General features: G+C 37.4%; 3 protein-coding genes, 5 long non-coding RNA genes and 2 pseudogenes across 18 annotated transcripts; 5 read left to right on the forward strand and 5 right to left on the reverse strand.

The window, feature by feature from the left end:
• Nucleotides 1-12,100: 12,100 nt before the first annotated feature.
• Nucleotides 12,101-14,156, forward strand: LOC126876612 (cylicin-1-like). Its single transcript, XM_050639524.1, has 2 exons — nt 12,101-13,202; nt 13,290-14,156. The coding sequence occupies exons 1-2, from the start codon at nt 12,134-12,136 to the stop codon at nt 13,613-13,615; spliced, it is 1,395 nt and encodes a 464-aa protein (XP_050495481.1). The 5' UTR covers nt 12,101-12,133; the 3' UTR covers nt 13,616-14,156.
• Nucleotides 14,157-23,948: 9,792 nt separating this feature from the next.
• LOC126876618 (uncharacterized) lies at nt 23,949-27,273 on the reverse strand. Its single transcript, XR_007694374.1, has 6 exons — nt 26,322-27,273; nt 25,167-25,911; nt 24,859-24,954; nt 24,730-24,782; nt 24,160-24,428; nt 23,949-24,076 (listed from the first exon to the last, which is right to left on the reverse strand). It is a non-coding gene; the product is annotated as an uncharacterized LOC126876618 (long non-coding RNA).
• LOC126876614 (omega-amidase NIT2-A-like) lies at nt 25,827-39,025 on the forward strand. Of its 4 annotated transcripts, none has more exons than XR_007694370.1 (4): nt 25,827-25,913; nt 30,550-30,734; nt 31,129-31,297; nt 37,616-39,025. XR_007694370.1 is itself a non-coding variant. In XM_050639532.1 (4 exons), exons 2-4 carry the CDS (start codon nt 30,651-30,653, stop codon nt 34,749-34,751), a joined length of 285 nt encoding a protein of 94 aa, XP_050495489.1. In that variant the 5' UTR covers nt 25,827-25,913; nt 30,550-30,650; the 3' UTR covers nt 34,752-34,943. The 4 variants fall into 4 exon arrangements, 2 of the variants coding, with proteins under 2 accessions (XP_050495489.1, XP_050495488.1); XM_050639532.1 differs by lacking the exon at nt 37,616-39,025 and adding an exon at nt 34,720-34,943; XM_050639531.1 differs by lacking the exon at nt 37,616-39,025 and adding an exon at nt 31,572-31,993.
• LOC126876623 (uncharacterized) lies at nt 28,118-29,101 on the reverse strand. Its single transcript, XR_007694380.1, has 3 exons — nt 29,075-29,101; nt 28,405-28,455; nt 28,118-28,346 (listed from the first exon to the last, which is right to left on the reverse strand). It is a non-coding gene; the product is annotated as an uncharacterized LOC126876623 (long non-coding RNA).
• A 9,105-nt stretch (nt 39,026-48,130) lies between the features above and the next one.
• Nucleotides 48,131-50,544, forward strand: LOC126876616 (katanin p60 ATPase-containing subunit A-like 2; annotated as a pseudogene).
• A 1,323-nt stretch (nt 50,545-51,867) lies between these two features.
• LOC126876613 (survival motor neuron protein-like) lies at nt 51,868-60,094 on the reverse strand. Of its 6 annotated transcripts, none has more exons than XM_050639526.1 (7): nt 58,647-59,128; nt 58,490-58,578; nt 58,127-58,309; nt 57,911-58,001; nt 52,313-52,568; nt 52,113-52,192; nt 51,868-52,044 (listed from the first exon to the last, which is right to left on the reverse strand). In XM_050639526.1, the coding sequence occupies exons 2-7, from the start codon at nt 58,541-58,543 to the stop codon at nt 51,986-51,988; spliced, it is 723 nt and encodes a 240-aa protein (XP_050495483.1). In that variant the 5' UTR covers nt 58,544-58,578; nt 58,647-59,128; the 3' UTR covers nt 51,868-51,985. The 6 variants fall into 6 exon arrangements, with proteins under 6 accessions (XP_050495483.1, XP_050495485.1, XP_050495482.1 ...); XM_050639528.1 differs by having other exon boundaries at nt 58,499-58,578; nt 58,647-59,125; XM_050639525.1 differs by lacking the exons at nt 58,490-58,578; nt 58,647-59,128 and adding an exon at nt 59,888-60,094.
• On the forward strand, nt 59,488-61,360 carry LOC126876617 (uncharacterized). 2 transcript variants are annotated; one of them, XR_007694373.1, is made up of 4 exons: nt 59,488-59,827; nt 60,243-60,355; nt 60,520-60,763; nt 61,028-61,360. It is a non-coding gene; the product is annotated as an uncharacterized LOC126876617 (long non-coding RNA). The 2 variants fall into 2 exon arrangements; XR_007694372.1 differs by having other exon boundaries at nt 59,494-59,827; nt 60,520-60,652.
• A 2,232-nt stretch (nt 61,361-63,592) lies between these two features.
• LOC126876615 (uncharacterized) lies at nt 63,593-88,561 on the reverse strand (annotated as a pseudogene).
• Nucleotides 88,562-88,619: 58 nt separating this feature from the next.
• LOC126876622 (uncharacterized) lies at nt 88,620-90,727 on the forward strand. The gene is made up of 2 exons (XR_007694379.1): nt 88,620-89,716; nt 89,818-90,727. It is a non-coding gene; the product is annotated as an uncharacterized LOC126876622 (long non-coding RNA).
• A 23,755-nt stretch (nt 90,728-114,482) lies between these two features.
• On the reverse strand, nt 114,483-116,162 carry LOC126876619 (uncharacterized). 2 transcript variants are annotated; one of them, XR_007694375.1, is made up of 4 exons: nt 116,033-116,162; nt 115,177-115,259; nt 114,853-114,942; nt 114,483-114,752 (listed from the first exon to the last, which is right to left on the reverse strand). It is a non-coding gene; the product is annotated as an uncharacterized LOC126876619 (long non-coding RNA). The 2 variants fall into 2 exon arrangements; XR_007694376.1 differs by lacking the exon at nt 116,033-116,162 and adding an exon at nt 115,481-115,649.
• Between the last annotated feature and the right edge of the window lie 13,369 nt (nt 116,163-129,531).

Here is a 129,531-nt window from a genome sequence, read left to right on the forward strand (position 1 = left end):
GATCTTTCGTTTCGCTTGTTCGCTACATTAAAACCGCTAGCTGTTGTCGAATATAACGAAGGAAAGTGTGGTATAGATTATTCCGATCAAATGGTTTCTTATGCCACCACAATTAGAAAAGGAATCAAATGGTACTGAAAACTTGGCATTCAATTCCTTCTGGGAATTTCTGTTGTAAACGCTTTGACGGTTTACAAAATTGCAACAAGGAAAAATATAAATATTGGAATATTGTTATTCTATAAATTTATTATTATTATGTTATTTTTATTTATTACTATATTATTTTTTATTATTATTATTATTTATTATTATATACTGTTATTTTATAAATTCAGAAAGATAGTTATATCCACTGTATATACTACGTACATATATGTATAAAATATATGATTTTTTAGGAATATCTCTCTACTTTAAACTGTTACTAGCAAAGATACTTTGCAAGTAGCATTCTTATATGTTGGATTACAAGCTATTTCAATTAGCCTTGTAGTGAATATACTGTAGAATATTTGTAATTTTAGCGAATGTCGTGATATTGTTCTGTAGGAGTACCAAAATATAGTTATCTTCTATTAGCAAATAAAATTCTATTTTTGATGAAATTTAGTAAAAAAATATTAAAGTATCCGAGGAACAATTTCTTTTGCCTGCAAAAGTCACTTTGAGCAGGTGAAATCGAATCCTCAAGATTTTGATTAACTTGTGATGATCCGAGATACAGTAAAACTTTGCATCGCTCTATTGAAAAATATTTGTGCGCTAGAAATAAATCTCGAGTAAATAATGAGTTTACTATTTTAAAGATAAAACGTGTAACAGGCATTACATGTAAGAAATACAATGCGGGCAAAATAACAGCTCACTTAACATTTCTGTTAATTTCTAAATACATAGGATTTTTCACCAGATATTAGCGCTTTTATTGGAACAAACAAATGAAAATGAACAATTCCGTGTAACATATTTCGGAGCCATATTGATCTGATATGTCAAACATATACATTGATATCTCGAAAATTAAAAATTATTTTCTAGAGTTGACATGTTGTTTTTCAGGTAAGTAAAATGTTTTTTAATGTATACTATATCTAATTTATTAAGTGTAATTACCAGTTATTTGCCCCACTTTTATAATTTCCTTTGTATATTATATACATTATAATCTAAAACGTATTTGTTCAACGTATTTGTCGTCCAATACCGATGATTTAGTCATAGACCGAATTTCTTTTACCTGTAAGTTCAATATTTTGGCAACTGAGACTAACTTAGAAGGTGTCCGTTTAATTTTTCTTCTACCTTTTCCATAGAAAAATGTCTGAAAGTCCAAAACAGAAAAGAGAGAAATGGTCAGAGGAGAACATGAATGGGGCTTCGAAGCTACTCTTCAAAAATAAAATGGCCCAAAGACAGGTCACTGAAGCTTTCAATGTTTCAAAAACGACGAATGTGAAGTCTGGGCACACGTCGAATGCGCAGATCAAGAAAATATTAAGTATTTTCCATACGATATACATAAAAATCAAATTTGAATAAGAATATGTATACTGACATCTAGAGGACTTTTTAAAACATTATTAACCATTTAGAGCAAAAGATCAAATAATTAAATAATTGATCGGTACTGGACGACAATTTTTCGTTTTCTACAAATTCCGACATTACTATTCTTGCACATTGTCAATTCGTCAATTCGTATTATTGAATTTCATAAAATTAATTTTCCTACTTTTATCAAGTTCCATTTGTGCTATAAAGTCACTTTGTAAATTTTCATTTTTACCAACTCTAGCACAAGGTACTGTGCGACTCTCCCCTGCATCTTATTTTGTATGTGATTCGAAATCCAAATTATTCGATATTTTTCATACCAAACTACGATAAAGATTCTTAACAACTTCTGCAAGATTACCTATACTAGCATTTATGACGTTCCTGTCTCACAAGATCAATAACCAAGCCTTTTCCTCGATTCTTTTTCTCTGATGAAACGTTAAATAGTTTTCTTCCTTCTTTCTGTCCGGATGAATTTTATCTTTTTCGTAGGTCATTGATATCTGGTCGCTTTTTTAAATTACTTTTTCCGTAGTTTTCATGTCGCAATAAAGAGATTAAAAAATGCTGGATCAAAATTCTTAATGCTTTTCTCACCCACTCCGTACTGTTATCTTTCTGTTCATGTTCAAAATAGCGAATAGAGGTACATATAGAGGCGAATACTTCTGTGTTTAGTCTATTGACACCCCCTCCCTCTCGCCCCTTGATAAGGTTGACTCGTGTTAGATTACAATATCAGTTTGCCTAACAATCAGAACTACATGGAATTTTGGGGATATACAGGCTGAGTCTTCAACAGCAAACCACCTGAATAATTCTTTCAATTTTTTGAGACGCAGGGAAATGTTTGAAACAAAAGTTGTTTGGTTTCGAGGAGGCTATTACGCGATGGAAAAAGTTTTTCTCAGATGGACGCGTTTACGAGTTTTAAAGAACACTTTAATAGGCTTCGTTTTTTTTTAAGTGTAGCCGTGTAGTTTTGAATACCTATTTGTCCCATTGTTGCTCTTTTGAAGACGGATTTAAATATCGCGGTCATTTAAGGTCACTCAAGGTCATAAAACGTAGTAAAATAGTCCAATCGAACGTAATGTTTCAATATTCCGAAACAAAGGAAAATGGATTTACCATTTTCAAGATAAGCGGCCCGTTTATAAAACACCATTAAACTAGGAGACGCAATCAATTGGAGAAAAGATAAATTTTCTGTGACTACTTATCGTACTCGAATTCGACTCTACATCTTCGTTACTTTGTCGAAATTGCTATGTATAATAATTATTAATTATGAATAACGAAAGAAATCCTTAACCGAAAAATACTTCGTTATTCAGTATTCGTTGTTTAATATAATTATAAAACACCAATCAATAATAACACAGGTACTTCACAGTGAGATATTTGAATTATTCATCTAATATAAAGAATAAGAATTTTGGAACAAGAAATTAAACGATTAGTACAAACATTCGATAATTGCACGAAAAAGTCCTTTACGTAGTTACACAGCCGTCGTGTCCACTTTGAGAAGGACAGATTTCCCTGAGGTATCGCGGAAATTTGGCGGTCCATTGCGATCAAGCAGTGTAACATGATCCAATATTATCAGTTATCGTTGAGACAATGTATCCGAGTAATCATTCAAAACTGAAAATTGCCTTATTTTAGGCTTTTTAAAATTAAATTTCCACTAACGCATTTGTAGGATTTCCCCGACTAAAATAAGATCAAACATGATATAATATGAATAATATTTAATTATCAATTATTAAGTAAGCAAATATGTTCCAAATTTTATCGTGTTTGGTGTCATTTTAACCAGTAAAACGCAAGAAACATATTAGCAAAAATTTCATTGATCAAAAATCGCAAATAAGAATCTTTCAACTTATCGCCAGCCTTTAACGAGGCTCTCTTTCTCTTTCATTCGCGTTGTCAATTTTGAGGAATAGAGTCTCCATAATTTTAACGTTTCAGTCCCGATTTTTGTGCAATTATCGAATGTAATTATTAAAATTGTATACACGACATATTACAAACATTGAATCGAATTTTCTTCTGCAAAACGTTATCGAACACGAAAAAACGAACACGAATAATCGAATCGAAAATTACTAAACGATCGGCTGTTGGATAAGTGTTTACTAAGAATCTGACTAAGTACACTCTCTTAAATGCAAATGACTCATTGAACTTTTTTGATATTAACTTTTTAATGAACGGCAATCCTCGAATAAAATCTTACTCAAACTGATAACATTAACAAAATATTTAAAAAATGTCAAAATCGGCGGTATCTCCTTTTTTTGTAAATATTTACCGGCTATTGAATCCATTGATTCTCGATTGCCTTATCTGTTTGCTTGTGTATATCTTTTATATATACATAGATGGATACACAAATAAGTTTCGTCTATGGCGAGATCAATTTAGCCACCTGAGTAACCAGCTATCTTTCGAATCAACAGATACAATACCGATACAATGATACGACATGCGATGTACATACTCGAAACGTTACACATTGAATCAATGAATTAATGAATTAATGAATTAATGAAGAGTAGCTGCTAATCATTGGTAGGATACACGCTTGTTAAAGATCGAAGATGTCCCTGAATTAATTAGCTTTGAAATTAAAAGGTTAGGTATGTGGGAGATTTTGCGTTTGAGGAAAATTATTCGAAGATAGCAATATGGTTGATGATACGGAAGTGTAGGGGTAATAGGGTGAATGCAACGAGCAATGTATAATAAACAATTGATAATTGGTAATAATGTATAAATAATTCGTAACGATTAAGAATAGAAGCAGATAGTAATATTTAATTAGAACCCATGTTTTTTTTTCAACTTCCAATTTATGTTCCTTTGATAGCAAAAACTAAAATAGAATTGATTATAATAAATTTTGAATATAGAGATTGAAAATTGAAATGGTTTATCAATTGGGCTGATTTCAAACTAATCTCGTAAAAAAGTTGTAAAGAGGGAAAATATAGCTTTAAGAAATACGCAATTAGTCGAGTGTTTACGGTACGTGCCAATAACAAGACAAACTTTTGACTTTTGGAGAAGTCGACTGTAACAAAAATATATTATATTATATTATATTATATATTATATTATATTATATATTATATTATATTATATATTATATTATATATTATAGCTATAATTTTAGCAGATACTGTTTATCTATTTCGTTTTGCGTGTTTTAACGTCCTCATGGTGTATCGTATAGTAATTAATGCATCAGATTATATACATATTGGTGTTTGTAGGTAACACGTTATACAGAGTGGAGAAGCAGCATCAAATTGTCACGATTGCAAAATAAAATGAGTGAACGGCTGGTGAACGAGCAAAATACTCGTACAATAACAAGTGAATGTAAAGGGAGCTCTAAATTCCAAGAAATTCCATTTTATCAGCCAAACAAAATGTATAATCTGATAATGTTTTGAGGATAGTAAGTTAGGCAGGCGAAAAAAATAGGTGTTAACGATCAAGTATAACAGATACAGTAGTAAATATTCAACAATTTTTCAACCGTAATGTATTTATACACAAATCTGCGTACTTTGTATCAAAGTTTCTGTTGAAAATGACAACGTGAGTTCGTGCTCGCCATCCATATGCAGATGCGTTAGTGATAAGAAATAGTAACTAGAGGATGATGCTAGTTACAATCGATAGATTTAATCGATAGGCTTAAGATGCTTTTTTGTTTTTATCCCTAGTTTTTGTAAGCGTGTGCAATAAAGGCTTTTTTTGGCTCAGAACGGTGTAATAGATTTATCCATTCAATAAAATAATAACTACTCTGATCTTACCTCTGAGTATAGAAATAACAACAGTTTCGATACATATATTTTTATGTACAGCATGTATAAAAAGTGTCAGGGCGTATAAGTGTCCACTAGCGTGATTTCGGAGGATCGGAGCCTCTGGATCGATTGATTCATGCAAAATTTTGTAAAAATTGACGTTTGCTGGCACCGTATGCTACTTAGCACGAGGATCAAATGGAACTTTACTGGGAAAGTATATTTGGATACCATGATGTGCAAGATATTATTCTTGTATATGTAGGATTTGTATACATTTTAATCAATTTACTTTTTTTAATCAATTTAATCCTCATTTTATCAATAAATCCAATTATTTTGCCATCTATCTCTATTACCGACTATCGAATTGTTCGTTGTTCCAAAAATGTGTTGCGCGCAATACTGGGCACTATTAAATAAATTTTCATTTAAATAATTGTTTAAATGTTAAAAGACAGAAATAAATTATTTGCAATTTCAACAAGTTTAAATATATTATTTAAAATAATGAGATTAATTGTTATTTACAAATTTTATTTTCTATTATTCTAAAAGAAAGCTAATAAAATCAGAATCTTTGTTTGAAAGTCTTTCTTCACACAGTAGATAATTCTGTAATAATGTGAAATCACACTGATTGCTCCATTCTGCTTATCACGGGCTATCCCACCTGCTAACGAAAACTTGTTGTTTTCTCGTTAATGTCACATTGCTTACTTTCTACCTGACTGCGAAATATAAACTTGTTGCGAATAATCTCGATGTAAGACCCAATGGAATTTCAACGTCATTTCTCCAGAAAACGGTTCAATTGCGACTCATAGCTTATTTTCTAAAGTTGGCAAGTTGGTCCTCGCGATTAGTAGACGTTTGTAAAACTGTATCATCTAGAGTTGTAGAATTAAGGTGGTCCGGTCAAATAAGTGTATTTTTTATATACTCTGTACATATACAGGCTTTTCCAGAATAATTCCATACCGCCAGACAGGATAAGACGTCAAACAAGAAAAAAAACATTTTTCTTTTCTTCAGCTTATTTTTGCGCGTAAACTTTTTGTATTTAAAGCTAAAGTTTGAAATAGTTGTCGATACTCTGTCACACTGAACGTATTTCATTGTAAGCTAGCTCAAGCAGAAACAAAGCCTTATACAAGAAAACTTCATCCTCTTCCTTTGACTTACTTTTGCATACAGAAAAATCTGCAGTCTAAGTGTGCTATCCTGAGATTCATTGATTATACATATCTTTTCTAAATTTTTCGTTTCTGTTAACAAAACTTCCATAAATGATAAAGTGCAGGTATTTCTAAAGGGAAAAAATGTAAAGAAACTAAAATTAACGCCCAAACACCCAAAATTTCAACATTAACCCGCCATATATATATTGTTAAATATGTAAATTCGCATGTTCGTGGGGAGACGCGATCTCGAGGAAGTGCGCCAACGGGAGTCGTAAATTCCCGTTACGATTGACTAATCGACGCCACGAATCGTTCAATCCCTTATTTCTTTTGGGATAATAAGGATAGTTAACTTGAAGAGAACGCTGCTATTAACAGGTTATTATATATATCGGAGATGAAAGGAAAACCGGAGCCTTCCCTTTGCAATTTTGAGGAAGCCTTCTAATGCTTTAGCCTAGATTTTATCATAACTGTAATTAAGCAATTGTCATTTGTAATTGTTTGACATTTGTGAAAGCCAAAGTGGGTTCGAGGTGACAACTGGTCGCCGAACGTAGCCACGGTCACGGGATAAACGTTTTGCCTGACGAAGGTGTGGATCGGTTGTATTGTTCTCCCTAGAAATCACATAGAATTGTACTTTAGAGATGCTGATATAATGGGACACACGTTGTATTAGGAATCAATCTCCAGACAGAAACAGGTCGTCCCATATAACGTAATACGTTATAACGTCATCCCATATAACGTAATAAGTTATAACGTCATACCATATAACATAATACGTTATACCGTCATACCATATAACGTATTACGTTATAACGTTATAACGTTATAACATATAACGTAATACGTTATAAAGTTATATCATGTAAAGTAATACGTTATAACGTTATACCATATATCGTTACATATGTCACGACCGGCATACTTCAAATCCGACGGACTGACGATAGAGATAAAGCACTCGGCGACAATGTATATCGCTGAAGTGCCTAATGAACCATCAACATCCCAACGGTCCTTCCACCGAAGGTTCTAGAAGAAAGAGCACGTGGCAACGATCGCGGACGCCTAGCAAATGCATGGACGGTGGGGATGTTGAGGGATGACAAAAGAAAGTAATCGGATCCGATCGAAAGTAAAATCATAAGAGTCAGTCTTAGAAAGTCACGCCTAGAGTTCGGAAGTAGATTGTAAAGTGTATTGATGTTAGAAAAAAAATAAAGTTTTCTTTTTTTATTTTTTTACCTCAAATTCCTTTTTTATTTTGTTATTTTACGTGACACATACATCGACACTCTGTGTTACCACAGATTTTATACGAAATAGTGAAATTGGAAATCGAATACTGTATTCAGAGTTAAAATATAATGCTATATGGAAATGAAATAGCACTTCAAAGACTTGATAGATTTCGTTAATAAAATAAAGCAAAATAAATCTTTAATTCACTCACTACGAATTTATGGCATTGATTAAAATCAATGAATGTAGAGTTACTTCCGATTAAGGGTACAACTGTTATAAATTAAGAGCATAATTACATTGAATTAATGGGAAAATGTTGTTATAAATTATTGTTATAACTGTTAAGATTTAATGATGTAATTGTTTTAGATTAATGGCTCAAATGTTATAAATTAATGGCTTAAATGTATAAAATAATAGTTCAAATATTGTAAATTAATGGCTAAGATGTTGTAAATTAATAGCCTAAATGTTATAAATTAATAACTTAAATGTATAAAATAACAGTTCAAATGTTGTAAATTAATGACTTAGATGTTGTAAATTAATAACTTAAATGTTATAAATTAATAGCACAAATGTTGTTGAGAATTGTGGATCTTTGAAGTCGAAATAATGTTATAAGAACACTAAATTTATACTGAGGATTAATTTTAAAATAGTAATATATTTATTTCATGGACGATTTCTTATATATTCATCGATACACACTTGCACGCGTCTCAGCACTTTCTTCTATACCCCACATACATCCACACGCTGATGTTCACATACAAGTATCTCTACTACACATTTAACCCAGTCCAACACAGAAAATTACACATATCTCAACAAATGTTATAAATTAATAGTTTAGACGTTATAAATTAATTGCTTATATGTTATATATTAATGGCTTAAATGTTATAAATTAATAGCTTAAATATTATAAATTAATTTCTCAAGTATTGTAAATTAATGGCTTAGACGTTATAAACTACTAGTTACAATGTTGTTATTTGATATTTTTTTTATTTACCTTATATTTAAATTCTTCTTGGATGTTCACTGTCCGGAATTTCAGGCACGAAAGAGCTCGCGCGCGACTTCCGCGTTCCTTATATATCTTGACAAGGTGTCGAGATGTCAATCAAACGTTAACGATCTCTTGACATAGCAAAGGAGGGGTTTTCCATTGTAAAATCAAATTGAACAATTTCTTAATTTTTATCGTAAATTGGCGCCTTCGACGATTTAATACGGTATCCATTTTTATCATTTTAATAGTTTCTACAAACTAAGACTAAATTCACACCTCCTTGATACTAGTTTTCGACTATCAATTAGTTTGAACAAAAAGGGAAAAGAGCCTAACGGCAGTCGATGACGTTACTGTGAAATATGTTATGGTATTTAAATAATCAGCCAGATAAAATTCATATTAATCATTATATTATATTATCGATATTCGTTCATTTACTCGTGCTAATTACAAAATAAAATGTTCTCTTTTCTTGAATAACACCTACATCACCGTCTGCGATATTTAAATTTCTTATTTAATGCTTATTTAAAAGTCAGGTACCTTTTTAATTCCTCTCAAGTTAAACGAGTAAATTCACTCGTTATAGTTGTAACATAAAATGGCTATTTTCTTCAATACCACTTGCATCGCTGTACGTGATACAAATATTAATTATGTATCGAATAATATGTACCAATTGGCTGTAATCGCGGTTAGGTATTTCTTCGTTTGATCTATCCAGAGATCTATTAGGCTATTAGCGAGACACTTATTGATTCCTCAAAGATGTATCTTAACTTAAATCTTAAAGATTAACTAAATGATTATATTTGATTAGTATTCGACAGTGTCTATCATATTCAGCCATCTTCTTTTATAATTGATACTGCTCGAATCAATTATTTTATAATAAATTGCAGATTATGCCACGGTATATTATAAGATATTTGTCTATAGCTCTTTTTTTCTAATTCATTGATTTTATTATTAGTCTCGCTGGTTTTTCCTGTGCGTATCTGCTGTACGTACATTGGAAATACATAATGGATACGTACATTATATATATATTTTAAAATATAAAAATAAAAAATTAACAATACTATTATAAATATTGCTATTATAATTAATTAATAATAATTTAATTAGATAATTAAATTAAAATAATTTATAAATATTTAACGTAATAAAATAAAATTTTTTAATAAAATTGATAAAAATTGAATTATCTTGTATATAAGTATATATTAATATATAATTATTAATTTTAAATATATTAATTTTAAAATCTTTATACATACATTTAATTTTATAAAAAAATTAAAATATAAATATAAATATTTTAACTTTAAATTGAAAAAAATGTATTATATATAATTAAATATTTATATATAAAAATTAATATAAATTATAAATATTTTATTATCTTGAGATATATAATTAAATTATTATTAATAATAGGTAATATTAATTTATAATTACTTATTTATTTATATATATATATACGTCGGGTTTACATTAGAATTAGGGTTAGGGGCGTGAAACGAATCTTCGTTTGGGTTACACGTTGTCGTTATGCAATAGAGAAGACATTGACTAGTGCAAATACGATTACCATAGAACCAGACAAGTAACCGTGGTTATTAGATATTCGAGAGACTAATGACAATGATCCTAGGTTCAATAACGAATCCGCGGACAACGGGACGGTAGTCGTACGCACTCGCAAAAAATCTAAGTCGGATTCTGTGTTAATATTCGCTGACCGTAAGGAGTTAATCCTTTTTTGTCGATGAGACCGCAAGAGAGAGAGATTTTCCGACCCGGTGATACCCCAGAGGAAAAATATGACGGGATGTGTCTAAGGACACGAGATCATCGGATTCGTCGGGGACATCCTACGTTCGGAAAGTAAGGGAAATTGACGTTGCTGCTAATTGGCCAATCTCCATATCGGTAGTTAGAAAAGGATGCTAGCCGCCCTTGAGGGAGGGTTGCTAGTGGGAGACGTCGTTCGTGGAAAAATAGGTCTCTCCTGTCTTCCCGTAACTGGGACAAAGACTGTGTATCTGTTGAAGGATTTTAGGTAACTAGATATTAGTGTTTATGACGGTACTCGGGCTAGCCGATCGCGTACTGTGGAGACGCGTCGACATCTGGTAAACATCCTGCCCGGAGAATAGGATCTGCGTGTGGCGAGCTACGGGACAGAAACCGTTGGAATGTTTACTGCCATGTGCCGCTACAAATCTTTCTTTTAAGGAGAGCTATAGGATTACTTAATGCCTTTGTTAGATGGAGAGTTCGTCCCGTTGACCGTGTGACACCAATTACCTCTCAGAGAAGAGACATCGACTCCCGACTGTCGGACGCCAACGCCGCGACGCATCTTAGTCCCCATCAGAGATAAGGCCCCAACCCCGACTTTCGGACTCCTTGGAATCCACACCAAACCCCCCAACATCCCCAAGCCAGGGTGTATATAAGCCGAGACTTCACCCAGCCCGGGGAGTTCTCGTTCTAGTTGCTGTTCTTGTTTCTCTGTTCTTTCTCTGTTCAACGTTATTCTACTGTAAGTGCCAAAGTCATAATAAAGTTCGATAAAAGAGAATTAATAGTTGGGCTACGACTCAGCTTTCTTTTCTCTCGCAACCCAAGTACCAACTTTACGTGACATTTTGGCGATCCGTGCCAGGATCCATCAACTTCAAGAAAACGAAATTACGCATTTCGGCATACGTGCATCATTGACGATTGAGGGATCAGCGGACTTCTGCAGATCAGCTCACTTTACGTGAAAACGACTTCTACGGAAAGCGGACTACGGTCATCACCAAAACTGAAATTGGTCACAAAAAGAAGAATATTCAGGTAAAGAACTGGATTCTTTTAAATATTATCGTACTCGTCGCAGTAGCTTCGCTAGTACAGACTCCAACAACAGTACAATAACCACTATGAGCAAAAAATCAGAAGACACATCTTCTGTTAGCCCTATGGCTACTGGTGTGGATCCAAGTATTCGGGCCATACTAGACGCTATGCAGAAGCAGAACGAAATCAAGTTAAGAAAACTGTTAAAGGAGACTATTAAAGCAGCGACTAGTCGGAGTTATCAGGGTAGTTTAGTTTCTAATAATTTGAACAAAAGCTTGGAGAAAACAGACGTTACTGTAGGAAATGAAGAAATGGTTTTGAAAGAATTTTCAAAAGAATTGCAGTCTAATGTAGAAAATTCTTATGAAAAGAAAGTATCAATTAACACCGCTTCACAGGATTATATTTTCATTAAAACAGACTTAATGTTTGATGTCAATAGCTCAACAGAATACCAGAAAGAGTCTGTGAAACGAAGGAAAGAAGATATTGCAGTATTGTATAATGATTTGTCACCATCTTCGTCACAAGATACTCAAAATTTACAAGAATGGTTTGACAAAAAAAGTAAAAGTTTAGGAGAAGCAGAAAAAGATCATAACAAGAAGGATAATATTTCAATGAGAAATATTTTGGACGGCGATACAAATAAAAAAAACCAAATTGAAACGAAGGAATTAGAAGCAGTTAGTAAATCAACTGCTGAAAATGATACAAAATCAATAGACAACGTTGAACAAAATATATCATTAGAATCCATACAAAAAGCAAGAGATAATGCTTACAATAATGAACATTTGCTTATAGAAGAAGACCAAATGATGACAGCGAAAAATGCGTGTGACACTACAGAATCAAAAACTTCAGCAGATCTTATGTCGAGAAATTTAGATGCTAATAGACAAGAGAAGTCTTTAGAGAATAAAGATGACAAGAATCCATCTCCATCTATGTTAGATAGTAGTAAACGGAGCAGTCGTTATAATGTTGCTGCAAAGCCTGCTACTTCGCCAAAATTTGAAGAAATTGTTTATAATCAAACCAGACAATCAAACACAAATAAAATTTTGCGAAGCGCTTTAAAGACGAAATTAATCGAAGACAAGTGTGAAATAATTAATAAACAAAAGGCATCGGAAAATGTAGAAAATAAATATGCCAAAGAAGAAAAAAGAGGTGTTAAACAAAAATCAATTTCAGATAGTGAAAACGAAACAACTGATACTCGTCAACGAAGGGAAGTTCTTTTAACGAACACAGCTAGTGATAGCGATAGGTATAAATCTGTAGAAAATGATAATGCAGTAACGGGTGTAATAGCAACTGATGAAGCGAAACATAGAGGCAGACCTAGGAGATCGGATAAAGTCGAAGTTAAAAAAGATGAAGATACAAGGAAGATCCTACAAAATGAGAAGGGTGGATTAGAAGAACAAAGAAAACTCGAAGAAGATACAAAAGAAGAAACTACAGAGACAGAAGTCAATTCAAAAGGTATATTGAATAATAAGTGCGATTTACTTGATACCGAAAGAGCTATTGAAATTAATGATACGGTTCAAGATATTAAATTTACTGAAGGTAGAAGCCGCACTCAAAATGATATGGAAGATGTAGTAGAAGATTCACAAGAATTATCTAACAAAAGTAAGTTATCAGAAATAAGGATTGCACTTAACAAAATTGAATATACAAAAACTATTTTACGGAATAAAAAGAATTCATTAGAAAGAGAAAGAGGAGTAAGGGAAAAGAAGAAAATGTACAGACAGAAATTATTTCAAAAAATATATCAGATGATAAATGTGATTTGCTTTAGAAAAAAAAAAATATTATCCACAAACTACATTAGGAATTTATCTATTTTAGTGAGGAGAAAGAAAAAGGATAGAGGAGTTGATCAATAGACTGTGGCTTTTGAAGCGTTTATGAAAAACTTACAATTTTAATAAAATATTCAATGTAAAGTCTTTGTTATAATATTCAAATAAATAGATGAAAAAAAACTGAATTTGCATAATTACTCATGGCTTATTGATCAATCATGCGACTCGTTCAGAGGTAACTCGAGTTGTAAAGGCGACAATTTATTAAAAATGGTATATCTGACGTACGATGCATTTGCTCATGTTAAACTATTTAAATAAGTATAAAAATCACGCGAAAAAAAATCTACTGAAAATAATGTTGAACTAGTTAATAATAATAAATAATATAGTGAAACACAAACCTTAAATCAAGATTTTAAGTTAAACAAAAAAAAAAGAAAAAAAAGAAGAAAGAAGTTGATAAAATGACAGCAACATGTAGCAGCAGGCGAGAGAAAATAAGCCAAATTTCTAAAAGAAGAAACGATGCTCAAGAACTCGAAATTTCTCGAGTGGATATGCTAAACAACGAATTTAATGAACAGTTGAAAGAACGTGAAACAGCAATAGAAGACTTACATCAAATATTAAAGCATCAATCGGAAATTCATAAAGTTAACTTAAATGAAGCAAGTTTGAAAATAGGAGAACTCTCTGATAAAATTAAATGTTTTAAAGGAAAAGATAGCCAGATACCGAAACGTAATGAATTAGTCGAAGAAGAACAGAATAAATGGAGAAGTTTAGAAAAAATGATTACAGAAAAACTTGAAGAAGAAAAATCCCGTTAGGAAACAGCTGAAGACGAAGTGAGAAAGCTTTCCAAATATAACGAGCAACTTCTAAAAGATTATCAAGAAATCCATAAAAAAAGAAAAAAAAGAGAGAGAAAGGAAATACGCTGAGGTTGTTCATCATAATCACAGGTAAAGAATTAAACATGTACCTCAACTGAAAGATAAAATCAATCGACAGGATTTATATGCGAAGAACATAAGAACACAATATATAGAACAGCACAAGATGATCGAAAAATTGAGAGCAAAAGGAAAACGTGTGCATAATAAAGGTAAAGAGAACACATAATGTATCTCCACCAGGGGCGCATGATCCAAAATTAAATAATAAAATAAAAGGTTTTGTTACTGAAAAGTTAGAGAGATTTCATGACAACAAAAGCATTGCCTGTGCAGAGTGCAGTGTATCAATGTGCACTAAAAATGCAAGCAACGTGACGATTACTTTTAGAACACCACAAGCACCACGAAAACACAATCAAGACCAAACAAGATCAAGTTCAAAAGTGAAGTTACGTGAGCTTATTACTGCTAACGACCAAAAATTGAATTACGATCCCGAGCATCAACTCGCTGATCTTCAAGTAGAATGTTCCGACAAAGACAGGACGACACAAGAGTTCGAGAAGCACATAGAGGACATGAAGGAGGAAGTGCAAAAATTAGAATTGCAACTCGACGAGTTACAAAAAAAAAAAAAACACACGCACGTAAAAAGAGTTCAATCTTTTGGAATACAAATTGAAGAACTAACAATAAAATTAGAAGAAATAACATAAGTCACAAATATGAAGTTGACTTGCTGGAACAAAAAAAAAAGGCCAAACTTAATTCATGTGTTAGTAATTCAATGGAGGAACGTGAAGCTGGAGCTAAAGATGCAAAAGAGATAAAATGTAGTTCTTGAACCACAAGGACAAATAATATGCCCTTCAATGTGAACTAGACGAACTAAAGGGTGAATATGAAAAAGTGGGTGATTTTGGATATAAATATGAAGAAGAAACTAATAAATTGAAACTGGATTTTGAAAAATAAGAAAAATGATCCTTGTCAATGAAAATAAATTTGAAATATTGCGTAGGGTAGAAATTGAAGGTAAAGTAAAAGATATGAACGAACAAAATAATTTTCTTAGAAAAGAACTGGAAAACGTCCAAAAACTTTCCAAAGATGTTAATAATCGCTTACTCGAGGCGAACCAAGAATTAAAAGATTCACATAGAAAACACACTCTTATTTGAGAATTGAAAAAAAAGAAAAAAAAACATCAGGAAGAATTAGGTGATATAATAAAACTTCATGATGAAGAAAAATATAAACTGATACAGCATTGGTGTTCTGTAGAATGTCAAACTGCCATAAAGGGTTACATTGATGGAAAAGTGCAGTAAATATTTAAATAACAATCCAGGACTTCTTAAGTAGTTGTAACAATCTTGATGTTTTACTATGGAACAACTAGATGAAGTGCACAGTGACATTAATAAAGTAGAATCATCGATAAAAGTAGATGTATCTTCTTCATTAATATCAGAATCAACGACTGATATTATAAAGAATGTGCATGATATTCCAGAAAATCAAAAAAAAAAAAATAAGTCACAGGAATGTACAGATAATACAATTCAAGATGGTTTAGTAGTAAATAAATGTGATGTAACAGATTTAAATAAAAACAAAAAAAAATTTTTAAAGTAAGGAAAGTAATGAGACAGAGAGCATAAAGAACGCTGCGATTAATGAAGTAGAACAAGAAATAATAAATAAGGACCCACAAATTGATGATCAATATAAAAAAAAAAAAAGATGAGAAATTTCAAGAAGAGCAAGCAGAGAATACAACTGAGATTGGAGATCATTCAAGATATGCAGGTGACACATCTTTAGATAAAGAAAGTACGAACGATGTTGAAATATTTAATACAAATGAGGGTGAACAAAACATTGAGAAACACAACGTTTGTACAGTGTTAAATATAGATACAGTTAGTGTTACTAATGCTCAGTGTCAAGCATTAATTAAAACACTTGGTGAAACTTTTGATGATAAAGCCCAAACATTGCATCTCACGGATACAGACACAGATTTGTCTAAACTAGTTGATAGTAGTTCAGAAGTAATGGTACTGACTGTAGAAACTACTATATATTAATGATATGAATGAAAGTACGGAAAAAATATTGTTTTAACTGTACATGAAAAGGATGCTGTTGTAAATTCCAATGAAGAAAAAAAAATGTTTCTGCAGAACAAAAAGGAATGAAGAACGCTGAAATTGTAAATGAAGAATTTAATTCGATAGGTTAAGCACGAGAAAGTGATAGAACAATTATAGAAGTAATTTCAACAGAAATTGTGGCTCAAGAAGTTTCTGAAAATTGTAGCCAGAAATACAATTATGACATATTAAATCATACAAAGACAAGAAACGATTCTATAACTCCTATTACCTCAGGAGTAATTAGTGATCTAGAAACTGCAGATGACATTGATATTAAAGAAAAGAATAACAAGAAACAACAAATGGAAATGGCAAGATTGATCTTTTGATAGTTCACATAAAATTAATGTAGAAAAGAAAATTATTCATAATAAAATTGTCGTACTTATACATGTTGCTAATACAGAAGGAAGGAATAAATCTATAAGTGAAGCAGATAAAGTGCGCATAACTAACAAAAGAAGTGTCATTCAGGATATCTTTGATGATTGGGGCATTGAAAATGCAGAAGATGACAGTCAGTCGGTATCTAAAGCTCCAAATACTGTGGAAATTGAATTGAAAAGTTTACTAAATGACACAAAAACACGAACTATAGAGGAAAGCACAGTTGTACTGGTTGAAGAAGAAATTACATGCATGGAAAAAGAACCAGTTGTAGATGCTGAAAAGGCTTTAGAAGTTGCTAAACAAAACAAAGAAATGCAAGTATCAAAGGAACAACTGGATAACAATCAAACTATAAAGAAACAACAAGATAGTATAAAACCATTACTCAAAGACCACTAACTCATTCTATATCACAGGCTGTTAGAAAGTCTACAAAAGATTCAACACGTGATACTGCGCTATTTCGTCAAACTTAGCAAATTATCCCTATTAATCGTAGTCGAAATTTAACCAGCCAACAACCTTCACAGGTTGAAATAGCAAAAGCATATACCACGACGAAGAAGAACAAGTACAAGTCGAACCAGTCAGAGTCCAATTCCATCGCTCCATACTGAGGAAACACTAAGATTTTGGAGGACCAAAATCAATCTAAAGAGGGGGGTATGTGACATCAATCACATCTCAACCTACATCAGTGATAATACATCGACACCCGACCTTCGGACACTTTTGGACACATCACCACCTTATCATCATAGCATACACCAAGGCTGTGACGCACCTCCGTCCACATCAGAGATAGGATATGGACCCCCGACCTTCGGACACTTTTCTACATCATAACCTACACCTAGCCCCTCAACATCCTAAAACCAAAACGTATATAAACCGAGACTTCACCCAGCTCGGGCAGTTCTTGTTCCTCTTCTAGTTGCTGTACTCATACAACCCCTATTCTCCGGTTCGGTGTTATTTTGTAAGTGTTTATAATAAAGTTTTATAAAGGAAAATAAGTAGTTGGGTTACGACTCAGCCTTCTTACTACCACCCAAGTACCAACTTTACGTGACAGGAGCCGCCTCGGACCTAAGACTGATAATATAGGACTTGGGTTAAGTAGTAGAAAGGTAGTCGCGATACACTATGTGGTTTTTAATAGTTCTTACACACGGTGTGTACGCGAACCTTTCCCACCAAACTAGATTAAGAGTGGGGCCGCTCCACTGGGATACGTCGCAAGAGAGGGTAGGAGATCCGACCGGCCTTGGATACAGTGTCCGGCCGTGGGAGGGAGGAATCCGTCTTCAATGTCTCTGCCATGTACATAGCTTTGTTTCCCCCTCCTTCCATTGTGTCTAAGGCATGAGCCTGCTAGGTAAGCCTTACTGATGAGTCCACTAGCAGGCTCTGGACGAAACACACTATTTTTCTTCTTTTCCTCCGTCTTCCTTCATATATCCGTGATAATTGTAGGCTGCTGGCTGTAGATGTCGCTTGCCGGGGTGTAGTACTGCTGTATTTCCTTCTTATTTAGATGTCGTGGAAGAAACATCGGACTTTGGAAAAGTATGAGGCGCCGGGATTTGAACCCGGGATCCGAACGTTTGTACTCTATGGCGCTAACCACTGCGCTGCCGTCGTCCGACACTAGTTGGTTTCGAGTGGTGAGATTTGCGTTCTCGTGTGCCGCCACGAGAGGAAATCTCAGTGTGGGTGTGCTTTCTGAACGAAGAACGCGGATTCGTTGTTCACACTTTTCGTTAGGAAAGTGAGGGTGCCCATTGATTATAGCCAACGTTAATGAACGAAGATAGGAGGAGGAAGCCTCCTACCAACGTGGCTCGTAGGTGACATTGTTTATTGGAAAAATAACTATCCGCTTTCTCCGTTATTTGTAAGAGTGCGCAATAAACCTAAGTATTGTTCTAAGGACCATCCATAAACCGAAAACACTTACAGGGTTAGAGATTCCTTCAAGCTATTAAGATTACGTCAAAGGATTCAGTTTATAGCATATAGTATGTAGTAGATCAGTATATAGTATAAAGCTTCAGACGGCGCACGGACCATCGTACGCGCCGTAACATAGAGAGTTATAAGGATATACATAAAATATAATTAAACATCGCAAAAGTAACTTAATTAGAAATGACTAGAATGTATGATGTATAATATAATGAATTCAAATTGTCTAAAAAATATTACAAATTTATAGAGATTTTACTATAAAATGCTTTTAACAGAAGCTGATACAGTTATATAGCATTTTCAAGCATTTACGAACATTAATGTACGAATTTGAAATTAGCAATATTGAAGCGCGGTACTCGGAAAGACGAATGTACATGGATAATTGTATGCACCAATCAACGATACGGTTATAATTGCATGCTTGATAGAAAAATATCATCGTAAAATTGATATGATTTCATGGAAACGCGTCTAACTTGGTATCTCGAAAGTATCTTAAGCAAACTAATTAGCGTGCCTGTTATGTCTTTTAAAATGTAAATTAACATGTAACAAAGAAACCTTCATCAATTTGATTCGCTTCAAACTGCGCAAATAAGTAGTATAAATAATATTTGTGATAGATTTGGCATCAATTCCATGTTTCCTTTAATATTTGCCTTTAGAAAGTCCAATTCGTTTCACGATTATACAAATTACTAAAAAAATGTCTATATTAGTAATTTATTTATTTTGCATTAATCGTGACATGTTAGTTGCATTATGTTATATGTAAACTACCACAGAGGAAAAATGATAATCTTTCAGTTATTAGTTTTCTGATTTTAATGTCATTTTATGAGTACTTTAACACGAGGTACTTGTAAATGAAAACAACCAATTAGGTCTAAAAACATAAGCCTGTTACCAAGACTCTTATTAAATTGAACAAGCTTTTCAAAAATCGAACGTGTATATTAACGCGAACTTATTATTTGACTGATTTGACTGATTTGACTGACATCCGAAATTGGTGAGATCATATGAAATTTTGCTTTTCGCGGTTCGGTGTATAAGAACGCGTCACCGATTGCTCAACTTTCGATATAAAAAGCGGATCAAGTCTACCGGATTATCCTACAGACACGCATTAATTCGTAAGAGTTAGTCATCATCTGGATAATAATTATCTGAAGAAACTTTCAACGTGAAAATATAAAATTTTCATTGATTACATATTGCGTTCGCCATAATTGAAAAAATGGTAAACCTTCGATCTCATCTTTCTAATACACATTTTCTTTACCTCGTGATAAATAAATTCTTGGAAATTTAGGAAAATTTTCAGTGATCATTTTAAGGAATCTGACAAATTTCCAACGAGACTATGTGACACCGTTAGGTAAAAGTGATTCAAATGTAGTAGCGATATTAAACGAGAAATCTATAAAGGTGTCATTAGAAATTCTAAGAATGTCTCTGCATCTTTATCTTAGGTATTACGCCAATAGTTTTCATTACCGTGATGTAATATTTATCATGCTTATTTTGTACGTAAAACGAATCGTTGGAATATTCCCGAAGCTAACGAAGCATTTCCCAAAAGTTAAACCGAAGAAATTAACGCGAATAGTTAAGTGAAATTTTTCCATTAACTTGCTGACCAACCGGCAAATAAAAAATCATAAAAATTGTTTCAATGTGTTGAGGTCACGCATAACTTCTTTTTTCATTGACGATTACCAAACAGGTAAAATTTCGAAATTGTACGAAGGCCACGTGACCAGATCGTATTGGAATTTGAAGTGCATGGAAAAAGACAACTCGAAGTACAAACCTTGAGCTGTACTACTCGAAGTACAAACGTGAACTAATGGATGCAGAAAAGCAATTAACGCCAAACATCCGAACAGCATCTTGGAGCCCGTCATTGTTCTGAAATAAAAGAAGTGACGAATTAAAAAGACGCAGGACTAATAATAATAAAGGAAACTTAGTTCGTATTATAAATTGAATTTACATCAGAAAAGAAGCACGATCAAGCGAAACAGATCGTAGAAATGACAAATATCATCGATATACGTTTCAGTGTAATTTCACTTTTGAAAATTATTTAGTTTAATACGATCGTATTCATCGCTCTGAAACTTTCATTGTGCTGCAATTTGTGCTGCGTCTTTTTAATTTCTCTATCTTTCTGTGTTTTCGGAAAAATTACTTGAAAGATTAAGAATTGCTTGCCTTATTTTATTTTCGATTAGTTAGGATTTGATTATTCCAGGTAAGGTTTATTATTTATAACAGGTTTTATCACTTGTTTATTATTTAGGAGTTTGTTATTTTAGGATTAGTACCTTTTAGGATTTCTTATCCTTCGAGTTTCTGTTTCAGATATCTAGGTCTATTTCAAGATGTTTTATTACATTAGGATTATTTATTCGATTAAGATAATTTAAGAGTTTCACAATGTACAAAGAAATAATCGCGTGAAATTTAGATTTATGCTTTAAACGTATTAAACACGCGGTAATTTCAATGTCTATAGCCTCGAACGTGTTCTGATTAGTTGTGTCATTGTCTGTGACATTGAAATCACAAAAATCCATTGCAAGTGTGCTGTCATGCAATGTGGATGTAATTGGGTTTTTTGGGTATTTCCTGTATCATCTGATTTGTACAGTACTATTTTAACGCAAGGACAGGAAAGTTATTATATATTTCCCGTCCATTATTTGAATCGTTGTGAAGTGTAACGAATTATATTCGATTCGAGGAGATGTTAATGAATTACCCATTTCATATGTAATTACATGGAAATAAAAATCATTGCAAAAATAATTGATCTAATGACAACGGAATTTCCAATATTTTTTTGTTTCGTCACGTCTTTTTCATAATATATCTTTTATAGGTACGTGATTTATTAATCGTTCGAATGTAAATAATTATTCGTATAATATTCAAATGATTCTAGCCATAAAATAAATTAAAACGATGCCTGTAATGCAATCTGCGTATGACGTCAACCTCGATCTATGCTTATACAAGAAATTTTATCAATCAATGACTAGATATACAATAATCAAATATTATAAAATTTCCTGAAAACCTTTAGGTGTTAATATTAAGGTGTTAATATCTTTAATATTTGCAAGTTATTGTTTAGCGCTAATTAGTTAGAATGTAACAAGTGGTGTACCAGAATTGAGATAATTAAGCCACACGAACAATCTTATTTAGATCTTTTTAATTTTTTAATTCTCTTTTGCTCTAATACTTCGTAAAATTAATCTTCATTAGCTACTACACTTCATAGAATAACAAGAGATAATTTTTCTTATATAACGTTTCATTCATAAAATCTATCATTAAAGTATATCTTCATAAAAATATCATTCCATACTAACGGTATATTTGGTGTCATACGAGATAACAGTTACCAGTGATGACATATGTAACTTTATAAAGATATCTCGTTTTATTATATATTAAAAGAATGTACTCATTGCTGCTATATTTCAGATGAAAAAAAGGTGGCAATGATTTTACAGTAAAATCGTTCGTTTACAACTGATTCATTTACATTTCATGATAATACTGTGCATTCTGAATATGCTATGATTTGGTTTAAAATAATAAATAGTCCATTCTTGCATACTATTGCTCCAGCTTTACTTGTATTATCGATATTGGTATAAATAGAAAGACAATTAATGTCGTTCGAGTCTATTTTCGGATCATTTATATTACGTTTAATCCATATAGTTATTATATGAGACATAGTATCGTAAAATTTGGAAGAATAAAACGTTCGTACAGGAAGTACATTTTATAAGAACTCCAACAAATCTGCGTGTGCACCTAAAATACAAACTGATAGTGATTGTTCATAAGTTTATATACATTATCTAATGTCAATCGAAGGTATCAATTCTTTTTCTCCATAAGAGTACTTCTTCATTTATATGTGTTCAAAAATACATGTGTTCAACCGTGAAGCATATGTCACCTACAACGAAAAAGAGTTTTCCTATACTTAATATTTCCTTTATATACCTATGAAAGTCTATTCTTCGCGTAGTATGAAATTATGAATAAATCTGGAATATTGTTCAATCTGAAAAGAAAAATAACTTATTGACATCATTCATTGATACGAGATTCAGAATGTTTGTTTTGTCTTGCAGAAAAAGAAGGCAGCCCTCCCTTTCTTTTAATGTGAAATAGAAAGCGAAAATTTGAAAACAGATTTTTTGGAAATTTACTTGCAAATATCGTTTTCAATATCGTGATTTTCTTCCCAATGGTACTGTACTTTCAAATTTTCCAGTATCCCTCTAAAAACAAAAAGTCGAACCTCGTTATTGTTAACGTAGGCATTACAAGGAAGCGAAGTATTAGAAAGCAGCTCCTTTTTATTATGGATTTCTCTATAATCATGTAAATAAGAAATTCCGGAAATTTTTTCCTCAAGAATTTAATTCTTGTGTTTTGATTGATAATTATTACACTGCATACTAACTTTTCGCATACTGTTCGCGTCTAACAGTTTCCTAATAATAACTACTTCAAAATTACATATGTTCTTGCACGAATTCAAAAGTACGTATGATACAATTACAATTGATTCTAAAATAATAATTATTTAAAGATATTAAGATACTAATTAAACGTTTCGCTGTATTTCAAAATCTGGAACAACAAATTTTTATTTATAAAAAATGAAACTGTCTTTATATATTCTTTGTCATGATGCTATTTCTTATTACCGTGTCGACATTTTTTAAAATTCATTTTGTTATCTCTACGCAATAGGAAAATTCATATACTGCTTAATATTTTTTGCATATTATCCATCCACCGCATGATATCTTCTGAAAAATCAAAATATTAATGTTATATTATTACAATGCTTCTTAAATATCAATTTTTGACAAATTTGAAATCCAATATATTTTGCACAATTATTATTTATCAAAAAATTCCAAGTTAGTAACTTTCTTTTCAAATGGCAAATAACATATACTTTGACTTACCTGTAAGTTTTTGTTCCTAATCATCATTTCCTCTTATAGAACACATCATTATTGTTCTCATAATTACTACCAGTGTCATAGATATTGTAGTGGCTACAACTGAATTAATAGAAAATGATAAATAACTGTGTATAACACTAACACATAATTGTGTATAACAATGACAGATAACTTTTACTTACATATCAGTCGATAAGGGATTACTGTGATATCCTGTTGATGTTTCTTAAGGCACTTGATTAGGTGCGATACGGTATCATTCCTTATGGTATACTGTAGATAAGTATTTTAGAAAATAACAAGAATAAATCTAAATTATTCAGAGGTTCCAGTTTCGGCTTAGACATAAATACAGGACCATTTGCAAAGAAGAAAGGGTGCGTTTCTACAGCCTCGTTATAGTAACCATGAATACCAATCTCTGAATTACTGGTTACTAAACATAAATATCCTATAAAATTTAATATATTTCTTTAATTTTTAATACATACATGAGTTAGTAGTTCTAAATTATGAATCATCCTACCTGTGATATTACACTTTTCCTTATAATATCATCACTCGAGTGAACAACATTAAGATCATGTAAACCATGTCATCCTATCTTACTGTGAAGATACTTAGTTATGTTATCTAACATTATAAAAATATCATCAAATTCAAGTCCTTTTATTCACATCACATGGCCACGACGATCTGGTTCTTCGTTATATAATGTTCTAAAATTTGTCGTATATATAGGATGTACAAACCGTGATATCAAGGTATCAGTTCTTCCTTCCCAAGGGACAGTTTCATTAAAATTCTGATAGAATTAAAAATTAATTATTAATATTCTAACAATCATATATGTTAAATACATTATAGTCAACGATATATACCTGAGCGAATGTAGGGGTGATTCCTTGATAATTATAAATGTCATCAGCCCACATCATTGTGCCACTTCTTTGTACTCCAGCCTCTAGATTAACAGCCTAAACAAACATACGAAATTTTATAGAAGCTGTACAAAATATAGTATATATGCGCAATATTGAAGCGTTCAAGGGGATATAAAGGTAATGTACATCACATACACGTGTACTCTCATGCAACAAAATACAATTAGATTTAATAGTATAAGCTCTTTTATTCATCATAAGAGATTGGAAATTTAAGTGTCTTACGAGGGTGAGTAAAAAGTTACCCGCTCTGTCGGTGTAGAATTTATTTTAAGCAATTGTCAAAAAAGACATACATCATTTTTTGACATAATCACTCGATTTCTGTATACACTTTGTCCATTTGCCGAAGGACCTTTATATTTTCTCATTAAAAAATGTTTTGGGCTGAGCTGCGAACCACGAATGCATCGTCGTCTTCACCTTTTCATCAGCTTTTTCGGCATCCATCTCGCACAAACTTTTTAAAATCCAAATCTGTCGTGCACTATTGCATAAGCAGAGCCGTGGCTGATTTGCAAATGATTTGCCACATTATCCAGTGTCACTCGTCTATTCCATAGAGCATAAGTTCATGAGCACGTTCAATGTTGTCATCGTGGATGTGGACGGGCGTCCAGCTGTTTTTTCATAACACTTGTGCGATCTTCTTTGAACTTTTGTGCCCATTCAAACACACTTCGTGACAAAACACTTTCTCCATAATGTGCATTAAATCTTTGATAAATATAGGCATCAAACATAACCTCCGACCACAAGAAACGAATCACAGCATCCTGCACTGTTTTCCTGCAAATCACCATTGCAAAGCGCCATTACTCGCGCAACGGTCACAAACGAATTGACGTAACACAAAGAAACCTGCGCAGCAGCACTGAACAGATATTGACGTCATACGAAGAGTGCAGATGGATCAATACGGTCGACAGAAGTTTTATATATCTGGAGTGCGGATAAATTTTTACTGAGAGTCGTATAGGAATCTATAATCTGTAAGTACACCTTTGGCTGAATGGAAATTTCTCTTACATATAGTCAAAAATGCAGAAACTGTGTATTGAATTGGAAAGTGATAAAAAATAAGTGAAGTTTCGAGGTTGCATGTGATTGCATGAGTACACAGGACGTTTTTAGCGAATAAAAAATAATTTTGAAAGACACGAGACTTATCTTGTATTTTATGCACTCTCTGTGTCCGAATTTCCAGAAGCTCTCTATCTTATGAAGTGTTTTAGATTAGCCGGAAAATTTTGTACGTACATACAAGAAGTATACGATCTAAGTGGAATATTCCATTATTCTCTTGATACAACAGAAACGAAATTTACAGAACTTCTCAGAAAGTTGGTTTATTATTACCAAATTAATAGAATTAATATACGTTTATCATCTTTACATACCTAAGTCGTGGAGGTTTATCGTGCGTAAAAAATTAGTGTCGTTTCAAAGTTACATTTCGTACATTTTAAGCCTATAATTTGTAACGTACAAAACAATGTAAATTTGAGCTGTTTCTTATCTCCACAATAAGAAAATCCAACTTTACGTTTTTTACACAATGATATTTATGGAACAGTAATATCATATTATTGCATCGCTTGGAGAATGAAGTCAAGGTACGATGTGACCCTAGTGTAAACGCTGGGATACCCAGCTGTGCCACACTTATAAGCATAAGACACAATACCTATTAAATACGAGGTTAATTCATGTTGTATCAGCAGTGGTCCGCCACGGTCAGCCTGAAAGGATCGTTAAATTTTTAATCAAAGATACTGAAATATATCGATCGAATTGCATTGAAATTATACTTATATACAGTAATAATCTTCTATTGATTTGTGTATTGAAATACTCCAATTTATAACGTACATGTTATATGTATTTTGAGCAAAACTAAGATTAGAAGGAAATTAGATTAAATACCATAACGAGGTGTGAGAAGTGGGCAAAACTATTAAATTGTGTTTATCTATTATTTTTAATGTTTAAGACGTCGATTTGATGTTAATTCGAATTGACGTGTCTTCAGATACCGTATAGTTTGTAGTAACTCTGTAACTTAATTACCGTACAAGAATCCTCTCCACCCTGAGCATGTTCGGCGCATATTATACCATCAGTGATATCAGGTGCATTAGGAAATTTGGAATAAGCTATTTTGCATTCGGCGTTCTTAATCACTGGCATTTGTACTTCCATTAATGCATTAGGTCGTGGTCGTCCTACGAAGAAAATGAGAAAGATATTTAAGACTGGAACTGTTTAATTTTATTATAAAATTGATATCACTTGCTATATCTTAACGCTCCCCATCCAGCAACAAGGGGGTTATAGCCGACGAAGTTGCTCTTTCGTACAAATGGGATATACGTACCCTGAAAAATAAAAAAATAAATGAAAATGCAGGAAACGAATGACCAAAAGTATGAGAAAGAATTGTACACGCTTTATGACACAATATATGTGTACAGTAAGAAATTTCAGGATATGATACTTCAGTAATACTCAATAGCATATATATATATATTTGAGGACTTACTCGAAAATGGCACCTCCTCCACCTATCTAAGAATGGCAATATTATGATTGTGTATGTTTTCTATTCCATCCATATGTGCACAATGTGCTGCGGTCAAAACATGCCTAGCCGATATCAGGGAACCTCCGCACTTCCATAGTGGTTTGTCTGGGTTTCGGGGATTACGAAAACCTAATGCAGCGATCCATGGCCAAGCGCCTAAAATGCAATAGTCATAGTTGTGAATATACATAATTTTTTTCTCACATAACGAGTAACAACGATTATTACCTATTCGATATTCGATCATACAGCAGACGATAAGTACATACGTACAAATACTCTGAAATAGAGATTTGATAAAGACAGAAATTAAATTTTTATTCCAGTGGAATACAAATTATTAAATAATTCTATATAATTTCTATTTGAACTATACTGAACTATAAAGTTCAAACGTGTAATTTCTGCCCTAACAGTTTTTGATCTCTATCCATATTATTACTCCTATATCAATTTTTTATTTCAAGCAAAAAGATACTCTTCCTAACATGAAGTAAAAGAAAGAAATAATTCAAGTTAATAAGTAAAGTTACTACCGATAAAATCATAGCATTATTATTTAGTCTAATTGAAATGTACATTGATGTGCTGTTTAATGCCTTTAAAGTTCATTCTTTGCAGTAAATGGCTTATTATTAATCGGAAAGAAAGACATAAAACGTACCAAGCTGGTTTACCATCGACCACCCTGCTATGAGAGACGTTGCTAAAACCACAGTATGGTGGTCGCAAAGCCTTATACTTATACACAGTTTTTATTAAAATTTCTCTCTTCTCTTTGTTTGGATCGTTCGGACAGCAAACGATCGTAACATTGACCTGGTATCTGCACACTGATCGTCTATAAAAATCGGTGGCTGTACGGTACTGTATCTGCCATATTTCTTGCAGAGGTTTACATTTTCTGTAGTCAAGGCACCTGCCTTCTTGATTGTCCGGTGTGGTACATTCTGGATCAAACAATTTTAGAACATTTATACAGTTCAAAGATGCGTAAGAAAGCGACACCGATTACTCAACTTTCGAAGTAAAAAGCCGATCAAGTCCACCGGATTGCCCTACAGACACGTATTAATCCGTAAGAGTTAGTCATCATGTTGATAATAATTATCTAAAGAAACTTTTCACGTGAAAATATAAAATTTTAATTGATTAGATATTGTGTTAGCCATACTTAAGAAAGAAAATGAAAATGAATGAAATGAAAGAAAAGGACTACCTTCAACCTCATGTTTTAAATAAACACTTTGTCAGTTTTGCGGTAAATAAATTCTTAGGAATTCAGGACAGTTTTTAGTGAATCATTTTGTTTCGACCGTTCGCGGAGAGACGCGATCGCGAGATAGCACGTCAACGAGAGTTGTAAGTTCCCGTTACGATTAAATAATCGACGCCACGAACTGATCGATCCCCTTATTTCGATTATGATAATAAGGGTAGTTCAATGAAATTCCACAGAATTAACACAAATAAATTAATGTTTATTTCAACAACTTATTAACTAGAAAGATATAAATGGAACAAAAAAAATGTAACTGCGTTTTGGTTGATAAGTAATGCGCGACATACCACATGTGTTGACGGTTCGACTTCTCGAAAAGTTTTGAACGCCTTTCGATTTTTTTCGTTTTTTCTGGAAGGCGACCCCCACTACGTTCGGATCACGCCACATTCTTTTACTGCGAGGTAAAATACGGGCCACGAGTCGACGTTTCTGGAAGTCGCCCTGCTTAATGAACCATGCGCTTGCCACTACAATGTTTGTTTGCCGGGCAGACGCGACGATCCGTCTGCGACATTATAGTGTCGCGATCGATAGTTAAGAATATGACCTATGGTAAGCCGCATGGCGTAACATTCTCCCCCCGTTGAGAGGGTACCGATCAAACTAGCGAGGTGTGGTTGAAGTTCCCATCTTATTTCGGCTCGGTGGCTAGTTGTTCGGGTTTCTCGAGATCGGGTTGAATTGGCAGTGGGACAAGCCTTTTGACGCCCCGATCCAAAATGCTCTTTGCCGTCTGAACTGTAGCTGTGCGGATGACACCATCGGCGCCTGGATGAACCTTGATAACTCGGCCCAGAGGCCAATGCATGGAGGGAACGTTGTCCTCTCTGAGGATGACGATTGTGCCCTTTTGGATGCTGTGTCCACCCTTGCTCCATTTATTGCGGTTGGTTAGCTCGTTCAAATACTCCTTATGCCAGCGGTTCCAAAAATGTTGTTTAAGCTGTTGGATATGCTGCCATTTGGAGAGTCGGTTCGATGGAATGTCTCTGAAATCTCGATCACGTAAGCACATTAATGAATCGCCAATGAGGAAATGTCCGGGAGTGAGGGCTAGGAGATCATTTGGATCGGTGGAGATAGGAGTTAGCGGGCGGGAATTGAGGACTGCTTCTATTTCTATGATAAGAGTATTACGGTGTTAAGCTCATATGTTTCTGTTTCTCCACTCGCGCTGCGCCATAATATCCTTTGATATTTCCGATCCTCTGGTCGTACGAGGAATTGCCGATACATTTTCTCGATGTCGCCAGTGAGTACGTACTGATGAGCGCGGAATCTAATTAATATACAAAATAAATTTTGAATTGATTCGAGAATATAGGATTTCCCCATTTTCATGATTATCGTGATTTTTGTATAAATATATTTTTTAAGATACTAATAATTAGGTACTTATAAATTAATATTATCAATTATTTTGCATTTATAATTCCGTCTCTAGTATAAGTGTTAATTGAAAACTAACTTTATGTTTCAAAAAGTACTAGCAAAGTCGTTGAGTAACAAGCCACTGATGCTAACACAAATAGCATTGTCGTAATTAAATATTTCTAAATATTCATTTTTCATTTTGAACCTGTAGAAACAATTTATTATATATACTATTAGCTAAGTAATTGCATATTTAATTAAGTCGAAATATAAAACTTAGTTATTTTAATAATTTAAAAAATAAAAAACTGACAAACATTTCAATTTAATTTATGGTTGGAACAAAAGACAGTTATTTTTCATTAATTGAAATATTGCAATGCAGAGTACTTTCCAAAATACGCCGAGAGTATTCCTGATGGTGAAACGAGCGTTGCTTCGTCGAACGCAGCTAAAGAAAACAACATCTATGTAGTTGGTGGTACGATGCCTGAAATAGAGGGCGCTAAATTGTACAATACCTGTACTATTTGGGGTCCCGATGGAACTTTGATAGCAAGACACCGAAAGGTAAGTAATATATTCCTTTGTGGCTTTGAATTTGAAAATATTGGGGTGAAGAAAGTGACTCTATCTAGGAATAATTTAGGAATATACATATGTACATACGTATACTATAACCAATTCTATAATTTACGGTTTATAAAATACGTTATGATACGGGAAACGCCCATTTTTGTTGTAATGTGTAATATAAATTTTTCACATACTTAAAATATTATTATACTTATCTTTTCTTCTTTTTAAACATTATTAAATGATAAGATTTTTTAATAAAAGAAAGTGATAAAAACGCTGTCAGTTATTAAATAAAAAATAATTAAAGTTTAGGAGTTGGTAACTTTGATATTAAATTACAAAAGTTGCAGCAATAGAATTAGCGACTACATTTTTATGTTATTAGGCACATCTATTCGACATCGACATTCCTAATAAGATTACTTTTCGAGAGAGTGATTCACTCAGTCCTGGTAACTCCCTAACGACGTTCGATGTGAAGGGCTGCAAAATAGGTATTGGCATTTGCTATGATATTAGATTCGAGGAAATGGCACGCATTTATCGGAACAAAGGTACAGTAACTTAATCGATCAATACTTAACTAGCAAAAAATTAAATATCCTTCTTAAATATATTCTATATAAAATTAATATAATCTGTAACTCCGTATAAAAAGAAGCTTAATTTAAAAAACCAGTATATTTGCTGAAAATGAAACAAATAAAAGAATTAAAAGCACAATAAGAGGACTGTCCTCGCATATTCAGAAATGATGGAATGTGAACCGTGCAACTACGAAGTTAATTGGTATTCGGTGGCTTCATATTTCCTGCTTCTCTGGGTTAGGTTGCCAAATGCTGATATATCCAGCGGCATTCAATATGACCACTGGACCACTGCACTGGTCATTACTTCAGCGTTTCAGAGCGAATGATAATCAATTATACGTTGCCTGCATATCACCGGCTCGTGTTCCTTAAGCAAGTTACGTCGCATGGGGACATACACAGTTGACCAATCCCTGGGGAAAGATTCTTTACGATTTGGAAACTCAAGAGAATATGGCAGTCACCGATATCAAAAAAAAAAAAAAAAAAAAAAAAAAAAAACTGGCGAACCGTGTGTTACCACAACGAGACACGCGATGCTATTTGTCGCTTTAAATTGTGCCGCAACTCGTTTTTGAGATCTTTGCCAGGGGCGCGTTAAAACATGCAGAAAATATATTTCTGGCTTTTCTGGGGTTTAACTGAAATATGGCAAATAACGTTGTAAAACATATGTACTTATGACTTACAGAGTAATTGAGTGTACAAAATATATAGTATACAAAATAGCCAGCGATTTAGGGCTTTAAAAGATCAAAAGGAAAGAAAAGAAAAGAAAAGAAAAGAAAAGAAAAGAAAAGAAGAAAGATAATATTTTGTAGCAGTCTAAGTCGATTTAAGAAAATAGATAAAGGGAGGGAGGGGCAAAGCTAGTTAATCTGGAAAGAATCCAAGCGTCAATTTCAAGCATTTACAGAGAATCAAGCGGGCTGGTTAAAGTCGTGAGTTGAGCAATTATCCCGCGTTAGGTTCAATCAGGTTAGTCCCACGCGAAATTGATCCAACCATGCGAAAACGAGTGTATTCTGATTTCTGTCGCAGATACTTCTGGCTAGTGCAGTACCTACACGGTGGTTGTTGAAAAAGCCTCTGCTCATCTATTTTCCCTAGCGAGGACATCATCCTTTGATCCCTTACGACTAACGAAGTTTTCGAAGATGTATGGCAGTTTGAGATTCTACTTGAAAATGATCATGATTGCGGTCTGTGTGTCGTCTGCTCTTCTTTTTGTCCTTCCGTTAAAGACTGGTAAGTTGATACTGATTAATTATGCGATCGAAACCATATATAATGGCTACAAAAATGCCGCTAATATAATATTCCTTCTTTCTTGTATCTGTCTGCCTCTCAGGTCGTTTTACTAATTACAATAAGTAATTTCGACTTCTTTGCGCTCTCTTTTAACGCATTCGAGACCGAAAGAAATTCATATCAGTCAGTAGGCAAGGGTATAATATACATATTTTATATATAACTTATGTAGTAATGTAATATATATATATATAATAATTCTATATTGAAAAAAATATGAAATTAACATGATATATACATTACTACATAAGTTATATATAAAATATGTATATTATACCCTTGCCTACTGACTGATATGAATTTCTTTCGGTCTCGAATGCGTTAAAAGGGAGCGCAAAGAAGTCGAAATTACTTATTGTAATTAGTAAAACGACCTGAGAGGCAGACAGATACAAGAAAGAAGGAATATTATATTAGCGGCATTTTTGTAGCCATTATATAGGGTTTCGATCGCATAATTAATCAGTATCAACTTACCAGTCTTTAACGGAAGGACAAAAAGAAGAGCAGACGGCACACAGACCGCAATCATGATCATTTTCAAGTAGAATCTCAAACTGCCGTACATCTTCGAAAACTTCGTTAGTCGTAAGGGATCAAAGGATGATGTCCGCGCTGCGGAAAATAGATGAGAAGCGGCTATTTCAACAACCACCGTGTAGGTACTGCACTAGCCAGAAGTATCTGCGACAGAAATCAGAATACACTCGTTTTCGCATGGTTGGATCAATTTCGCGTGGGACTAACCTGATTGAACCTAACGCGGGATAATTGCTCAACTCACGACTTTAACCAGCCCGCTTGATTCTCTGTAAATGCTTGAAATTGACGCTTGGATTCTTTCCAGATTAACTAGCTTTGCCCCTCCCTCCCTTTATCTATTTTCTTAGATCGACTTAGACTGCCACAACATATTATCTTTCTTCTTTTCTTTTCTTTTCTTTCCTTTTGATCTTTTAAAGCCCTAAATCGCTGGCTATTTTGTATACTATATATTTTGTACACTCAATTACTCTGTAAGTCATAAGTACATATGTTTTACAACGTTATTTGTCATATTTCAGTTAAACCCCAGAAAAGCCAGAAATATATTTTCAGCATGTTTTAACGCGCCCCTGGCAAAGATCTCAAAAACGAGTTGCGGCACAATTTAAAGCGACAAATAGCATCGCGTGTCTCGTTGTAGTAACACACGGTTCGCCAGCTTTTTAAAAGCGCTCTCCGTCTGCTTTTTCCTCTCTTCCCTGTCTCTTCGTTTTTCCTTAACAAGCGAAACCATTTTCGCGAGGACGAGAGTACGGAAATGACGTACTGGCAATTTTGTTTTGTGATAATACAAGCAGCTCGGTTTCAGTGAATTAAACTTGACCCCAAGCTTCTACTTATCTATCTTCCTTTCCTTTATTTTCCCTTCTATATCGGTTTTGCGGTTTTCCACATTTCCATCACAATAAACCATGTTTTTTCTCGATTTTACATGTTAGCCAATGATTCACGGCAAAAGCGTCGACTGTAAAAATATTTGTAGTTGCAATAGCAACAAGTATGTTTTCTCAAATAGAAAATATTGGGAGCGTACACGCTGGCAAAACAATTCATGAATAGCTCGTCCTCTGCTTGTTATTTGTTTCGATACTGTTAGCAAACAAATTCATGAAACATACTGGTATAGCGTAAAATGAACATAAAAGTTTTGCGTACACTTGAGAGCTGAACTTTGGTTGTTATACGTATATTATACATATACGCATACAGTTATGTATATGTATATATATATATATAGAAAATTCCTTAGAACTTTGAGCTTAATAACATATTAAAATCATTAACATTAAGGAGGTGAACTTTACTTACCAATTACCAAAGTTTCTTCCGCCAAATAATACATAAAAATTGAATAAGATAATGTAACTAGTTTTAACTTTTTTTTGTGTTATAATTTGAATCACTCGATTTATCCGACTGAGGATGGTCGATCGCAATCTCAATTTATACGTATTCTCATCGCATGAAATAGATCACATGAGGGATTTTCAAAAGTCGATGGAATATTAATCGCGATTAATTATTTGTAGGTGTATTCTGTGCGGCTAAAGCAGTCACCTAATGAATTATTGAGTACCAGGAATGTTAGCGGTAAACAGGATTGCGGCTATGAATGATTCTCTAATGTCTATATTAGAGATGAATTTGATAATTTATCCTCATAATATGCAATCCGCTTTTAAGTGGAAATCATAATTAACAATTTCTGTTTGATTAAATATGAAGAGCAGATAAATCGATACGCTTAAATCAATATTAGAATTTCTTAACATTTTTATCAAATATTTTAGCACTGTAAAAGCGTCGTAGTAGAGAAATATTAGGTTGTTCCAAAAGTTTCTTTCGTTTTATAAGAAAGTAATAGATGTACAACATTTTTCGTTTTATATTATTTTATTGAATTACGTGTGATCCACCTTTTTCCAATTTAATGTAAAATAATATAGAATAACATAAAACAAAATATGTTGTGCATCTGTCATTTCTTTATAAAACGAAAGAAACTTGGGACAACCTAATAGGAATTTACTTTTATTATCCATTATAAAAATGGATTGTTAATCCTCTAGGAGATACGAACAATATAATTGCAATTAATAAGGAATAAGCTAGCATAACTTAAACCAGCTTTTGCAGAAAGCTATTAGCTGAAGATGTTTATTAAACAATGACAACATGAATTTTCTTAAGTACCCCATTTGGTACTTAATCTACTTCGTAAGTACTGTGTGTCCTAGCCTTCAAAGGATGCAATTTTAACCAGAATGTTTCACATTACTTACCCGTATTATTTCCTTGTAATATAATTTATATTTACATTATCTACGTTACGTTACATTCTACGCGTTAATGTAATGTGATTTTTATTTCTAATCGAAGTTATTCAAACTTTGTAGTATCTCAATAAAAAATTAACAGCCTGCAAAAACTTCACAGAAGCATTAGTATCTTCGAAACTATTTAATTCAAATGGCTAATATTCTTTAACAATATGCACTCGACGACGTTTATCGAGAGAAGTATGTGGCGTAATAGTTAAACTTCCAATTCATATACATATATCGTTTATGAAAAAGTAGTCATTCTGCTTTTGTGATCTGTGACACACTATAAATTCTCATAAGCTAACTAACGCGTAATCTTCTGTAACGTATTAATATAATATAGGTATGTATATCTCGACTTTGAGCAACCAATTGGTGCTAAATAAGCTTTAATACATACTTCTTACACGTAACAAAAGACCAGTTAACATCTCTGCTCTTAAAAGAAAAACGAAAGATGCTCTGAAAAGCTGCAGAGTTCAGGTCGAATAACACCAGCTCAGATAAATGACCCTCTAACTTACCTTTGTCCTCATCGACGTCAGTGATTTTAAAGCTAGTTATAAAGTGCACTTCTCAGCCAGCGTCCACGGCAGTCAATATTATTTAACGGGTCTTAACGCGATGTAAAAAGGGAAAAAGGAGGAAAGAGGGAACAGGGAAGCAAAGAGAAGAAACGAATTTTTCATTTTCTCGAAACTGGATCAAATTTCAGGCTGCTCGCCAAAGAGTCTGTAGCTAACGAGACAAGATTAGACAAACCACGCTTTAAAATTGCCACAGAACTATAATAATTCTCGAAATCAATACGATTCGTCGATCCATCGCCTGATTAAAAAATGAGATAGGATGAAGCTCACTAGTCGGCCTTTGAACTTTCAATAGCGCTTACGGCTCGTATACTCTAGTTTGAATGCTACAATGTAAGCCAAGTCAGCTGTAACTAGCGTTCGCGTGATTGTCGCTATCTATTATTCACGCGTTACACGTTCACCAGACAAACGCGTCTACCGGTTGACATTGTTTTCTGTCCTGAGTTTCAAAGCAATTATGTTGCTTCGTGTAATCAAATCTTGCCAAACTAACGATAAGTTCTTGTTTGACCTTACACAGTTATTAAAACTATACAAGTTAAACCAATCTAGCCTAAACAAGTAATGTCGTTATATATTCTTTTTTAAATCTATATATTGTTTAATAAATCGTGGTTAGGATATAGTAGTTGACAAAAATATTCGGATAAATATATTTGTAGAAACATTTTAGGAGTGTATTATGCATAGTGGCACTATTTAATACTGTACTGTGACTATCATGGTCGTGTTGGTATTATTCGAAACTAATCTGAAAATCTGTATGGAATTTGTAAGATATTTAGTACGAGTACTGTGCATTACTGATATGTACACAACCGAGACGAGATAACGAAGGTACTGCTCTCCATCGTTCATCGCTACGCGTTGCTAATAGCAACGTATAATGCATATATATCTCGCAAAGACCATAAAAGTACCCAATGGAACCACGTTTAATATTTGATAATAATGTCCCATTACAGTTTCGTCATTTTCAATTAATTAAACACGACCCTCTCTTTAAAAATTAGAAGATAAAATACGTAATACAAATCTACTCGAAATCTTTTAAACCTTACGGACGACTACTTATGGTCTTTAAAAGCAGCAGGGATTAGCAGAATATTAACTGCGGATTTTTCTTGGACCGCAGCATGCAATATGAAATATGGTTATTAAAATGTACACTGAAAATTTCATATCCATAAGATACTCGTGCTTGTAGAACCTTGAAAATGAATTCTTAACCCAAATAGTCGACCGCGATACTCGAGAAATTTTGTGAAGCTGACGTCAATACCAATATGTACCGTCGTTGTGCTATTATTTCGTGATAAACCGTATTGATTGCACTTCCATTCACGGAATTAATTTTTCCACACAAAAAGTGATAACGATAATCGAAAAAAGAAAAATATACTACCACATTTCGTATCAGCATACACAAGCGCACTCGATTTTACACGAGTATACAATTTGCAAATTCGACGGAACGATCGGATTTAATTATTTTTTCGATATTTCAGGCATCAAGTTCTATTTACACATCGAACGTTGAAATACGGCGAAATACAAAATGTACAAACCACTCTGGACATTAATTAACTTTAAACGTTATTGATTAATTAAAGAAACCAACCATTGTGTTGATTTTTACATTTTGAAAAATTGTTATCCACTTTTGCTTTGTTTAAAAATTGAAAAAAAATACTTTTATTGTAAGTCACGAGTATCTCTTTTATTTATTTAAACTTTAGATCAAATATTACAATTTATAAATATATCATTTATTTAGATATACTTGTAATATCTGTTTTATAAGTTTGTACAACCATTTATCTATTTATCTATTTTATTTGCACATAATCTTTATAGACTGATTTTGTAAAGAATAAAAAATTGTGATTCTATTTAAAAACGATCGTGTCAGACTCAAGTGATAAGCGATATATATTTCAGCGATATATATATATTCAGATTTCACCATCACATAAACGGTGCTATTGGAAACGTTTCACAATAGACGTCTTATAAGCGCCTGCGATGTCCGTCATATGTAAAGCTATACCACTGAATCACGGCCGCCATTTAGTGATTAAGGTCGATCACTTAGAGTTGTTAATCCGACATAATGGCGAGCAATACATCGAAGACATTATTGGAAACACAGTTACAGTTCAATTTCATTGAGCTTATTTGCAAATAAATGTGTACAATATATTTTAGAGGTTTTAAATATTATTGCTGACTAAACTTCGCATCTACGCATCATCTTTCTTTAACTTTTTTTGCATTTTCTTATCGACGCATGAAGACGAAATGCGTAAATTTTATTATTTATTTAAACATTACTATATTGTGCTCAAAGTAGCGGAATATCGTTCTATTATCAATATATGAAGAACTAAAAGAATTAAAAAAGAATTAAAAAAATATGTAGTTCAATCAATACTTCGTGTATTTTTCTATCTCCACAAGACAATATCCGGACCAGTTACGCTTACAGTATCAACAAAAATTTGTCCAGCCATACGGAATAAGTCGTACTCAGTAGTTTAAAAGTATTAACCGCACAAACTCCAGAAACACTTTTGAAGTAACTTTCGAACCAATAAATCCCCGAACTAAGAACTGTCATATTTCGTCTCTATTTATCGAATATTGTGAGAAAATGCAAAAAAAAGAAGTTAAATAGAAAAAGTACTTGGAAACTTAAAAGAAAAAATCTCGAAAAATCTCTTAATACTTTTTACTGTCGTCTTGAGACGCACCATGTGTTAAGCTTCTTCGTAGTTACAACTTTTACCGCAGATGTAACGAACTGACAAATGCTTCGAATGGCGCGCGCGCGTCAACGCCTACACTTAAATTTTAAATAAATGTTTTTAAATAAATGTTTAAAATAATACATTAAATGTATTAACTTTCTTGCGCAATTTCATTTAATTTCTTACGATATGGAGGGTTTAATTACGTTTAAGATATCTATTTGAATTTTTTAAATTCGAAGTTTTTTAAAAAATTACCTTAAACTTTATAAAATTAAATCGTTTTTCCACTTTGTTGTATCATAAAATAGTTACTTAAATTCAAACCTTACCGTCGTCTTGAAATATTCTATATTTTCCTCGTCTTAAAAAATCTCCCTACAGAAAGAATAAAGAAGAATAAAATCCCATACGTTAAATTTCGCGTGATTGATGGAATACATAACGATAACGAGAACTAACTAGCGACAACAAGCAACCATTAGCAAGGACAACTGGCGACTATAACCGTCGTCTCTATGATGTATGGCGACTAAGGAGAACAGCCAGCAACTACGGATGACATGTAACAACCAACTGCCCCACTTCTAAAAGGCAACTAACTTGCAAACCCTTTGATGGTTTCTGTAGCGTGATATACCCCTTGAACGTGGTTAAAGAATGTGGTCGCCGCTGGACGGCGGTTTGACAGCAGAGCGATCTCGCCAATTCAAAGCTTGACATTACAAACTACCGAGAATCATTAGGCTCGTTATCGAGCATCTAGCTTTCAAAAGGTGCTTTATCATATGATATGACTTCACGATATTTTTATAGCAAGAAGAATGGCCAACCTCTAACAAAACAAATTTTTACTAAGTACTGCATGTGAGCTGCAGGCCGGCCTACTAGGGAAATTTGACGAATGAATAAACTAAAATATATACGAATATATTCGTTATATCATAAAATGCTCGCATTATGTTCTCTAACACCATAGAGGAAACTAAATTTATATATTAAAAAATTGGAATACCTGTTATAAGAGAGTTAATTAAATTCTAACTTATCGATGACTCCATAAAAACCTTTATTTCCTAAAAATATATATCTTCCAAATTCTCCTTAGAAAGTATCATAGAGAAAATATGAAACCTGAAAAGTACATCACGCTGATGCCTCGATCAACCCTCGTGCTTCGCAGTCCATGTGTCCGAGCGATGAATTCCCTCCAAACAAGGAAAAACCAAAGGGAGGTCTCCTTCGAAGGGCGTGAGAGGGTAAGGGAAGCAACGGGAACGATGATCACGCGATATACTGGCGGCGTACGTATAGAACGGCTGTTGCGAGAGAGTTCGCAAGAAACAAGAAGAAAAAAGGAATCGTAGGCCGACGCGACTATACGCTGTCGACGGACAAACAGCGATTGAGCCTAACTGAAACGAACTCTGTCGCAGTATGAGCACAGGCTACGTTCGCGGGAAAAAGTGGTAGGGATACATGGGAGGCAGACGTAGAGAGGACGGAGCTGCGAGCGTAATCGAAATCTCCGGAAAACTGGAGAGCCTGGGCAAGGGAGGTAACCAGAGTGGAGGACTAGTGCCTGTGAGCGCAAAACGGGTGTGGATACGGGAAGTCCTGCCTGGACAAGGAGGAGTTAAACCAAACCAACAAGTGTGAGGTTAGGACGGTGGAGCAGCCATATTAGGACGCGTGACAACAGCGCCGCTACACGGGCTACTCGAGGAACTACCCAGACGCAGCCATATTGGCGCGTGCGTCGAAGCGCGTTGCGCGGGCCACTTGAAAGTGACAGCGACTGGCAGAGTGGCAAGTGCTGACCGAGCGACATTTCCCGCCCAACGGGGAAACGGACGCATCCATGGCGAAAGAGAAGGAGGTAGAGGAAAACGCCAAGGGACGGAGGGAAACGGAACTGGCTGCGGAGCCGCCGCACGTTAGCACCAGGAGCATGACGAAGGCGATGCCGCCAAAGGAGGGACCCTCCCGCTTCACGCTGGACAAGGAGGGAATATGGACTGAGGAAGCAACAGAGGAGGAGGAAACCCCCGCCAGAGAAGCACCCCGAGCGAAGAGGAAGAAGGCCAACGAATCCCCCGAACTCCCCGCGGTCCCGGCTGAAGAAATGAGATCAGCCACAACGGCGGACATAGGAGCCGAACTGATTCGCCGGGCCGCCGAGGTGGCCAGGGCTGCCGAGGCGCCCCGCGGCCACAAGGTCACGCAGGGGAAAACCCTGAAGGAGGCGGCGAGAACCATCACCGCGGGCGTGACAGAGTTAGTGAGGAGAACGGACCCTGTCACCGACGCACTCGCTATAGCGCAAGGACGCATAGCAACACTGGAGGCGGAGGTAGAGGCACTCCGAAAAGAGCCGGCCTCGCGCCCCACCGCGGATGAGAACAGCTACAGGGCGCGTCTCGCTGCAGTCGAGCACCAAGTAGAGGAGATGAGATCCTTGCTGCACCGACTGGAGGAACAACTGCAGGGAACAGAAAAAGGAGAAGGAAAGGAGGTCGTCCCTGCCGCGAACACGAGAGGGATGGAGCCTGGAGCCCCAAGCGCCCCAGCGCCCAAGGGAGGCCGAACGGCGGACACCGAATGGCAGACCGTCGGAAGGAAAAGAAGAGGAAAGAAGAAGGAGGCAGGGAGGAAGCAGCCGGCGAAGCTGATCCCCGAGACAGGGGCGGAGAGCCAGAGGAAAACTCCGTAGAGTGGATCGGCGAACACACGAAGAGGGGGAGGCAGGGGGCCCCTCCCGCGCGCACCGCGGACGTCAGCGGTAACAATCACCCTGACGGACAAATCGAGCCAACCCTACGCGGAGGTGCTGGCTGCGGCCAAGGACAGTGTCTCCCTGGCCGAGCTCGGCATCAACACGATGAGTATGCGGAAGACCATCACCGGAGGTGTCATCTTAGAGGTCCCTGAGGACCAGGGAAGGGAGAAGGCCGCAGCGCTCGCAGCACAGCTGGCGCGGGCTCTGGACCCGAACGAGGTCCGCGTGGCGACCCCCTTCCGAGCCGCGGAGGCAAGGGTGTCCCTGATAGACATAGCGGCCACCAAGGCGGAAATCCAGAACACCCTGGCAAGGGAGAGCGGCTGCAAGCCGGAGGACATCCGGCTGGGAGAAATCCGCCCCGCCCGGAACGGACTTGGCGCCGTATGGATACGAGGTCCTGCCAGTGCAGTGAGGAAACTGGCCCAGGCTGGAAAGGTTGCCATAGGCTGGTCGATGGCGAAGGTCGAAGCCATCGAACGGAGACCGTTACAGTGCTACAGGTGCCTTGGGATAGGACACACGGGGAAGACCTGCACCGCCAAGGAGGACAAGGGGCACCTGTGCTTCAGATGCGGCGAACCAGGGCACCAGGCGAGAGCATGCACTACTGCGAGCCCGAAATGCCTGCTCTGCGAGGCGCTTGGAACACCGTCGGTGCACAGGATGGGGGGACCGGCCTGCGCCCCCTCGAAGAAGGGAACGAAAGGAGCCGCCCGCGGATCCACGGCTGCAAGAGGCAGCGAGAAAGGCTCCCCGCCGCAAAGCGACCCTAAGTGGGCAGGGATGATGGTGGTGGGGGTGTACGTGTCACCCAACAGCGGACGGGCAGCGTTCGAAGAATTCCTGGACGGAGTTGGCGACTGCGTCAGGCGACGACTCCCCCGACAAGTGCTCGTCCTGGGAGACTTCAACGCGCACTCCACGGAATGGGGGAACGCCAGGACCAACGCGCGCGGCCGCACGCTATCAAACTGGGCCGCGGGACTTGGTCTTCTGCTAGTGAACAGGGGCTCGACCAGTACCTGCGTGACGTGCAGAGGGAGCTCCATTGTTGACATAACATGGGTCTCCCCCGAGGCATTCAGGCGGATCTCAGGCTGGAGAGTGGCCGAAGGGGTCGAGACGCTGTCGGACCACCTCTACATATTCATGGAGGTGGACGCACCTGGACCTGGAATGCCGACGACAAACGACGGGCGCGGCCCGCCGAGGTGGAGGCACGCGTGCCCACCACCCAGATGGAAAATAAAGGAGAGGAACGAAGACCTACTCCGGGCGGCTGCTATAGCAACAGCTTGGAGCTGGGAGGCCTCGACAGCGACGACCGAAGCAGACGTGGAAGAGGAGGCCGAGAACCTCCGCCAAGCCATGACAACAATCTGCGACGCATCCATGCCACGAGCCACACCAGGCACGGTGCGAAGCAGAGCAGTTTACTGGTGGAACCCCGGCATCGCGGAACTGAGGACGAGATGTGTCCGGGCCCGAAGACAGTACCTAAGGGCCCGCCGCTGGCGACGACGCGACGAAGAAGAAGTCTCCTTGCGCTACCGGACGTGCCGCGCGCTACGGCGCTCGCTACAGAGGGAAATTAAAAAAGCGAAGGACCGTGCCTGGTCCGAACTGGTCGAGACAGTCGAGTCGGACCCATGGGGGAGGCCATACAGGACGGTGACACGGAAACTGCGCGCGAAGGGCCCCCTGATAACGGCGGAAATGGAACCTGCACTGCTGACGCGGATCACCGGAACGCTCTTTCCCCCACAAGAAAACAGAGCGGCGGAACGGCCACGGGAAACGACACGACCGCTGGAATGGAGGGACGACTGGGAAGTCACAGAGGAGGAGATATGGGAGGCAACCAGAAGAATGACCGCCCGCAATGTGGCACCGGGCCCGGGCGGAATCCCTGGCCGGATCTGGGGGGAAGTGATGGGGGTCATGGCCCCCAGACTCCGGCACCTCTTCACAAGATGCCTGAGGGAGGGAGTCTACCCCCGGGCGTGGCGGACAGCGAGGCTGGCCCTGCTCCATAAGGAGGGCCGACCGACGACCTCGCCGTCAGCGTACCGGCCGATATGCCTACTGGACGAGGTCGGCAAACTACTCGAGAGGGTAGTCGCCGCCCGCTTGGAACGACACATAGCGGGCCAAGTGCCAGGTTTGCACGAAAGCCAGTACGGCTTCCGGAAGGGGCGCTCGACGATTGACGCGGTCAGACGCGTACGAGCGATTGCGGAGGACATGGTCTCCCGGAAAGGCGTGGCGCTGGCGATTTCCCTGGACATCGTCAACGCGTTCAACACCATGCCATGGGACAGGATAGTGACGGCCCTGGAGCACTTCGAGGTTCCCAGCTACCTCGTCCGATTGATCCGGGCCTACCTCGACGACAGGTGGGTGTGTTACGCCAGTAAGGAAGGAGAGGAAAAGCGATCCGTCGAGCGTGGCGTCCCGCAGGGCTCGGTGCTGGGCCCCATGCTATGGAACGTTGCGTACGACGAGGTACTACGATGCCCGCTACCCCCAGGCGCGGCCATAGTATGCTATGCGGACGACACCCTAATCCTGGTCGAGGGTCGTGGCTGGCACGAGACGCTGCGCATTGGCGGAATCGCAACGGCCTGTGCGATCCGTGCCGTGAACGAACTGGGCCTGAGAGTCTCCCCTGCGAAGTCGGAGACCACCTGGTTCTTTGACAGGAAGAGGCGAGGGACACCACCGCCCGGCCTATGCATAAACATGGCAGGTAAAACCGTCCGGGTGGGGTCACAGATGAAGTATCTGGGACCATCGACAGCCAGTGGACGTTCGAGCCGCACTTCGACTCACTGATCCCGAAGGTGTCAGCGGCTGCCAATGCCCTGTGCGGCCTACTACCGAACATCGGCGGGGCCGGAGACGCGGTGCGCCGACTCTACGAGGGCGTCGTTCGGTCACGAGTGATGTATGGGGCCCCAGTATGGGCGGACGACCTGATGGCAAGCCGTCGCAGCATCCTGCTCCTGAGAAGGCTGCACAGAGTGACCGTCATCAGAATCATTAGGGGATACCGGACGGTGTCTCACGCGTCGGCGTCCACCCTAGCCGCGTCCCCCCCGTGGGAGCTGCGGGCGCTGGCGCTCAAAAAGAGATACACCCGCCGGAGAGAATGGCACCCGGGAGAAGACCCCACCGAGCAGGCGGCTCCAAACGACACAGGAACCGCCGAGGAGGACACATGGAACCTGTGGCGATCCCAACTGATCAACGGGAGAAGCGAACACCGAGGCGCGGATGCGGTCCTACCAAACTGGGAGGCATGGAGGAGCCGCCACGGCCTCCCACTCACATTCAGGATGACACAAGTACTCCCCGGACACGGCGTGTTCGGCGAGTTCCTGAAGAGAATAAGGCGAGATACGACAGACATCTGCCACCACTGCGGAGAGGGCAGGGACACAGCGCAGCACACCCTGGAGCTCTGTCCGGCGTGGGAGCTGCCCCGCTACACCGTGCGGCACGCCATAGGAGAAACGTGGACCCCCTCAGCGATTGTGGAAGCGATGTTGAGAGGGTCACAGGAATACGAGGCCGTCCGCCTCTTCTGCGAGCGAGTTATGCTCGCGAAGGAGCGAGCGGAAAGGAAGAGAAAGAAAAACTCTCAGCCCTGCAGGATAAGACGATGGAGAAGGATGGCAGACAGACGACCCAGAGCCGCCCCGCCACCACCCCAACGGACTACGACCAGAAGAAGTGACAGCACTAGGGGCAACAACCTCCCCCTAACGCCCACTCAATAGCCGGCTCGAACAAGAGAACGCGAGAAGGGGATGCAACTGAAGTTAATTCATAAGAGGTTCCTGGAGCACCCCTGTCACGCGCATAAGATGGTCATCGTGGAGTTTTAGTCGGTAGGAGTCCGACACTACTCTGCTGTTACGCGATTATTGCAGCAGCGGAGTGTCCATGAGGATTTCTCCACGTACAAAAAAAAAAAAAAAAAAAAGGCTACGTTCGCGGGTCGATCGAACACGTTCTGCGCCTTTCCTCGGCACCAGCGTCAAAACCACCCTCGACGAGCGCAACGCACTGGTGCACCTGCAATATTAACCACTGGTCTTTCCTTTTTCGCGCGATATTATATCAGCACCTATGATACCATTTCAAAGACCGCAATCAAAACATTAAATACCGCATTAAAGCCATACAATAATTCGCAATATTCATTCGTAAACGTTATTGTATATGTGCTTAATTAATCGTTATTATGTTTCGAATGATTTACTACCTCATATTCCATAAGCAGATATATGGTTCATTTTCACCTCAAGTACGATATAATTTGTAACAAATATTTATAATTCACAATGTAAAATATTTATAATTCATTGGAAATATTATTCTATCACGGTATAGTGGTCAAATTTCACATAAATCACAAACATATGGTAGTCAGAAGCTATACTCACGACATGACAAATCATGATGATGTCATGAAAAATGGCGTCCGTCCATATATATTCAAACGCAACGAACAAGTTCGAACTTTTCGAGAATAAACGATTTGTTCGATAACATCTGTCGCGAGCTTCTCTTCCTTTAACGATAGCAATTGACAACTAAAGCTCGAGAGGCTCGTAAGGATGAACAGCGACGAGTATCTAGAAGCTATGTACTCACCTGGGCAAGGAGACTCCAACACCAAGGACGTTGGAAGTTTCGAGAAGCGAAGATGGAAACTGAAGTAGCACGTCAGGTCAACTCTGGCAAAAACTGCTAAAGAAAGAAAAATCCAACTAATTTGTTTCCAACAATAAAATGAAATTAATTTGTTTCACAAATTATTAACTGGATATTATTCAAAAATTATTCAAAATTCGCTTGATTGATTCACGGCCCGGGACACTTGGGTCATACCATTTTGGTAATGGACGAAAATGGCAGAAGGAAGAACGACCGTTTTTTTCATATTTCTCTTTCCCCGGGAAACGAAAGAATACCCGAGCACCTTGTTTCATTTCTTCTCGACATCAATTTCAATCTTTTTAAACGAAATATAATCTGAACGATGAAAAGTTCATTCAAATAATGCTCCGCGCCAGACACTCACGAAAATTAAGAAGAAACACGGAAAATTCGCGAATAAAACGGATTTCTTTGTCCCAGTGAGATAATAAATCTCGTACACGTATTGGTTTTTAAAATCAATATATCCACCAATGTGCACTCGTTTAACAAGGGTGATGGAACGTGCCAAAAATCTCTCAAGAGGGTCTTGGCAACGGAAGAGTCGAAAATGTCACAATTATGAATGAAAAATTCGAATAGTTGCTGATTTTACAGTCGAAACCGATAAAGAACTCCAGATATTCCCCCAATTAATTTACAATAAATTCGCGAAAATGATCGATTGCTGACGTCATTGTATTCTAGAAAAATTGTAAAACGATAAGAATTTATTGAAAAAACTTATATTCGATGATAACACTTCTAATAAGAGTACTAAGAGGAGCGATTCTGTACTCACCTTCCTGCCTCGAAGTACCGAACGCAATTAACCGTCCGCCCAGGATGGAACCGTTCGGAACTTTTGTAAGTCACTGCACGGCCGCTGCTTATGGTGGAAATGTAATAGATATAAGTACAGAGCGCGTGAGCGAACTAAAAGCGCGATAGAGAAGTAGAGAGAGGATGTTCCGTCCTTGTCTAATGACGCGCACTTGTACAGGAAATATGTAACAGCGGTATACGAGCAGCGTCAGTGTCCACTAGTGTGCATGCCTGATTAAACAAGGACAGGAAGTATCTATACATGGTGTTCTCTTTCTATTTCCATGTTGCATCCATCTTACTATACAGTACACACACTCAGCTATTCTATCATTATATTTGTGCGTTGCTTATGTGTGAACCAAACATTTCCATGACAACAAATCGTTTGTCTCTTGTTTGATGCTCGGTTTTCAACGGAGTTGAAAGAATTTTTTAAGAGAAACGTAATGGACGGGTTGTTTTTAAAGTAATAAACGGAAATTCTCGTATCCATTGAGAAACGATAGGCGATTTGAAAGTGTCACTATGAACGGTGATTTATCGATGCAAGGTAGTATGAATAAGATATTTTATAATCTGCGAAAAAAGGTAAGGAATATTCTAGATTTTAGATTTTAGAATTTCCACGTCACAGACGAGTGTGTTTTGTTATTTGATTTGTAATATTGCTGCAGTTCTCTTAATAGCTGTTCGTTTCATGCGATACTCGCACATAGTATCTATGACTTTTGCTTCTAACAATTTTTATAATTAGGCTGTATCAAATATTTTTAACGTTCGTGTTTCATGAAAAATCATGTGTAACTCGTTGAATTCGCAAATGTAACAAAAAATTACATGAGAAACCTTATATTATTGTAATGAAAAAATAATTATATTAGGAGGATAGTCGTATTTCGGAACGTCATCGGAACATATTATATTATACCTTATTAACATATTATACCTTGCTATTTGGAACACAATGGGTGAGTATATTATAATTAAAATATATTCCTAGTTCCAATTCTTTTGAATAGTGTCAGTGACCAATCGAAATAGAAATCAGTGGACATCATGGAGAGAGAAGGCGAAACCAAATTTGAAAATTCGACATCGGTAATTCAGTAGTTAAGAATAACTCAATCGATTATGTAGATTAACTAGTTATAAACAAATATATGAAGTATAAATTCAAATTATTCTTATCCATCTAAAAATTGGAAATTAAAAAGCAGAAGACAAGAAATTATCTTCGAGGATTTATATAGTAAATACATTCTTTTGCCTGTCTTACCTAGAGATAAAACAGTTGTTTGATGGTTATCTTATAGTGTTCAGTCATTGCGAAAAATATTTTTAATTAGTTAAAAACTATAATTAATTAAAAACTACATTTTTTTATGTATATAGACGTTAGCGATGTATTATTCCGGGAAGCTCGTCTATCTCCCGAACATCGGGTTTGCGACAACATCGATTTGGAAATTATCGTTGCAGAGTATGAAAATTATTACAAGATGAAATTTCAAAAATATCCCATATTGTGTAAGAAAATAACTGGAAGGGAAATGACGAGGGAAGTGACAAATGCAAGCAAAACGTAAGAATTTAAATTATTTAACGATATTAAACGGTATTCAACGTATTCAACGTATCGTATTCAACGTATCGTATTACAATATGATCCAGTGTTTGTAGAAGTATTGAGACAAAAGCCAAATCTATTAGTAAACAAGCGAGAAGTGAGCCTGTGAAAGAGACGAATCTACAGCAGAAGATAACTGATGACAATACGAATCATATTAATCTCGCAATGACAGTGACGTCAATATTCCCCAATGAGAGTGATGCACGTTCATCAGAAGAGCTATTTAACGTCCCAATGGAACAATCCATGCAATCGAAGATATTGAAATGCATTGAAAAGCTTTATTCAGATAATCCGGAATTACGAAAGATTGCTGAGGACATCTCATGCGTAAGTTATTTTCGATTAATATACGTATCGTAAAGCTTTTAAACGATAAAATTCCCGTCGATAAACCGTCCAACGTATATCGACGATGACGTGATTTCAGTAACGCTTCAAATATCAAATTACGTAACACTTACTTAATATAGAGAAGACGCCATTTTATCTTTGTATCGTCACAGGAGATCATAGTAAACAAATTAAATGTACATTGGGATGACGTTATAGGCCTAGAGGAATGTAAAACCGCTGTTAAGGAGGCCGTTGTGTATCCCCTTAAGTATCCTATCTTTTTTGATGGCCCGTTTTCCCCCTGGAAAGGTATTTTGCTGTACGGCCCACCTGGTACAGGTAAGATACTCGTATTCTTTTCATTTCTGTACGTGTTTACAAGAAATATACAAAACAGGGAAAACGAAGTTAGCGAAGGCAGTCGCGACAGAATGCCATTGCACCTTTTTTAACATAACTGCCAGCTCATTGGTCAGCAAATGGAGAGGCGATTCCGAGAAGTATATACGTGTAAGTTGCTTTGTCTATGTAAGTTTCTTTGTTCCTTTGTCTATGAAGGAGAGATTCTAGGTATAAAAAAATTTGATTTTATTTTTCGTCATTTATATATAAATAGAATAGTTGTTTGGAAAACGAAATGATATCATATTCGTGATGAGGCAATGAATTTAAGGAATTTCGAATATAATATTTAATGAATAATACATTTGTTAAACTGAACTGGTTTTATTTGAACTTGCCTATAGTCATTCGCCTACAATTATTTTTATCGACGAGATTGACTGGATCGCCACAAATAAAGGAGACTGTATATTGTCTGAACCTGCAAAGAGATTCAGATCAGAACTTCTTTCTAGATTGGATGGATTAGTGTCTAATGAGAATTCTAATGTAGTTCTTCTGGCTACAACTAATTCCCCTTGGTACGTATATCACGTTATTTCAATGTTTTCTAAGTAGAAAATATCGTAATATTTCTCCAAATTCCAAATATGTTATTGTGTTGTTTGAAGTATTCCTTCATCATTATTAGTATAATAGAACGATAATATTTATTGTAAATATGTTATTAGGGGCATTGATGCAGCTTTACTCAGGCGTCTCGAAAAGCAAATATACGTATCATTACCCAATGAAGTTGCTCGACTTGGTATATTCAAATTATACCTTAGCAACCACTTATTAGAAAATACAGATATTGTAAACCACATAGTAAAATGTACTGAAAGATATTCTTGTGCAGATATAAAATTGCTTTGTAAGCAAGCGTGGCTACTAGAAATAAGCCCGATATGGAGGAGACTTGAAAAGAAAGAAACACCTGTTACCACTTTGAAATATGAATTAAAAAGTTATGAAATATTAGCAAAATTGTTAAAAAAAATGTCACCTACAGTTACGTAAATAGATAAATATGATACGTGGAACAAATAAATACGCAATCGTAAGGACAGATATTGAAAAATATAAATAAATGGATTATCGTTCGAGAAATCATTCGTATGTGTGTGCATGTGTGTGCGCGTACGCGCTATAGGCTAAGTTTAAAATGTTCGGTTGTATTATATCCTTGTATTATATATGTCGGAGATGAAAGGAAAACCGGAGCCTTTCCTTTGCAATTTTGAGGAAGCCTTCTAATGCTTTAGCCTAGATTTTATCATAACTGTAATTAAGCAATTGTCATTTGTAATTGTTTGATATTTGTGAAAGCGAAAGTGAGTTCGAGGTGACAACTGGTCGCCGAACGTAGCCACGGTCACGGGATAAACGTTTTGCCTGACGAAGGTGTGGATCGGTTGTATTGTTCTCCCTAGAAATCACATAGAATTGTACTTTAGAGATGTCGATATAATGGGACACACGTTGTATTAGGAATCAATCTCCAGACAGAAACTGCCTAGTAACGGCGTTTGAATCTTTCTCGATGTTTCCAAAGAGTATACAACAAACTTTTGACAGAAATTGCCTAGCAACAACGATTGGAACCTTCTCGATGTTTCCAGCGAGCATATAACAAACAAATGCAGTCGTATAGCGAAAAAGATTTTCATCAGATATTCATTCGTGTGATCGCCTTGGAAAGTGATACATCGAGCAATTTACCGAGTGTCTTAGCAATCGTATTTTTTTGTGTTTAAAATTATTCTACGCATAGTAAAAAGTTATCCCGTTGACCGTGGATTCGTTTGAACCCAGGAACATTGTTAATAGCGTTAATTAAATTCATTATTCGTTAAATTTATTATTCGTAAAACATATTATTCGTTACTCTTATTATTCGTTAAACTTATTATTCTTTAATCTAATCATTAGTTAAACTTATCATTTGTTAATCTTATCATTCATTAAACTCAATATTCATAATATTTTGCAAAATCTTGTATATTCGCGTAAATATAATCTCTGTTTCGTAAAACAATGGCTAATTATTCGTTCCTCTTATTGTTCGTTAAACTTATTAATCTTTAATCTAATTATTAGTTAAACTTATCGTTTGTTAATCTTATTATTTATTAAACTCATTATTCATAATATTTTGTAAAATCTTGTTTATTCGCGTAAATATATTCTCTGTTTCGTAAAACAATGGCTAATTCAAACGAAGGATCATTACGCGCCTTAAATCCTAATGATAACCCGACATATATATGTGAGTGTATTTTATCAAAAATATGTTTTTTATGTTTTCTTATCTTAGTAATTATTTTTAAAAAAGTCAAAGTCTTATATGAAAATAAAGCTGTTCTTTATTTCAAATAATTGAAGTAAATAAATACAATGAGTTTTATATTTTATTATATCTTATATTATCGTTATATTGTTATTGAAAAAATTGATATAATCAACAGTTCTTCCTGTTCTCTTGATTGTTTCTTGCTTGTTTCAAACCATGATAATAACCTACAAAAGAAATAACATAGTCCATTGAAAATTTAATATACAATAAAATACTTATATGAAATAATTACCTGTGTAATATACCATGTAACCACTAATATACCATGACATCAACATACTTGAAAGTGCGTCTGTATCATTATCTGGTAATCTAGTACATTTTATTAAAATTTCGTATTTTTTTTCCAAATAAAATGTTAAACTTATTCCAAATTACTTATTAATATTAGAAGTATTCAGCATTCCATTAGAATTTTTAAATTGTACTTACTTGGCCATTAATTGTGGTGGTAAAGGAGGTGCAGGTGGCATTATATCAGTCATCGAATTGAAAGATGGTCCCGGTATGAAGTGATGTTTATACGCATTTGCTTCTTCAGAGTCACAATCCATTTTTTCTACATTATATTTTTTCGAATTTACATTTGTAGAAAAATTAGTCTCACAAGTCTCATCGTTCTCTTCATTGAATTTCTCTTCCAAAGCTTTCTTTTGTTGTGCTATTTGACTTTGCAAACCTTCTGATTCTAAAAGAGAACTCAACTCGACTTTCTGTGTATTACCATAGTCTAAACACAGAGTAAAAGAAATTTAATAGAATGACTGAGTGCCATTCGGTTACTGTCCTTACAGGCAATGTATTAGAATTTCCCGTGCATAAATGTATATGTATAAATGTTTGCCTTGATATATGTAGTAATAATCACTCGTCTAATGAGGAGAATTATATTCCAAGCAGCTAATAATGAACAATAAGTAACATGCATGTTTATGGTTCATGACCCTATATCCCACGGGTCTCCCCATAGACATTGACAGGTACTCCTGCCCAGTTAAGGACCTGCTGAATGACACTGTGATAGACTATGCGAAAGCCTTTACTTCATATATATATGTATTTTTAGTACATTTCTTAATTGACATAACCATCATGCTAAAGGTATTACCTACAAATTTTACAACACACGTGCTGTTGAGGTTATTCGGTGTGTAAACAGAGAAAACACGTGGATAAATTGTAAGGTAGAAAATATATTTAAATAGAAGTGTAATAAGTAAAAATACAATTTGAGCTGGTCCAGATCCGCACGCTAGCTGTGTTACCTAATAACTGAAAAACCCCGAAGCCAACGTCGCCTGTCTACTGTTTATGGCCTGACTTCGTCGCAGTCTTTTGTCTACACGCTGTCGATGGCTTCAGTGCTTGAGAAAACTAAAAAAGACCAGATGTAGAGTTTTCTTAGAAGTGAACTTCAACACCCTCCCTAAAACTCTACATCCCTACAAACAATTATCTCAAATTTACAAATTATCTCTTAATATTTTCTAACTCTTGTCGTAAATATCTGAAAATTAATTTGTCAATGCCTTCTCAAGTACATTTGCCAGCCGCCTTTCTCTTTTCCATACAAATTAATTTATTACACAAAAAAAAAAAAAAAAACTAGAAGACTAAACAGATCATGTAGAGTTTTTCCTCTTTTTTTTTTGAGAAGTAATAATCACTTCGACACCCTCCCTAAAAACTCTACATGTTTACAAACAATTACATCTTAATATCTTTTTTACTTTTCAAACCTAACTTTTTCCTTAAATATTCAAATCTCGGTTTTGGCAACGCCTTTGTACATATATCCGCCAATTGCTCTTCGCTTGTTACATACGTTATATCAATTTCGCCTCTATTGTATAAATCTCGCAAGAAATGATATCTTACGTCAATATGCTTACTTCTTTGATGGAATTCTGGATTCTTAATTAATTTTACGGCACTAGTATTGTCTACACATAGCATATACTTAAGGATCTCTAATTTACATTCAAGAAATATTTTCTTTAGCCACATAATTTCTTTTGCTCCTGAGGCTGCACTGACATATTCAGCTTCGGTCGTAGATAAAGCTATACATTGTTGTCGCTTACATTGCCATGTGATGGCCGCATTCGCATACTTACATACAACGCCTGATGTCGACTTTTTTGTTTCTTTGTCGCCTGCATAGTCAGCGTCGCTAAAGGTTTCGAGACTGCCTGCTTTTGTATATAAGAGTCCCATGTCTGCGGTCCCTTTTATGTAGCGTAAAATTCGTTTGACTAATTTCCATTGATACTGGTTTGGATTCTCTAAGTGTCTCGCCGCTATATTTATTGCAAAACTAATATCTGGCCTACTTACGGTTTGTAAAAACATTAAGTTCCCTACGGCTTCTCTGTATGGTGCGTTACAATCATTATCGCCTATGTTACTTTCGTTCCAATTAGTCTCGATAGGTGTAGAAACACTGTTTGCCTCATTCATATTAAATTTTTCCAATATGTTTTCGATATACCTACTCTGATGAATGAATATTGAACCATCTTCTAATCTATTGATTTCAAGTCCAAGAAAACTCTTTACTTCTTTCAAACTCGTAATTTTGAATTCTTTATTTAAATCATCGAAGAATTTATCAATTAAAGATTCGTCTGAAGCTGCTATCAGTCCATCGTCTACGTATATGGTCATCAACATTAATTTGTCGTCTTTTGTATAAATATAAAAACAAGGATCTGCGTTACTCTGATAAAATTTTAAGTTCGAGATAAATTTTGTGAAACGTTCCGTCCAACATCTTGGAGACTGCTTTAAGCCATATAGGCTTTTTAGCAATTTACAAACCCGATTTGTACCATCATCATAACCTTTAGGTTGTTTCATATAAATATCTTCTTTCAGACTTCCATATAAGAATGCGGTTTTAATGTCGAACTGTCCGAGGTGTAAATTATTTTTGGCTGCAATACTGAGCATTAATCTAATTGTGTCAAACCGAGCAACGGGACTATATGTTTCCTTATAATCTATGCCTTCTTTCTGTGAACACCCTTTTATTACAAGTCGCGCTTTGTATCGTTCCGAGTTGTCCGGATTTAGCTTTATCGTTAAAACCCACCTATTGCTAAGTACCTTCTGATCTTTAGGTTTTTCTACAAGTATCCACGTCTTATTTTCATGGTGCGATTTCATTTCATCATTCATAGCTGTTTCCCATAACTCTTTCTTTTCGGATCTCATCGCTTCATTAAAATCCACCGGTAATTTTTCCGCCACGTACGTTACTGGGTTACCATAAAAATCGGTTCGTTTGATCTTATCTCTATCTCTCAATTGTCTCACATTGTCGCTAGTTCCATGAGGTTGTTTTTCATGTTCACTCTCTACACTTTCATACGTACATGCTCTATCGCTCTGCGCACTCACATCTTCGCGCTCGACAATTTTCAGTAAACTTAATTTTACGAATTTCGCATTTTCTAGTTCAGGCTTAAATATTACGTCACGGCTTAATATTACATTTTTTACTGTTGGCACGTACACTCGATACCCTCGTCCGTTATCTAAATAGCCTACCAAATATCCTTTGTTAGCCTTTTTGTCAAGTTTTGTCCTTTTCTCCGCAGGTATGTGAGCAAAGCACTCAGTACCGAAAACCCTAAACTTTTCTAAATTCGGCGGTTTCCCGTACCACAGTTCATATGGTGTTTTCTTATCTTGTCTTGTCGGCCCCGTCTTATTTATGACATGTACTGCTGTGTTCATGGCTTCGGCCCATAAGAACAGCGGTAGATTTGGTTTCGAATATAGCATCGACCGACCTGCCTCTACTATTGTTCTATATTCCCTTTCTGCGACACCATTCTGTTCAGGAGTGTATGGGACGTTAATCGTGTGCCTAATTCCCTGACTTCTTAAAAATTCTTTGACTTCTTTATTTTGGAATTCTTTCCCTCCATCACTATGAATTTCTTTAATTTTATCCTTAAATTGATTTTCAACTTCTAGGCAAAAGGTTTTTAGTTTTTCAATTACTTCTGACTTACGTCGTAAGAAGTAAATCTTTGTGAATTTTGAAAAATCATCTTTAAATGTCAGAAAATACAGTTTCTTGCCTAATGACTCGACTTCCATAGGTCCACATACATCCGTATAAATAATTTCGCGAGGTTTAGTCGCCCGATTGATTTTCTCGTGAAAACTCGATCTATGCTGTTTCCCGTACGCGCAACCTTCACAGAAAAAGTTATTATCCTCTACAACTTTCATATTTGAATTCTTTAAGAATTCTTTAACATGTCTGATGTTCTGATGACATAGCCTTTCGTGCCATAACTGCAATGTGTCCGCGTTTGACTCCGCTCTATTGCTAAAATTACAAACTGACGGTATGATAACTCGCATATCTACTTTATACAAATTTCCGATAACAGAACCTCTTGCTATTATTTTCTGATTTTGTAAAAATATGCAATTGGTCCCTTCCTTTGAAATACAAAAATCTATGCCCCTTCTTGCGACAGATCTAATCGAAAACAGATTTCTTTTCATACCTGGTACGTATAGAACATCGTTCATTGTACATGTTACCCATTTGCCGTCCACAAAAGTCTCTACTCTGATTTTTCCTTTGCCGCACGCATCCATGAACGGACCATCGCCGATCTCTATCTTCACCGTGTTATCGAATTCTTCGAAAACGCTGAACCATTCCCGTCGTCCTGTCATGTGATCCGTAGCTCCTGAGTCGATTATCCAAACATCAGCGTTTGCCGTTTGTATCGCTGAGGTACTTCCTAATAGACCAATTCCGCTGTGATCCCGATTTTGGTTTCTAGGTTCCTGGTTGTCTCTATTGTTGCTTCTTTTGTTATTTTTAAAACAGTTTTTGCTGGTGTGGCCTTTCCTTTTGCATATAAAGCATCTAAAGCAATCCTTCTTTAGATGGCCAACTTTTCCACAGTTAAAGCAACTTGGTCCTTGTTTCTCGTATTCACGTTTACTTGACTGCTTCTGCTGTTCCCTTTTATAATTATTACCTTTTGTTACCAGTGCCATCGATGTTTCCTGGTCGTCTTTCTTCCATCTAATTTCTTCCGTCATCAGCCTGGTACTAAGCCTGTCTAAGGTCTTCTTTTCTTCTTCCACGGAATCCCACGCACTGTGAAAATGATCGAATTTGTTTGGTAACACCGATAAAATGCGTGTTATCAGCATTTTCTCGCCAATTTCACTCCCAAGGACTTTCATCTTCGCCGCTATGAGTTCCAACTTTGATAGGTTGTAAGAGACATTTTCAGATTCTTCCCATTTAAAATCGAAGAACTGCTTCTGGACCATATTTAAATTCTCATCCGACTTCATGTCATATACTGTATTCAGCTTTTTCCACATTTCATGTGCTGTCGTGCAACATAAAAGAAGATCCAACGGTTTCTTTCCTACCGAGGTCACGATTAATTTTCTCGCTAATCGATCTGCTTTCAAAAATCTTCCACGAGCGATTTCTTTCTCCGCGCTGTTACCTGGATGACACAAATTCCCTTCACACACGTTGATCAGGTCGTCATCTTCCTCCAAAAGTGTACGCATAACAAAACGCCACTGGAGCCAATTTTCTTCGCCGCGTAACATCTCGACCTTCGCACTTGCTGATTCCATTTTAGCACTATCCCTTATTTTACTAAGCACAACACTTTAACAATTTATTCATTTCACGTTGCTACCTTGCAATTTACAGCCCTGGGCCCATAACCTGTTGAGGTTATTCGGTGTGTAAACAGAGAAAACACGTGGATAAATTGTAAGGTAGAAAATATATTTAAATAGAAGTGTAATAAGTAAAAATACAATTTGAGCTGGTCCAGATCCGCACGCTAGCTGTGTTACCTAATAACTGAAAAACCCCGAAGCCAACGTCGCCTGTCTACTGTTTATGACCTGACTTCGTCGCAGTCTTTTGTCTACACGCTGTCGATGGCTTCAGTGCTTGAGAAAACTAAAAAAGACCAGATGTAGAGTTTTCTTAGAAGTGGTAAGCACTTCAACACGTGCCATTGTTTTCGTAAATTTTTGATATTATAGCTTCATAAGTTTCTCCATCCTCTGAGTATATTGCACGATAAGGTGCTCCTATGATCCATTTCTATAGAGAAAAGATGTGTATACAAATAAATATAAGTAAATAGCAAAATAAAATAATTTGCTTCTTAATCAATATATTTAATAATATTCTGTATCAAATTTGTAATATTCTATCAAAATCACAACCTTGTGTAATTTACTTGCGTGTTTAGGCTGCTTAAGATTTTGTAGGTTTTCTTTCGGTTGAGAATTTCCAACATCCATTCCCATTCGCTTGATAACTTCTTCTTTTGCTAAATATATTGCTTTATCATATGCTTCTATTAATGCACTATCATCCCAAACATTATCATTGGCTGTGTCTGTATCCTTTTGAGATAGCAAATTATACGTTATTAATATTGATACAAGTATTTTATTATCAAACTATTGCAAATTATCATATATGTCATTTTTCAAAAATTGACTAAAAGGTAGTGGATACTGTTAATTACTATTATGCTAAGATCTTGTACTAAAATAATGTTAAAACCATTACGTTTCCATTACCATACATACGTTTCCATTTCCTCGTATAAAAAGAACATTCATATCATCTGCCATTTTAAAATAACATCATTTAAATATTGAATTTGCTTCTGAAATATTAATTTGTCTCATTTCTTTAACTCTAACACATTGTAAACAATGATGACATTATACCAACTATAATACTAAAAATCTATTCCCCATTCATTCGAAAGATTATTTTTTGAAGCAAGGTTAACATTGAATGTTCCCAAACTTCAATAACTGTACTTTACTTTCTTTACAATATCTAACAATATATTAGAATACTATAAAAAAATATTGTATGCACAAGAAACTGTTTATAGCGAAATAGCAAAAGAATTAATCACATATTATAACTAAAACGAGATTGTTAAGTAGATTATATTATACTGCATATGCGTTAGTGTTTCAGCTGGTAAATATAGTTTTTATATCTGAAGATAAATAAGATTTAATTCTATAAAATTGCATAATGAATTATACATATATCTATTACTATTCGCATTTCCCCTTAGTTGTATGTTGTCAATAGCATCAATCACGAACATATAAATAAATATAGAAGAAACCGTTCGGAAATGGAAAGGGAAAAATGAACATGGAAGACAAGAAAGTTTTCTTCATGTTTAGCGTATGCGTGATACGCTTTGACTGTCTCAGATAAAGATAAAGATACTCTGCTCATTTCTATTTGTTCCGCAGAACGAGAAATTTGTTGTCTTTCATATTGGTTTTTACGATTCAATTTTTGGGCAGTTTTCCCTAGCGAGTGTCGGTCCCTGTTTGATATAACCAGACCGTAATTTATACAGATATGTAATATAGATATATATTTGTAAAACTGAAATCAGATGAAATAAATGTTGCCTGAGGTTTTAAACGTTTAATAAAAACAATATTTCATTTGGAAAAAATGTAAGATATGTAAAATTACACATTGATCATTTTGCTGGTCTTGTATCATAAAACATGTGGCCCGAAGAGCACGTGTCCGGTAGGGATACGTCACTTGTGTTAGGAATCGTTTTATAACCTATCACAGTAAAGGAACGTCCCAGTATAGCAGCCGAAGAATGCCGTGAAAGTTTTTGCACAAAGTACAATTGATCTACAATTGATATTTTCCGCAATACTTATCTGGTGTTTGGACAGGGTGTCCCATACTCATGATATTTATGACAGTGGAATGGCGTTAGTAAATCAATTACAAAAATTTTCGAGATCAATTCTCGGTATTGCATCAAATTATTCAAAATATACAAGCAACACAACGTTGCCCTTTTTGCAGGCAACAAGAGGAATATCGACCACGCAACCACTTTCATAAAAACAAGAGTAAGTGATACAAATTTTCTTGTGCTTTCCTTCTTTTTTTAATAGAATTTCAGTACTTACCTTCCAATATAAAATTGGTGTCAAAATAATAATGCTAATAATAATGTCTAAGAAATTTTTCTCTTTGTAGGAGTATAACATCTAGAAAAATAACATAGTATTAATAGAATAGTATTAATAAGAACAACATTGACAGTGAACAACTAAAAATATAACACTGTTATAAATATATGATATACGAATTTTATTTATGTATTATTAAGACAAGTATATCTTATTTTTAAATTATTTCTATTATCATAAGTGATACATATAATTAAGGTATAATTAAGAGAAGATTAATTGAAGAAACACAAAAAATAAAGAAAATAATTATATTGAGATAATTTTTATCTTTCATAAATATTATTTTCAGAGTAAATATAACGTTTGTTAAAGCAAGTGGAGAGAGAATCAAAGCAAAAGGGAAAGTTGGAGATACTATATTAGACATAGTAGTAAATAATGAAGTTGATTTAGGTGGATATGGTATGTTTTAAAGAAGCATAATTTACTTAATTTAAAATAAATAATTTTGAGGTAGAAAATATTTGAAAATTTTCATTTTTATCAGGTTTAATATTCTTATTATTTTTAACTTTTGATACTTTATTATATAAGTATGTTGTAATCTTAAAATATAATTGATATAGGTGCTTGTGAAGGAACATTAACTTGTAGTACGTGCCGTTTAATATTTTCGAAAGAAGTTTATGATGCACTTCCTGACAAACCAACAGATGAAGAATTAGACATGTTGGATTTAGCATATGAATTAACAGATACGTTATAATCAGTAATATTAATAATCAGTATCAAATCATTCACATTATTAATTCTATTACTTTTTAATATTTTATAAAGTGAATTTTTCTATTTAAATTTATGTAAAAACAGGTTAGTATTGGGTATTTCGAAATCTGCATCTCAATGTAGAATTTCAAATCGCTATCTCTGAATACTACGAAACTGAAATTATAATAAATTTTCATAGTTTTTTATTTATGACCCTATAATCATTACAAATCTATGTTGGAATTAGCATATTTACAATGTTGATTTTCAAATGGATAAATAGAAATCTTATTGTGTATTAGTATTAATTTGTATAGCAATAAATATATTTATTGACATATTCAGTTATATAATATTTAATCTCAGGTCACGGCTAGGCTGTCAAATAGTAATGTCTAAGGAACTAGATGGAATTGAGGTAAGAGTTCCATCAACAATTAATGATGCAAGAGCATAACTGAAATTATCTATAGGTTTTTGAAAATTTGTATACAATGTTATACATCTCTTGTTAAAAAACCCTTGTTATAATTATTAAAATATTGGTATTAAAAAAATATAATAAAGAATCTTGTGTTTAAATGTGAAGCTTATATATATACATATGTTATAGTATAATTGCAATTTTGATATTTGTACATTGCCATTGTAAAAAGCCTATCCAATTATGAAGAAAATATATCTTTTATTTTTAATATACAGGGTGTCAATTTTAAAACGTTCATCTAAATTATTTTCGTTACTATTAAAGATAAGAAGAAATTACTAAGGAAGACTTAAATGGTTTTAAGATGTGTACTTGGTTATGATAAAAAAGACTCTTGTGGAATAAATTTTGCAACTTCTGAAGGATTAGATAAAAGCTTAGAACCTAAAAAATAATTTGAAATTAATTTCGTTTAGATATACCGTTTGATTTCTTAGCTATGGGCAAGTTTAAAAGATCATCAAACTCATGGTCAACAAAACAACAGAAATGTACATGCAATGCTTTTTCGTTTCACAACAAGTTATCTGATACTATCATCATTTTCGTGGCACATGCAACATTATCGATTCAGTATAGTAATGTTTTGGATTAAAACAAATGTCTCGACATTGGAGCAAAATATTTCAACCTTTAAGGACTAAAATTAAAACTTATGAGTTTGTTTATAATTTTAATAGATTTTATTAATATTGTGTTTACTGGTTTATTAATTACAAGAAAGTTTGTAAAAGACTGAAGTTTTACGTAAAAAGTACAAATATTCTTTCAACAAAATTAGTCAAATCACATCATTATTTATACATATTGTATATAAATAAAATATGCGGATATATTACTTTACCCTAGAATTAAAATTCAATAATATTGAAGAATCTTATTTATTCAGATTTTGTACATTATCGCTTCTAACCTCGGATAATAGAACAACAAATTAAATATTTTTAAACAAAAAAACTTTGTTCCTTTGTTTGATTTCCCTTGCTCGCGTTTCTTAACTACTTAGATATAAAATACTTACGTTTTCGAAAATTCATACTTCACAAGCTACTAAACGCTTTATCTGTTCAGAATAATTTCTTGTTTTCTTAACTAGGTACATACCAAATACATCTATTAAGTTGGTATTTCTCATAATTACCAGTACATAAAGCTAAAACACTTTTGTACTATGCTTGTTATACATGGATCTAACAAATAATTTAACTTGTGTATTGTCGTTTGTATATTTTGTTACGTGTAAAATATTCTATTTCTACACTACTTGCAAGTTCGATAAAGTGTACATTACACATCGTGAAATTTACATATTTTCACTTGGTTACCCTGCCCAATTCGAATATAATTCAGAACGTATGTGCTATATTTATATATTCTGCATTTGTTTTGTATATTATGTACACTGATCTGATCTTTGTAAACGCGAGTTTTACGATATTAATGAGAAATTTGCCAATTTAATGGAAGTTGTTAATTTTTTCTGGCACGTTTCACGTTAGCAGACATGTTTCTTAAGTTACAGTCGAAAAGTGTTTTTATGTAAAAGAATAGGAATGATCAAGTTATTTTAAGATGACAAGATATTTCACGTTTTCTATTTAAATATAGCGTTAAATTTTAATTCCGTCAATTCGTATATACTCATACATCGAATTTCCTTTTCTCATGTCATTTCTTTTCTTTCATTTCACATTTAATTACAAAGATAAAGTGTAAGTACGTTCCTCATAAAATTAATATCAAATGTTGCAAAATATACAAAAGTAAACTAAGAAGAGGGGTACATATTATTACACAAACTGTCGTTCATATTGCATATGTACATATGCAGTATAAAAACAATACTTTTTAGTTTTTAATCTCTTGTTTAAATAATCCTAATATCTAAATTTGTATCGGTCATTGATTCGATATAACTGCGTTTATTGGAAGTAATTAAGCTATAGCCTGCGCACAAGAGAAGAAGGAACAAACACATATAGTATACACGCTTAAATAACAAAATTAAGTCAGTTTACGTTCAATGTGAACTTGATCAAAGTTCCAGTCTCGAATTATAGAGTTTCTTACTATCAGTTTACAAAATTCGATATTACGATTATGTACCGTATTTGAAAAACATAAAATGCTTTGTTCAATTTTAAATAAAACTAATATTTACCAAAGCGAATACGAAAAAAATGTTATCATCAAACTCAATTTTCAATTATCAAACTTAATCCAGCACAAATACAAATGTTATTCGTGCTTTTTTACTTTTACTACTTTTTAACTCTCTATAGTTCGAGATTTGAGTTCCGCTAACTTTCTTTCTACTGCGCATGCGCAACAGGAAAACTTGAATTACACGTAATAGTCAAAAATTCGAAAATCTTATCCTTTCGTGGCAGCGAAAGTAACCTAGGACTAGAGGTTCCATAACATTAATAATAATAAGGCAATAATATTAATATTAATAATAATGTAATCGAGTACTACTAACAATATTAATAATAATAATAATAGTATGGTAATGGCAAGATACACGCGGGTATAAATTAATCATTCCTTTCGTAATATCTACGACGTCTTCGGGATATTCTTTAGAAATTACTTTATTTCTGGTCAATATTCATTAACGAGCAACTTTTCTCTCTGTTTCTTATCACGATTTTTTTCACTTCATCACAATTGTACCGTTAGAAATTATTCAAAACATTGTTAAAATGTCCATGAAATATATGCAATTGCCGTATTGAATAAGCGAGTAATGAAGTTGCTGTTTCACTGAATAAAAGTGAAATCTCCAATGCGTGTGCTCAAGTATATAAGTTAAAAAAAGATTGGTACATCAATGCCTATTATTCTTAATCAATATTCATCATTTAACAATTAGGACCGAATTTTTACAAACCAACTCTAAACCACGACCCAATTTACAAATAAAAAGATCGATGTGTAAATTAACTATCAACTATTAATCTCCAATCCTATGTGAAGATATAATGTTCGGACCAAATTTCTAAACTAACGTGGACAATTCATGCGGACTATTGGTGGTTGCTGCGCTACTTAGATCCAATGTGGCAGCCGGAAGACCAGGACTGACGCTGCCGGTTGCTTCCCGTGGCAAATGCTGCGATCTATTTAGCTTATTTCCAGGACTCGGTGGCGATCTATCTGCTGGTGTATCCGGTGGCGTAACCACGTTTCTGTGTCCGCTCACGTTCAGATGATTGTGCGTCGCCGCGATCGGAGCTGGCGATGAGAGCAACAAGGGCGGTGGAGACATTGACACGTGTCGATGATGATGATGGTGATAATAGTGTTGGTACTGTGCAGCTCGGCCGTGCGTTGCGTGGCTGGTATTTAGTTGGTTCGTCACGGGCCCGACTTTCGTTGGGCAGCCAGCATGGTGGATGGTTAACGGGCCACGTAGTTGTTGTTGCTGTTGTAGCTAGTGCTGGTTCTGGTGCTGTTGCAGCTGCTGCTGACGCTGCAGCTGTACCGCCGCTTCGCACTGTTCGCGCGCTAACGCCTTCACGGCATTCGTCTTCTCCTACGAAATAAGAATGATAGGTTAGGTTGTAGTCAGGGGCCATAACAAATTAAAAAAGTTATAATATAACAATTTACATTTTAGGTGAAATGATTCTAGTTACGAATAAGTATTGAAGATGATTCAAATCTTTTTCGTTATCGATAACCATGGTGAAAACTCTTTTGGATTACTTTCAGCCATTGTCAATCTTATTGTCAATACTACATGCTTGAAGTAGAAGGAGGGGTACAGAGAAAAATACTTTTTCTCAGCAAATATAATCGTTACTCAATTATTTTGTTCAACAGTTTTACAAATCTCCCAAAAATAAACGAGAATACGAAAATACACTGAATATCGTGTGTATGGTTATTTATAAAATCCCCTTGAAATAGTTGCGATCGCGGATCACATAAACAAACGAACCTGTCATTCTACAGAGTATCTTTTTCGGTGAAATTATGCAAACGTAAATGTAACTTCGGTAGAACTCCTCGAGAACTTGTAAGCTTATATCACTCTGACCCAACCAGTCCACTCTAAAGTGTATAATTTATAAAAGGGGATTATATTAATACGCGGAGGATGTGGTAGGTGGTAAGTTTTGCATATGAATGTTCGTTGATACAACGAATGGTTAAATGGAGGTTTTCATGAATGTGATAAGGACTAGATCGAATGTTTTAACACTTATAACTAGAATGCGTATTTTTATACAAGTTTGTAGTTTTACGAACATAATCAAAGAAATAAAATTTTAATCGAGATTTGTTTTCTTATATACGTATATTTTAGCGCATTTTATGCATTTTGCGCCATTTGCGTACTTTTCAATTTCGCACGAATAAAATAAAGATCAGCAATATAATTATAACGCTTCTTAAAAATGTGAAAAATCCTGGTTTCCTAAAAGCTTGCAATTGATTTCAGAAAAATTTTTATGAACTCTACCAGATAAATTATGGTAACTCTGAAAACAAAATTTCACGATAAAATGATTTCCGAGTAAAATACACATAAAAGATGATTTAGACGTGTTTGAACGTGTTCGTTTTCTTTTTTAATAGCGATATGTTCTTACCCTCTGCCACACGAAGACGTTATGGACCATTGCGCATCCACAAAACACGATGCCAAGGCCTATGAAAACCGACGTAACGATTGCCGGTGTGACACCAATTACCTCTCAGAGAAAAGACATCGACTCCCGACTGTCGGACGCCAACGCCGCGACGCATCTTAGTCCCCATCAGAGATAAGGCCCCAACCCCGACTTTCGGACTCCTTGGAATCCACACCAAACCCCCCAACATCCCCAAGCCAGGGTGTATATAAGCCATCCAGCCTTCATCCAGGCCGGGGAGTTCTCGTTCTAGTTGCTGTTCTTGTACAACACCCCTTTCTCTGTTCAACGTTATTCTACTGTAAGTGCCAAAGTCATAATAAAGTTCGATAAAAGAGAATTAATAGTTGGGCTACGACTCAGCTTTCTTTTCTCTCGCAACCCAAGTATTCATTTTACGTGACACCGGCGTCGAATGAAACTGGATGAATGTATACAATATCATACCTGAAGGCATTGTTAGAGGATCATTATAACACGTATGCCATAACAAGCGGGACAAAGAATCAGCGCAAATACATATTCTCAATACATATAATTCTCGAAGCGTAAACTATATACATATGCTTTTCATTGAAATTTTCAATACTAGTCGCAAATTATTTTTCAATTAATTTATTATTTAAGTCTTTATATATCAATTCTCGACGAATAAATTACTTAAATTATAGAGAATCTATCTTCAGACAATAGAGAATTCAATATTTTTGGTCGTTAAGTAATTTACAAATTTCTAAAACGATTACGTTCGAAGTTTTGGACAGTATTTGAAGTTTCTAACATGACATTAAAAAAAAATAAATAAATTTTTTGATATAATTAAAAAAACGTTGTAGTCTATCATAATTTCTATTCCGTCAAATTTATTAAAACGCAGTTTTCTTCTGAACAGAGTCAAAATGTCCGTCTTGAATCGAGTTCAACAGCTTAACGATCGATCGAGCGAATGATAGCTGTGTAAACTAGCATGACACAACGTAAACTTTAGATTAGATCTCGATCCATCCACCAGCCGTATTCATGCATGGCATGAATATTCTGTTTCAGCTCTTTATAAATTAATCTGTTAAAACTTCCCTAAAAGACGATCATTTTTATTTTTCTAAGAAAAATAATGACTATTCGGCGTTAAAATTAACTTTATTTCCATTGGATTTCTAAACTGATTTCATACACTCAGAGATAGTTCACAGTATCTTTTAGATTCATGCCTGAATTCAAGAAAAATTAAACGTACAACTTATGTACTAGTATCTTTCAAAAGGTTAAAGTTGACAGAATTGAAGGAATTGGTTCTTACCAGTTAGAAAGACGGGAATGCTAATGAAAAACCCTCCGACAGCACATATCCGGCTGATGGATGATTTTTGCAGGTACTTGTTACTCCTGAAACAGACAAAATTTGAAGTGAAAGTCAGTTTCACGATTCTATGATAATTGAGCGAAATATAAATGTTAAGGAAATTCGAGGATTTGGGAATACAAATTATTGACTATATTTCCCACACAACAGTTATACATCTATATTACTCTCTGAAGAACGTCTTGCACGCACGCTGGTCGCCAACCGACTATCCTAGATTCTTCTAACATCTGGCAACAGTCTTTTGTCTCCACTAAGTCCTTGACGCCCTCTAACCCTTACACACACACTCTCATGTACAGTGTAAGTGTATCACTTCCCTAACAATAAAGGAACCAGTTTTTTGTTTAACAGCCAAGAATCTTTCAAAAATTCTACTGTAATTGATACTTCAAATATATTTAGTCAGACAAAGGATAATCATAATCGCAACGTTAATCTTAACTTTAATTCAAGGATCAAACAGTATCATTATACATATAAAAGTAAACATAAAGTCTATCCACATTATTGTTATTATTATTATTATTATTATTATATGTTATTCTATAATTGATTTTTATTTCTTTATTATCAATATTATTCTATTTTCTATAATGATTCAATTATAGATCTTATTTTTTGTCAATCATATTTCACTGAAAAGATCACTTTGAAAATAATCTAATGGTAAAAAATGAAAAATAATCTTTTTCTACCTTGTCTTCATTTTTTACAAACTCTGTCCACCGCCGTAAACCTATTAAATGCATGAAACGACAAAGCAAAGCTGCTTCACATAATTCCCCGCTCACGCAGTGTCAATCAGCTCACGACCGCAAACGATACTGCCAATTTCCAGCGACCACGAACGATTTCACCGTAATTGCCGGTGTGAAATTTACCAATACGTGCTCGAATTGGTCAATAATGGATAGAGCGCTCTTGCACACACTAATCTACCAACAAATAATATTGACTCAATTGAACAACATCGCATAGATTAACGGACAAACCGCATGTTCCAAACAGATTTACAATCACGGCAGAAAATACATGCCGTTATAGATGTTTCCTGGTCAAGATTAATTTCCACGCGTTAAGAACATTGTAACCGGAATCTAGGAAGAACTAGCACTTCCTGGAATAATACTATTGTGTCCTCGATAAATGTCTCTCCGCAATGCCCTCGAGTGAGTTGTTTTTGTCTTCGGTCGTACGACGTCCGGGATGAGAATTCGGGGAACGGTTTTGCGCTGCTTTAATACTCGCACAACCATCCATCCATGGGACTGCATCTTTTTAGGAGGACCAGTGATTAATCTTTTCCCACTCATTTTCATCTCTAATTTCTCATGAGGCTAAGATTCCTGCATCTTTTATCATAATAATTTATTAATACTATTAATAAATTGAGACAATTTTATACGTCGTATTTTGCGTTATAAGATGACTTGTAATTTGTAAAATTTACCTGTAAAATTCCTTTGTTTGTTTTACCGAAGCAATAGTTGGCATTTCTATACGACAATAAGAATTTGTTAATACTAATAATTTGTAAGGTTATCATGTTATCATTTTTCTAATGGATAGTATATTATTGAAACTTTTTTAATATTGAAACGCGATATTTTTTTGGAGAAGAAGTGCATAGTAGTAAAGAGTTGAATTCTACGGACGTAAAAAGTGGACATAACATTTTCTGTACATGGAGTCGCCTGGCCTAAACATTTTATGATTTCCGGGCAAAATACAGACGAATCCAGCGCTGATTTTAAAGTAGCTTCATCCAAATAAGCCACGATAAGAAATTCCCACGAAACAGTTGCGTTCATCCCCTTTCGAGGTCGCCTACCTCTTTGAATGCGTTTCAAGAGCGTCGTACCAATGAAACTTCGAGTTCTAAACTAATTTCTCAGCCTTTTCCGTTAAATTTAACCTTCCGCGTTAGTGTATTTCGGACGAGCTCCTATTTTACGCTTTCGTCGACTTCACCAACGTAACACGCAGCATCCGCAAGTAAAACTGTCTCTTAAATTTGATGTGACACCAATACACGACGAGAAGAATCACAATGCCATTTTTATTCCACTTCGTTAATTTTTTGTCGTAAGGTTTAGCTGTAAATAGGATTAAAAAAATTTAGATTAACGAGGAATTTAAAATTGATCTGTTAAATCAACAATTTCCATTAGTTGTCAATAGATTTTATAAGCCTCAGATTACTGAGAAATTATACACATTGCAAAATATTTACCATTGGTTACCCACGCTACACGTAAATTTGATCAATCTACCAATGCACTAACACTGCAATAAATTTCTATTGCAACATTCCACGCTCCTTTGCCGCACCTTAAACTCCTCGCTAGATTTATTCCACCTTAAAGTGTCACATAACTCCTACGACACCGATATCAGATCTTAAACTCCACCAAATTCCAGAGAAACTTGATTTCGTCGAAAGTAAGAGATTAAACTTAAAAAGCAATTTATTTCATCTTTAAACTATCCCAAACTTCTTAAATATATGTCGGAGATGAAAGAACACCGGAGCCTTTGGAATTTTGGATAACCCCGCAACATTGTAACCTAGAGTCTACTATAGCTGTAATTGAACAATTGTAGTTATTCAACCCGATTGTAATTATTCGAGAATTGTGATAATGAGCTTGGGCTCGAGGCGACAGTCAGTCGCCGAACGTAGCCGCGGTCACGGGATGAACGCTTTGCCTAACAAAGGTATGAAGTAATTCTATAGCTCTCCTTAAAAGAAATATTTGTGGCGACACGCGACAGTAAACATTCCAACGGTTTCTGTCCCGTGGCTCGCCACGTGCAGACCCTATTCTTCGAGTAAGATGATTGCCAGATGTCGATGCGTCTCCGCAGTACATGTTCGGCTAGCCCGAGGGCCCGTTATAAATCTTAAGGTTTAGTTAACTAAAGTCCTTCAAACAGACAAACAGTCTTTGTCCCAACTACGGGAAGATAGGGGAGACATATTTTTCAACGAGCGGCGTCTCCCACTAGCAACTTTCCCTCGAGGGCGGCTAGCATCCTTTTCTAACCACCGATATGGAGATTAACCAATTAGCAGCAACACTTTCTGAACGAAGGCTTTTCTCGACGAATCCGATGATCTCGTATCCTTAGACACACCCCGTTATAGTTTTCCTGTGTGGCATCATCGGGACGGAAAAGGCATTCTCGCTCGCGATCTCATCGATCCAAGAGTAACGCCTTCGCGATCAGTGATTATTCTCAGACTTAGACTTTGTGAGTACGTTCTGTTGTCATCCCGTTGACCGCGGATTCGTTATTGAACCTAGGATCATTGTCATTAGTATCTCGAGCACCTAACTACCGCGGTTACCTGTCCGGTTCTATAATAATCGTATTTGCACTAGTCAATGTCTTCTCTATTGCATAACGACAACGTGTAACCCAAACGAAGATTCGTTTCACGCCCCTAACCCTAATTCTAATGTAAACCCGACATATAATTTATATATATAAAATATTATACACTTATTGTGTGCATTATATATTTCAAGAACTTTGCAATAAAAAATAAAACTTATTACATTTAAGATATGGTTATATCGCACAGGCTCGAATATGATAAAGAGGTTAAATAAATGTCTCGAATCTCCGCAACAAACTCACACAAACCACCTAAAATACGTATACACAATGTGCATTCACTACGAACTCGACTCCCATTCCCTGCCAAAATCACAGGCATGCAGAGTCAATTTCACTGCTCGAGCTAGTTGAATAGGGAAGAAGGTCGAGAGCTGGAGTTAAGGAGCATAGTTGGTAAAGAATCGCGTGCCGCCGCGCCATTAAGATCAAGCCCACGATCTCAACAATAAATATTAGACGGTTCTCTGACCTGCATTTCGCGTGCGACTCGGGACGATTCAAAAACGCGTAAATTTCCCATGAGTCGAATCAAACGTTCGCGATTTATCGCATTTAGGTTATATCGATATTGTCCACGAGTGGAGGCATTCAAACACAGATTGCTTTGTGTCACTCTATCGTAACTGCCCGTAATACATGATAATTTAATTTCGAATTCTTTCGAATATATGCACGTAACGAAAAATTTGTATTGGTTAGTCAATTGCAGACCAACCAGTTGTTAGCCAGTGAAAATAATGTAGATAATAATAGTGAAGAATTAGCTTGAGAAGAGTAAACAAACAAGGCGCCTTAATAAAAGGCACAATGTGGGTCCGCAAAGTGATGGGATTTCGGCGCATGCGCATTGTTTCGCATCAACTTACAATTAGACATGCACGAAAGCTTCATTTCTGCCGCATACATACTTGGATTCGCGTGCATGAAATTCACAAAGTAGGTTATTGCTTGAAAAACAGCTTTAATCGAGCGAAGCTTTTAACCAGACTGAAATCAAGTCTTGGTTTCTTTAGAAATTCAGATGGAATAAGAGAAACCTATTTTATCTGTGGATAAAGGTTAGGCTGCATCGGTTGGCTTATATGACTTTCCGGTGACTTTGAAGGGTAATACGGCGCCGGCGGTCGAGAAGGTAACTTCTCTATTGAACGAGATCTCATTGATCTCGTCTAAGCAGGAAGAGTCTGTCGGCCCTTTGATTTTATACGAGTCTTTCCATTCACGATCGTGCGAGCTGGCTACAGGCGACGACACGGACCCCCGACAAAACTGTCTGAGCCTATTCAAGGCGACGTCAAATAGTTTCACTCGGAGAGATGAATGGAGATAAGAATCACCGGAGCGTCTCTGCGCTTCGATGACAATGATATTTGGTAAATCCTCTTCTTGTTTCTGGTTTTGAAAGAAGGTTGTAAAGAAGAGTGCTACTAGATCGTCTAGGGAAATCACACGGTATATATTGCGTAATGCTATTGATTTATCAAAAATAACAAGAGGTTAAGGAGCTTTGGGAAGGTTGATTCAATTTTTTATAACCTGACATCTCTTTGAACAAATGTCTTAAGAAACGCTTGAATAAAATGTTAAAAAAATAATAATCTTTTAATGAAATAATCATCTAAAATGAAATCTTTTCCTGTATTTTTAGACAATAAGATTTACTATATCCTACGCCATAATAAGAATCAATTTGCTATGAACTGGTATCTCGGAAATTGTAAGAATTCAGAAAATATAAGGAGGCCGGAAGAGGTAAATGAAATCCACAGAAACATTGACCCAACCTCAGCCCAGTTAGCCAACAAACTAAAATATCTCGCTGCCTTTTCTATATTTACGACCAGAACGTGGTCATTAATTGAGTCTAGCGACTGCACCGTAGACGAGTCACTGACCGATGTTGCTTTAATGGATATGCGGAAAATCACGTGTTCCAGGTTCCAGGGATGTAGTTGTTTTCATTTCCGGAGAATACGGTCGACTCGCGTGTGTATACCAATCTATCTGAGGATAGGTGTTCGTTAGAATTACTAACTATATTACTTTCAACCTTGTGATTAAAATTTTTAAACGTCACTTAATAGCAATTCAGTCGAGTAAGTACAAACTTTCAAATGTCCTAATTTTCAAATCTTTATATTTTTTAATCTCAAAGATATTTTATTATTTGCCGTAGATCAAGCTTCGTGTTACCGGTACTGTAACATTACAATCCTACGAGAAGCAGAAAATAGTGAAAAAATCTGACCTAATAGATAGTAGTCAATATTCCTTTGACGCGTCTTATGCGAACCGCAGTTAGAGGAAATGCAAATAAGCTCTTGCGAAACGGTTTGCCGCACGACAAGCCTACGAACAACGCCCAATGCAAGTTCGGTGGGAGTTACAGGAAGAAGGACGTCTAAAATCAACTAGGAATCCCTATTCAATCGTCCAATTTTCGATTCCGGCATTGAACTTCCCGAAGAAAATTAAATACAATTCCGACTCGAGATTTAATTTCAGTCTCGTAGCTAATGCAATCTAATCGCGTTTGCAAGGCTACGCTTCCGGTCAGAAGCCACGCGCTTCGATCGCGTACTTTCCGCATCGGAAGCGTACGCTTCGGTACTAACCGCGTCGATTTTCAAAGGAATCATTGGACACCGGAAGAAGAAGAAGGAGTAAGAATAAAAGCACGTAAACCGGCAGGAAGTCAATCGAGACAAAATCTATATCGTTGAAAGTCGAAAAAAGACCCGAATTTAGGCTACAGTACATATTCGAATTGAATATATTCAAGGTTTAGATTTTCTTCTCCTGAAAATTATAAACATAAATGAGTCGACAAGCGATCTTGAAAAGCGTCTGTTCCATCTAGATTATGTAAATTGCGTGAATTACCGTTAGCCATAATTCATAATTTATCGAAAAAGCGCGCTTCTTCTCAACCACGCTTTCCCCTACCAGCACCGACATTATCGGCAGATCGATAAGTATCAAAATACCACAAAGATATTAATCTCATCTTTCTTCTAACCGCGAAAAAATGCCGCGCAAATGATAAAACAACAGATCAGCCAGAAACATCGAATTCTCCACGCTTCCGACTGCAAGAAGAAAAACAAAGTTATTTGTGTATGATGGAAACGTCTCTGGACGATGCTCTTGTCACAGACGAAATTCGAGCAGCTGTATATAACAAACCGAAATTCCGAACGCCTTATCGCGTGTGACCGTCCGGTCAGCATCCGTTCTCAGCCGCCTGAGTGGCATTCGATCACTCCAGCCGTTCTCCGAATTTTACACTAAGTATAAACAAAACCTTCTCCCACTCCAACGAATGGAAGAATATAAATTCTCCCTTCAAAATCATCCAGTCAGTCTAATAAAAACATTCTTAACTAATCCAAGTATCGAAAGTGTATCATCGCGAACCGAAAAAATTGTATAAATTGAGTAAAAAATAAAAAGAACTTTATCTCCTTGTCGGAAATTAACAAGTTCCTTACTTTTTACCTTAATTTTACACGACACTCTTAAGCGGTCGAGTGCGCGCGAGAATAGCATCGCGGATCGGCATTTCCACGGTGAGGATTGTAAAATGGTTACGCAGATGATGGATCATACGCATGGACCGTAGAGACTATCGTGAATGATGGATCAGACACACATACGCGTTCTTCGCTCTTCCGATATTCTTCGTAACAACTGCTGCGATCTCGTCATTGGAAACGATCTCGGGAAATTCAATCGAATATCGAGGAAATTTATAGAAAGCTACAGCTGTGTTCGAGTATTATTCTAGAGAAAAGTGGTTAACTCTATGAGACTAACGATACAATACGTCTCAAGATAACTTTTAGGAAAATGATTGTACCTTTAAAATTCTTTCGACACTTTTCGGTATATTCTTGTCATTGATTCTGAAAGTATTTGATTAATTTGCTGGTTAATAGGAAGTTGGTTAAAACCGAAGTTAGTTAAAGAAATAAGTAAACACGAAACCCGTGGATACTCTAGACATATGATTCTACCTGCACGCGACAAAAATATTCATGATCTGAACAAGGAAAGAAGTATTGTTAGATTCGCGTCATGCTGCAAATGAAAGATTTACAGCTCGAACCCAATTATCTGTTACATTACATTCTCGGGCACGTGTAGGCTGAACGTCATGATATATGAACACAAGTATAGAAAGAACAACATGGATATTTCGCGCGAAGAAAACGAAGCTTCACATATACAGTGTATAACCACTCGACAGTATTTGCTCACGAAAAATACGAGTTGTTAAAGTCTAACAACAATTACGTATACAGTGGCAAAGAAGAAAACTGTTATGCCGTTTACTCTTATTTCTAATTGACAGAAAGTCGTCAACGAACAAAGAGCGCTTTTTCTTATTCACTGTACCTTCGCGATGCAATCACAGAAATTCTCCAAAATGCTTCGTGTCGACTAAACAAAGAAAAAAAAATCGCAGCTGCTAAGAGCAAACTACCTCCGGAATTTTCTTCGTTTCTAAGTGAACCAGGAAGAAAGAAGGGAAGGGTTAATGACGCCGAAACTGAAGGGTGGCCACGGATCGTTTGAAAGGGGCCACGACAACCGTTACGATTCAGTCGCACCTGTTCCTCTTCCTAGGTTACCACGCCGAACCATTGCGCGCTTTTACGAGCGTTCCCGCGATAGTTTCCTGGCACTTGCTCGTCCTTTCAACGAAGGGTCGATCGGTTAATTTAAACTCTCGAAGGCTTTGTCCAGTCGGTAACATCGATAAGCTTAAGTCGAAATACGGATTTCTCGTAAATTCAGAATTTTATTGCCACCAGGATGTATATGGAGGCGACAGATGAAGAACACGATGTAAATTAGATTTCTTGCTTTTATAGAGAAGCAATTTTTAAATTGAACACCAGTCGTCGATCGGTTCTGTAGATCGTTTTTAATAACAAAATAAATTTGGTTAGTCCATAAAGGTTTGTTCGTGTGAATCTTCCCATAGATCATCCGTAACGTAAATACCGCTATAACCGGCTGCAGATACATTTTCCTTGAACATGTGGCGGCACTTGACAGTAAACTTCCTAACAGTTTACGTCGCTTGACGCACGACACAAAGACCCTATACCTGCGGACAAGATGATTGCCAGATGTCGATACATTCGTACCGAATATTTCCAGCTAGCCTAAGGACCGCTATAAATCTTAGGATTTATTTTAGCTAAGGTCCTCCAAAGAGACAAACAGTCTTTGTTTATCAGTCTCGAAGTCGACCACCTACCACGGGGACACACGAGAAATCTGCTATCTCTCACATACGACGCTGCCCGCTAGCAACACCCTCTCAAGGGCAGCTAGCATCCTTTTCCAACGACCAACACGAATTAGCCAATAAACATTAACGTACATTTCCCTCACTTTCCGAACCAAAGCTTTTCTCAACGAATCCGATGCCTTCGCATCCTTAGACACATCCCAACGAGTCTTCCTCCGCAGCAGCATCGCGACAAAAATGTCAGTCTATTACCGCGAGTTACCGCAGTATATCACGATCGTTATACTTACACGGTTCGAGCCGAATAATTATCTAAGCTCTCGACATCTCGTGCAATCATTGTCCGCACTCGCAGCGTGTCTCGAATCGTAGCTATCCAAGCTCTATCTAATAACCGCGCATTCGCGAACCGAATACAATCGAGAATCCTGCATCAAGTGTACTCATTGACATTAGAGTGAATAAACATTTATCGTTCAAGAAATCTGAGTTTTCCTTCCGACCCTATCACGACATACCACCTCAAATTGGTGACCCCGACGTGATTATCCCCGAGTGCTCGTGAAATGTAACACAATGAATCTAAATCAGTTCGAAATGACCAATAACGCCCACTCCGCACGTACGAAGGCCGGCGGGGACAACGCAGACTCGATTAGCGCCCTTCTCCGCGTGCCACCGTTCTGGTCTGACTTGTGGTTCAAGACGCTGGAAGTGCAGTTCGAAACTGCCCGGATCACTAGTGACCAAGAAAAATACCAGGTCGTCATCGCGAATCTCGACAAGTCGCACGCGAGATTAATTCGAGACGTATTCTACGCCGCACCGGCGACAGAGCGTTACGAGTACATCAAAAAGGAGCTCATCAAGCGATTGGGAGAGTCGTACGCCAAGAGACTCCGACAGGTAATCGAGAACGAGCAAATGGGGGACAGGAAGCCCTCTCAGTTTTACCGTGATCTCAAAAGCCTAGCCACCAATTCGTTAGCAGACGATGTCATTTTCACCGTCTGGGAAGGTCGACTTCCACAGCGCATACGGGGCATCCTAGCCTCTGTACAGAACAACGATCCGGACTCCCGCATACAAATTGCCGATAACATTTACGAAGCCACCCTGGAATCAGGGCAGATCGCCGCGGCCAGCGCAGGCCGACTACCTGCGATAACCCTCCCACCTGGCCAGAATAGCGGAATAGGCGACGCCATGGCAGCCTTCGCCAACTTGGTCACCGAGCGGGTAGCGCGAATGGACGCCCATATGAGCGAGATGCGAGCGCTAGTAGCCGAGCAAAGAAGCAATGAACACCGTAGGGCACGAGTACAATCACGCTCGCGTACACGATCCCGCCGCCGTTCACGCCCTCGCGATACGCTGCGGCAAGACGGGCTGTGTTACTATCACACACAGTTCCGAGAAAGCGCGAGAAAGTGCACACCCCCTTACTCCTGGAACTCGGAAAACCGGACCAGCCGTCCGTAAAAGCGGCAAACGACGACGGTTTGGCATCTCTCGCCGCATATTCGTAACGGACAAGAACTCGCGGATCTCCTACCTCATCGACACCGGCACAGATGTTTGCGTATACCCGCGCAACAAGCTACACGGACACGTGAACAGAAGCGAGTACGAGCTGTTCGCGGCCAACCTGTCCCTACCTAAACCTGTCCCTACGCAGAGCATTTAAGTGGGATTTTACCGTAGCCGACGTCAAAACACCCATCATCGGCATGGATTTTCTAAGCCACTACGGGTTGCTCGTGGACCCGCGAAACAAAAGGCTTATCGATACGATAACACAGACGTCATCAAGGGGATACACCGCCACAACAGACGAAGCGTCCGACAAGACCGTCATCGGCGAATCACCATACCACCAACTCCTGGCAGAATTCCCGGACCTCACCCGCCCACCGATCTTCGGAAAAGAGAGAATTCGACACGGTATGCTACACCACATCGAAACTACACCTGGTCCACCAGTCTACAGCAAACCGCGTCGGCTTGCACCTGATCGACTTAAAGAGGTAAAAGCGGAATTCGAACACATGATCGAGCAAGGCGTGATGTGACCATCGAAAAACCCGTGGGCATCACCCCTGCACGTAGTGCCGAAAAAGGACGGAAACCTGCGTCCATGTGGCGACTACCGTGCGTTGAACGCCCGCACCGTACCCGACAGATACTCACCGCCACATATCGAAGACTTCGCGCAACATCTGCATAGTAAGCGAATCTTTTCAAAAATCGATCTAGTCCGCGCTTACCACCAAATTCCGATTGCGTCCGAGGACATTGAAAAAACCGCGATAACAACGCCTACCGGACTTCTCGAAACAACAAATATGATGTTTGGACTTCGGAACGCCACGCAAACATGTCAGCGGTTCGTCGACGAAATCATACGCGGGCTCGATATCGTCTACGAGAACATCGATGATTTTCTCATAGCCTCGGGCGACGAAAACCAACATCGCGAACATTTGAAAATCTTGCTCAACCGTCTCAATAATTACGGCGTTGTGATAAACCCCACGAAATCACATTCCTCGGATACTCGGTAAACCCCGACGGAATTAAGCCGCCGCCCGAAAATGTCGAAGCGATTGTAAAATTGTCGAAGCCCGCGAACGCCAAGCAACTACGTAGGTACCTCGGTATGATAAACTTCTACCGACGTTTCATACCGGGGGCCGCAAAAACACTTAAGCCGCTCAACGACCTGTTAAAAGGCGCGAAAAAGGGCAACGCGCCCATCGAGTGGTCGGAGCAGTAGGAAAACAGCTTTCGCGAATCGCAACGTGCACTCGTGGACGCCACGATGCTGGCGCTTCTGATACCAGGTGCGCCTATCAGCCTCACGGTAGATGCGTCCGACTACACAATGGGGGCAGTATTACAACAACGCGCGAATAACCAATTACAACCGCTAGGATTCGCAACGAAATCTTTGACCCCCGCTCAGCAAAAATATAGCGCGTACGATCGCGAACTACTCGCGATATACACCGCAGTCAAACATTTTCGACACGCCTTAGAAGGCAGAAACTTCACAATATAGCGACAACCGTTGCCTCGGCCCTCCTCTCTACATAGATAGCTCGTTTCGGCGTACCTTCAAAAATAACGACTGATCAAGGACGCCAGTCCGAATCAAACCTATTCAATGAACTATGCCGGTTGCTCGGCATTAAGCATTTACGCACAACAGCCTATCACCCCGCATCCAACGGAATGGTAGAGCGCCTACATCGACAATTAAAAGCAGCAATAAAATGTCACAATACGAGCAACTGGGTAGAAGTCCTACCAATTGTTTTATTAGGCATAAAAACCGCTATCAAGGAGGACCTGAACGCAACGGTAGTCGAAATGGTTTACGGTACTGGCATACGATTGCCGACAGAATTCTTCGTACCAACGAAGCAACAGGCCAACTCGGAATTCGCGAACCGTTTAAAGGAGCGAATAGAGAAAATCAGTCCTCACCCGATTACGCGACACGGCGAGAAGAAAACCTTCGTGTTCCGCGAGCTCGAAACATCACCATACGTATTTATACGCCATGACGCTCCAAGCTCTATCTTATAACCGCGCATTCGCGAACCGAATACAATCGCGAATCCTGTATCAAGTGTACTCATTGACATTAGAGTGAATAAACATTTATCGTTCAAGAAATCTGAGTTTTCCTTCCGACCCTATCACGACATACCACCTCAAACAAATAAATCAAAATCGTAAAGTATGTTATAAATAAAATCTGACTTCACGAGGTGTTGATCCCTCATAAAAGAAGTCTTTTATATCTCGCAGATGATTCATAACATGACGTCTACTTTAACTTGTTCCTTATACCTCCTTGTCGAAAAAGTTAATAGTTTACAAATTCGAACATTACATATGTGACGGAAGAAAAGAGAGAGAGAGAGCGTTTCGTCCCGGGACTACCGGTGGACTCGTCAGTAAGGCTATGCCCGGTAGTCCCTGCCTTAGACGTAGAGCGACTCTCGCTAGGTGCGGTATTTATATCAATCGCTCGTATATTCGACCACTAGCGAGTTAGACAGACAGACTCGTTGTCGTCGTAGCCCTCTAGTGTTGGCGGTTGGTACCCGCGGCTCGACCTGTCGGCGTCCTATTGATACCGATCCGCCACACAGCCTCCCCCTAGCGCTATAGCGTGACCCCAAAGCTATATAGCGCGATACAAGTTAGAGGGAATGGCTCGTCGTCGATGATGGAAGGCTGATCGTCGTGGGGACGAGGTGGTTGTCTCTCTTTCTCTGACGTGCTGCTGGAGGTGATGCCCATGAACTATTGCAATGGCTACATCACTTCCTTGGCTTGGTCGTCGTCTCGTATCCGGTCACCTTGCTTGGCGTGTTCGTCGTCGGTGGTTGGCTCCTTTCCTGACTCCTTCTCCAGAGGTGCGTGTTCGTCGTCGGTGGTCACCAATGAGGCGGATGAAAAGAGAGAGAGAGTTGTGCGTTTCGTCCCGGGACTACCGGTGGACTTGTCAGTAAGGCTATGCTCGGTAGTCCCTGCCTTAGACGTAGAGTGAGTCTCGCTAGGTGCGGTATTTATATCAATCGCTCGTATATTCGACCACTAGCGAGTTAGACAGACAGACTCGTTGTCGTCGTAGTCCTCTAGTGTTGGCGGTTGGTACCCGCGGCTCGACCTGTCGGCGTCCTATTGATACCGATCCGCCACACATATCTACATAACATCGGCCATTATATTTGCCAAACCAAATTTGTTTTCTTGTAACATTCTGTGATTAATTAATGCTACAACAAACTTAATATAGAGTGTCACGTGCAAAATTTGCACGATAAATCAGATGACTACGATACAATCTTCAAATACGATCGTATCTTTCGTATACAAATTGATAGTTTCCACCTAACTGACAGATTTTTATACCCTTGGAAAAATAACGTCTTGACGAACAATTCACGCCAATCAACGCCAAGAATGAATCACGCAAATTCTACTGGAAGTCCTCTATTCACTTTTTCGATTTATCATCAGCTGGAAACATCAAAATTATCGGCTGGTGATTGGGAATTAATCGAAAAATAAATTACAAGCATTGAGACACGCGAGTGCCCGTTTCTTTCTCTATTTTTCTGTCTGCTTGTTGGAATATTAAGGCGCAGTCACGGCCCGCCAAATTTATTCCCGTTCCGTAGTGCCCTGTGTCGGTGAAAAAATTTGAAATGCCGGATTCGAAGGCGTGGAATGCCAACAGCCACGACAGAGAGCCCTCTTCTCTCTTTCTGGTGGAAAGACGAACGGGTGCACGCGTATGCTCGGACGCTCTGACGCACGAAGAACCGCCCGTGAACAGAAACCAGACACGCGTGTAACGTTAAACCGGGCCGTCGATGAAAAACGAACAAGACTTTCGCGACCGATGGGCGTTTTCAATGACAGATCGAATCGTTCAGTTTCACGGTTCGTTCGGGGTCACAGTAGCGTTCATCTTGGCATAAAAACGCGCTAGAGACGATTTCTCATACATTGGTTAAAGTTGATGTGTGTTTCGGCGAATTGTCGTTTGGAGGAGCGATACACCTAAAGAAACGCACATATTCATAAGAATCTACGTTTCGTATTCTTCGTATCGATATCTTTATTTTTATTGGTCGTATCATGTTCGATGTAATAGTTGGTTTTTTAGCTAGTGAATTAACAAGATTTAATAAGAAATTTAGTACAAATGCTCCATGCGTCGTGTTTGACACGTCGTTGTTAAACTCTCATTTATAGGAAATTCAAAGCTGTATTTTCTCACCCAGCTTAAACCTTACGAACTCTTTTCACGCGTTTCACCCGTCATTGAACGAAACGATGAAAACGTTCATCCATCCACGTCTCTCCAGTAATAATCCAATTAACCTGTTTCCCCAATAAGTCGAAATCCGCGATCGAAACGTGAGATCGCGAAGAAAAATGCGCGCCTACTTTAGGATCGCGCCATCTAACAACGAAAGAAGAAAACTTCGTGAGCCAGCAACTACTTCGTCCAAAAGTGGCTTTATTCGAAAAGTCTGCTGTTCAGCGTGTTCGCGCCAGCAGCACCAGAGATCCCTTATCACGGACCATTTAAGTAATGAGCCGGCACTTAGCAGCGCCGCTTGTCTTTCATTCTTCTCGTGTCTCTGTGATCGTCGTCGCCGTCGTTGGTGTCGTCGTTGGTGTCGTCGTTGGACCTGTGTCATACTTCGGCTTTTTTTCCTTTCATCCTCGCGTCTCAGACTTGGTAGCGTGGTACGGAAGGAGGGACGGGCACCGAGCTTCGAGTGACAATGAGCAAGCGAAGAGGAACGGCCGTCTACTACTGGGACCCACCATTAAAGTTCGTGCTTCTTTCGGAGCACGTCTGCACACCCCAGGGCTCCTTCTCCTTCGCTAACAATGCCACTTTGCAGACTTCGCAGTTATCTTCAGCCGGACGACCTTCGGCTAAGGCTTCCTAGCTGGCGTGCACCAGAGACACTGACCGAGAACCCTCTTGCTTTTGGTCTTTCGTTGCCAGTTGACTCATTCATAGGGAACACCATTGTCGGAGAATTAGTTTCAGAACGAAGGAGAATTTTTGGTGATCTTTAGTTAATTTAGAGCGGAAGGTTTCGTAATTTGTAATTTGTAGTTTACAACAGAAATTCCTATTGTTTATTAGGGAACTTATGCCGCAGTTCCTTACATTTGAGGGAGGTCTATGGTAGAAATTTTTATGGTAGAAAAATATCGTAGGAGTCAGCCTCCATTATTAATAATACGGATACAGCTGTGCATATTTTACTTTGTAATTTTAACACGAAAATATCCAGTGATCTTCGGAGTATTTGAAAACATTTTGGAAACAATTAATTTGTTAACTGCGGAGTTTATTTCCTTACATTTGGGGAAGGTCTATGGTAGAAATTTTTATGGTAGAAAAATATCGTAGGAGTCAGCCTCCATTATTAATAATACGGATACAGCTGTGCATCTTTTACTTTGTAATTTTAACACGAAAATATCCAATGATCTTCGGAGTATTTGAAAACATTTTGGAAACAATTAATTTGTTAACTGCGAAGTTTATTTCCTTACATTTGGGGGAGGTCTATGGTAGAAATTTTTATGGTAGAAAAATATCGTAGGAGTCAGCCTCCATTATTAATAATACGGATACAGCTGTGCATATTTCACTTTGTAATTTTAACACGAAAATATCCAGTGATCTTCGGAATATTTGAAAACATTTTGGAAACAATTAATTTGTTAACTGCGGAGTTTATTTCCTTACATTTGGGGGAGGTCTATGGTAGAAATTTTTATGGTAGAAAAATATCGTAGGAGTCAGCCTCCATTATTAATAATACGGATACAGCTGTGCATATTTTACTTTGTAATTTTAACACGAAAATATCCAATGATCTTCGGAGTATTTGAAAACATTTTGGAAACAATTAATTTGTTAACTGCGGAGTTTATTTCCTTACATATGGGGGAGAGGTCCATGGTAGAAATTTTTCAGGAGCGCGAGTAACCCGTAAAAATATCGTAGGATAATTAATTGTTAATAAGACGGATACAGCTGTGTATATTTTACTTTGTTATTAATTTTAACACGAAAATATCCAACGATCTTCGGAGTATTTGAAAACATTTTGGAAACAATTAATTTTTAACTTTTTAAAGTTTAATTTCAAAAATGCCTCTATGGGGTGAGCAGGTAAAATCAAGCAATAACGAATAAACACGTCGAACGTAGTTAAGTGGTTAAGAGCACAAGAAGACAGTTCTTCGCATACCCGTCGACACTCGGACTATTCCTTTTAGCTAAACAGCTCTCTAGGAGAAAATCGAGCATTCCAATTCAGCAGAATCTTGAATTGTCTGGAAGCCCCGGAGGCAAAGCAGGGGAAACAACCGTTGAGCGAAAGGACGAGGAAAAGAGAGAAAGAAGGGAAACGAGAAGCGTCCGGTGACGTTGCAATTTTAATCGTCCTCCGGTTATCTCTTCTGGGCACACTGCGATAGTGTGACACAACCGGTAATATTAACTTAGCAGACAGCTGTAAAAGTTAGTCGTGGTGATAATGTAGCATAAAGAATGGCTGTGTCCTGTGTCATCGAACGATCGATAAGCCGCTAGTTATCAATGTCCAAGCTAGATCTATTGTTCAGAAAAGAAAACAAAGGATGGTCGACCACAGAAAACGGTACACTTTCTTCCCTAAAGGCCATTCTGCCAGATGTGGTTAATCGAAGCAGTAGCTCAGATGTAAATTGTCCTCTTCTCTTTACTCTTAGTTAACCAATAGTTGGGCGAATCACCAGAAATTTACAACAGGGGCCCGAATCGGTGACCTGGAAATTCTGGGGCCTGAATACCTGTCTAACGAACACCTGTCTACTTCGATCAGTGTTTGCGTTACCGTTGCTTACCACCAGCCAAAATAAATAATTACAAAGCATGATTTAACACTAACTCTACCAGGCCTGGTCAAAAGGCCGTGTTTCTACATTTAATTTAGAATTGTACAGTCATTGTTGTTTCTTCTCTTCTTCTAACTTTATGTAGATTCTTACGTTAACAAAAATTGAGAAATTGATTAGTCGGATAATATAAGAATTTACATAAAGTTGGAGGAAGAAAAGAAACAACGACGAACGCACAATTTCAAATTAAATTTTGAAACCGGTCATTTGACCGGGTTTAGCAAGGCTAGCGTTAAGATAATAAATTCGCACTCTTATAAACCGATTTATAGAATACTGCTCCCACTATAGTAAAATGAAATATACTATAAATAGACGAAGAATTTCATATGTTGCTTAAAAACGTTTCTCGCAAAGAACCAATCTTTAATCTAAATATATATATATCCAAACTCCGGAATATACTCTGCCCGTTCCCAAATCTCATTCTATGCTAATTTGATTATCTGAAATCGCAGTGCACGAGTTTCAAGATCGACAGCTAATTTCATCCGTGTCCAATCTTCATTATTCTCTTCTTCTCTGTTATTTGTTCTCGAAACAAAAGTTACGATACGTCTCTGTAGTTGCATACATTACAATGTTAACGGCTCGTTCTCCAACATTTCGAACAGCTTGAACAAATCTCGTTCCAATGGCCTGCCAATCAAGCCTAGTTGTGGAATAACGCAACACGCACAATATCAGCCGCATCTTCGTAGTTTGGTACATTAAAATAGTCAGTGGAATATAGTGGCATAGATTTGACTGCGAAATCCTGGGACACTCTATATAAGGAAAGGACCCTATCAAGGGAAGAACAAGATTCGAGTAAAACCTGATCGAACAGTAATATTCGTTGGAAAAACTTGTTAGATGGTAATATTTGCAGGAAAACATCGTCGCACAATTACGGTCACAAGGGAGACATGGTCACACGGTAACATTCGCAAGAAACTTTAATATGCCAATCACGCACAACGTCTGAATGCTTTAAGAAACAATGATCTTTCTATCTGCCGAAGAGCACACGACATTTTCCCACGCGAATCAAACTCGCCACGCGATAAAAGACCGCCACTGGCCAAAAAACTGAGCGAAAGAAAAAGGACGGAATTAAAGAACCGAAGAGAAAACTCAAAACGGCGTGTCCGTTGAGGGTAATCACAGTGTTACGACCGTTCGCGGAGAGACGCGGTCGCGAGGAAAACGCGTCAGCGAGAGGCGTAAATTCTCGCTACGATTCGGTGAATCGACGCCGCGAAGTAGTCGTTCCCCTGTTTCGGTTAAGATAACAGAGGTGGTTAAATGAATATGACACAGCAGAGTAAGTTATATTTCACCGTTTATTCCAACAACTTATAACGAAGACAGTTACGCTGGTGCGTATGTACGAGATGAGTGAGTGACTGATCTACGGGTGTGTATACCCGGTTGAAGGATGTTGACCGTTCGAAGGATGTAAAATCAGTACTGTCTTGGGAGACGATGCTGTCTCGGAGGAAAGCTAAGGATGGGTGTGTCTAGCGCACGGGACCATCGGATTTGTTGGTGACGATTTTAGTTAGGAGAGTGAGGGAATAGGCTTCGTTGTTAATTGGTCACACGAAGGGTCTTAACCGCCCTCGAGAGAAAGTGGTTAGTGGGAGGAAAGTTGCAGCGTACGTGAGAAAAACTAACTTTCCCTTGTCACGCCGTGGTAGACAATAGTCTTTGGAAATTCTTCGGAAACAGACGTTTGTTTGGTTTGAAGGACCTTTACTAGGAAATCTATGAGATTTATGGAAGGTACTTGAGACTGTTGAGGGTACGCAGTGAGTATCCGAAGACATCTGGTTGCCATCTTGCCCGGGGTGTGTGGCCTCGGCTAGGTAGAGTGTTACGCGACGTAACACACAGTGATTTGGCCGACGATTTCGGCCAATCTGCATAACTTAACGCTCGTTTCCATTCGCTAGTAATTAGAGTCGGCGATGCTTACTTTGTCTCGGTCGGCAACGAAAAAGATAAAAAAGAAATCCGATTGACCAACGATAAGGGAACTTCCGAGCAGAAACCACAGATCCCATCTCGAGGAGTATGTATCGTTTTTAACGAGCCTTATTTTCGCTTTCGAGTTGCGTGTCACGGGAGGCGAGCATATCTATATTCCCTTTGTAATTTGATCTGCACTGCACTGTGTGTATTCGATAATATTTTTCGCGAACGTGCGTGCTGAATTTGCTGGGAGAATTATTAGGTAAAACGGAGAATATTGCAATTTCTACACAAAGGGCGTGTCACGATCTTTCAGCTTGGTCACAAATTAATATAGCGTAGTCTATATAAAAAAAAATCTTACTAATACAATTATTATACGATTTCCTGCGTGCACGACGCTCGAGGAATAAACGAAAGTGTAATTTTCATTTTCAAGGTTCGCGTCACGAAACATACGCATTTACGGATACATCTCACCACACAGTATCGTATTGTGATTGCAGACACGTGTTTGATCAGTAAAAACGGGACACGCGGTCGGTGAACGCTTGCACGTCAAGTACAGGATGTGAATTTTTGCGTTTCGTCCTCCAGGCCGCGTGAGAAGAAACACTAGACAGGCCTCTGATATATCGCACGGGATACGGGACACTGCGTTTGTTCCAGACGCACACAGATAGGCCACGCATGGACGAATGAGAACTTATATTCCGGCACAAGGATAATGATTGAGGATAGCGTAGTCAGATTATAGAAATTAATGGTAATCATCGTTCGACCGCGAATCCCGCGAATTCCCAGCTACCAGGAAAATGCTTATTTTTCTTTTCTTTATCAATACCTAAGTAAGTTTGAAAAGTTACATGTACAACAGCAACAATGTAAATATGGATGCTGTTGACATTTAGGAGGGAAAATGTCGATGACTATGAGAGTCCTCTTTCCATCATATGTATAGTTCGGATTAAAGGATATTTGTATCTCAACGTTTATTTGCACTTTTAGAAGTTTCTCTTTGTGTATTTTGTTTGACTTCCGAATTTTCAAAGATAACAGTATCTTAAGGATACAAACTTTAAACGTATATATTTTTCACACCTTGTTCGACCTTCGGGTTGAGTAAAGTACGGATTATGTACAAAGGTATTTAAAGCGTTATAAATCACAGATTTACCCAGCGTGGTATAAAACGAAAACTCTACTCACCAATGTCCTTGATACGAAGTCTTGACGAGTTTCACAGTGAAGAGGAACTGTATAGCGCACATGAGGAGACAGCAGAGGTTTAGGGAGAGGGCGAGTGCGCACAGCGCTAACGTCACCTCGTAGACAATCGTATACTCTTCCGGGCTGATCAGGCTACTCGGCGTCACCGTTAACGGTGAGATCTTCAGCAAGAAGATCAACGAGAGTAGCGCCAGTAACAACGACACTAGACACAATAAACCCAAACTGGTCAACGTCTCTTTCGCGCTAACCTCGTGGTCCTTGTGATTCCTCGACAGGGACGACGACCAGGAAGCGTTCAAGGGGTACGCCGTGGAACCGGGACCGGTTAACTGTCCCCCGGTAGTCGTACCCTGAAGAGCAGGTGCAGGCGAAGGTGTCGCCTGACTGGGTAATCTGGACAGTCTCGAGATATCAAAGCCTCCATTCGCTTTAGGTCTGCTGTCCTGGTGCAGCGGCGCCGGGGATATCACCCCCAATGTAGTCGACAGATTATTATTATTGTTATTGTTATTCCCACCGGCAACAGGACTGACGCTGTTCACAGAATGCTTCGACGTGGACAACGTGGACAGATTAAGAGCGTGCGAGTGATTCAATCGTTGAGAAAGATTGTTCACGCTCAACTGAGAATGATTCAAAGGGTGTCTGTGAGTGGAAGATGGCGTAGTGGCAGCCTGATGCACGTTGGCTCTTTGATGGACCACCGAGTCGTAAACGTCGACTCCCCATCTTTGGCTTCCCCCTGTCGTTCCACGAACGTTGCTGTTTTGGTTGTAATGATGGTGTTGCTGTTGATCCTGTTGGTGACCAGAATGATGGTGGTGGTGGTGGTGGCCGCCGTGCAACGAGCCCGAGCTCGCCTGGTAGTCATTGTGCTGGTGCCTGGAGCCCGCTGACGACGGTTGCCCCGTCAAGATATGCTTCAGCATTACTCGACGCTGGAATGCCTGAGGAAGACTGCGCTTCTTCCTGCTCCTCTACATGGCGCTACGCGGGACACTCTTCTGAGCACGTCTTTCTCGTTGGAGGTTTCTTCTTTCTTTTCTTTCCCAGTGGAATTTTTACACAATTCTTTCTCTCTTTTATCATTAAGTTACCTTTAATTCTTAACGATCTTTAATCTTTGTCTCTTCTTTCCTATATATATATTTTTGTTTACTTTTCTCCGTAGCGAATTTTGTCTTTCTGACGCGGGATTAGGTTCCTGGACTTAGGGAGTTGCTACACGCCAGCTCCACCATGGCGACGGCATTCACTAGGCAGCCTACATAGCCACCTTTCAGCTCACGCCTCGGGATACTTTTTTCGCTGAGATTCTCCGCGATGAGGCATGAAAGCAGAGACCACCGTCTGCGGAGGCATAATTATTCTATTGTTCCTTTTAACGAGTAATCGTTTTACTCGAGTCCTCTTACTAAACCGTAAGTACAAAAGACTATTATACTTAGATAGGTACTTGGTCTCAAGAACCAACTTATTTTGGTCTTTCGATTAAGTTCTTAATTAAATGCTCAATTAGATATTCATAAATATATCTTCATAATATTTCCCTCATCTATTTCTTTGACATTCTAGCAACCTCGTTAAGACGTCCGCCACTTCAACTTCTATCTACAAGTGGCAAAAACTGAAGCTGACCTTCTTCATGGAGAAACATGCCGGAAATGGCATCCGCACGTGTGAATAATTATACTCAGTGTCCAGGTAGTTTTTTCGATCATCCGATAGAAGTCGTTTCTGTTTTTCAGAGTTCGTTCACGCCTCCAGAATGTAAAAATATCCAAGGAAGTACCATTAGGAAGCAATGAAATTCAGAGCTTCTGTGGTTATTCCTTTTTCCGATTGTTTCTTTTCTTTGCCCAAAATGGATGATTTCTATATCAAATTGTTTATTCGTATTTTTTTTTAATATTCCTTGAGATTTTCAATCAACTCGATTTCGAATTTTTTACCACCCGATCTTCTGGTTGACGTCGTTAAGAAAGAGGAACGAGTGCACAGGAAGCATGGTCGGCGTGAGCATGATTAGATCCGGTCTGCCCGATGACCTTGCCAGTGATAATAGCGGTTCGTTAAGGTGGTTGCAGTCTTGGTTTGCTTCTGTTTCGATTTCCAGCGAACTCGTCAGCCGGCATGGCTTCCGAGATGCTCCCCCTGAAACAAGTCGAAGGGAAATAATTAATGGACTCTCTGTTCGATTGTACGTGGATGACAAGCTGACCGTAAAAAGAAATATACAAATACGATTAGAAAATATAATCCGAACCCCTTTCGGTTTGATCTGAAGGTTTCTTTTTCTAGATGGAACCAAAGATTCTTATCTGGTTTATGGTGAGCTAAGGAACTCTTTGAAAACAGCATTTATAACTTTCGAAAAAGAGACAGGTATTTCTTGCGCGAACAATTGAATAATTAATTCGTTCTCTAAATATCCTTATCTGTTGTTCCTAAAATACATAATGATTGGAAGCTTCTTACGGGAAGCGCAATCAGCCGCTGATATCATTGAAGTCGAAACGCCATTAAAACCATATTACGATTCGCATGCGACATGCTCCATTCATGAAAACACAAAAGCAATAAACAAGTACAAATCAACGAAATAAATCCTCCGAGAACGAGACGTTACAGGAATTATACCATTGCGAGGATACAAAAGACTTGCTCATGAGCTACTTCCTTCAAGTAGTCGAGCGGTGTATTTTCCGGTCGTTAACTTCCATATAATGGGATATTAAAGAGTACGGATACAACGCTGCTATTTTTCAACTGTTCATTATCAAATTACGCAGCGGGAATCGTTGCAACGACAAAACTGTAACGACTCGTACCTGCGTATCTTCCATTTAGCTGCGGTAAACGCTGACTTGTCTGCGTTTTTTTTTTCACTTCCTCGTTACGGAAACCAGGAAAAGTGATTCACAATACAGTTTCTAACTGTACTTCTCGCGATTCTTTCTTAGAAACAAGCAATTGCTTCTTTTCAATTTCCTAAATCTATAATAAAACAGTCCATTCCTTGAATAGAAATTAACTTTAAAACTTTAGGCGCATACATTGTACGTATCGTATGTATGTATTTTGATTTGAAAAGAAACGCGGCAAACGCCTTTGAAAAGACGTTAGGTTTTCAACGCCTTAACTAACTTAATTCCAGCGAGTTGTAAATCTGCTGCATCTCCAACATCTGAATATCAATCTTTTACAATGACTTGTTCTCCAATTTATTAAAATTACATCTCTCCCGTTGCACCGACCTTCTTTAAAGGTTCCCGCGGCAGGTTGAACCCGCATCACGTATCTTCCCTCTTCCTTCCACCCCCTGTTCCCTTTCTCTTTCTATCGGACGGGAAGAGCGGGAACGCTTAAAACGCGCGAATCACGCGAGCGCCTCACGATTTGCGAAACATCACGTGAAAATCACCGATCCGATCTCCGTGCGCGCGGTGCACCGTGGGGGTAACGATTAAATCGACAGGATATACTTTATTGGCTATTCCGTTATTACAGGCTGTAGTTGGCGGGGAAATAGTCACTATGGATCGATGAACTCCATTGTAACAACGCACCTTCGAATTGCATCGGAAACGCTTCTGTATTGCGTCCACCGTATAACCTATCATCGTGTGTTTAGGGTAAATCAGTGGATCGGAAGTTACGTTTCTATGTTTCTCGCCTGTCAGTATAACACTGTGCAAGAGATACAGCAAGATCCTAAAATCATTCGAGTACAAGTAGCGTAAAATGGTCGTTTAAATTTCAATAAATTAACTATTCATACGTTAATTGTACGCAGTCAGGATTAAGGGGTACGGCGATGGAGAAGATTTTGTTAGCTAGATGTTGAGTAAATAATCGAAGATGATAATTTTATAAATGTTTCGTATTTATGATGATGGAAAAGATTTAATTTGAGTTACGTTACGTTTGAATAAGATAGACTTTTCCAAGAGTGGAGGATTTGTAGAGATAGTGGACGTAATAGTAGTATGATTTAATACTTGATGTGTCTTTTTTTTCTTTGACATATAGGTCACTGTGGGGAGTAATATTGATCTAGATATAACTATCTTTTCTGAGAAGTACGTATATGCTTATGGGAACTATGTTTGGTTAATCAATAGAGCCATTCTTTTGAGAAATTGAATCTAGAAGAATTCGACGATACTTTGCCTTGTTTCAATAGTACATCATTTTAAAGAAACGCCTGCGATTATAGTATATAATTGCACATAGGTATATGCAAAATTGCATTTTCAAATAATTAAATCAAAAATATAGGAATGTATCAATGGGAAGAATATTTGTTAAAGATCTTTCCTTTCTAATCAAATTCGTCCAACAACCCCATTCTCGTCAAACATAAAATGAACGGTGCCTTTCTCAAAGAAACAAGAAGAAAATTGCTGTCGTTCTAAAGTTCTTCTCCATTGCTAAATTACCGTTCGTGTTTCTAGTTACACTCCAATTATTCGATTGTAAGAAGCAAGCAATCCCTCCATCCAAGGGCTAGATATAGCTTCTCGAGTAGTTCTCTTCAATACCGTTATATCGATGAACTCTTTTTGAATAAAGTTCACATTTATAAAGCAAACACAATAAAATACGACAGGACAATTGTAATCGATAAATAACATTTTATTAGGATATTATAAGAAGCTAAGATATCGAGTTCTAATTGTGAATATCAAGCGCTCGTCGTTTGAGGAGATTACCAATATTTTCTTCCTTAACAATATCAATTACGAAGTTTCGATACCGTTTATGACATTAAGATCTCTTGATAAAGTTGTATCGCTAAAATCTTACTGTTCCTAGGGAAAATATATAGTTAATATATATAGTTAAATATACGTCGGAGATGAAAGGACACCGGAACCTTGGGATAGCCCCGCAACATTGCAATCTAAAGTCTACTATAACTGTAACTAAACTATTGTAGTTATTCAATCCGATTGTAATTGTTCGAGATTAGTGACGGTGAGCTTTGGCTCGAGGTGACAGTCTGTCGCCCAACGTAGCCGCGGTCAAAGGATGAACGCTTTGCCTAACAAAGGTATGGAGTAATTCTATAGCTCTCCTTAAAAGAAATATTCGTGGCGACACGCGACAGTAAACATTCCAACGGCTTCTGTCCGGTGGCTCGCCACACGCAGACCCTATTCTTCGAGTAAGACGATTGCCAGATGTCGATGCGTCTCCGCAGTACATGTTCGGCTAGCTGGAGGGCCCGTCATAAATCTTAAGATTTAGTCAACTAAAGTCCTTCAAACAGACAAACAGTCTTTGTCCCAACTACGGGAAAATAGGGGAGACCTATTTTTCAACGAGCGGCGTCTCCCACTGGCAACTTTCCCTCGAGGGCGGCTAGTATCTTTTTCTAACCACCAATATGGAAATTGACCAATTAGCAGCAACGTCAATTTCCCTTACTTTCTGAACGAAGGCTATCCTCGACGAATCCGATGATCTCGTGTCCTTAGACATACCCCATCATAGTTTTTCTCTGTGGCATCATCGGGACGGAAATTCATTCTTTCTTGTGATCTCATCGACGAAAAGAGTAACCCCATACGGCCAGTGAATATTACGCGTTTTATTAACAAAGAGTCCGACTTAGATTTTGTGAGCCCGTACATCTACTATCCCGTTGACCGCGGATTCGTTATTGCACTTAGGATCATTGTCATTAGTTTCTTGAGTATCTAATTACCACGGTTACTTGTCCGATTCTATAATAATCGCAGTTGCACTAGTCAATGTCTTCCCTATTGCACAACGACAATGTGTAATCCAAATGAAGATTCGTTTCACGCCCCTAACCCTAATTCTAATGTAAACCCGACATTTATAATGTAAAAAATGTATATGTAATACAAAAAGAATGTAGAATATAGGTACTAATGTTTAATCTGATTTTCTGTAATTTTGACAGTTTTGTAATCTTTTATTTTTATATTTTTATATTTTCTATATCTTTGTGCTCTTGTATTTTTTATATAATTCTATATTCAAGTAACAGTATAAAAAGGATACGAAAAGTATGGAATGGCAATGCATGTAACGGTACGTGAATGTTACGCGTGCGCAAGGTAACCAGGAGAGGTTGTATAGGAATCAAGAAGTCGTTGGACAAAGAGAACGTTTTTTAGCATTACGTTATGTTTAAGACATTCATATATTCTGCAGATATTAGTTCCTATCAGTATACCCACGTCGTTATTAACAAGATGTTTATGTATTTCCATTATCTTTGTTCTAAAATTCACTGTTATTTTGGGAATTTGTTAAAAAATCTCTTAATCCTTTTAGGAGATGTATCACTCTAAACTGAGATCTAAACTCAGATCACAGGTTTTTTTTTATTTTATAGATTAGATTCACAATTTGTCCAGTTTGGACATTTGGTAGAATTTTTTAGCTGTTAGATTATTATGTGGGTAGCTACCCCTAGTGGGATACCATCTTCGTGTTTGTTTGGTTGTGTCCTTTGTGAGGTCTGCTGGGTATTTCCCTTTCAGCCTTCTATCCATGTTTGAGGTGTTAATCGTTTCCGCAGCTAGCCAGTTTGGCTGTGTTCCTATTCTTTCTTTGTATTTTTCTGCGTGTCTGCTAATTTTCTCTTTGACCATTGGTATTCCCAGGTCCTTCCGTATGCCTTCGTTTCTAACGTACCATGGGGCGTTTACTATTGTTCTAAGAATTTTAGCTTGTGCTGTCTCTATTTTGTTTATATGGCTCATTGCCGCTGCCCCCCATAGTGGTATTCCGTACGTCCAGATTGGTTTTATGATCGTTTTGTATATTTTTAATTTATTTTCTATGCTTAATTTGGATTTTCGACTTGTTAGCCAATGCATTTGTCTCCTTGTTGTCTGTATTTTGTCTATTATTGATTTAGTATGCTGTTTCCATGTGAGTTGTGTTTTTAGGTGGTCTAGTCCTAGGTATTTGACTTGCTTTGTTTGCGGTATGTGCGTGCCGCTCAGTAGGATGTTTGATGGTGTCTGTTTTCGCAGTGTGAGTGTAATATGGTTGCATTTATCGGGGTTTGCTTTTATTTGTTTATCTTGCAGCCACTTTTCTATTTTTGTGATATGTTCTTGTAGTAATTTGACTACTGTTTCTGGGTTAGTGTGCCTGACTAGTACAGCTGTGTCGTCCGTGAGTGTCAGTATTTTGCTATTGGTAGTTGTTGGTATGTTTTGTGTATAGTATTGATCCTAAGACGGTTCCTCGCGGAACCCCTGCCTTGATGTCTTTAACTTCAGAGTATGTGTCCTTGATTTTTATTACGAAGGTTCTGCTGCTTAAGTAAGATTTTATTAATTGGTATATTTGCTCTGGAAATTGTTTCCTGATTGTTTGTAGTAGGCTTTCGTGGTTTATTTTGTCAAATGCTTTATCTATGTCCATAGAGAGGGCTGTACAGTATTGTTTGTTTTCTAATGCTAGTATTATTTCTTTAATGAGCCTGTGCATTTGCTCTATAGTGGAGTGTATGTTTCTGAATCGAAATTGGTGATCTGGTATTAATTTTTCCTTCTATATTATTGGTTTTATGCGGTTGCATATTATTTCCTCTAGTATTTTGGAAAACACAGGAAGTAGTGATATTGGTCTGTAAGATGCAGTTTGGTGTGGTTCTTTGCCTGGTTTAGGTAACATTATGTCCTGTGCTAGTTTCCACAGTTTAGGAAAGTATTGGATTCTTAGTATTGCATTGAATATTATTGTCATTAGTGTTATCGCTTTTGGCGGAAGGTTTTTCAAGATTTTACCATTGATTAGGTTGATTCGTGGTGCTTTATTGTTTTTTGTTTTCTCGATTATGTTTTTAATTTCTTGTACTGTTGTTTTAGGTATGGTATAGTGGTTGTCAGTTGAGGTACTAGTGGTAAACGCATCCTCGTCCGTATGACATTTGGGGTTGCTGTTGTTGATATTATGTGGTATAAATGTGTTTCAAAGGTGGTTGGAAAATTCTTCAGCTTGCTCTTCGTTGCTTCTTGCCCATGTGTTGTCTGCCGTCCTGATTGCTGGGACTAGTTTTATTGGTTTCTTTTTTTTTCGTGCCTTTCCATAGGGAGTAGTTGGAGTTCTCGTGAGCAGAGAGTGACTCTATGAATTTTGTGAATTCGTTATTGTTGTGCACTTTTATTTTGTTTTTTATTTCCTTTGCAAGTTTGTTTAGATGTTTTTTGTTTTCTCGCGTTCTATGTTTTTGCCATTTTGCTTTCGCTTTTCTTTTTTCTCTAATTTTTTCAAGTATGTCTGATGGAATTATTTTTGTTTGTCTGTTGGTTGGTTCAGGTATAGTGGTTGTCCATGATGCTTCTTGGATAGTTTCTGTCAATGGTGTTACTGCCTGTTCGACGTGTTCGGGTGTTTCCAATGGGATGCTGCAACTGGTTTTGCTCTCGATTATTTCTTTAAAAATTTGCCATTTGTTTGTTCTGTTGCATAGTGTCCCTGGATTGCTATAAAGTATTAATTTGTTTCTGTAAGCAATTGGGCTGTATGCAATGAGGCTGGGTGTTATTTTTAGTTTATTTGCGTTTAGTCCCTTTGTAACTGCAAAATCGAGTAGGCCAGGTATTTTGCTCAGGTCTGTCGGCCAGTATGTCTTCCTGTGGATAATATATTGAGGTTGTTGTTAATGTATTTTTCCAGGGTTCTACCTCGAGGTGTGGTAATTCTTGATCCCCATAGCGTGTGGTTTGCATTGTAGTCTCCCGTTGCGATATACTTGTCACCTAAGTGTTGAAAGTACTCTTCCCACGTTTGTGATGTCATTTTGTGTCGCGGTGGTACATATACTGCTGACAACTGTAAATGGTTGCTGCTAGTTTGTGCAGTAACGGTGGTTGCTTGTATATATTCCTTACTAGCTTGGCTGTGTTAGTGGTGTTTAATGTCGTTTCTTATTATTACTGCGGTCCCTCCGTGTGATTTTCCTGAGGGATGCTTGGTATCATATATTGTGTAGTACGGTATTTTTATGTAACTTTTTATAGTGAAGTGTGTTTCCGATACGAGTAGTATGTCGATATTATTATTATACAGGAATGTTTTAGTTTCTAGGGCCCTTTGTTGTAGTCCGTTAGAGTTCCAGGCTGCTATTTTAAGCATGTCCATTTTTATTTTTTACTTAGCAAGTTTGTGTGTAGTTGTAACATGACTGTTGTTTGTTGTACTTGTTGCCTTAGTATTGTGTTTTTCTCACTTACCATTTTTCTTAATATCTCTGTACCTTTAATGGATTGTCTGAGCATTTCTTTGATTTCTGTATCGTCTTTGGTGTTGTTGCTTTGATTCTGTTTGTTTGTGGGCGTTGTTTGTCTAATGTTTTGGGTTACTTGCGCGTAGCTGCGGTTTCCTTGGGGATCGGTGTTTCCGTTTATAGCTTTTGGTTCATTTTGTGCTTTCAATGTTGCTTAATTATCCGTTATACTTTGTTGTGGTTGGTAGTTATTGATTGATCTATTGCCAAGTGGTGGAAACTGTTTACGTTGTGATTGTTTTCTGATTTCGCATCATTTATAGCTGGCTGGGTGGTTTCCATTACAGTTGTAACATTTTACTTCATTTATTTTCCCCACGTATGGACAGTGTGTTGTTAAATGCTTCGTATCGTATCTTGTCATATTGTTTATTGCTCTTGTTTGGTGACCAATTTTTGCTAATTCGTCACTTAATTTTTTTTGTGTTAGTTTTTGAATGTAGTCCTCTTATAACTATTTCGTAGCTCCTTTCCGTTTTCAGCTGGTATGTGTGGTACACAGCGTTTTTTCTTTTAATTCTTTTATCACTTTCCTATAATTTTCTGGGTTGTTTATTTGAATTTTTACTTGTTCTAATTTTGTTTGTTTTATTGTGTAGTTTTCTTTCCCAACTATATCGTTTAGTCGATCAATAAGCGGGTCTATTATCTGGGCGTCGACAAATATTGGTGGTGGTTTTGTAGTTTGCGTTGATTTAGTTGTGTTTTTGGTTGTTGGGTCGTCTATTTCTTCCGTAAGTGAGCTGAAGGAGTTTCTTAATGGTAATTCTTGCAGCCATCGCTGCTTTTCTGTATCTGAATTTCCTGTTATTTTTCGTTTCTTGTTATAACTTGCCACCTTCCAGCTTTCATCCTGTTGGGTTAATTCGTTATTGGTAATATTCTCTTCATTGTTTGGTATTGTTTCCATATCAACTTCGTTTGTAGCTGGGCATTCCTGTTCTTCGTTTATTGATTGGCTTGGTTTTGATATGTTTGTTGTTTTATTTATGTAGTATTGTTCGTCTTTGTTAATTATTTTTATCGGTGGGATGTGCTTTTTCATTTTAGTTTTGCTTGTAGTCTTCTTAGTAGAAGACACGAGTTTCCACCATTTAGCTATGGGCGTTGCCGTTCGTAACTTTCTCTTCCCCACTTGCCGCACTTTTTCTGAAGCACTGTTTTACACGTCCGTTTGGCTCGGTTGCTCTGGTAGAACTCGATTTACAACATTGAGAACATTTATATCGAAAATTCATTCTCGCATGAAGCTTCTGTATTAATACAAAAGGCGCGAATTAAGATATATGATTGTTCACAAGTATTAGAGCACTTGCTGATCTTATAGATTTTATAGAAAATGTGATACATGATTGACCAAGATTATTAAGAAAATGAAGTTTACATCCGTATGAGATTAACGATCCGAAATACACACTTTGTGAAAATTCGTGACAGTTGGAGGAAAAGTAATGAATTAACGATTATGTGACAGCAATTAAAATCCGTCGATCTAAGGTCTTTATTAAATTAAATAGTTCAAAATCGTTTACATATTAGGTGATCCCATAAGTTTTTGTGTATATATTTATACACTTTTGTGTATATATTTCATGTGTCGATTTCTAAACATACGGCGATACGGGACCAATGCACTTGAGCTTAGCTGATCGAGAACAGGCTAGAGTAGATCTTCGTGGGCATAAGATCGTAATATAGTGAACACAGTGACTTCTAACAGTAAAAAATCACGAGTGAAATGCGTATCCATTTTCGACATCTCATGTTATATGAATTTCGAAAAGAAAGTTCGGTAACAATTGCCAGGAAAAACATATGTGCTGTTTACGGAGAAAATACGCTTTCATCTCGCACCTGTAGGAAGTGGTTCCAACGTTTTAGAGCTGGGAATTTCTGTTTAGAAGAGGAGGTACGTTCCGGGCGTCCTCCTCAGACAGACGGAGATAAAATTCGGGATCTTGTTGAAAAATCACCAAGTTTGACAGTTCAAGAGATGTCAAATGTCCTGAAAATACCTAAGACAACGATTCATAGGTGTTTAAAAAAAATGGGGATGGTGTCAAAGTTGAACGTTTGGGTGCCCCATAAACTTACGGAACGGAACCGTCTTGAACGAACGACAGCGTGCATGTCATTAATTGCACGTAATAAACGTGAACCATTCCTTAAACGCCCCTGGTAACTGGTGATGAAAAGTGGATACTTTTCGAAAACCCTGAACGGAAACGTAGCTGATCCCAACGAAATCAGCCACCTGAACGCTGTGCAAAACCAGGGTTACATCCACGTAAAGTTCTTTTGTGTGTATGGTGGGATTATAAAGGAATACTCTATTTTGAACTTTTATCTAGTGGTGATACCATTAATTCAGACAAATATTGCGCTCAGTTGGAAAAATTAAGAGAAGCACTAGCTGAAAAACGGCTAGGTTTAGTGAATGGGAACAACGTTATCTTCCATCACGACAATGCTAAACCGCATGTCGCGAAAAGCGTTACAAAAAAATTGTCTGAATTTAATTGAAAAATTTTAGCACATCCCCCATATTCCCCAGACATTGCCTCATCTGATTACCACCTGTTCAGAGCATTACAACACTTTTTAGTAGCTAAAAAATTTGAAAATATTGACACTCTCAAAAATAGCATAGAAAATTATTTTAAAGAAAAACAAGAGAACTTTTATCGAGACGGAACCTACCAGAAAAATGGGAAGAAGTTGTACAACGAGAGGGGGATTACATTTTTTCATGAAACTGAAAGGTATGTAAACGATCTTAACATATATAACCTCTCGAAAAACGGCACGAACTTATGGGATGACCTAATAATTAAACAACTATAAATATATCAAAAGATTATAATAAAAGAATGTAATAGAATATCTAATGTCCGTACTTGTAAATACAACGAAAAACGTAACGTGTAGATTGCAGATGTTTATGAATGTAAAATTTGCGAAAAGCATATGAAAGTTATACACATAAAATATACAAATATTGATATATGCACGAAAAATATGCGTATATGCACAAAGATATGTACAATTTATGAGTAATATGTCTAATATTGATTTATTAACGTTATGTGAATTGATACAAAAGGATATTTAACAATTTCGTTTTAAATAAAAATCTATTTATGACGACGCGCCAAAATTCGCATTACGATAAATTACGATAAATTATAAATTGCTTTTCCGTATCTGCAGCACTCGAATTGTACAAGTAATGTGTGCGTTTGAGGGCCCGACCTTTTGGTCGACCGCGCCATACCTGCAGTAAAAACGCATACTGGCTTCGCATTTAGATGTTCGCGTTCGACTTGGGAATGGCGCGCATAGATGGTCGGCGCGCGACTTGCCCTCTCCTTGCGGATCATTGGACAAGTTAAACCTACCCTTTCGGGCGGCAGCTCGCTTAGCTGGCGCCACCATATAGCTCGGTCCCAGCAGGTTGGCTCTCCAGCCGATTATTCCTGCTCGGCAACCATTTTGTATGCTTACCGCTTGCACCGACGGTCACAGGTTTCCTCTCCAGCTCGCACGCTTCGTGCTTTTTTCTGCGCCCCGGTTCTTCGTTACTGTTGTTTTCTTGGTTCTATCTTGTTTATTGTTCTATCTTCGATCCAGTGTTCTGTTTGTTGTATCCGTTTATTTCTTCGTTGCGATTCTTTGTTTGGTTGTTGTTGTTGTCTCTATAAACTTGAAATATAAATGAAATTTCCTTTTAAATACAGTAACGAGGTTTATTCAATTTCGATAACATTGTATTAGTAAGATATCGAAGCTAGCAACTTTTCGTTGAAGTTTATTTTATATTTCTTAAATTATTCGGGTAAAGATAACTCCACACTGACGGCCTATTGTCCACAGACAGATGTCGTAGTAATCGGCGGACAATGTCTGTCAGTGAAACTTAAGGCGCGTACGGGCAGATTACAGGCGTCTGTAGACATTGCCTGCCGACAACACATGCCAAAACATGTATATAAACTGCCTGCAAGCAACGTCGCTTGTCCACTAGAAGTTTGCCGGGTATCACTGCGTATCGATGAGTCGAAGATGCCTTGGAGATGCAACACACGGATCGTTTAAATCTACCTGTAATCCAATCAAGCTAGCCTAAAAAAAAGACAAATTCAACATTAAATTGTATCGGACATTTTGCTACAACGCTCAACTGATAGAAATCATGCTCAGGAACAAATATATGTCTTTGCTAACTTTCTAAATATATGTAGACGACGTTTTAAATTGCTAGTAGTTGAAACAAACAATATGATATATTTTTGAGTGATCTATAAGGATTTACAGGCCCACTGGGAAATCTTATTAGTGTTCTCTTGCACTATGTATTAAAGCGCATCAACACCGATAGAAGCACTGTACACGCGATACCGTCGCAGTGTCTCCTGAAAATCGGCGATAAGTCGCTCGAAACTTTACTGGAAACATTTCTCCATGTTCTACTGACAATCACATAGCATGTGTCATTGCTGGAATTTGATAAATTTGGTTGAGAACACGAAAGAATTTTCCGTTTACAGTAAAGCAAGGGACTATCGAGTTGGAACAATTCGTGTTTGAAAATAGCGTTCTATGCTAAAATAGCGGTGGAAATTATACTACATGAAAAAGTGAGTCATAAAAACAAATACAATTTTCTTATTTTCTATCTTTTTTACTTTTATCGCAAGTTTGATTTCTATACATATAACTGTTTTCAATTTAAGGAGGAACTCATTTTCTTGAGGGCTTTTCATACAAATTTGAAAAATAACTGTTGTTTTTGATCCCTTATCTCTATCTTTATCCTTCTATTTTTGTGAGACTGTATCGGTTATTTATTCTTAATATTTACAATCCGAAGTCTAATTTATGTGCCGTATTAATTTTCTGTGAATAATTTAGAGATATGTAAAATCTTGCTATATATATATATACTGTTTGGTACCTATTAGAAGTGCGTTCGATCTAATGTGGAAAATTCTTAATTTTAATAAAATAGTTTCAAATTGCTAAGGCTGGGGCAAACTAAGAAGTTTCTGGAATATACAGGGTAGTAAGTCGCTTCGCAGATATATGTACATCGGGACAATATGTTACATATGTAATCCCTTACACAGTTTCATATTATCTTGTAACATAATCATTCTTCTTTTAATATCAGTTGGTTTTTGTATTTTTATTTCATTTATCTCATAGGTTATAATTCCTTTAGGAAATTTTTGCAAAAATTTTCGCTGGAAATTTTCAGAAAACCTTATTCCTGAACAAAATTTGTTTTGTACTACGAACTGTCGCATTTAAATAAGAAAAATTCTATTTATGTAATTTTGTTATTAAGCTTGTTCATATCTAACTTCAAATTATCTGTAGCTTGTTTATGATTAATTAAGTTTGAAATGTTTGTTTGTTAGTTATTACAAAAGGGTCATAGCTAAGTTTTTGAGTTGTGCTCAGGTTATTATAACTTCAGTTATTATGCTCTGAGCGTCATGTTGTTTCTTAATAAAATTCTTTAGTCTCAATAATCAATTTTCTCTGTTCGTAAAGATGGTGGTTGTTTATTTTAAGAATTTTGTTCTTAATTCCAAATATTGCGGACATTCTTTTATTATGTATTAGTTGGTATCCAATCTTCTTGGATAGGACGTATTGCATATTCCATTTTTATTTGTTTTATATTTTATCCTGTTTCCTAGACTCACTGCACAATCACGTTTGTCTCTCTGCTAATCTAACTTGTACTATTATTCTTTTAGTTATTAACAATAATTTCATATCTAAGCAACTCACTTCAATTATGTTTTCTGAGTCGTTAGTATATTTATATACTTCACCGTTGATAATCCTGTAGATTATTCTATTCTCTCCGTTTATTACGCCCCAAGGCTTACTATAGGCCGTGTTCCTAACCGTCGCAAACAGATCGTCTTACATGACCGTCGAGATATACACAAAGTAGCGATAAACGCATAGTTGTCGTCAAGCAGCGAGTTCCAGAAACATCTATTCGCCTTCGGTGCGTTATTTTACCCGCATAAAGAAGCTGGTATACGTGATCATAGGCGCGAACGGTGGCGTGATCCGAGCGTAGTGGGTGTCGTCTTCCAGAAAAGACAACGAAAAGGATCGAAGAGTAATCGGTCCCTTCTGAAGAGTCAAACGTTATAAATTGCTTAGTCTAACGAATTCATTGAGAGATATCGCAAAGTCGGGTCGAATTCCTATAACATATCAACTGTATTTATCGCTAAATAATTTGTGACGTCTTTATTATTACATTCATTATTTTTAAATATACAAGCTATATTAACCTGTTAATACAGTGTTAAATTCATTGAACCACCCCTATTATCGTAACAGAAATCAGGGGATCGATCAGTTCGAGGCGTCGGTTATCTAATTGCAACGGGAATTTACTACTCCCGTTGACGTGCTTTCTCGCGATCGCGTCTCTCCGCGAATGCTCGAATAAACACGGATTGCTTTTTAACTAAACATATTCATACCCTGTTTTCTCAAAATCGAAAGCTTAAAACATCCGTTCTTACTGATGTTATTTCAATTATATTTATATCGCGTTATTTCAATTATCTCATATATTTTTTACTTTTTTCATGTAAAATCATCATTTTACCAATTGTACCATAATTATTAGGAAGCTCTGTTAGAATTTAATCTTGAAATTGAGATTAATAATCTGTGGAAGACACAATGTTTGTGTTGAAACAATATAATGTGATATTTATTAAACAATTATTACAGGAATTATAAGTGTGTGTGTTCTGGAATGTAGTCAGTTGGCTAGTTATTCACAGACTGACTGGCTTAGTGACCCATGGCCCTTGAAAAGGTTTTGAACCCCACTCTCTATGCAGTAATGAGTGTGAGCTGTGTGGGTGTCTGTGTGGCGTCACATGTGCCACAGAACCTTCTAGTAGCTTCTCGACGTGCCCATCGGGAATGTTCCATCCATATTCCTACGCTTCTTCCGCCGAATTCTCGAAAGAGCATGCACGTGCTAGCCGCCGTGGTACATCTCACGAACGCACGCTAATGAGGATATCGCTGAACAACGAAGGAAAGAATCCGTTCGATCAATCACCTCATCTGTATGCGATTAATATCGTTGTATTCCAACAAACTCTGAACAATAACTTAAACACGAAACTGTAATTTGTGTCTTTATAATTTGCAACGTTGTTAAAATTTTGTATCTCCCTTTGCAAATGCAAATAATTTAAATGAAAAAATACATGGTTTTTAAATCGTTTCTCTTATATTCGTAATAATAATTTCGTTCTACAGTGAATGCATTTATTATTCAACGACGTGATTTTCGGTTGTTTATTGGAAAGTTATAATGCTGCTGATCTATAGAATTAGTACTGACTGTTATAGTAATATGCACAGCGAGTCATTTGTAATAAATTGTAATTACTTGTAATGTATATCGATTGTAATTACTTGTAAACCACTCAATTCATAAATGCATACATATGTGGCGGCACTCGACAGCACAAATACGACAACTCGACACTAACTAATACCAGACAACGGCAGCGCAGTGGTTAGTGCCTCGAGTTACGAACGTTCGGGATCTGGGTTCTTAAATCCCGGCGACCGTAGTCCGATTTTTCTTCCACGATTCTTAAATGAAAAGAAAATACAGCAGTACCCTAGCAGCGACATCTACAGCCAGCAGCTACAATTATCATTTGTGTCTTTGTTCTCTCCTAAAGGCCGTCCAAGGGACTTGAGAATGCAAAGAAGAAGTGCTGCAAGAACATAACAAATATATTTACAAACCAAAACCAATTCATTACAACGCTCATCCTTCAATTACATCCTCCGTCGCGAAAATCCTCCGCTTCCTTTTTGTCAATCCATCTTGCCCATATGTGGTTCCATATCTGCTGAATCTTATATAGACAAACAACAACTTGAGTAAGCAAGGGGGATGGATGTAGAGCCGACAAATAAAGGAAAAGGAGAGAGAAGTGTTTCGTCCTTGAGTTTATCATATTGTGGTGGCCGGGGTATTCAACGCTATGTCCTCGATTCGCTCTAAGTACTCAGGTTCTAGACACCCTTGGAGGGCGGTAGATTTTTCTTCATCGCCCGCGATGCTCGCCGCCGCGAGCTATCTCTCTAGTAAGGAGAACCATAGCACTATCTTCTAGGGCATCGTCAAAGGCACGCGGACTACTTCACTGGTCGTAACTGTTTTATTCTTGTTTGACATATCGTTAGCGCGCCCGGAATCACGATCATTGAAATCTCATTAGCTCGATCACGTCGGGGTCACTTACACCTCACATATTTCAAATAAAATCTGCATAATTCTGAAGGAAACACAACTACATTTGGGTTATCTTGTTTTCACAGAAACCTGAGAATTGCTCAGAGTATTTTAATAAAATATTCAACTACTTTAAAACGCAAAAAATAGTTTATTATATGGAATATATAGAGTGGTTCACGCAATTGCTTCGGCATAATTGGAAAATTCGAAATGTGTAGCTTTAAAAATATTGCAGAGGAAAAATCGGATTCGTCGAGGACAACCTTCGTTCAGAAAGTAAGGGAAATTGGCATTGCTGCTAATTGGTCAATTTGTATATCGGTGGTTAGAAAAGGATGCTAGCCGCTCTTGAGAGAAAGTCTCTAGTGGGAGACGTCGTTCGTTAAAAAATAGGCGTTTCGACCGTTCGCGGAGAGACGCGATCGCGAGATAGCACGTCAACGACAGTTGTAAGTTCCCGTTACGATTAAATAATCGACGCCACGAACTGATCGATCCCCTTATTTCGATTATGATAATAAGGGTAGTTCAATGAAATTCCACAGAATTAACACAAATAAATTAATGTTTATTTCAACAACTTATTAACTAGAAAGATATAAATGGAACAAAAAAAATGTAACTGCGTTTTGGTTGATAAGTAATGCGCGACATACCACATGTGTTGACGGTTCGACTTCTCGAAAAGTTCTGAACGCCTTTCGATTTTTTTCGTTTTTTCTGGAAGGCGACCCCCACTACGTTCGGATCACGCCACATTCTTTTACGCGAGGTAAAATAACGGCCACGAGTCGACGTTTCTGGAAGTCGCCCTGCTTAATGAACCACGCGCTTGCCACTACAATGTTTGTTTGCCGGACAGACGCGACGATCCGTCTGCAACATTATAGTGGCGCGATCGACAGTTAAGAATATGACCTATGGTAAGCCGCACGGCGTAACAATAGGTTCCCCCTATTTTCCCGTAGTTGGGACAAAGACTGTTTGTCTGTTTGAAGGACTTTAGTTGACTAAATCTTAAGATTTATGACGGGCCCTCCAGCTAGCCGAACATGTACTGCGGAGACGCATCGACATCTGGCAATCGTCTTACTCGAAGAATAGGGTCTGCGTGTGGCGAGCCACCGGACAGAAACCGTTGGAATGTTTACTGTCGCGTGTCGCCACGAATATTTCTTTTAAGGAGAGCTATAGAATTACTCCATACCTTTGTTAGGCTAAGCGTTCATCCCTTGACCGCGGCTACGTTGGGCGACAGACTGTCACCTCGAGCCAAAGCTCACCGTCACTAATCTCGAACAATTACAATCGGATTGAATAACTACAATTGTTCAATTACAGACTCCGGTGTTCTTTCATCTCCGACATATATATATCTTTTACATTTGTAGTTGCGCACAGATTTTATTAAAGAAAAGTGTTAACAATGTGTTTTCATGATTTATTTCTCGCGCCTGACTTCCATTAATCCTTAATATTCCTGTCGCCGTGACGCGTGTAAATCTAACATGGCTGCTCATAAATGTCATCAGCAAAGTTATAGTGACGGGTCTTTAATTTTGTTTAATATCGAAGTAATTTTCCGTCTGCCGCTCGTTTTTCCTTATTCTACCGCAATTAGAACATTTATTTATTAATATTGCTTTAAAGTGACAAAAGTATTGTTCGTGTGAATATACGTATATATATATATATATATATACACACACACACACGTATTCATATGCATATTTCTCTTGGCAGTGTAGTATTCATACGAAATGAAATGTCAATTATTTATTTATCCTTTACCGGAATGTAGGCTAGTTTTAAGTATGTATCTTAGATTATCGATTTGATAGAATTCGCACACATATATATATTTCTGACAATGTAACCTTCATTTCTTTAATAATACAATATTGTATGTTTTATGTATTCGTTAAACTATTAGTTTTTGACTTCATGTATACTTATATTTCATAAATTGATAATATTGTATTTATTGCATAGTATTGGAAGCACTGTCTCTAATATTTACTAGGTTATTACATGTTCGGCATATATGTTTATACTTATATGTAACTGTCCAAATTGATTGATTGAAATATATTTATATATATATATATTCCTGGCGTTTCAATTATTTTCCCCTTTTGTTGTTATTCTTATTTCCTAGTTTATTTAGAATTGTGTGTATATGTATTTTGTTTATTGGTTGGATCCGTTAATCGCCCTCGTTTTGTTAATCCTTCCTTTCGTTTCGTAGTGCCGTGTGTTCCTTTGTGCATTCAAATCCTTATTCGCGTGTTTTGTATAGAATGGTTTTCTTGTTCTTGTTACGGCGCGTGCGGAGCGCGGGACGTGACACCCCCGCCCTTGGAGTTCAAATTTCCAAAGGAAATTTGACTGATGGTATCTCTGAGTTCGCTCAAGGCGGACGTAGATGTCGTTGGTAGTTGAGTGACTAGCGGTGTTATCGATATCCCTTGAGGTTGTGCTGTTTGATCATCGATATTTCGTCTTCTTTTGAGGTATCGTAGCGGGTGGGTGACTGAGCCGCATATTGCTCCTAATAAGGCGATTCCACATTCGTAAGTTTCACGTAACTGGTATCCGTGTGCGGCTATATCTATTATTGTTTTGATTAGTTTAAATATTGCGAGTATTCCAAATATTGCTGCACTGACAGTTCCAAATTCCATAAAACCAGTCCATAAGCTTGATACGGTATTTTTCGCTATTGTCGTTAATGTGTTTTGTCCATCATTCCCAGGATGTTTACTGTTCCAGGGACGATTGTTTTTCCTGTTGCTCCTCTGGCCAATGCGTTCAAGACTGCAGATTTTCTGCCGGGAACATGACGTGGTCCCGTAGTGCATCGAGGTCTTTTGGGTATATATTCCGCTCGTGGCCAACGACGATGGTGCTGAATATCGCCACGTTTGGCGCACGTCCGGGCGGAGTTCCTGTGGTGCGATTCCTTTGCCAAACGGGTAGTTCCGAGTAGCATTTTGCTGTATGTCGTACCTTTACTTGTACCGGAATGCATTTGACTATATGGACCGCTTCTCCTGCGATCGAAGCCATGTGTCCTGGGTTTTGGTTGTGGTGTATGCAAATTCGTCGGGCGGTAAGTTTGCCAAGCTTAAAGCGTTCTCTATTAGTTTCTTCTGTGTGGTGTATATTTGTGTCAGTGTATCATGGTATAATGTTTTCATTTCTCGAGTTTATCAGAAATAGGAATAACCTTTTATAGAAAAAGAAAATTTTATATTTATATATATTTGTTAAGGAAATTCGAGGAAATGGGAATACAAATTATTGCCTACATTTCCCACACAACAGTTATACATCTATATTACTCTCTGAAGAACGTCTTGCACGCACGCTGGTCGCCAACCGACTATCCTAGATTCTTCTAACATCTGGCAACAGTCTTTTGTCTCCACTAAGCCTTGACGCCCTCTGGCCCTTACACACACACTCTCATGTACAGTGTAAATGTATCACTTCCCTAACAACAACAATCGTCTTTTTCTGTCCGATTAACATCTGTATCATCCATTCCTTGTAAATATATTATATCACGATATTACATATATATATTATTTATTTTTTTTTATATATATAATTTTCGTTTGGATCTGTTCCTTTGTACGAATACTGTATCCCTGTATATAATATAATATATATAATATGTTATAATTATGTTAGTTGTTATTTATTATATATATTTTCCTTAACTCTCTCCCCCTTTTCCTTGTTTTTTTTTTTTATTAGTACCTAACATTGCTATTATGATGCTGTATTGTATTGCATTGGCTGTTATTTGTATGTGCGCGCGACGAATTTTTCAACATGGTCGCTCGCGTGTCTCTTTAGTATGGCGTTGGTTTAATGTCAACAGTAACGTGTTGTTGAAATAACTAATTAATTGTTAATCACTATAATTTTATTTAGTAGTGTTTTGTAATATTGTTTTGTGTTTCATGATATTGTGTGTGTCAATACCGTGTGCTACTTTAATGTGATAGCATGGATTGTATTGTTACCGAATTTCAATAGTCATTGTTTTGATTATACGTGACTTGCATTTATGTAAGTCTCGTTTAATTTAGTTAATGTTTTGTGTATTGTGTTACCAGTTATTTCGTGTAGCATAACTTTATTCCTTCGCACCGAGGTCAGTTATGTCTTGTCGTTAATATTTAGTTAGTCTATCTTGATTAATATATATATTTAACAAATATTTAAGAAACAATGGCGAGTGTAGTGGAATCGTTGGACGAAGAAATGGTTTTGACATTGTCGGAAAAGCTTAAAGCATGGGATGCGAACTTTCGCGATATGAGTGCAAAACTCGCCGAATTACAAAGCGGCTTATTCGAACTTAAAACAAAACAAGAAACTAAAACACCCGTATCGCCGCCGACAACGCAACAAGAGACGGTCCAGCCGAGTGGACATACCCAGCCAATTAAGCTAAAAGATGCGATCGAATCGGTGCCAGTGTTTGACGGATATCGACCATCGGTATTCCACTTTTTAAGAGCTTGTGAGCGCGCGCGAAATATGATTTCCAGATATCAAGAACCTCAATTGGTAAAATTGTTAGTAAATAAGCTCCGTGGACACGCGCTCCTCGCCATCGAAGACACAGAATTAATGAGTCTAAACGATTTCGGAAACAAATTAAAGGATCTATTCGGCCCAAAGAAATCTCTTAACTAATATAAAGGGGAATTAGGAACGATATTTCAACGACCCGTTGAAGACATATTAGATTATATGGATCGCGTTAGAAATCTTAGATTGGCAATAATGGACGGAGAAAGAGGCGACTACGGCATCATATCCCCCGATATCCAAGATACTATAGATTGGGAAACGAAAGAAGCTTTCGTTAAAGGACTTCCGAACGAGGTATATGTGCGAGTAAAAATAGCAGGGTACCATACTTTAGAAGATGCGTATCGTCAAGCCGTCAAAGCAACACACGAATTGAAACAAATAACCGATAGAACGCGACCCCAACGACCGACACCCTCGAACTATTACAGACGCGACAACGCACATCCTTCAAACACTAACAACAATATCAGGAACAACCGCCAAGATCGAAGATCGCTACCTCCATCGCAGAATTTTTTGAATTCTACAAGACAAAATATCACGTGTAACTATTGCAAAAAACCCGGGCATCTAGTGAAAGACTGTTACAAATTTAAAGCCCGAGTAGATGCCGGATTAGTCGTACCCTATGCTTCGAGACCATCGGGAAACCAAACACGTCCTTCGGGAGAATGGGGCGAGCCACGAAGGAACGATACGCTGAATCGCCCAAGAGTACAGGCGGCAACCAGGCGACCGGCGCCGACGGCAACAAACAGAACAAGGACAGCCACCCCCGCGAGATCGACTCCACCACCCATAACGAGAGACAGAGCGAACGCAATGCCGACCATAAGATCGAACGAACAACCACTAAATATTGTGGGGGAGTCATCCCACAACCAAACGAGGTCACAGACAGAGAATCCAGAATCTCAAGGCAAAAGGAAAAGAGTGAAGCACAAGCAACCGGCGAAGGAAAATCATCAGGAGTTGAATTCAGATTCGGAAGGCGACCTCTCCGAATTATTTCAATAAAATTTAACGATTCCCCAACGACCCCAACTGCACGAATAGTTTTCCCAGATCTAAAGACTAAGACGAGTTTATTATTAGACTCTGGATCGGAAATCAACATTATCAAGAAACCTGCTTTACTCGATTCAGCCATCATCGACGAAAAGGAATCAATCGAAGTGCGAGGAATTACGGCAACGAGCCTGGTCTCTCTAGGGCAGACGGTAATACAGGTTGCGGGCCATCCGGTTGGTTTTCATCATAGTCGATGATTCATTGCTAATCGATCAAGACGGAATCCTAGGATCCGAATTTTTTGCAGGTTGTAAGGCTCGTTTAGATTATGAGGGAAAACATATCAGATGGGGAAATATTTATATTCCCTTCGATAGTAAAGAAAAAATAATTATACCGAAGCGAAGTTCAATAACGTGTTCAGTTAATATCGCTAATCCAGAGATAAAAGAGGGATTTATTCCAAGAATCGAGCCGAACAAGGGAATCTATTTTGGTAATGCAGTTGTGAGGAATCATAAAGGAAAAGGTTACATAAGAGTAATAAATACTACTTCGAGAGATTACGTATTTACAACACCAACGATGGTAATTAAAGAATTTGATAATCCCCCCCGCCCCCCACCCCGCTTCCTAGGACAGCGTGCAATACAGTTCTAAGATCGGAGGAAAGTAGATACGATAAAATAAATGAGTTACTACGACTCGAACATTTGAACGAAGAAGAAAAGGAAAATGCTAAAAAATTGATTCGTAATAATCAAGATAGGTTTCATATTCCAGGAGATACATTGGAAGCAACCGAAGTTCTGGAACATAGGATAATTACAACGGATAATATACCCATCAATACTAAACAGTATCGATATCCACCAATACATCGAGAAGAAATAAATCGACAGGTCCAAGAACTACTAGATACGGACGTAGTGGAACCATCAATATCTCCATATAACTCCCCGTTATGGATTGTGCTCAAAAACCCGATTCGCAAGGAAATAAGCGCTGGAGATTAGTCATCGATTATAGAAAATTGAACGATAAAACGATTGGCGATGCCTTCCCACTACCCAACATTACAGAAATATTGGATCAATTAGGAAGTGCAAAATATTTTTCCACGTTTGACTTGGCATCGGGCTTTCACCAGATCCGTATGTCACAGGAAGATGCCCACAAAACTGCATTTTCGACACCATACGGGCATTTTCAATTCAAAAGAATGCCCTTTGGATTAAAAGATGCCCCAGCAACATTTCAACGTTTGATGAATTCAATATTATCTGGTCTGCAAGGAATAGAACTATTCGTCTATCTGGATGACATAGTGATTTATTCCACGTCTCTCCAAGAACGCGAAATTAAATTTAATAAATTAATGGAAAGACTGAGGAAAGCTAAATTACGATTACAACCTGATAAGTGCGAATTTTTACGACACGAGGTGAATTATTTAGGACATATAATTAGTGAGATGGCGTGAAACCCGACCCAAAGAAAGTCGAAGCCGTATCAAAATTTCCACGACCAAAGAGGGCGAAAAATATCAAACGATTTCTGGGACTAGCAGGATATTACAGAAGATTTATACCCGATTTCCCCAAGGTCGCGAAACCATTGACACAACTATTAAAGAAAGACACTCCCTTTAAATGGACAGAAAATCAAGAAAACGCATTCAATAATTTAAAGACAGCGTTAGTGACGAAACCCATCCTGCAATATCCAGACTTTTCTAAACCCTTTAACCTTACTACAGACGCATCAGGATATGCAATAAGCGGTGTACTGAGTCAAGGGCCAATCGGAAAGGATTTGCCGATTGCGTATGCCTCAAGGCTATTAAATCCCGCCGAACGAAACTACTCTACCATAGAAAAGGAGTGTCTGGCAATTGTTTACAGCGCAATGCACTTCCGACCATATCTTTACGGAAGAAAGTTTACCATCGTAACCGATCATAAACCTTTAGCGTGGATGCATTCTATCAAAGATCCTACTTCAAGAATTTGGAAATGGAAATTAAAGTTATCGGACTTCGAATTTGATATTGTATACAAAGAAGGCAGGGCGAACGCAAACGCAGACGCATTATCTAGGAACCCTCCGGAAGTTTGTTTACCAATCAGAAAGAGAGAGGAAGTCTCACCGATTCGCTATTCTGTCTCAAAAAGATTCGAAATAGATACGTCAACCGAAGACTCTCCCATATTCGAAGCTAAACCACACGTCTTGCCTCAATCCAGTGATTCTAAAAATCAAGGAAAGGGTTTTACCCGAAAACATTTTACAATAGAAGAAACCCCCATAAAATATTTAGACCAAGCATTAGCAGAAATCGATGTAAGTACAGATAGAGAAATAACCAATCGAGAAAAAGAAGGCACGGATACAACAAGCGAAAAAGAGACCTCCACTGTAATTCCAGAACTAATTCAACAACGAGAAAAGGACACGAGACCTACGATAATTGCGGAACTAAGAATTTCAGAAACCCGAGACTCAATTGCGAGAGTAAATGACCATAAAGTAGTATTTATAGATATACATGGCAATCCGATAGATAAAGGAGCCTTAGAAATGAAGGAAGGGAAAATTACCTCGTTATGAAGATTTAATGTTAGAAAAAGCAAGATTGAATTACGATTCTGGAAAATACATTGTATTCCTACCGATAAAGGAAAATAGAAATATTCCAATAACACCAGAAAATTTATTAAACTCGCTAAGATCTCTATTAGACGCAGTAAATGAAAAACAGTTAACTTCGTTCAGCATTAGCAAAGGAAACTTGGAGGAAATACCCTGGCGATATACAATCAGAAAATTAAAGGAAATATTTATGGAAAAAACCTTAACCATCACCATTTGCACTGGGGAAGTAATTACCCCATCTGTGGAAGCGCGGAACAACATAATACGAGAAAAACATGAATCAAGCGTAGCAGGACACAAAGGAATAACAAAAACTTATCAAAGAATACGACAACATTACTATTGGGAAAATATGAAAAAGGAAATTCAAGATTACGTAAGAACATGTAAGGAATGTCAATTGAAGAAACTCACAAGAATAAAAGCAAAGCAACCAATGGTACTTACAGACACACCAGGTAAAGCGTTCGATAAGGTTAGTATGGATATTATAGGTCCATTACCAAAAACCCAAAAGGGAAACGAATATATATTAACTATCCAAGACTTATTAACAAAATACTCAATTGGGATTCCACTAGGAGGAATCTCTTCAGCCTCTCGGCCTATCTTAGCGGACGTTTTTTGTAAAGCGATTTATTTGTCGTTTCGGGTCACCGAGAGCTATTCTCACTGATCAAGGAACGAACTTTACATCCTCACTAATGAAGAAAGTAGCAAAGAGATTCCGCATCAAACAATATACCACGATGGCATATCATCCACAAAGTAACGGTTCAATCGAAAGATCTCACCACGTGCTGATAGAAATTCCAAAAATTGGGACGAATGGGTAGAATTAGCTATGTTTTCCTATAATACCTCTGTACACGAAGGAACGAAATTCTCCCCGCACGAATTAGTTTTTGGACATCTAGCCAGAGAACCTACTGGTGAAGTAATAATCGAAGAGAACATGGAACCAACTTACGCAGAATATCTCGAAGATCTGTTCGATAAAATTAACACCGTACAACGAATGGCGAGAGAAAATTTGATAAAATCCAAACTAAGATCAAAAGAATATTACGACCGACGAATCAACCCCCAAGATTTTAAAATAGGAGATTCGATATATTTACTAAAAGAACCCAGTAAAGGAAAATTCTCCGATCAATATACTGGACCATACAAAGTGCTAGAAATCTTGCAGAACCAAAACGTCAAGATCGAAGTAAAAGGGATTCCGCGAACGGTGCATTTAAACAAGTTAAAACTAGCGCATAATCGAAATAAGCAATGAATAAAGCGATTTCAGTGGGCAACGTAGTGCGGTAGTATATGTTATAGTGCTGTTTGTCGAATAATACAGATATCGAACACCTAAAAGGAAAAAGGAAAATTATTATACGTGTTTCAATTATTGCTTAAATATAAAACGTGTTAACTTAATGAACAATTAACTAGTGAAAGTGAAAATTACCTTGTGAACAAGTGATCAACATACAAGAAAGTGTACGTGCAAGTATAGGTTATGGATCGTTGTTCGTGGAACACAATGTATGACAGCTGCCTAAAATAAGTGAATAAATTAGTTTCAATTGTCTCAGTGCAAAATACAAGGTTACTAAATGTTATAACTATATTATGGATAAATCAAAAGGAGGTGTAACACTGTCCGTCGAATAATACAGATAGCGAAAACCTAAAAAGAAAAAGGGAAAATTATTATGTGTACTCCAATTATTGTTTGAATATACAACGTGTCGATTCAATAAATAATTAAAAGAGGGGAAGTGAAAGTTACCTTGTAAACAAGTAATCATCAAACAAGAAGGTCTACATGCAAAATAGGTTATGGCTCCCTGCTTGCGGAACACCATGTACCAGCTGAAAACAAACGAACGAATTGACTTCAATTGCCTTAATGCAAAGAGCAGCATCGCTAAATGTTATAACGGTGCTGTGGAGGCGTGGCAGTGTTCGTCGAATGACACAGATAGCGGAAACTTGGAAAAAGAAAAGAAGTTTATTACGAGTGTTCCAATTACTGTTTGAATGTAAAACGTGTTAGTTCAACGAACAACGAAAACAGTGAAAGTGCAACTTACCTCGTGAACAATCAATCACCATACAAGGAAGTGTACATGCATGGATTTCGCAGATTAACAAGAAGAAATAAAATAGCTGATAAATATAGAAAGTGGTTAGAAAATAATTAAGATAGATTAATTGAGAGTTAGTAATAAATATAACCGGAGTAAAAGGATATTTTATTGTGTATTAATCTACGTAGTATTGTTATATTATTATATCTAACATGTAGAAGTGGATTTTGTACGCATATATGTATATAGTTACAATCCAAGTAGTATTCATAATATTTATTTTCACTGATACAAGTACGTAAAACCTAAAATAAAACAAAGGTTTTAACAATAAAAAAAAAAAAACAAAAAAAGGGGGAAGAAGAAAAAAAAGAAGAAAAAAAAGGAAAGAAAAAAATATAATATATATAAATATAAAATTTTCTTTTTCTATAAAAGGTTATTCCTATTTCTGATAAACTCGAGAAACGAAAACATTATACCATGATACACTGACACAAAGATACACCACACAGAAGAAACTAATAGAGAACGCTTTAAGCTTGGCAAACTTACCGCCCGACGAATTTGCATACACCATAACCAAAACCCAGGACACATGGCTTTGATTGTTATTTAATAAGGTTTTGGGTTTATAAAATAACGATTCACTTAGATTCGTTTTCTCCAATATATTTCAGTCTTATAACACAGGAATCTCCAAGTCAATAGAACAACGTGGTCGACTTCTAAGACAAAAGAGCGTCGTTAGAAGTCGTACCAACTTAGCTTGTAGTAAGCAGCGATCATACCAACTTAACATTTCTCAACACCCCCCTTTGATCGCTAGTTTCTACAAGCCCCATAGCTTTGGTAAATTACTGGGTCTTAATCCTATTTAGGCCTTTGGTGAGAATGTCAGCCACATTCTCAGGACTAGGTACATAAGTATAATCTAGTATCCCCCTCGATACGCAGTTCTTAACGTAAAAGTAGCGCATTTGGACGTGCTTAGAACTCTCAGCAACTATTTCGTCCTTTGACCATGAAATAGTTCCGATATTATCGCAGAATATCTTGCAGGGGCGAGGGCAATATGACAGTTGACCCAATTCCTTTAACAGTAAAGAAATCCACACTGTTTCCCTTGCTGCTTCCTGCATTGCCACAAATTCCGCTTCGCACGTCGATTGAGCTATAATCGGTTGTTTTTTGGATAGCCAGGATATCGCACCACCAGCGAGTATGAACACATACCCGCTCCTGGATTTCCTGTCTACCGTACAACCCGCAAAATCCGAGTCGCACAACACCTTCAGAGGTTGCCCGGTCCTTTGGTATACTAACTTCAAGTCTTTGGTCTTTAGTAAATATCTGAATACCCGCTTCGCTGCTTTCCAATCGGATACAGTCGGATTCGCGCATCTTTGGCTTAGTTTCCCTATTGCACACGCAACATCAGGACGACTTACAGTAGCTACATACATTATGTGCCCCACAGCTTGTTCATATAATTTACTGTCGAGAGGCTCATCACGTTCAATATCAAAACCAGCCTCGCATTCTCTAGCTAGCGGTGTCGACACTCCCACCACCCCAACCTCACGAGTAATGTCAAACAGATCCAGCATTTGACCTATCTGTACAGATTGATCGAATACTACAGTGGTGCTGTTTGGCTTACTCAGGTGGATGGACAGAAATTGAGTGTCTACGCCTAGCATTCTAACATCTAATTTGTCCTTAATCCTAGTTTTGAATATCTCAATCCACTCAAATCCTCGTCCCAAACACGAGGATGTCGTCCACATACACAGCTATAATAAATTTTTTAGACGCATCCACATACACACATGGACCACTCACGCATGGGTTCAGACTCATACCTCTTAAAATGCTATTGATGTGTCTAAACCACATTCTTCCAGCTTGCTTCAGTCCATACAGGCTCTTTTTGAGCTTACACACAAATTTAGTTCTGTCTTTACCTGGGGAACTCTAAAGAGTTCTGGTTGCTCCATGTATATATCCTCATCCAGAGGGCTGTTGAGATACGCACATTCCACATCGATGTGCTCGTAAACCCACTCATTTTCCGCACATAGAGCAAGCAGAATTCTTAGAGTTCTGCGTTTTACTATTGGACTAAAGGTTTCTGAATAATCTACTCCAGGCCTCTGCCAGAATCCCCGAGCTACTAGCCTAGCCTTATACCTATCAGGGTCTCTCTTTATCACAAGCACCCACATACAGTCTATAACGTTTTTATTTAACGGTCTTTGCACAATGTCCCACACATCTTTACTTTTTAGATTGTCTAGTTCCTTCCTTATTGCATCAGTCCATTTTTGAGCGTCTGGCCCCCTCAGGGCTTCATACACATTCACAGGTACACACACGTTTTGAGCTTTACAAACAGTCGCAGTGTGAGCACAACAATCACATATTCTTGGTTTGTGTAGTCTTGCCGACTTCCTCGGCACAAACGGTACACTCACAGTATTCACTGGATTGTCCTCACACGTTAAACTGTCCATAAAGTAGTCGGTTTCCCCTTCGTCGTTTTCTCCGTCACTCTGTGTCTCGACGTCAGTTTGACCGGCTTCTCCCCTATGTTCAAAGGTTTCTACATCCCATATCCATTCCGAGGACTTATCCTTTATATGGTTCGTTTCCGCCTTAGCGCTCTTGTAGGGAAACGTGTTCTCCTCGAACCTGACATGACAGGATATTATCACCTTTTGGATCTTCGGTAGGTAAATTCTATAACCTTCGACCTGTCTGTCATATCCCACAAATATCCCCTCATCCGCTCTGCTCTCGAATTTTCCTCCGCTTGGACTCTTTAGATACCAGACTCTGCATCCAAACACTCTCAGTCTGTTTATCTCCCCTTGGAGGTCACATCCCTTACCCTTCCATAATTCCAGTGGGATCTTGTCTCCGATGGCAGCGGATGGGCATAGGTTTCTTATGTGGCATGCCGTGTTCACAGCCTCCCCCCACAGATAGTCAGGGAGTCCAGATTGGATGAGTAAACATCTGGACATCTCGACCAGGGTTCTGCTCGCTCGTTCGGAGACCCCATTTTATTCAGGGTTTCTAGGAACAGTTTTCCTGTGTAAGATGCCTTTCTCCTTCAGGTAGTTCTCGAAGTTTTCTCCTGTGTACTCACCCCCGTTATCTGTTTGAAGGGCACTTATCTTGGATTGGTGTAAAGCCTCCACCTCCGCCTGGTACTCCTTGAAGCACTTGAGTACTTCATTCTTCCTACTGATGATTCTGACGTGCATGAAACGAGAAAAATCATCTATGAACGTTACGAAATAATTACCTCCGCCCAGCGACTTGCATTGCGTTCTGCCACTAATATCGCTGTGAACTATTTCTAAAGGACGTTGACACATGTGGTGGGCTGTCTTCGGAAATGGTACTTTTGTCATTTTCCCTTTCACGCAGACCCCGCATGGTTCCTCATGTATCCTAGAGCCCTCCTTCACGTCCCTCACAGGGATCTTTCTCATCGCGTCCCCATGTAGATGACCTAACCTCTCATGCCATGACACGATACCTTTGTACGCCTTAGCTTCAATAACCTCGGCGTGGTCGTCATCATTTCCAGGTTCTTCTTGATCGTTCTCCATGGAAACGTTTGCTACATGCCTCTCAGGTGGTATTGTCTCTAGGTAGTACACGTTGTCTCCTACCTTTGAGTTAAATACCACATCCCCATCATCATGTGTGCCGACGGCCTCATCCTTCGTACACACTGTGGTGACGCCTTTCACTGCCAATTGCCTGATCGAGATTAGATTTACATCTAATTCAGGCACCCACAGGGCGTTCGACAAGGATAGACTCCACCCGCCACAGGCTTTGGTCATCTTCACGACGATCGTGCCTTTTCCCTTGACTTCCAGGTACCCCTTACCAATCCGGATCTGTCCAGTCGCAGGCACGAAGTCCACGAACCGATACCTATCCGGGGTCATATGGTTTGAGGCTCCCGAGTCAAGATAGCTGATCCTGTCCCTTTCCACGTGGTTGATAGATGATAAAGCCAGTGTGGAGATAAGTCCCTTGGATCTCGGTTTATCTTCCGATCCTTTCTCCACTTTGTTTTCTGGGTCTTTCTCTTCCTTGTCTTCTTTTCCCTCATGGCAGTTGCACGATATGTGGCCTCGTTTTCCACATTTATAGCATTTTTTACCCTTTGGGTTTTTGTGCTCTTTCTTAGCGCCATCTTGATTTTGTTGGGGCTTGGTCTTCGATTGTTTGCAAGCCGCCATTGCACTGTTCTTCTCGGAGGGACCCATGGCCGCTTCCATTCTTCTTTCCTCAAGTAGGAGATCGGATTTCACGACCCTCGAGGTTAGATTCTTATCGAGTCTTACCGTCCTAAGATATGTCGTGTAGTTTGGGTCCGCCACGAGGCCGGCTAAGATGAAACACGCCATCATGTGGTCTTCGATTCTTAAACCTGCGTTGGAAATTTTTTCGCACAGATCGTATATCTTTCCGCAGTATTTTGCGACGTCCATATCGGGGTTTTTTCTATGGTACCCAGTTCCCGTATGCATAGGACAGTGTCCATCGACGTGGACCTTCCATGGACGTCCTCTAGCGCCTTCCAACAATCCCTCGCTGTCTTCAAGGATTTAATTTCTCCGATATATTCGGGGCGAATATGTCGGAAAAGATATGCACGTGCCATGTTATCCTTCCTCATGCATTCTGGGTCCAGCCTTTGCGCTTCTGTAAATCCTGGTTCTATTGCCTCCCAGCAACCCAGGAAAATTAGCGAGGCTTCCGTCATTGTCTTCCAATACTCGTAATTCCCCTTTCTTAGGACCGGCTTCATATCGCTGTCCACATCACTTTGTCGTGATCGGCCATGGCGTGGTCTCTTCTCGGATTGTCTTAGAAAACACAAAAAACTCAAAAAAATAATACCGTTTTTCCCCGCAGTTTACTGCTCTGGGCCCATAACCTGTTATTTAATAAGGTTTTGGGTTTATAAAATAACGATTCACTTAGATTCGTTTTCTCCAATATATTTCTGTCTTATAACACGTCTTACCACACAGGAATCTCCAAGTCAATAGAACAACGTGGTCGACTTCTAAGACAAAAGAGCGTCGTTAGAAGTCGTACCAACTTAGCTTGTAGTAAGCAGCGATCATACCAACTTAACATTTCTCAACACTCCCCTTTGATCGCTAGTTTCTACAAGCCCCATAGCTTTGGTAAATTGCTGAGTCTTAATCCTATTTAGGCCTTTGGTGAGAATGTCAGCCACATTCTCAGGACTAGGTACACAAGGAATACATAGGTACATACTAGGTTTTATGGAATTTGGAACTGTCAGTGCAGCAATATTTGGAATACTCGCAATATTTAAACTAATCAAAACAATAATAGATATAGCCGCACACGGATACCAGTTACGTGAAACTTACGAATGTGGAATCGCCTTATTAGGAGCAATATGCGGCTCAGTCACCCACCCGCTACGATACCTCAAAAGAAGACGAAATATCGATGATCAAACAGCACAACCTCAAGGGATATCGATAACACCGCTAGTCACTCAACTACCAACGACATCTACGTCCGCCTTGAGCGAACTCAGAGATACCATCAGTCAAATTTCCTTTGGAAATTTGAACTCCAAGGGCGGGGGTGTCACGTCCCGCGCTCCGCACGCGCCGTAACAAGAACAAGAAAACCATTCTATACAAAACACGCGAATAAGGATTTGAATGCACAAAGGAACACACGGCACTACGAAACGAAAGGAAGGATTAACAAAACGAGGGCGATTAACGGATCCAACCAATAAACAAAATACATATACACACAATTCTAAATAAACTAGGAAATAAGAATAACAACAAAAGGGGAAAATAATTGAAACGCCAGGAATATATATATATATAAATATATTTCAATCAATCAATTTGGACAGTTACATATAAGTATAAACATATATGCCGAACATGTAATAACCTAGTAAATATTAGAGACAGTGCTTCCAATACTATGCAATAAATACAATATTATCAATTTATGAAATATAAGTATACATGAAGTCAAAAACTAATAGTTTAACGAATACATAAAACATACAATATTGTATTATTAAAGAAATGAAGGTTACATTGTCAGAAATATATATATGTGTGCGAATTCTATCAAATCGATAATCTAAGATACATACTTAAAACTAGCCTACATTCCGGTAAAGGATAAATAAATAATTGACATTTCATTTCGTATGAATACTACACTGCCAAGAGAAATATGCATATGAATACGTGTGTGTGTGTATATATATATATATATATATATATATATACGTATATTCACACGAACAATACTTTTGTCACTTTAAAGCAATATTAATAAATAAATGTTCTAATTGCGGTAGAATAAGGAAAAACGAGCGGCAGACGGAAAATTACTTCGATATTAAACAAAATTAAAGACCCGTCACTATAACTTTGCTGATGACATTTATGAGCAGCCATGTTAGATTTACACGCGTCACGGCGACAGGAATATTAAGGATTAATGGAAGTCAGGCGCGAGAAATAAATCATGAAAACACATTGTTAACACTTTTCTTTAATAAAATCTGTGCGCAACTACAAATGTAAAAATTATATATATATATATATATATATATATATATATATATATATATCATACATAAAAACAAAAGACATTTAAAAGAAAAAAACTAATAAAAATAAGGAACCTCTGATGGAAATGTCTCCGCAAACATTGTTCGAACGTTGATCTCCGAAACCTAGGGAAACAACAAGAAAGGGAAAAACATCAAAATCGCAAAAACAATCATAAGCGTACCCCCAGCGGACCACCACCCCGTGGGGGATGGCATTATAAATTAGCAAAGCAACGTAGAGCAGGGCTCATTATTATTATTCCGGTGAACGTTCTTATTACGTCTCGTTCTTACGAACGTTCTTATTTCGTTGAGCGATTCATATTCCGCATATATTCCGTACTTGCTTCGCTTGGTACTTTTATAATTTTCGCAGTTACAATAAAAAATTTAATTCTTAACAGATTAAAGATTTAACCTCTTGCTTTATAGTGTACAATAATTTTTTTTTTTTTTTTTGTATAGGTTATGTGATCCATAGTTTGAGTAAGTAGTACATATATATATATATATATATATATATATATATATATATATATATATATTACGTGACAAGCTTTCATTTCAATCTATATTTAAGATTAATATTTTATCAGTTTCTGTTCGTAACAACATCGAAGTAGTCAATAAGTTTGAAGAGTATAATTAAGGAAGTTATGAAGCAAGAGGTTAAGAACAAATTCTGAAAGAGGTTATGTACAATTCAGTAGTACTGCTTTACATTACTTTGCGAATTACTTTTCAAGCATAAAAATAGTTTAACAGCCACTTATAGTTACTTCCTTACCATTACATTCATTAAATTCGTTTGATTTTGTAAACAAAATAACCACGCTGACCAGTCTCTTATTTAAAATAGAATTATTTTGTCATATATCCAACAGTTTACTTTCTCTTCGTAAATATTATTAATAATTTTATCAATTTCGTATCCTTCCATCCTTCGTATAAGTGACAATGAATCAGAAGAGTTTCATAGCAATATTGAACAACATACAGTCAACTACAACACCATTAGATACATCCACCATACAGTCAACTACGACACCATTAGATAACAGCAATACAATAGATTATAATTTTCTACGTGTCATTGATTCATCATCATCATTTTCCATTTTTTTAGCATATGTAAAAACCATCCAATTTAAAATGTTTAAATAACAATAGCCTATACAATATAATTTTATGTAAAAAAATTGATTATACCGTGCTTTAAAACCGTGCTTTAAAATCGATATTCGCTGAAACAATACATCGCTCTGCGCTTCCAATTTGTTTTCGCACGAAGAATCAGTCCACTCATTGTTACCGTCACCATCTCTACCGTAATCTATATTACTCGAATAAATTTTATATCTTGATTGGAAAATCACATATTTTAACGAACTTCCTTATTTTTTGTTTTTTATGACTTTAATTGGCAATTTCCATAATGTTCTATAACTTGACAATAGACTGATAATATTTCAGGATATATATACATACATCATGTTTTTGAGGATTCTGTAGTAAAATAATTATAGGAAAAACAAACTATTTAAGAAAAAATTACCACCTTCGAGTAATAAATTATAGAAGGTTACCAATGTAATTTAAAACTTAAAAATAATCTATTACACGTAACAAAGAAAAAGATTTCTTCGCAAACGGTAACTCGAAAATTACTATTTGGGTTAAGAATTCATTTTCAAGGTTCTACAAGCACGAGTATCTTATGGATATGAGATTTTCAGTGTACATTTTAATAACCATATTTTATATTGCATGCTGCGGTCCAAGAAAAATCCGCAGTTAATATTCTGCTAATCCCTGCTGCTTTTAAAGACCATAAGTAGTCGTCCGTAAGGTTTAAAAGATTTCGAGTAGATTTGTATTACGTATTTTATCTTCTAATTTTTAAAGAGAGGGTCGTGTTTAATTAATTAAAAATGACGAAACTGTAATGGGACATTATTATCAAATATTAAACGTGGTTCCATTGGGTACTGTTAAGGAAATTCGAGGATTTGGGAATACAAATTATTGACTATATTTCCCACACAACAGTTATACATCTATATTACTCTCTGAAGAACGTCTTGCACGCACGCTGGTCGCCAACCGACTATCCTAGATTCTTCTAACATCTGGCAACAGTCTTTTGTCTCCACTAAGACCTTGACGCCCTCTGACCCTTACACACACACTCTCATGTACAGTGTAAATGTATCACTTCCCTAACACGCCTCCTTACATTTATACTGTACACTTAATTTTATTTACATACTTGTCGAATTAACAAAATATTTAACATTTATCGCTTTATTTACATTTCTCTTATTTTACATTCATCCATGACCTAAACCTTTCAAATTTCTCTCTACACAGTGCCTTCGTAAAAATATCCGCAGTGTTTTCTTCTGTACTTACTTTTATTATGTTTATCTTATTTTCCTTTACGTACTCGTGAACGTAGTGGTAATGAACTTCGATGTGTTTAGAATTTTTTGTAAAAGTTCCGTATTTTGCTATACTCATTACTCCAGAGTTATCCTCATAGATTTTTACAGGGTTATCGTCTACATTTACATCGAAGATTTTCATTAGTTCTCTGATAGTCATTACTTCGCTCACCGCTTCCGATAGAGCAACATACTCTGCATACGTTGAGGCTTTTGTCACACACCTTTGTTTTTTAGACTTCCATCCAATTACATTTCCATACAATCTAATTACATACCCAGAAGTCGATTTCCTATCTATATGATCTCCTGCCCAATCAGCGTCCACATAACAATCTATCGTTTCGCACTTTTCATTTCTTTTATAATGTAGCCCTAAATCTCTAGTCCGGTACAAATATTTCAATATTCGCAAGGCATATTTAAAATGTGTCTCGTTACAACAATCTTGAAATCTACTCAGATAATTCACACTATAACTTATAGCGGGTCTGGTATTTACACTAATATACAGCAATGCGCCAATTAAATTCTTGTATCCAATGTCCTCTCTATTTATCTCAGCTTTTTCAATTTTTAAGTTGGTCTCCATAGGTGTACAGTACAATTTGCTATTATGTAATTTATATTTGTTTGTTAATGATTCTATGTATTTCTTTTGGCTTAATCTCATTTCATTTTTTTAAATAATCATACTCTATATTTATTCCAAGATATTCTTTTACTTCACCTAAATCTTTCATTTCAAATTTATCAGTTAATAATTTTTTTTTTTTACACTTTGTATCTTCCGTTTGTTTTTACTACAAATCAACAAATCTTCTACGTATATTAACAAATAAACAACATTTTCTCCCTCTCCATAAGTATATAGACACAGCTCTATATTGTTCTTTTTAAAACCTAATCTCGTCACATACTTATCAAAACACTCATACCAGTCCCTCGGACTTTCTTTTAACCCATAAAGCGCTTTCGATAATTTACAAACTCTATTCGTTCCGTCCGCATATCCCTTTGGTTGATATACATATACCTCCGAGGTTACTTCACCATTTAAAAAGGCAGTTTCTACATCCATTTGCTCAATTATTACTCCATTTTGACAACAATATGATAGCAATATCTTAAAGGTCTGATTACTCGCCACTGGAGAATGTATGTCATCGGCTACGTTTCTTTGTTGAAATCCCCTTACCACTGATCTAGCCTTATACCTGTCCTCTGATTTTTTCGTGTAAACCCATTTTACATCTAATACTTCTTTGCCTTTTACCCTTTCTACCAATTTCCAAGTTTTATTCTTATAGAGACATTCTATTTCCTTATCCATAGCCTGTTTCCAAACTTCACTATTTTCGCAACAAATCGCCTCCTCAAATGTACGAGGGATATCTACTTTACAATAATTTGCATGCATCTCGCAAATATTTTCCTTTTCTGGATACCTTACTGGAGTTTTCTTAATACGTGTAGATCTCCTAGGAGTGTTTGAGCTTTCAATACTACTATTATTTTCATCTTTCCTACCTTCTAACTCTTCCTTATCCATACCATCCAATGAATAGTTATCTTCGCTATCATTTCTATCTGCCTCTCATGAATTTTCCTCAAAACCGATACATTTAGTGTCTGTCTCTATGACCTCTACATGTCTAGCTATTGTTATTTTCCCACCTAATAAGACTCTGTATCCTACTTCACTATATCCTAATAGAATTCCCATATCTGCCTTCTTGTCCCATTTGGAAACTCTTTTTTGTTCTGGCCTTCTTACAAAAACTTTACTTCCATATAGATGTAGATTTTTAACACTTGGTTTTTTCCCGAAGAATATTTCAAAAGGTGTCTTTCTTTCTATAGTATTCGCTAATATTCGATTTTTCAAGTATGCCGCTGTACAAACTATTTCCGGCCAGTACCTTTTATGTACTTTCGCTTCCGCTAACAAGCAACGCGCCATGTCCATCACTGTTCTATTATACCTTTCCGCTGTCCCGTTTAATTCATGTACGTATGTTGGGCAATTATTTATTCTTATACCTTTATCCCTAGCAAATTTATAAATTCGATTATTTAAATATTCTTTACCATTATCGCATCTTAATATTTTTAACCTCTTGCCCGTTAAATTTTCGGCTTCATTTACGAACTGTACGAAAGAATCAAAGACCTCATCTTTTGATTTTATATGTCGGGTCACGATTCGAATTTTGGGCGCGCGACGACTCTTCATGTGGACTAGCCATCGTTTCACAAAGCCGAGATTTTATTTACACGTATATACAGGTCTATCACTAAGCTTAACAAATAATAAGTACGACTAATAATAAGTCTAACAAACACTAAGCCTAACGAATAATACGATCTACGAATAATTAAATTAAATAATACTATTAGCAATGTTTGAGTTCAAACGAATCCACGGTCACCGGGATAACTCCTTACTAAGCGAAACTAACTTGGACGCAAATGCGATCGTCGAAAATGCTCGATGTATCACTCTCCAAGGCAATCGCAAGAATGCCAGCCTCGTGGAGATTTTCTCCCTGTACGATTGCATTTTGTTTTCTATACCCATTTGGAAGCATCGAGAAGGTTCCAAACGCCGTTGCTAGGCACATTCGTTGGAAGCATCGAGAAAGTTCCAAACGCCGTTGCTAGGCAGTTTCTGCCTGGAGTTTTGATTACTAATACAATGTATGTACCATTGCATCGGCACCTCCGAGGCAACATCACACGTGGCTCGGCCCGCTCTCGAGGCCGCATGCCGCCACAACCACATTTCTCGGAAAACACATACAACCACTCCAGACCTCCGTTAGATAAAACATCCATCCCGTGACCGTGGCTACGTTCAGCGACCGATTGTCACCTCGAACCCAATCTCGCTTATTACAAATCTTAAGCAATTACAACTATAATAAAATCTAGGCTAAGGTACTAGAGGATGTTCCCAAAATTTCCAAGGAAAGGCTTCGGCTTTCCTTTCATCTCCGACATATACAATAGATCCTAGCTATTTTACTATAATCATCGATAAATGAAATGAAATATTTTTCTCCATTGAATCCGGTAGTCTTAAAGGGACCACATACGTCCGTATGAATAATTTACATTATTTCCCTAGCCTTAGTTCGATTATTTTTGAAAGGTAAGTTATGCATTTTGCTTTCTATACACACCCTACATTTCAAAACTTCCTTTTCAAATTCATTCGGTATGCCAGTCACTAGCTGCTCTTTACCCAAAATCTCTAAATATTCAATATTTACGTGTCCTAGCATCCTATGCCATCTTTCCTTTTTACTCATACCACTACGTTCGGCGCTGTTTACTAAGTGCTTCTTCCCTTTCAATATACTTTTTATTCTATATGTCCCATTCTCTTTGAACGCTACAGCTGTAAGTTTATTATCCTCATCTATTACTTTCGCAATATTTCCTTTGGAGATAACCGTATTCTTATTGTCTGTTAGTTTACCTAAACTAATCAAATTTGCGGACATTTCTTTCGCGTAAAATACTTTCCTCATATTTATTTCATTTTGTTTTCCGAATGCTTCAAAATAATTTATAACATTCCCAACTTTTGTCGCTTTTATCGGTCTATTATCGCCTAAATATATATTTACCGGTTCTTTTAGGTCGATAGATTTATCGAAATAATTTATATTATTAATTATGTGATCGGTACAACCGCTATCTAATAGCCACACTATTTCGTTCTTACTTATTTCATTCGTCTCACTGCTGTTTGCTGCGTGCGCCGTTGCTGTCCATATGCCTGCTCTTGAGTTTCCATGCTCGCCCGTGCCGGTTGTTGATTGACGATGAAAGTTTCCACGTCCTCTGCTCGTATTGCCTTTGTTCCCTCTTCCTCTGTTTCGACCACGTGTTGGCCCATGCCAATAGCCGTTACTGCTTCCCGCTTGGACGCCATTTTGACACTCTCTCGCAAAGTGTCCTAATCTTCCACATCTGAAGCATCCTTCCATTTTTGCAGAAAAGGCGTTGGTTTGCCTTTCTCCTCGATTGTATTTATTTTTCTTCTCTGCTATCTCTATTTTATTTTTTACATACGCTACCGTTTGATCCTCTTCTTTCAATGCGTCTATTATGTCCGCTATGTAGCTGTATTCTTCGGGTAACGTATTCAGCATGTAATTCAGCTTTTCCCTCTCACTTACGTGTGCGCCCGCACCTTTTAATTCATTGATTAATTTCCCAAAATCGTTAAAGAATGATGCTGGATCACTGTAGTTCTCCAGTCTTATGTTTTCCAATCTCCTTCTGCATACGATCTGCAGTGCCGTCGACTCTTTCAAGTACATTTCATCGAACCTTTTTATTATATCATACGCCGTTTTTCCTTCCCTAACATACTCCAATTGTCTGTTCGATATTGCACTATAAATTATATTAATCGCCTTCAAATCCTTTTTGTCCCAGTCTTCATCGTCTCTTTCGTTCTTCATTCTAGTTGTAACAACCTCGCATTCCTTATATTTGAGAAACATCGTGATTCTTTGCTTCCACATTCCATAATCCTCACCATCGAATATAGGTATCATGATTTCCGATCTCTCCATTTTAATTGATTCTTCTTTTTTTTCTTTTCTTACTCAAGCGTTCCTACGTGCTCGAAGTATATTTTTTCCTCTGAAAGTTTTTTTTTCTTTACTGAAAACTCACTCGCAAGATCGAAACCACGCACTAAATATCTTGCAAAGCTAGTAACCACGCTCTGCTACCATGTTAAGGAAATTCGAGGATTTGGGAATACAAATAATTGACTATATTTCCCACACAACTGTTATACATCTATATTCCACTCTGAAGAACGTCTTGCACGCACGCTGGTCGCCAACCGACTATCCTAGATTCTTCTAACATCTGGCAACAGTCTTTTGTCTCCACTAAGACCTTGACGCCCTCTAACC

Source organism: Bombus huntii, unplaced genomic scaffold (assembly GCF_024542735.1).
Source record: "Bombus huntii isolate Logan2020A unplaced genomic scaffold, iyBomHunt1.1 ctg00000086.1, whole genome shotgun sequence".
Classification (NCBI taxonomy): domain Eukaryota; kingdom Metazoa; phylum Arthropoda; class Insecta; order Hymenoptera; family Apidae; genus Bombus; species Bombus huntii.

Coding starts and splice junctions, on each gene's coding strand:
- LOC126876612 (XM_050639524.1), top strand. CDS start 12,134: ATGTTTGATGTCAATAGCTCAACAGAATACCAGAAAGAGTCTGTGAAA. Junction 13,203..13,289: donor GACAGAAGTCAATTCAAAAG/GTATATTGAATA, acceptor AATTTACTGAAG/GTAGAAGCCGCACTCAAAAT.
- LOC126876613 (XM_050639525.1), bottom strand. CDS start 59,968: ATGTTATACTCCTACAAAGAGAAAAATTTCTTAGACATTATTATTAGC. Junction 58,310..59,887: donor CACCAATTTTATATTGGAAG/GTAAGTACTGAA, acceptor CTATCTCAAAAG/GATACAGACACAGCCAATGA. Junction 52,045..52,112: donor TTACATGGTATATTACACAG/GTAATTATTTCA, acceptor TTTCTTTTGTAG/GTTATTATCATGGTTTGAAA.
- LOC126876614 (XM_050639531.1), top strand. CDS start 30,651: ATGCCTGAAATAGAGGGCGCTAAATTGTACAATACCTGTACTATTTGG. Junction 30,735..31,128: donor TGATAGCAAGACACCGAAAG/GTAAGTAATATA, acceptor TTATGTTATTAG/GCACATCTATTCGACATCGA. Junction 31,298..31,571: donor ACGCATTTATCGGAACAAAG/GTACAGTAACTT, acceptor TCTCTGGGTTAG/GTTGCCAAATGCTGATATAT.